Consider the following 144179-nt stretch of genomic DNA (forward strand, 5'->3'; position numbering starts at 1 on the left):
TGTATGCAGCCTTGAGAGGAGAAAAGGTGGGACAAAGAAGTGGGGCAGTGAAAAAGGGTGGTTGGTGGGGGGCATGGAAAACCCCACCTATTAATAAATGGGTTCTGTAGTTAACTAAACTGAAACCTTTTGAGTGAAATCTGCCATCCTATGTGGTTAGGGAAGTAAGTAGCCTTGTCTGAGCAACGGCTATAGGGCAGGATTCTATCTCCTATTTCTGTAGCTTTAGGCAGCTTGATATACAAGTACACCCCCTGGACAGGACGCTAGTCATAAAGAGAATCTCCAAAATAGCTTGCTTTATCAAGGTCATTAGGCCACAGCATCAGTTACCAATACACTTGTGGCTGTTATTTTCCACTGCCTCTGCCAGTTGTTTTGTCACAATTTGTTATATGCAATATCTTATTTCACTACCCCCTGACACTGGAGACCCTTGCTAATATAAGGTTTTCTGCCAATGTCTCTAAATTGATTTTGACTAAATGGGATGAAGCTAATTTCAGAAGTGACTTTTCAGGGGCCTCCCGAGTAGCGCAGTGGTCTAAGGCACTCCATCGCAGTGCTAGCTGTGCCACTAGAGATTCTGGGTAAGAGTCCAGGCTCTGTCGCAGCCGGCCGCGACCAGGAAACCCATGGGATGGCGCACAATTGGCCCAATGTCGTCCGGGTTAAGGGTAGGGTTTGTCCGGCAGGGATGTCCTTGTCCCATCGCGCACTAGCGACTCCTGTGGTGGGCCGGGTGCAGTGCACGCTAACACGGTTGCAAGGTGTACAGTGTTTCCTCCGACACATTGGTGCGGCTGGCTTCCAGGTTAAGTGGGCATTGTGTCAAGAAGCTGTGTGGCTTGGTTGGGTTGTGTTTAGGAGGATGCACGGCTCTCGACCTTCGCCTCTCCCGAGTCCGTACGGCAGTTGCAGCGATGAGACGAGATTGTAACTACCAATTGGATACCACGAAATTGGGGAGAAAAAGGGGTAAAAAAAAGTGACGTTTCGTAGCAGGTTAGGAGAACTTACGCAGCAGGTTTGGATAATTAGGTTAAGATTAAGAAAATAGTTAGTTAGGGTTAACTAAAATGTGAAAATTCTCCCAGATGCGACTCGAACAAGCAACTTTTGACGTCACTTTGACATTAACTGCATCCCTTCTAGCCGCGATCCTCTAACTCATGTCAAACTCATTCCACGGAGGGCCAAGTCTCTGTGCGTTTTCACTTCATCTTTGTACTTGATTGAACAATTAAAGTCCCTAATTAGTAAGGAACTCCCCTCACCTGGTTGTCTAGGTCTTAATTAACACCCCTGCTCAAACTCTTCAGAGTTTGACAAGTGAATGGTAGGTAAAGGGAAAACGCGAAGATCAGGAGGAAGGCGTATCCACTCGCATTTCCAAGAGTGATCATGAGGTATATGTCTTGTGCTATAGTATAAGATTATCTTGGCTTCCATCTTGTAGGCTATTACTCAACAAGTAGTGACCAACACTCCACTCCACTAATGTGTGAGATGTGAGAGTAAGGCTCTGTGAGAGTCATGCTTTCTGTAGGCCTACAGTGCATTCGGAAAATATTAAGACATTCTTCCACATTTTGTTACGTTTCAGCCTTATTCTTAAATTGATTAAATCGTTTTTTCCCTCATCAATCTACATACAATACCCCATGATGACAAAGCAAAAACATTTTTTTTATAAATTTTTACACATTTTAGCAAATTTCACATTTACGTAAGTATTCAGACCCTTTACTCAGTACTTTGTTGAAGCACCATTGGCAGTGATTACAGCCTCGAATCTTCTTGGGTGTGACGCTACAAGCTTGGCACACCTGTATTGTGGGAGTTTCTCCCATTCTTCTCTGCAGATCCTCTCAAGCTCTGGCCGGTTGGATGGGGAGCGTTGCTGTACAGCTATTTTCAGGTCTCTCCAGAGATGTTCGATCGGGTTCAAGTTCAGGCTCTGGCTGGGCCACTCAAGGACATTCAGGGACTTGTCCCAAAGCCACTCCTGTGTTGTCCTGTTGGAAGATGAACCTTCGCCCCAATTTGAGGTCCTGAGCACGCTGGAGCAGGTTTTCATCAAGGATTTCTCTGTACTTTGCTCCGTTCATCTTTCCCTCAATCCTGACTAGTCTCCCAGTCCCTGCCACTGAAAAACATCCCCACGGAATGATGCTGCCACAACCATGCTTCACCGTAGGGATGGTGCCAGGTTTCCTCCAGACGTGACGCTTGGCCTTCAGGCCAAAGAGTTCAATCTTAGTTTCATCAGACCAGAGAATCTTGTTTCTCATGGTCTGAGAGTAAATTTTGGCAAACCAAGCGGGCTGTCATATGCCTTTTACTTAGGAGTGACTTCCGTCTGGCCACTCTACTGTAAAGTTCTGATTGTTGGGAGTGATGCAGAGATGGTTGTCCTTCTGGAATGTTCTCCCATCTCCACAGAGGAACTCTGTCAGAGTGACCAACGGGTTCTTGGTCACCTCCCTGACCAAGGCCCTTCTTCTAAACTTCTTCCATTTAAGAATTATGAAGGCCACTGTGTTCTTGGGGACCTTCAATTCTGCAGACATTTTTTGGTAGCCTCCCCAGATCTGTGACTTGATACAATCTGTCTCGGAGCTCTACGGACAATTTCGACCTCATGGCTTGGTTTTTGCTCTGACATGCACTGTCAACTGTGGGACCTTATATAGACAGGTGTGTGCCTTTCTAAATAATGTCCAATCAATTGAATCTACTACAGGTGGACTCCAATCAGGTTGTAGAAACATCTCAAGGATGATCAATGGAAACAGGGTGCACCTGAGGGTCTGAATACTTATCTAAATAAGGTATTCTGTTTTTTATTGTTGACACATTTGCAAAAAGTTCTAAAATACAGTTTTAACTTTGTCATTATGGGGCATTGTGTGTAGATTGATGAGGAAAAATAAGTCTGTAACTTATCAAAATGTTGATTAAGGGAAGGGGTCTGAACACTTTCCGAATGCACTTGTGTTGTGTTCTAAAAAAGAGTAACATAAGATCATGCTGATCAAATGTATATTTACATTTATCTTTACAATAGGATCATGAGTGTCTTCATTGCAGTGCCATTGGTTAACAGTCATGTTATGTCTTTGCTTTCAGTATGGAGGATTCTGACTACTTTGCACAGTTCCCAGAGAAGGGTGAAGGTAAAGCAGGACTGCTGCATATGAGTATCACACAGAGTTATTACAAAGTTGTAAAAGGATGAAACAAAAGAGAGAGAGTAAGGAGACATTTTTCTATCCTTATTTTGACTCTCGCTATATTCACTGTTTCAATCATACTGTTACCTCTCAGGCCAGTCCAATACATACAATGTACGTACAGAGTTTTACATGAAAGTGTACATTTAGAATAATGGGTAGTGTGATTAACTGTTGACCTTTGTTTTTGAAGATGAACCGGTGACTAAGCCAGTGCCAGACATGTTGATGCCCAGTCCTCAGTGTCCAGTCATTCTTCAACCAGAGCTTGACTTAGAGGTAACGGTGGAATAACTCATCAGTATTTCTTACCAGTTATCTTTGAACTTGTATTCATATATTTATACTACATTCTCTATGTTGTACATTTCATCTTGGTACATTTAGGGATGACCCACTCTTGGGTTGTAAAAGTGTAGAGAAGCACTTTGTGTACAGTTAAAGGAATTCAGTTTTCTTGAACTGTTCAGTCAATTCAGCACCTGGAAAAGTTCCATTGGATATGCACATCTTAGGCCTCATACGTGTTTGGAACAGTTTGTCATCGTCAGGATGAGGATTTAGTGGGGCACACACCATCAGAGGCATTGTTGTGATAACATGCTAGTACAATGTTGATACTAGTATAATGTCAGGGTTACCGTACAGTTATAGCAACTTAATATGAAGTGTAAACCGGTAGATACAGTATAACAGAACTGCAGAAATTATTTGTAAGAATGGTCATAAATATGTGCATGCCTATTTCATCAGCTAATTGAATAGAATGGCAATATGGATATGAATGAATGTGGCACATAGCTAGCACAGCCATAGATGTATGAATCTGTAGTTAATGCCTTCCCCTCAGGAGATCGGCTGAAATCATAAACTTCACTGTAATTTCTATGCATTCTATCTCATGCATGTTTAGCTATCTCATTATTGAATCCCAGGTTCGTGTTACAGTTGAAAGTTTCAGCTTAAATAACTAGACCTATGTTATTTTATTCAATTATGGCTGAATCCTAACTTGAGAGCTGTACTTCCAGCTAAAACTTTCACATAAATCTCCCATTGACATCAATGCATGATTTTCATCGAAACTGCACATTTTTCGTTCATTAGGGCATAAAATAATTATATTAGAATTGTTCTTAATTTTGCATGCAACAACAAGTAGTGGCAAATATGTTCTGTTCCTAAATATGGGTGAATTGACTAATAAAGTGCAATAAATTTCAAACTAATATTTTTTTCTCCAATGACAATTCATTTCACAGCTCATTGAAGCTTCAGCCACAATTTAGGTAACGTGCACGCTGATGGCCACAAACTGCATGAGCTGTTTTTACTACTTGTATCATTTGTCTTTCAGTTCTTATTAGGGTTGAATAGTGGTAACCCGGTTACCAAGATTTACCGGAATTTACCACTCAAAACCACTCCCTTTTCCCAGGATAAATAACTGTGAGAAACCGATAAATTATAATCAAATCAAATTGTATTTGTCACATGAGCCGAATACAACAGGTGTAGATCTTACAGTGAAATGCTTACTTACAAGCCCTTAACCAACAATGCAGTCTGGGTAGCCATTAGATTAGCTGTTCAGGAGTCTTATGGCTTGTGGGTAGAAGCTATTTAGGAGCCTCTTGGACCTAGACGTGGCGCTCCGGTAGTGCTTGCCGTGCTGTAGCAGAGAGAACAGTTTATGACTAGGGTGGCTGGAGTCTCTGGCCATTTTTAGGGCCTTCCTCTGACACAGCCTGGTATAGAGGTCCTGGATGGCAGGAAGCTTGGCCCCGGTGATGTACTGGGCCGTACGCACTACCCTCTGTAGTGCCTTGCGGTCGGAGGCCGAGCAGTTGCCATACCAGGCAGTGATGCAACCCGTCCGGATGCTCTCGATGGTGCAGCTGTAAAACCTTTTGAGGATCTGAGGACCCATGCCAAATCTTTTCAGTCTCCTGTGTGAGAATAGGTTTTGTCATGCCCTCTTCACGACTGTCTTGGTGTGCTTGGACCATGTTAGTTTGTTGGTGATGTAGACGCCAAGGAACTTGAAGCTCTCAACCTGTTCCACTACAGCCCCATCGATGTGAATGGGGGCGTGCTCAGTCCTCCTTTTCCAGTAGTCCACAATCATCTCTTTTGTCTTGATCACATTGAGGGAGAGGTTGTTGTCCTTGCAACACACGGTCAGGTCTCTCACCTCCTCCCTATTGTTGTCAGTGATCAGGCCTACCACTGTTGTGTCATCAGCAAACTTAATGATGGTGTTGGAGTCGTGCCTGGCCGTGCAGTCATGAGTGAACAGAGAGTACAGGAGGGGACTGAGCACGCACCCCTGAGGGGCCCCCGTGTTGAGGATCAGCGTGGCAGATGTGTTGTTACCTACCCTTAACACCTGGGGGCAGCCTGTCAGGAAGTCCAGGATCCAGTTGCAGAGGGAGGTGTTTAGTCCCAGGTTCCCTAGCTTAGTGATGAGCTTTGAGGGCACTATGGTGTTGAATGCTGAGCTGTAGTCAATGAATAGCATTCTCACATAGGTGTTCCTTTTGTCCAGGTGGGAAAGGGCAGTGTGGAGTGCAATAGAGGTTGCATCATCTGTGGATCTGTTGGTGCGGTATGCAAATTGGAGTGGGTCTAGGGTTTCTGGGACAATGGTGTTGATGTGAGCCATGACCAGCCTTTCAAAGCGTTTCATGGCTACAGATGTGCTACTGGTCGGTAGTCATTTAGGCAGGTTACCTTAGTGTTCTTGGGCACAGGGACTATGGTTGTCTGCTTGAAACATGTTGGTATTACAGAAAAATTATAAGAATGTATTTATAGCAACAGCATGGCGTGAAACTGTTAAACTGTTAAATGATATGCAATGCCTAAATCTGGCTACGGCCTCTGCATGATGAATCAACGCTTAGGGTCAGCTCATCATGGTAACTTTATTTATTGTGATTGGTAGGCCTAAATTTGCTGCAGTATAGCCTATTTTACAGTAATATAAAGACAGAATGCGTGTCTAATTTACCCATCTCCATCTGGCATTGTTTTTTAATTGTAAAGATGATTATGTTTTTAATTGCAGCTCCAGAATTTAAAACAGCCTTTCACTTGAATATTGTTGCTTTAAATCAGTGCACGAGGGAGCAGTCTCTCGCAGTCTTTCTCGCTCTCCATCAACTCCATTCATATTGCATCCAAATAGATAATTATGTTCTACATTGATATATACCCTATATATAGATGTCCTAGCCTACCTCTTTTAGGTAATACATTCAATGCAGTATTTGCATTATATTTAGCTAAATAATGATGGGTTATTCATGAGAAGCGTCTAACTTATAGCCTCTGTCTCTTGCGCAATATGCAAGCACCTGTGCCTCGCTGGCGTTTCCTTAAAAAAAAACGCTCCTTAGCTCTTGGAGTCCAATGCAGGAAAAGCTAGACTAGAATAGCTTGTTGGACATACAGTACGAAACACGAAACGGCACGAAACAGTATGTGAACCCTTTGGAATTATCTGAATTTCTGCATAAATTGGTCATAACATTAGATCGGATCTTCATCTAAGTCACAACAACAGACAAACACAGTCTGCTTAAACTAATAAGACACAAATTATTGTATTTTTCTTGTCTATATTGAATACATAGTTTAAACATTCACAGTGTAGGTTGGAAAAAGTATGTAAACCCCTAGGCTAATGACTTCTCCATAAGCTAATTGGAGTCAGGAGTCAGCCAACCTGGAGTACAATCATTGAGACTAGATTGGAGATGTTGGTTAGAGGTGCCCTGCCCTATAAAAAACACTCACAAAATGTGAGTTTGCTATTCACAAGAAGCATTGCCTGATGTGAACCATGCCTCAACAAAAGAGATCTCAGAAGATCCCAGATTAAAAATTGTTGACTTGCATAAAGCTGGAAAGGGTTACCAAAGTATCTCTAAAAGCCTTGATGTTCATCAGTCCGCTGTAAGACAAATTGTCTATAAATGGAGAAAGTTCAGCACTGTTGCTACTCTCCCTAGGAGTGGCCGTCCTGCAAAGATGACTGCAAGAGCACAGCGCAGAATGCTCAATGAGGTTAAGAAGAATCCTAGTGTCAGCTAAAGACTTTAAGAAATCTCTGGAACATCCTAACATCTCTGTTGACGAGTCTACGATTCGTAAAACACTAAACAAGAATGGTGTTCATGGGAGGACACCACGGAAGAAGCCACTGCTGTCCAAAAAAAACATTGCTGCACATCTGAAGTTCGCAAAAGAGCATCTGGATGTTCCACAGCGCTACTGGCAAAATATTCTGTGGACAGATGAAACTACAGCTGAGTTGTTTAGAAGGAACACACAACACTATGTGTGGAGAAAAAACGCACAGCACACCAACATCAAAACCTCATCCCAATTGTAAAGTATGGTGGAGGGAGCATCATGGTTTGGAGCTGCTTTGCTGCCGCAGGGCCTGGACAGCTTGCTATAATCGACGGAAAAATGAATTCCCAAGTTTATCAAGACATTTTGCAGGAGAATGCAAGGATTTCTGTCTGCTAATTGAAGCTCAACAGAAGTTGGGTGATGCAACAGGACAACAACCCAAAACACAGAAGTAAATCAACAACAGAATGGCTTGGTCAGAAGAAAATACGCCTTCTGGAGTGGCCCAGTCAGATTCCTGAACTCAACCCGATTGAGATGCTGTGGCATGACCTCAAGAGAGCGGTTGACACCAGACATCCCAAGAATATTGCTGAACTGAAATAGTTTGTAACGAGGAATGTTCCAAAATTCCTCCTGGCTGTTGTGCAGGTCTGATCTGCAACTACAGAAAACGTTTGGTTGAGGTTATTGTAGGGTCAACCAGTTATTAAAACCAAGGGTTCACATACTTTTCCCACCCTGCACTGTGAATGTTTACACGGTGTGTTCAATAAAGACATGGAAACGTATAATTGTTTGTGTGTTATTAGTTTAAGCAGACTGTGTTTGTCTCTTGTTGTGATTTAGATGAAGATGAAATTTATTGACCAATTTATGCAGAAGTCCAGGTAATTCCAATGGGTTCACATACTGTTTCTTGCCACTACATTTTTCTTTGCATTTCTTATACCAATAGACTATTCCAAGAGGGACGCAAGCTCTTTTTTGCTGAACGTTAAATACAGCAGCCAATAGAACGGGTAGTTTGAAAGAAGAGCGAACGTGTGATGGCGGAAGGCTATAGCAATTATTTATTCAGACCCATAACCATTCAATCTTCGTGAAGAGAAGTGAAAGCCTTCTGCATCTAATTCTAGTCCTATATTATTCAAGGATGTCATTAGAATGATGAAAATAAGGACAACGAAATGTATTAAATGTAACTGTTGAAAGCGAGGAAGGAATGAAGCAACAATAGAGAGAGAAAAAGGAGGTAGGCTAATAACATTAGGGGGAATGCTATGAAAGGTATATATAACTAATTATACAAATAAGCCCTATTATATTTCTAAATTAAAATTTAATTCTCTAGTCTATACTTCTAACTTTGTAGGCCAAATGTGCTCCCCCAGAATCACATGTTGTCTTCTGCTTTATCATGGTTTGAACGATGTTCGTAATTCCAGTCCATATAATACAGTATAATAGAGTACAGTAATGCAGTTCACACTCAAAAAGGACTAGCCTACTGGAGCTAGTTTAATTTATTTACCCAAGAGCGCATATAGCTAGCTACATCTATGGTCTTTTATGTTTTTCTGTCGCGCGTAATGTGCAGTAGCCAATATCATATATGTATTGGGTAATGGCACAATCATTTGGGATATTTTGGGCTCGGGCTCATTAAATGTCGTTAATGTCAGGCTCATTAAATGTATTTAATATATGGCTCATCAGGGTCAGGTAGCATCAGGTTTGAATTTTCAAAGCTGATGAAAGCTCTAATCAAATCCAGACATATTTACAGTTGAAGTCGGAAGTTGACATACACCTTAGCCAAATACATTTAAACTCAGTTTTTCGCAATTCCTGACATTTAATCCTAGTAAAAATGCCCTGTTTTAGGTCAGTTAGGATCACCACTTTATTTTAAGAATGTGAAATGTCAGAATAATAGTAGAGAAAATTATTTATTTCAGCTTTTATTTCTTTCATCACATTCCCAGTGGGTCAGAAGTTTACATACACTCAATTAGTATTTGGTAGCATTTCCTTTAAATTGTTTAACTTGGGTCAAACGTTTTGGGTAGCCTTCAACAAGCTTCCCACAAAAAGTTGGGTGAATTTTGGCCCATTCCTTCTGACAGAGCTGGTGTAACTGAGTCAGGTTTGTAGGCCTCCTTGCTCGCACATGCTTTTTCAGTTCTGCCCACAAATGTTCTATAGGTTTGAGGTCAGGGCTTTGTGATGGCCACTCCAATACCTTGACTTTGTTGTCCTTAAGCCATTTTGCCACAACTTTGGAAGTATGATTGGGGTCATTGTCCATTTGGAAGACCCATTTGCGACCAAGCTTTAACTTCCTGACTGATGTCTTGAGATGTTGCTTCAATATATCCACATCATTTTCCATCCCCATGAAGCCATATATTTGCACTTTTCGCACCAAAGTATGTTCATCTCTAGGTCACAGAACGCGTCTCCTTCCTGAGCGGTATGACGGCTGCATGGTCCCATGGTGTTTATACTTGTGTACTATTGTTTGTACAGATGAACGTTTTTCTGAGGTCTTAGCTGATTTCTTTTGATTTTCCCATGATGTCAAACAAAGAGACACTGAGTTTGAAGGTAGGCCTTGAAATACATCCACAGGTACACCTCCAATTGACTCAAATGATGTCAATTAGCCTATCAGAAGCTTCAAAAGCCATGACATCATTTTCTGGAATTTTCCAAGCTGTTTAAAGGCACAGTCAACTTAGTGTATGTAAACTTCTGAACCACTGGAATTGTGATACATTGAATTATAAGTGAAATAATCTGTCTGTAAACAATTGTTGGAAAAATGACTTGTGTCATGCACAAAGTAGATGTCCTAACCGACTTGCCAAAACTATAGTTTGTTAACAAGAAATGTGTGGAGTGGTTGAAAAACGAGTCTTAATGACTCCAACGTAAGTGTATTTAAACTTCCGACTGCAACTATATATGCTTTATAATGCTTTTAATGACACTTCTGGATTTGGTGGGAAATACCAGGTTACCTGGGAGAAAAGTGATTTATTCTCGGGATGGAACATTTGTAAAATACCGGGAAATTTTTCAACCCTAGTTCTTATTCACCATGTGTGCATGATTTTGCATCAGAGGTTTGAGTGTTTCATCATTAGCCACCTATTTCTCAATAACACAAATGGCTCAGTCATGACAGACAATCTTTCTGTAGCAGTAGCCATTCTATTGTAGTATAACAATAGCCTACCAGTGGAGGCTGCTGAGTGGATGACAGCTGATAATAATGGCTGGAATGGTATTGATGGAATGGTATCAAACACATTGTTTTAATGTGTTTGATATCATTCCATTCACTCCATTCCAGCCAAAAGACTCTGTTCCAATGTCCGTCCTCCCCTCAGCAGCCTCCAACGTAGCCTACATACTACATTTTTTACAATACATTTACTGATATTCTTCTAAAGAATATAAATCTAAGGGTATCATGCCTTAGTAATTTGAATTAACAAATGATCCATCGTCTTGGTATGGATGTTTCAACAAGTGTCATGTAAGTGTTTACTCAATATAAAACATATGACGTCCATATGGTTTTATCTATACAGTCTGTATATGTGTGTGCGTGTTTCTTTAGAAGCCATATATGTAATGTTTCATCCTTATCATCCACTGTCCTCCTAATGAACAATTGCCATATTTTAATGTCTTTAAGATCATTAGTAGTTTTGGGGGGGGGAGAGTTGCACAGTCTTCCATTGAGGGTAAGTGTAATTGTTAATTTGGTGGCATTTATTTTGGATGAACAGATAAACACAATTATTTTGGATTTTAGATTGATAGATAATTATTTTGGTTGTTGATTGCTGTCAGTGTATTTTGTCTCCTACATAAATGCATGGGTCATGTAAACATACATTTGACCTTTTATGATATGTCCTCCACAATGTTTTATAACATCAGCATGGATTCCAAACTTTCAGTATGCATTGAGTTGCTTTTCCTCTGTGGTGATATTAGTGTGCAACACAATTTGTAACTAGTCCCTGTGCCTCAAAGCTAGCCTGGTACCAGATCTACAGTATTTGTGCTGTATAGCTAACTCATAGATTCTTTGTCATGTCAAACAACAACCTTAGGAGTTGGCTGTACAGAACAAACAGATCTGGAACCATTCTACCCAAAAGCTCCCATGGTGGTCACTGTTATTTCTTTATTTTTGTGTTATTCCTACAGACTGCCGATGACATACCCAGTTCTCCTCTCCCAGCCAACCTAGACCTTCCATTAGCAGATGGAACACTGTCCAGTGCCACTGTATCCCTGGGTAAACAATCACCTCATGTGTTTTCCACATCCACAACACAAGCCAATGAAGTACTATCCAAACCTGTAGCATCTGAAGCCAACCAACTGACAACTGAATCAGAGCCTTCACAGGAACTGGACTGTGAATTACTAAAACTGGATTGTGAAATACCCAAACTGGACTCTGAATTAGAAGAACATGTTCCACCACCACTCCACATCAGCATTGCGGAGGAGGATAGTAGTCCCTCTACACACCTGCACATTCGAACACCACCTAATGTCAGCATTGCTGAAGCATCAGTTGACAAGAATGAGGAAAAGGGAGGAGGAACATCCCAGGAAAAGCCCAAAGATAGTAGTTCTTCCACACCTCTGAGCTCATCTCCAACACCTCTCCACAGCAGCATGGCTGAAGCCTCAGATGTTGATGAGGAGGAAAAAGAGGAGGATGAGGGAGGAGCCTTCACTCTGAAACACACAGAACCACACTCCGAACTTGACCCACCTCACACGGAGATCCAAGCCAACATGCCTTCTTCACTGGAAGATGTTTTATATCAGAGTGTGCTTTCTGCAACACCAAATGTAGTGGTGGGGAAGTTGGTGGAGGAGGAGGAGGATGTTGAGGAGGTGGAGAACGAGGTGCCGGAGCAGGGGTCAAAGGTGGAGGAGGATCCAAGGCAGGAAGCAGAGAAAGATGCAGAGGAGGAAAACGAGAAGTCCTTCAGAATTCAGGAGCCAAGCACCAGCTCCTCAAGTCACCTAGAACATCCCTCAGATTCCACCCACTGTAAGCTCAGCAGAGCTGAGGAGGGTAGCAAATCCCAGATAAAGGTTTCCTCTGAGGCCTCCCCATCTCTCCCTGAAGAGTCTGATGATAAGCAGCTGACATCAATGGATGACGGCATGGCCAGAGAAGATGGAGTCCTGATGCTAGAGGCTGTTGGGCCCAAGCTAGAGAGCTTCCAGGCAGGTGGCGAAGTAGGTGTAGTTGTAGATGTAGTAGCCACCTGTCCGTGGCACCCTCCCATGGTGACCGTGACACACCTTGGGCCCACAGGAGAGGACAGAATGACCCTGAGTCTGGCCAGCCACACTGCTGAGCCGCCCAATGACGCCTCACAGACGTCCCCTCCTGTGTCTCACCAGCGCTTCAAGCGAGGGGTGGCAGCCGGCCTGAGCGAGCTGGCAGCTGTGCTCTCTGAGGACTCAGGCAGCTCTAAGCAGCAGGATGACATCACTGCTAGGGAACACACCTCTCCTGGGTTGGAGAGCCAGACACCTCTGGGAGTTCAGCGCAAAACCGTATCTTTTGCAGTCACAGAGAACATCTCAGAGTCATCCATGACCATGACCCAAGGTGGTACTAGCAGTTCAAATGAGGAAGACGCTACTACGGCTGACGAAGAGGAGGAGACTTTCCAGGTTTCCTCAGAAACAGGTCTACCAAGCAGATCATCAGAGGCTCATATCACCAAGCCCCTAAGCCCCCAGGCTGAACCGACCCTGGACAGGACACTGATCCCATCCATCGTGTTCCTGAGTGTGGCCATTGGTCTCGTCGTCGGGCTTCATGAACCCAGCACCTTCCTCTTCATGGGACTATTCCTTGTCTCCCTCTGTTTCTGAGGTGTTTTGAGGGGTTCCTCCTTTTAAAACGTGTGAAGTGACTTAACCCCATTTTAAGTGCCTTTTCATGTTACCAAACAATCTTGTATTATGAGCACAATTGGTTCTTGGTGTTTTATTTTAAATGTGTGCCTGTGGAAGTGTGTATATTTTTGTTTGTTTTCATAAGAGAAGGGATCTTGTTCGTTAAAAGTAGCGAGAAGTTAATTGGATTTCCAGTGTTCCATGCCAAGAGTTAGATAGTCAAAAAACTGTTTGAGTTTGTTAAAACATAACCATGCAATACTAAGGCCTAATTATGTTCTTAAAGGGTTTGCGTATGATTTTGTGTATAAAACATGGAAATCCAAAGAATTGTTGAGAAGTGTGACTGTCGGCTGTTTGGAATCAGAATGTATGTATGTTCTAGATTGGGCTGGGAGACTGAAACTGGTGAAGATTGTAGATAGTAAGGTAAACACAGGTTCCTTGGGTAAGGACAGTAGCTACAAGATAAAGTATGTTCATATGACTGCCTAATGCAAAATGTTGTCATTTGTGCTCTGAGAATTGCCAGTCCTCACATTTTAGAATAGTGGTGTGCTGTGGTAATCCTTTTACAGTGGTCTACTGTTGCTGCTATCAGATGGTAGTTCATGCAAGTTAAAGCCTACACAGTTTCACAATTTATCTAGCTACAAATCTAGATAGACAGAAATTAGACTGACTGAGTTGTAACAACTGTTCACTGTGATGATACCTGAAAGGATGTTTGAAGTGATTTATGTGTTTGCAGTGTGTATGTCTGGGTATGGTGTGTTATGGTTCCCATAAAATCAGATGAATAAACTATGTGCTGGTCTTTATTTCTATCTTGTCTCTTTCTTTTCTTCTTTCTTTCGCTCTGTTCTAATGAATATGATTCTAAATACTGACACACAAAATCACACCTGTACTCATTTTGAGGTAAGCCATTTTCATCCACAAGACAAATTACTAACTGATAAAAATCTACCACGCATAAAGTTATGTGACAAACGTTAAAGACACTTTTTGATATAGTATAAGACTATAGTTTAACAAACGTATGTTTTATCAGCCTCTAGCTCAGGGATCATGATCTAGATTCAGCCGTGGGCTGATTTTTCTTGAACGGATGGTCAAGGGGCCGAAACATAATTACAAATCATTTGTAGACTGCAAATTGACCGCAATTGAAGCCCAAATAGATATAAAATTGGACTAATTCATAATCATTTCAAACCTTGCTTACATTTGTATATGATCACATGCGTGGAAATACTTGGGAATAGATTTCCTAAATTAAAATCACTTGGATTTCCTGGTGTTTTTACAGTGTTTTGTGTCCAACAGTGAAAATTCACAAGAAAAATATATTAATATAATGTTTTGCTCAGAATAATTGGGGAACAAAATAAAATCACCAGCGGGCAAAATTCAGTTGGGGTACCCTGCTCTAGCTGATTGGCCAGCTAAAACAGAGGGTGATCACAAAGTGTCTCAGGCCTGGATCAAATGGAAATATCCCTAGGCAACATGAGCTGCTGATATTACTGAAAAGGTCATGCATTGCAGTGAAGTCACGGTGTCATGCTACAGAGGCCAGAGCCGCCATTATAAACTGAGATCAGTCTTTAAAGGTCGATAATTTGCCAGGGTAGCCCCCCAGCGAATGTTGTTGTTGACTACACAGACAAAAGTGATGGCAGTCTTGTCCCTTTTTGGCTTGTTAACATACAGTATTTTTGTATAGCTATAAAATATCTAACCTTTAAGATATTTTAATTGTAATAAAGAAACTCTTATAGAGGTGTTTTATAATCACTGTTGGGCCTTGTAACAGTTTCTATGACACATAGGTTGTTCAGTATTGATTATGGTCACAATGTATTTCCACTCCGAAGTCCTGATGTTTGATCTTTCACACATACAGTGCCTTCGAAAAGTATTCAGACCCCTTGACTATTTCCACATTTATGTTACATTAAAGCCTTATTCTAAAATGTATTAAATATTTTTTCCCCCCCTCATCAATCTACACACAATACCCCATAATGACAAAGAAAAAACTTTTTTAGACATGTTTGCACATTTATAAAATATAAAAAACTGAAATATTATATTTACATAAGTATTCAGACCCTTTACTCAGTACTTTGTTGAAGCACCTTTGGCAGCGAATACAGCCAGGGAGTCTTCTTAGGTATGATGCCACAAGCTTGGCACACCTGTATTTGGGGAGTTTCTCCCATTCTTCTCTGCAGATCCTCTCAAGCTCTGTTAGGTTGGATGGGGAGTGTTGCTGCACAGCTATTTTCAGATCTCTCCAGAGATGTTCGATCAGGTTCAAGTCCGGGCTCTGGCTGGGCTACTCAAGGACATTCAGAGACTTATACTGAAGCCACTCCTACACTGTCTTGGCTGTGTGCTTGGGGTCGTTGTCCTGTTGGAAGATGAACCTTCGGCCCAGTCTGAGGTCCTGAGCGCTCTGGAGCAGGTTTTCATCAAGAATCTCTCTGTACTTTGCTCCATTCATCTTTTTCTCGATCCTGACCAGTCTCCCAGTCCCTGCTGCTGAAAAACATCCCCACAGCATGATGCTGCCACCCATGCTTCACCGTAGGGATGGTGCCAGGTTTCCTCCAGACGTGACGCTTGGCATTCAGGCCAAAGAGTTCAATCTTGGTTTCATCAGACCAGATAATCTTGTTTCTCATAGTCTGAGAGTCTTTAGATGCCTTTTGGCAAACTCCAAAAAGTATCTTCCATCTGGCCACTCTACCATAAACGCCTAATTGGTGGAGTGCTGCAGAGATGGTTGTCCTTCTGGAAGGTTCTCCCATCTCCACAGAGGAACTCTAGAGCTCTGTCAGAGTGACCATCGGGTTCTTGGTCCCCTCCCTGACCAAGGCCTTTCTCCCCCGATTTCTCAGTTTGCCGGGCTGCAGAAATGTTTTGGTAGCCTTCCCCAGATCTGTGCCTCAACACAATCCTGTCTCTGAGCTCTACAGACAATTCCTTTGACCTCATGACTTGGTTTTTGCTCTAACATGCACTGTCACTGTGGGACCTTATATAGACAGGTGTAAGCCTTTCCAAATCATGTACAATCAATTGAATTTACCACAGGTGGACTCCAATCAAGTTGTAGAAACATCTCAAGGATGATCAATAGAAACAAGATGCACATGAGCTCAATTTCGAGCCTCATAGCAAAAGGTCTGAATTCCTATGAAAATAAGGTATTTCTGTTTTTTGTTTGTAATACATTTGCAAAAATTTCCAAAAAACAGTTTTCGCAATGTCATTATGCTGAATTGTGTGTAGATTACGAAGGATATTGTTTTATTTAATCAATTTTAGAATAAGGCTGTAACATAACAAAATGTGGAAAAAGTCAATGGGTCTGCATACTTTCCGAAGGCACCGTACAAGGGAAAATCATGATTTGATAGGGATTAGCCCCCCATCCAAGAAATACCAAACATGCATTAATCATATTTTTCAGGTGTTTATATGATGTTGAATTTATCGCTTTGTATTTCATATATTTAGTTATGACTCTGACGCTCTCTGTCTCTCTCTCTCTCTCTCTGACTCTATCGCTCTCTCTCTCTCTCCCCTACGAATAGAACCGACGAACTCCGCGAGTAGGCGAGCAGCATCTACACAAGCAGCCATTTAATTAATTGGGATTACTTTAAATACATTAATTTAAATACTCTACATTTTTTAGTTTGACCGTAATGCGATAGGAATTCCAATAATTATCATTTTCTATATGCCAAATCAAATGCGGTCCGCTAGAATTAGGCAGACAAATGCAATGTGGACCTTCACCTGACAACAAAAACAGACTGGCTACAAATGACGGGGTTAATAAATGCACAGCGTTCACTTCTAAATAATGAAAAAAGAGATTGATCGAGGTTATTTTGAAGACGGATGGATGGAAATGCATAAACAAGGAGCGTCAAGACGTTCGTCAAGGGAAACTCGATATTTCACCGCTATGAAAATCTTAGATCTGACGATATAGAGGAAGATAGATTGTATTGCAGGCTACATAGAAGCTAGCCGCCTACGTGCTGTAACCTCTCCTAAATTGTCTTTAGACTCTATATTTACCTCCGACGTGACAATACATCCGAGGATCGTGCAAAGTACATGAAATGATGGACACGAAAATTGGACACACCTTTGTCTGTGTGAAACTTATGTTTAAGCGGCTCAGTGAATATTAGGCTACCTGTGGCCGAATTGTATCATCGCTCAGAGGACAGACATAGCCTATCTTGAGTGTGGTGGTTTCAATATTGACTGAAGAATGTGTTAATATCAGTGTCAGTGCCGCCTCTCTGACTGAGGTTTCCCGCATCTTTACAAATCCCAGAAATCGAAGGTAAGTTATTTCTGTATATGAATCAAATTACCAAATGGAACATGATGATCCACCTGTATATATCTCTTTCCCATGCTGGATGCTCACAGGGCATTACTTAAAACATATAAAAAGTAAACGCATTGATGAAGTGATTTGAGTTCATGCAGAAATATGTTTCTTATCAAAGCTAGTCATTAGTAGTAAGGCCTATGATAAAGATTGCATAAATCCACATTCTTATTTGGGATGAAAGCAGTATTGCAATAATTTTCCTTTTATTTAGGCCTCCCTGCAGACCCAGCTCCAACAACAGGTGCGTCCTTATCGTTATATGAGTTGCCTGGGCGCGGCGCTGTTCAGTGGCAGTGGTGCTGATAAATCTGCGATCAGTCCTTTGTTTTAGTTCGCGCTGGTGTGGCGCTGTCCATGGTGCTAAATGTTTGAGTGCTGGGCACAACAATGAATTCCCGAAGGTCAGTTAGTTAGATTTCTTTATTGTACCTGCGGCTTCTACAATTAAGTTACAACATGTTTGGGTTATGGTATTCTAATGTGCAGAAAATAATCTCGTTTCCTCTTCAATGCCCTGCATGCAATGTAAACATTTTCTTGCTATATTGTTATTACGTTTAGGAATACATTGTTCATGGCCTATGTATTCAAATATTAGGGAATCGTTTATATTCTATGAAGTCAACAGGTTAATCAATCACTCTCAGATCTACTCATAGACCCACATCTGCTTCCCAACTCCTTTGTTCAGCTGTAGGCCCAAATGGTAACTTTATTTCCATTTTACAGTGTCTTTTTAATCACAGACTACCAATTTTGAGTACCCTTTTTTGGCACAAACACTATTTTCACATTTAGAATGTGAATTAGTTGCTCTATTGCTGTCTGTCTTATTGTACCTGATTGATTGTTCTCTGCTCCATCCCCTATACACCCCCATGCATGCACTCAAACACCTACACTCCTGAACAAAGTATGTGAGCTGTTGTATCTTAGCAACGGGCAAGGTAATTATTGAGAGAGCCAAGGAGCTGGCATGCTGGAGAACTGTTGATTGATCCCAGCAATAGAAAGACAGGAAGGTGGAGATATCCTCACTGTTGCCCAACACACGTTTCTGGAAGCCATGTTTTAGTTATCTTTGTTGTTTTTATGGATCCGAATCGGTCTGACAAAGGTATGAGCCAAGGCTGCCTGTTTTACAGATGATTGCTCTCTGGTAAATGTATAAATATGTTAGCTATGTCCTCCTGGAGTTAGTGTCAATGCACTGTCTTCTGTTTCTTTGCTCACAGGTGCTAAATGTAATGGAGACAAATGAGCCTGTTATGTAGAATGGATCCTCACATATCCCTGTAAGAGGCGGGACAAAGGGAGAAAACCCCAGGACGGACGATAGGAGGGCTGCCGTGCCAAAGGCGGAAGAGTGGCGTCGGTCCGAGAGAGAGAGGGGGTAGAATCACCCTAGTACCCCTACCCCTAGAATCATAGAGTTGAAGGCATGTCTAACCAGACCCAGATCTTTGGCATTGATGGCCCAGGGAGCCTGCTGGCAGTGTTGGCCTCACAGAGGGCCAGTAGCATTAGCAGCACCAGCAGCAGCAGTGAAGGAATCTCAGCTGCGGCCGTGTCCACCTATGTCAAGTTGGTGTTCCTGGGCCTGATCCTCTGTGTCAGCCTAGCAGGCAACCTGCTGGTGTCTCTGCTGGTCCTCCGAGAACGGGCCCTTCACAAGGCCCCCTATTTCTTCCTGCTGGACCTTTGCCTAGCTGATGTCATCCGTTCTGCTGCCTGCTTCCCCTTCGTCCTGGTGTCTGTCCACAACAGCTCGGCATGGACCTACAGCACCTTCAGCTGCAAGCTGGTGGCCTTCCTAGCTGTGCTCTTCTGTTTTCACGCTGCCTTCATGCTGTTCTGTGTGGCTGTGACCCGCTACCTGGCCATCGCCCACCACCGCTTCTACACCAAACGCATGACTGTCTGGACTTGCGCTGCCATCATCTGCATGGTCTGGACTTTGGCCATTGCCATGGCGTCTCCGCCTGTCTTTGACGTGGGGACGTACAAGTTCATTCAAGACGAGGACCAGTGCATTTTCGAGCATCGCTACCTTAAGACCAATGACACTCTGGGCTTCATGCTCATGCTGGCCGTCGTGGTCCTGGCCACTCACGGTTTCTACACCAAACTCCTGCTGTTTGAATACAAGCACCGCAAGATGAAGCCTGTCCAGCTAATGCCGGCCATCAGCCAGAACTGGACCTTCCACGGCCCGGGTGCCACGGGTCAGGCAGCAGCCAACTGGATCGCAGGCTTTGGCCGAGGCCCAATGCCCCCCACCCTGCTGGGCATCAGGCAGACTTTGCACAACCAGCAGCACCGGCGCCTGCTTGGCATGGAGGAGGTCAGATCTGAGAGGAGGCTAGGCAGGATGTTCTACATCATCACCCTGCTCTTCCTGGTACTCTGGGCTCCTTACATAATGGCTTGTTTCTGGAGGGTGTTTGTCAAGTCCTGCTCCATCCCTCACAGGTACCTCTCCATCACAGTGTGGATGAGCTTCGCCCAAGCAGGAGTCAACCCTATCTTCTGCCTCCTGCTCAATGAGGACTTGAGGAAAGTGCTGAGGGCCCACCTGCCCACCTACAGCAGGACTAGACAACACCAACAGCTGCACCGCCATGAGCTGTTTGTGTTCACCATCACATGATGCACTACTATATCATGTGATGGGGTGGGATTGGGGTGTTTTGTTTATATCATACAGAAATGCCATCTGCCCTTTTTTTGTAAAGAGAATGTTTATCAGACGCTACTATTTTTGCAAATGTATTATGACTTTGTTTCATATGTAATGTGCAGATGATGTGTGTGTGGACACGTGCAGTATGAGAAGCAGGTTTGTAGTAATACTTAGTAATGAACATTCTCAGTAGATTATCTCATTAACATGTTAAAACTGATTTTCTTTAGTTCAATAGAGGGGATTGCAACAGCACCATAAATAGCAGGATATACTGTGTACAAAACATTAGGAACTCTTTCCTAAAATTGAGTTGCACTCCCCCATATTACCCTCAGAACAGCTTCAATTTGTCAGGGCATGGACTGCAAGGTGTCGAAAGTGTTCCACCGGTATGCTGGCCAATGCTTTCCACAGTTGTGTCAAGTTGGCTGGATGTCCTTTGGGTGGTGGACCATTCTTGATACACACGGGAATCTGTTGACCATAAAAAAAACAGCAGCGTTGCAGTTCTTGACACACACAAACTGGTGCGCCTGGCACTTACTACCATACCCCGTTCAAAGGCACTTCATTATTTCCCCCCCCCCCTCTGAATGGCACACATACACAATTGAGGTCTCAATTGTCTCAAGGCTTGAAAATCCTTCTTTAACCTGTCTCCTCCACTTCATCTACATTGATTGAAGAGGATTTAACAAGTGATATGAATAAGGGATCATAGCTTTCACCTGGATTCACCTGGTCAGTCTAGGAAAACCTGCTCTTTCCATGATATAATGTTTTGTACACTCAGTGTAGGTTATGATCAACTGCAGTCTAGACTGGAAAGAATCTCATGTGCATTGTAACAAGATCCATATGATTTTGTAGTTTATTTTACCATCTGGGAATGTTTGAAATTCAGTGTTAATTATTTCTTTAAACCTCTACAGGATCGGCGGGTCCCCCGTGGGACGGTTGAGCTAATGTAGGCTAATGCAATTAGCATAAGGTTGTAAGTAACAAGATTATTTCCCAGGACATAGACATATCTGATATTGGCAGAAAGTTTAAATTCTTGTTAATCTAACTGCACTGTCCAATTTACAGTAGCTATTACAGTGAAAGAATACCATGCTATTGTTTGAGGAGAGTGCACAGTTATGAACTTGAAAATGTATTAATAAACCAATTAGGCACATTTGGGCAGTCTCGATACAAAATTTCAAAAATAAATGCAATGGTTCATTGGATCAGTCTAAAACTTTGCACATACACTGCTGCCGTCTAGTGGCCAAAATCTAAATTGCAGATGGGCTGGAATAATACATTAAGGCCTGTCTCTCGCATTTAAAAAAAATGGTACAAACAAAATACAAAAAAAGCATGTTTTTTTCTTTGTATTATCTTTTACCCGATCTAATGTGTTATAGTCTCCTACATTAATTTCACATTTCCACAAACTTCAAAGTGTTTCCTTTCAAAAAGTATCAAGAATATGCATATCCTTGCTTCAGGTCCTGAGCTACAGGCAGTTAGATTTGGGTATGTCATTTTAGGAAAAAATGTGGGGGGGGGGGGGGGGGGGGGGATCCTTATTAAATGTCTGAACATTCCCTTGTTCAAGGAGACCGCATTTCTAAATGCAGAGAACAAAATAACATTCCAACATCAACAGTGTCATTTTTCATGGTTCTCAGATTGAAGTTAAGAAATCATGTTTGGACATGAAAAAACAAACTGAGAAGTGAACTGGGGTTGAAGATTGGGGGCCTGGCATTCTTTTGTAATATATTCTCTTGTACAGCATTTGAAGTGGCAGTTGTTTTTCCACTCACCAATAAAGTCTACTTTTGATGCATTTTGATCTGGCTTCTGAGTGCTGACTTCAAGTTTCAATAGGACCCATATCCTTAGCAATCAAAGAAAGAAAAACAACTTGAGATCAACATTCAGTGGGTATAATAAAATATTAATTTAGCTAGTTTTACTCTTAAAAATAAAAAGGAATTTTATTTACAGAAAGATCTGGACCAAGATGAGTAGCATGCTCAATATACAGTGTAGCTTTGGCAACTGAATGACATCGTTTATGGAATGTCTGGTCAAATTACATGACTGGAACTCACACTGGGAAGAGTTCTGACAATTCCATCAGTCTATGGCTGTATTCTGATTCTCTACACTTATCCAGAAGTGTGCACTCATTCACTCCCCCTCTTGCATTTAAAAACATTGGATTGATCTAAGCATGGCTGGAGGGAGTTTTCTCCATATTACTGACACCATGAGGGGGAGCGTACTAGTGTACACTTCCGGAGAAGGGTAGAGAATTGGAATAAGGCCGTTGTAACATATTGCAACCTCAATGAGGGGCAGTAGCTCCATCCACCAATGACTGAGGCCTCATACAGTGAGTGACGGGCCTACAGCGTGTAATTGATGCCTTGCCAGCCTATTGCAACCCAGGCACAACAAAGCACTTTCCAAACTCTATCAATGGCTCCTGTTCCTAAGAAGACATAGAACACACCTTTTTAACTTTCACATATGCCAGTGTTGTACAACACATGATTACATGAAAAGGAAGAGTAGTTATTCAGCATGTATGCATTGCTATATACACACTACCGTTCAAAAGTTGAGTCACTTAGAAATGTCCTTGTTTTTGAAAGAATTGCACATTTTGTCCAATAAAACTAGTCTAAAGAAGGCCAGTTTTATGGCTTCTTTATTCAGCCCAACCGTTTTCAGCTGTGCTAACATAATTGCAAAAGGGTTTTCTAATGATCAATTAGCCATTTAAAATGATAAACTTGGATTAGCGAACACAACGTGTCATTGGAACACAGGAGTGATGGTTGCTGATAATGGGCCTCTGTAGATTTTCATTATTATTTTTTATCTGCCGTTTCCAGCTACAATAGTCATTTACAGCATTAACAATGTCTACACTGTATTTCTGATCAATTTGATGTTATTTAATGGACAAAAAAGTGATTTTATTTAAAAAACAAGAACATTTCTAAGTGACCCCAAACTTTTGAACGGTAGTGTACATTCAATGAGATCGGATAGCAAAAAAATTGGATTTGAGTGTCGTATACTAAAACCAAATAACTAACTTAAAAAAAAAAACAACATGTAAGAAACAAATAAAAAAACATGATGCCCCAAACACTAATGAATAGTTTATGATCATATAGGGCAAAATATTCACAGACACCATAGTATACATTTAAAATGACAGAAATAAAGTTGAATTGTCATGATGACAATCCTGGAAAAGTAAAATGTATGAATTTGTCCTTGCTGCAACCCTAAAACAAGTACCCCTAAAACAAGTACCCCCTGCAATTGTCTGTCCCACACTTGCACTCCATGCGCGCTCGCTTTTTGGGTGATCCAGCCATGAGAGGATCCTTTTTGGGTGATCCAATCATGAGAGGATCCTTTTTGGGTGATCCAATCATGAGAGGATCCTTTTTGGGTGACCCAATCATGAGAGGATCCTTTTTGAGTGATCCAATCATGAGAGGATCCTTTTTGGGTGATCCAGTCATGTGAACCTTCTTGGGTGATCCAGTCACGAGAGAAGCCTTTTTTGGTGATCTAGTCATGCTGAAATTGGAGTCCATCTTTGTACTCTCCACATCTATTGGATCAACTAGAAAGAGAACGGAAAACAGACCAAACGATAGATTGTGTTATCTTGAAACAGGTTGCTCTATGACCTAAATGGGTGGTCCTTAGTCTTACCCTGTCCTTTCCATCTGCTCTATATCAGGCATATGAATTCCTACTCCATTTTGTAACCTCTCGAAAATGCAGTTCTTTACTGTATTTCCATATCATTAATTTCAGTGATCTTAGGATCTGTGGAGATATATCAGATGAAACCTACTCTGCATATTGTAGTCGAAGGTGAGCTCCTCCCCAGCGCTGATACCACGGTTTGAGAAGAAAGCCAGGCGTGGCAGTCGCTCATCCAGGTTGTCTATGAATACGTTATACACCTGCAGGTTAGGGTTGCACTGTGGGATAGAGGTAGGAAAGGTGAAGCCCATTTTTTATTTATTTTAGGACACTCAAACATTGCCTGATCAGAGAAATTCCAATGTAGCCTATGTACTTGTGCCTACAAACGGCAATAAATGGAACTTGAACTACTCACACTGTGGTTGACAAAGTGGGATACATTTCCATAGTGAGCAGCATCAATGGTGTACTCATCCTCCACATAGTCCAGGTCAAACAGGTACGTTGCTCCCTGTCTGTCATAGACCTGACCCCGCCTCTCTGCCTCCTCTGTAGTGATGATCTGAATGGAACACAGCACAGCCAATCACAAGAGAGAACCACCATACACTATAAAACAGCCAGGAAACACCAAGTCCTGCATGAGAGGAAATCCACGAGTTAGTATGTTGATGTTCGCTTGTCAAATGTTACAGCTGCTGGTGATAATAGAAACCGAGCACCAAATATGTGGTCTCTATAATCAAAGTTATTTTTTACCTCTCCAACATACTCCATGACGAAGGAATGCCTTCTGACACGCTCAGAGGTCCGTACTCCCCACCCCCGCCCGTTGTCTGTTTTGAAGATGCAGAGGGTATGCTGGATCCCTCTCTGTACCACTCTGTTGGGGCAGTCTGGTCCACAGCGACACATATTGTTGCACTCATAGATGGGCTCCCCAGGCTTAACCTTCACCTGCCCACACTCGTTGTAGGCAAAGCCATGTCCCAATACTCCTGGGCAGCAACCACCCACAGGGTTCTCCAAACAGTTGGTGCACTCGCACCCCACTGCCATTGTCGTCATCGAAATGCCCTCACCCACCTAGGAGAAAAGCTTTGATTTCTATATACACTATCGGGCAAAAGTTTTACAACACCTACTCATTCAAGGGTTTTTATTTAAAACTATTTTCTACATTATAGAATAATAGTGAAGACATTTAAACTATGAAATAACACATATGGAATCATGTAGTAACCAAAAAGTGTAAAAATCTAAATATATTTTAGATTCTTCGCCTTGATGACAGCTTTGCACACTCTTGGCATTCTCTCAAAAAGCTTCACCTGGAATGCATTTCCAACAGTCTTGAAGGAGTTCCCACATATGCTGAGCACTTGTTGGCTGATTTTCCTTCACTCCGCGGTCCAACTAATCTCAAACCATCTCAATTAGGTTCAGGATGGGGGATTGTGGAGGTCGGGTCATCTGATACAGCACGACATCACTCTCCTTCTTGGTCAAATAGCCCTTACACAGCCTGGAGGTGTGTTGGGTCATTGTCCTGTTGAAAAACAAATGATAGTGGGACTAAGTGCAAACCAGATGGGATTGCATATCGCTGCAGAATGCTGTGGTAGCCATGCTGGTTAAGAGTGCCTTGAATTCTAAATAAATCACAGACAGTGTCACCAGCAAAGCACCCCCACACAATCACACCTCCATGCTTCACGGTTGGAACTACACATGCGGAGATCATCCGTTCACCCACACCGCGTCTCACAAAGACACGTCAGTTGGAACCAAAAATCTCACATTTGGACTCCAGACCAAAGAACAACATTTCCACCAGTCTAATGTCCATTGCTCATGTTTGTTGGCCCAAGCAAGTCTCTTCTTCTTATTGGTGTCCTTTAGTAGTGGTTTCTTTGCAGCAATTTGACCATGAAGGCCTGATTCACACTGTCTCCTCTGAACAGTTGATGTTGGATGTGTCTGTTACTTGAAATCTGTGAAGCACTTATTTGGGCTGCAATTTCTGAGGCTGGTAACTAATGAACTTATCCTCTGCAGCAGAGGTAACTCTGGGTCTTCTTTTCCTGTGGCGATCCTCATGAGAGCCAGTTTCATCACAGTGCTTGATGTTTTCTGCGACTGCACATGAAGAAACTTTCAAAGTTCTTGACATTTTCCGGATTGACTGACCTTCATGTCTTAAAGTAATGATGGACTGTCGTTTCTCTTTGCTTATTTGAGCTGTTCTTGCCATAATATGGACTTGGTCTTTTACCAAATAGGGCTATCTTCTGTGCTACCTTGTCACAACACAACTGATTGGCTCAAAAGCATTAAGAAGGAAAGAAAATCCACAAATTAACTTTTAAGAAAGCACACCTGTTAATTGAAATCCATTCCACGTGACTACCTCATGAAGCTGGTTGAGAGAATGCCAAGAGTGTGCAAAGCTGTCATCAAGGCAAATGGGGGCTATTTAAAGAATCTCAAATATAAACACTTTTTTGGTTACTACATGATTCCATATGTGTTATTGCATAGTTTTTCTATGTTATTCTACATAGTATTCTACAATGTAGAAAATAGTAAAAATATATTAAAACCCTTGAATGAGTAGGTGTTCTAAAACTTTTGACCGGTAGCGTACATTTTTATATTTGTACTGTATTGCTGATGCATAATACCGCAGGGATAAAGAGGGCGACATCACTACAGTTGAAACATGTCATTGATACAAAGTACTGGTGATATACAAGCCTTTGCACACCTTGTAGTTGTTGATGTAGGTGAAGTTATTCGGAGGGCCCTCCAGGTCCACACGGTTGCGGACCAGGATGCGTTTGGTGAGGCCTCCGACACTGTTGATCTGGGCCTCCCACCTCTGCAGGCTCTGCCTATGCCTGGCCCTCTGCTCCAGGTAAGAGGACAGCTCTGTTTCAAACCGGTTGGGGACTACAGTCTTTTTTTGTCTCTGCAGCTCCAGGAAGACATCGTCCCAGAACTGACGTAGGAGCTCCACACACCGCAGGTTTTTCCTCGGCTCCCAGGTGTTCATGTGATCTGGGTAACCCTTCCATTTAACCAAGTAGAACTCTCGCTCCTAGGAAGAAAAACAGCAGTTGAAAGGAGTCATACTGAACTCTGGCGCCCATGTGACAAGGTAGATCTCCCCAAAGATCACTTTAGACATCCAATTGTACACAAGGCCAACAGAAATGTGACTTCCGGCTTTATCCCAACCCCTCCGAAAGACACACATACACATACAGGTTGGAGGTTGGAGCAGGGGAGCAGTTCTCTCTCTCTCAAGTACAGATGGATGCTTTCAGTGACAGCACCACATCAGTTAAGAACTGAAAAGAACAAGTTCATGTTGCCTGTGATGTCCGTCAGAGTATAGCACTGCAAGCTGGATCAATTGAATATCTAGCTCCCAAAATCAATCCAAAGTTTAGCTAGAACTTGTTCTAACCTTTGGTACTCCTGTGGCATTGGCTGTCTTCCTACCAGGAACAAGTGTCCTCTTGTAGTCAAACAGGTACTCCACTTCGAAGTTGTGCATTTGTTTCCTGTTGACCCCCAGATCCAAGCACACAATCCCTTCATGACGACAGAGTGTCTGCAACTGGTACGTTGTCACTTTACATACAACTTGGCACCCTGCAGTGAGTGACAAGCCAGTTAACGTTAGCTAATGTTACACAAAGAACACAACTGTGGTCGCTTCGATCAACAACTATCATAACTCCATTTAGTTATCAACATGTTCAACATTCTGTATGTGCATAACGTTAAGTAGCTAGGTTGCTAACTATTTAAAATGTGATAGTAGATATAGTCACTATTGTTTATCAATGAAAATCAAACAATCAGCATGGCATAGCTACGACCATTGATTGCGAAATAGCTACAGTAGCTGGTTAAATTCGACAAATATCTCATAAACTGTGGTGCATCATCACTTCGCTAATCAACTCCGCGATATATGGTATTTTTAAAACACGTGATTGTCATAGAACCGCTATAGTTACCGAAGGAAAGTATGCAAAATCCAACGATTCTCTAGAATGTGACCTTACCTTTTAAATCTTCCGCCATGTTTACTCCACCGCCAAAATCCCAGGAAGTCTAGCTAGCCAATGGTTGGATCCGATTATAGAATGACAGGCAGCCCAAATGACCAATAGACTTCTAGCGCACGTGTGGAAAAACAAACCATTTACACTTTGCGACAGAGCAATAGTAATGGCGTCTTTTTTGTAGGCACTAACTCTGCCATGGTTCTTTGGACAAAGCCTATAGGAAAATTTAGTTTTTGTAGGGTTTTAGGATAAACGCGGAAAATAAGGTCTGTGGTAAAAACAGGCTTCTTTTTTTGTGAATTTTGAAGCATTTATGTAATCAGAAAAAGCACAAAGGCTTCATAATGGTCACGTTAACTGATATCTAATAGAACAAAACGTGTAAGAGCTCCTCAACCTGTGTTAACCTCACACCTTATTTTCGCCATTCATTTTTTAACTACATGCTGGATAGCTCTATTGTAACACTAACACTAAACTCTGTGAGATGTACAGTGGCTACTTTATTCAGTATGTGCATATTATAAATATATTATAGTTCTTTGCAACCATGACTTTAAAATGACACCACAGGCACATAAACACACAAATTCTCACAAACGCACAACAATGTGTTCTTTGAGTTCCCATCAAGTATTTTTTTTTTTTTTTTTTTTTAATATATATACACACAGTAGTTATTCGAATATGTCAGTACTGATTTCTATGATGGGTTCTTGATACAATGCCATGCACATCACAGTAGAACAATAAACATGGGAATGATTGAATGAAAATGGGCAACTTTAGAGGAACAAGGCTGTCATTTAATACTACTGTATATTCCATTTTGCTATATTAATGCTTTACAATAAGTAGTTAGCGCTATTACAGGTCCTACTCTTTACACATGCAAACCTCTCAGGACCCTCAGTGAGGAGCAGTGCTCCCTTTTACGTTGAAAACCTAGGCAGGGATTCAATTGGATCGCACTTTGTTGGCTATATTTAAAAATGCTATATTTCTGCATTCGCGGGGACCGCACTCACAGTAACCATTAAATCCCAGCCTTAAAAACACAGATACCCCTTCCCTGCCCCTTGTATTTAGCATTCTAGTGATTGGATGGTTCAAAGTGAGTGGTAGTTGCTTTTTTTTTTGTAGTGCATGGAAAGAAGTGGTTGGTCACTTCTGCTCCCGCCTCCAGATGATGACCATGCCAGTGGAGTCTGCAGAAGCCAGTAAGCTCTCGTCACAGTTGAAGCTGACATCCAGCACTGGGCCACCGTGACCCTGCAGCTTGTTGACTATGGCCTTAGTGTTGCGCTCCACATCGAAAAAGTAGACACAGGCATCCTCACTGCCAGTCACTGGGATAGAGTGGAGAAAAGGGGTGGAAAAGGAAGAGAAAAATAGGGAAGAAGGACAAGAGAGAATACTTGTGAAAACCAATCTGTTATAACCAAAGTTCCCTCTAAACTGCACATAGGGTAGGCAAACTTGCAATTTTGAACCATGTCATGTGTCTGAAGGTACAAACTCTGCCTTCCAGGCGGGCCCAGAGAGCAAATCAAGTGCACTATAGGCCTACCGCTGGCCAATCGGATGTTTCAGATTATCATGTCTGCAGTAATGTAGCAGGCATAAAATAAAGCTACAGCAAAGTTGATACTGTGAGATTTCAAAACGTTAAAAAGCCATGATTAGTGAGATACGGTCAACAAATACAGCAAAGAGCTGCTGTTTTTGTGTGTGAGTTCATGTTGAAGTTTGTATTCAACACTTTTATAAGCCCTAAAATTATACATTCTTCCTATTTCCACTCAGCGCTACAAAAAGCAGTCCAGCAGTAACACTGGGCCAATTGTGCGTCTCCCTATCGGACTCCCAATCACTGAAATTTACTCATGCCAAAAAACATTAGAGGGAACATTGGTTATAACTGATTGTTATGACCTGCTATAACTGAGTGAAGATGGGTACATACAGTAACTACACTACGCTTCAGTGAGTTGATGTACTGGCAACCAGTACACAATCAATGTTCTTAAGTGTGGTGCACTTTTATTTATCCCATTTATAGCAGATAGAATGAAAGTCAGAGTAAGGCTGTAGGGCTCATACCAACACAGGCACCCTGTCTGAAGGACATGAGAGGGCAGAAGATGCTGTGAAGGGGCTGGGAGCCATGCTTGATGGGGAAGCTCCTCTTAAGCTGCAGAGTGCCTTCATTATCCACCACTCTATAAAGACGAGAAGAACAGAGAACCAGTCAAACTCAACTCAGCATGCAATGTGCAGAGTGGATCATGCTTTCCTTGCTCAATCAACAGCACACAGTACATGAATGATATAACATACACACATTCCAGGGCACGACACAGTAGTTAATCAAGCTATACTGAACAAAAATATAAACGCAACATGTAAATTGTTGGTCACATGTTTTATGAACTGAAATCAAATATCCCAGACATGTTCCATACGCACAGAAAGCTTATTACTCTCAAATGTTGTGCAGAAATGTGTTTACATCCCTGTTAGTGAGCATTTCTGCCAAGATAATCCATCCACCTGACAGGTGTGGCATATCAAGAAGCTGATTAAACAGCATGATCATTACACAAGTGCACCTTGTGCTGGGGGACAATAAAAGGCCACTCTAAAATGTGCAGTTTTGTCACAACACAAAGCCACAGGTGTCTCAAGTTGAGGGAGCATGCAATTGGCATGCTGACCGCAGTAATGTCCAACAGAGCTGTTGCCAGAGAATTTAATGTTAATTTCAATACCATAAGCGTCTCCAAATTCGTTTTAGAGAATTTTGCAGTACATCCAACCAGCCTCACAACACGTGTAACCACGCCTGCCCAGGACCTCCACATCCGTCTTTTTCACCTGCGGGATCGTCTGATCAGCTACCCGGACTGCTGATGAAACTGAGGATTATTTATGTCTGTAATAAAGCCCTTTTGTGGAGAAAACTCATTGTGATTGTCTGGGCCTTGCTCCCCAGTGGGTGGGCCTGGCTCCCAAGTGGGTGGGCCTATGCCCTCTCAGGCCCATCCATGGCTGTGCCCCTGCCCATTCATGTGAAATCCATAGATTGGGACCTAATGAAATAATTTCAATTGACTGATTTCCTTATATGAACTGTTACTCAGTAAAATCGTTGAAATTGTTGCATGTGGCATTTACATATTTTTGTTCAGTATATGTATAAGCATTTTGAGCATTATGGAGCTAATGGAGCAGGAGTAGCTCTCTGGCTCTCTCTGACAGACCTGTAGAGTAGCAGTTTGTTGACACAGGCGTTGATCAGCAGGGAGGGGTCTCGAGCCTCTCTGCTGATCCAGGAGCGGGCAGATATGCTGCAGATTGGGCTGCCCTCACTCACCACAAGCCGCTTGGCTTTGGTCAGCTTCCCTGTGAGTTGAAATTCAGAGTTGTCACACACACAACACTTGTCTGTCCCATACTTCTGGCCTAGCACTTTGGGTTTCTTTAATACAATTCATTATTATGAAATATTCATAAGAAGTAGGCATGTTTTTCCTCAGTATACCTGTGGCCATGTCAAACAGGAAGGAGAAGACGCTGCCCCTGTCGTCCCCGGCCCACAGGATCCTCCCAGGGGCATCAAAGGACATAGACAGTACCCGTCCCGTCAGCTTACTGGAACCCCCCTTCACCTTCTTCCCAGTGGAGATGTTCACCACCTGCAGGAGGTGCTTACTGTTCCCTACCTGCAGGGCAGGACAGAACAGAAGTCAGGGTGAGCATTGGTAAAGGTCAGGAAAGCCGTAAGGAAGAGAGTTTGGTCACTGTAGGGACAGCTAGCATACCACTTAGAATAAAGCAATGTATTGGCCTTGGCCATGTATTCTAAGTGATATGCTAGTGTGGATATTGTGTGGGTATGAGTTAGTAACTTTGTCTGAGCTTCTACTATGACTCACCACTGTGAGGTTGTTATTCATAGGCTGGAAGGTGCAGCAAAGCAGTTCGCTAGCTTCTGGGTCTCTGACCTCACGGATACACCTCCCATCCTCCGTGTTCCAAATACGCAGTGTTCCATCCTTTGATGTCGACACGATGACATCATTGCTAAGGGACCAAGCAAAGTCGGTGACGGGACCTGCATGACCCTTCAGAACGACCTTCACACTGGGCGGGGACGGGGACAGGATCATGATGGACAGGGTGCCGTCCAATGAGCAGCAGGCTAGGAGGTGCTTGTCATCGTTAGCAAACTGCAGCCGTGGAACTAGAAAGGAGGGAACCCAACAAAACATGAGAATAAGACACAGAAATACTCACTCCTTGCACTGATCTTGCCATCACATACTGTACTTTCCACTCACCTGCAGAGTCCACATGTTGGTCGAATATGTGGTGCATGCCGGCAAAAGCATAGTTCTCGCTCAGAGTGGTGTCCCCAGCCATGGCACGGCTAGCTTCTGCCACAGAGGTTGGAACCAAGGCACCTGGGGTCCTCCACACCCACATTTCCAATCAGGGAGAATAATTTATTACAAATCGGACCATCACTCAAGGAAATTCTGTGCTAATAAAGATAAAAAACAATGTAGTGTTTCAAAAGCAGAAACAAAAATATGAATGGGGTCAGTAGGGTTGAGTGAGGGGTTGCTGGGGTTACCTCTCATCATAGACTGCCCTGTTCATCTGGGCCTGTAGCTGGTAGGAGCCTCTGCTCACAGATCGACGGTGACCACGAGCCCCCTGAGCACGGGGGTCCTCCTCAAAATCCTGTCAAGAAAGAGGGAAGGAGAGGAGAAATAGGGAGATAGAAAACCATAAGTAGTGAGTGTAAGTGAGGGACTTGCAGTCCATATAAAAAACAAATAATCTTAGCCAGAGACAAAAGTAGGCCTATATGAACTCACCACCTCTCTTTGAAATCCATATATTCCTCCCAACTAAAGTGGTCAGTTTAGTGTGCCTACTACGCATCCTTATTAGTGTCAGTTACACCATCTGTCTGCCTCCAACCATCTCAACTGACCTAATGTGTATTTACAGTAGCCTATTGTCTTTGTCTGTCTGTCTGTCACTCTCTTTCCCTCTGCTCCTTGCTCTCAGTCTGAGTCTAACCTCCATGCGGTCCAGTGTGGTGCGGGAGCTGCGCACACTGCTGGCCCTGAAGCTGCTCTGCTCAGACAGGGGCCCGTAGCGCAGGGCCAGCAGCTGGCTGCGCAGCCTCAGGTAATGCCTGCGCAGCCCCGGCTCAAAGCCACACTTGGCGTTTTCCCTGAGTAGCTGGCTGCGCCGCCGGATGTATTGCGTGCGGAACTGTGGGAACGTAGGCGTGCGGTATGCATTGTACCTGTGGAAGGGATCGGGGGAAGTGAGAGAGACAAACAGTTCCTTAGATTTTTTTGCCTGCACCGCAGACTGCTGTATAGGCTCAACATAACATGGAGTCATTCATTATCCAAGTATCACTTTTCACTAATACAAACAGCAGTTAAAATACAATCAAGGTGCTTGGCTAGCCTAGTTTAACCAGACTGACTTCTGCACTCACCATTGTTTCAGCAGTGGTCAGTCTGGTTTATCCAGGCTAGCCCTAGACAGCAATCAATGCAAGATGTGTATCAGTAAACGTATTTGTATCAATACTGTGAGGCCATCAGGCAATGCCATGCCACCAGTTTATTGAATGAGACTTACCTTGCGTCCACTGCCAACACCTGCTGCCAAACTGCAGCCATTCCACAAACAGTCAAGGTAGAGGGGAAGCCACGGCCAGGGCAGATGTCAGCTATCTATAAACACATAAACAACATAACTATTAATGGTAGGGGAGTAGGCTACGCGATGGCTAATAATTTTAGCCTCCAGAGTCCAGACAGTCGAGTTATTGGCTGATACAGAACACTGCCAGCTAGATCGACATTAATCAAGAGATTAATGTCTCAAAGACAGTGGCAAAGAAAGCCTGCATTGGGCAGTGTAATGTGTTCAGAGGGTAGCTAGTTACTAAGTCATAGTCAGCTAGCTAGCAACAGACGCCATCATCAGAGATGGAGCCTGCTAGTTTGACAGTGAGAAAGCAAACGGCGTTAGCTCGCTACCTTGCTAGCCATGTCTGATAATTGGACGCCCAGCCCTCAAATATTACTTAAACTGATTTTGTTTAATTCTCTAAATGCAATTCAAACCACGTCATTTTCCATTACGTGTGTAAATAAAGACGTCGAAGAAAACGTCAGCAACAGCTCACCTTCCTTCCTTCCTTAGCTTTTTGCCATCGATGTCAATGGTCGAACTGTCAAATCATGTGACACTATTGATCCCGCCCACGTGCGCAGCTACGCTGACTTGTCCAACATATGTTTGATGCAGCTTTATGTGCAAACCTAATCAATATGATTTACAAATCAAATAATATGTACGTACACCAAAGATGTACGCAGAGTTTCTACAGTCTTTGATGAGCCAGGAAACTATGGCAACTATGGCGTATTCCTAAAGAAATACACTGTCCCTGATAATGATAAACAACGACAATGAAATGTTGCAATGTAATGACGCTCTGTTGGTCCAGTTGGAAACAGCCTAGCCAATGTTCACTCATATTAATAATTTAACGAAACATGGTTGAGGACATCAACTGCCTGGTTTGAATGTAGTTGCAACATTTAGAAACTTTTAGAAATCACATTTGGAAATAAAACAATATATCAAGGCAATCATCAGCTTTGAAAACGTCTTGCAAGATAGGCAAGAGAGATTATGCAAACTCATACCTTACACAATTCACGCACGCGCACATGCACGCCCGTATACACACACAAATATATAGTCTATGATGAAAACTCTTTCTTGTTGTTGAACTTGAGAACAATGAGACCTACAGCGCATTGTCCATACAATGATGGGATTATGAGTTTGGGTCGCACGTTCAGACGTTTCGCCTGTGCTCAGCAAAGGCCAGAAGGACTGTGTCCCTCTCGCGCAGCTGACGGGGCTCTTTGCTTGTTCGCCGCGCTTTTTCCCGAAAGGGTCCTGGTGACGGGACCATTCAGGAGCCGGAGCCATAAATGAGCGAGTTGGACGCCACATAAGCACTGAGTTTTGTAAAAGACACAGACTTTGGAGCGCAGCCAAAATGCCAGGAACAAAAGGTATTATTTGTAAAGTAACATTTTACGATTTGGTTAGCCTATATTTATTTTATTATAGCCTATTTTTTATATATAAAAAATATTCTCATATATAAATGCTTTTCTCAAGGTAGTGTGTAATGTAGTGAATTTATGCCTATGCTATACAGTGTTTTTTTAAATTCTATTTAGCTAAAAGCTGAATTTGGGACTATCCATCTAGTTGGGCTCCCCAGTGGCACAGTGGTCTAAGACACTGTATCTTAGTGCTGGTTCAAATCCAGGCTGCATCACATCTGGCTGTGATTGGGAAGCCCATAGGGTTGTGCACCCTAAGAATTTGTTCTTAACTGACTTGCCTAGTTAAATAAAGGTAAAATAGTTTGTTATTTGTGCCCAGTCTCCTCTAGTTGACTATATATTTACTATATGAACATTAGTGGAGGCTGAGGGGAAACTGTTTGTTGTATTTAATGCCATTACCACGAGCCCATCCAATTAAGGTGGAAAATAAAATGCACCATCCCTTTTCCTGGATCATGGGGAGTTATTTTTAAAGACTAATAAAACATTCCATTGTTTGTAGGCAACAAATCTGACAAGAAATCAGCTACCAAGGTAAGAACAAGAACTTCTCATTCATTGTAGATTAAAACATTCAAGTTTGTCTAAGTTATTTCCCCCCAATGAATCTCCTCAGCAACCTCAGAGTCCCAAGGAGCTACCGAAGAAAGCTGATCAGAAAGGAGATGATAACAAAAAGCAAGGAGGTAAGCATTAGAGTAATCTAGGATTGAGGGTAGGAGGATGATGGTCTTAAACAGCCTCATGTATATGAGTTGTCATTTTCTAAGTTTAAGTCAACTCAATCCAGTCCTTGCTCTCCAAATGATTGAGAGAAGTCAATTATAGTTGTCTATTTCTTCCCACCCAATGCTACAGTATGTGAGAAGCAAGGTCTGTCTACTTTGCATGTTGTGTGTCTGCATTGAAGGTATCTTTCTGTGTTCCGTCCCCTCTTAGGACAGCCGAAGGGAGAGAAGCAATAATTTCCAGGTATTAAAGATGGCTCTGGAGACTCTGCTGGGATCCTGCCATCACAAGCATGGGGGTCCTCGGGGTAGACAAGGCTGAAGAACCGCCCTTGGACCTGCAGACAGGCCATCGCTACACAACTACGCTCACCTCTTCTCACAAGGGCAGAAAGTGACGCACATTTCCATGATGATCCACTGTGTATGCCCTTTCTTCCCACCCTGTTTCCCCTCCCTCAGTCTGCTCTGGATTGTAGGAAGCTTGGAAAAGGATGGTCACAAGGTCAAACCCAGCCAATGCTCTGAGCTTCCCCAGAAACTGAAACCATCTACCCAATCGTTCCCTCTCTTCCCACCCAAAGTTCCTTATTTTGATCAACTGTAACAGTCCAAACCATTCTTGTAAATAAGCAAATAAACTATTATTTCCTAAAACAGTCCAGCAGTTTATTGTTGTTACATGTTCACACAAGATATGTTTTTGAATGCTACGTAAGAACATGTCTGCTTGGCAGAAATTCTTTACTCAAGGTAACTTCCTTTAACAGTGAATAGTACTTTACATAAACTTGAACCAAAGATAAATAGCGATTCAGGTTTGATACAAAATGTATTAAAAAGTATCACATATCTCCCTCAGTAGCTTCACACATATACTGTAGGTAAAAGTTTGACAAAACAAACCCTTGGGATTAATATTTCACTAGGACAGTGGTGAAAGGTGGTGTGCTAAGGCTGTGCACTTGTGCCACAGATAGAACAATGAGACAGATATTTCACCAGATGTATAAAGGTAAAGCATCCGTTTGGCGTTTCCACTCACTACCAAATATGGTAGTGAGAGGAAGCCCAGTGGCCAGCAGTGGGAGGAGATGGCCATTCTGCAAATTAAACATTTGATCTCAATACAGTTCTGCTCCCAAAACTATAAATCAGTTATGAACAAAGTGGACTAAGTTTTGTAGACTTTACCGTTTATCAAAGTAAAATTTTAAAAAATTGCTTTGTTTAGGTGTGCAAAGGCGAATTGAGTTATTGCACACGCACACTTCAGAGTACGCATTCCCTAACCGAAAATGTGCAGATGCATGCTAGAACAGGCCAATAGGATTTCGCTAGCTCGCGCTTGGCTCTGCCTACCTCCTTGCTTGTTCTGCCCACTATGACTCATTTGTTCACATTGGAAACAGGTTGTGGTCTATCTTGGTTTAGCTATAAAAATATTTTCTTGTGCATTGCATGGCAAATGAGTTGAACCTTGTATTCTAAGGGAAAGCCTACTAAATGATGGTATATGTAATCTCTCGTGTACAGATCTACGTAAACATAACAGGTACTGTAGAATCTGTCGGTAAGGAATGGGATGTGTGGGATAACCAGCAGCAGTACGATTCAGTTTATGTGCAGTATGTTCAGGAGCAGTATGCATTGAACTAGAAATAATTAATTTCCTTAAAAACATGTTTAAAAAAAAAAGAGCAGGATATAGAAAATGACCAAAGCCTTTAGTTACTGATGCAACTTCAAACGTCATCTTAACTTCCTGTTTTCGATGCATGTATTATGTATTTTCATAATCCGCTTTACAGCAACATGAAGAACTCTGACTGACCAAGTAAAGACTTTCGTATTCTTTCTTGACAACTACAATAATTTGTAAAATATATCACAGTTACATAGTTATTAACAGGACAATGGAAAAACTGGCTAAAATTTGGCACCAATTGACATGATTATTTCCATAAATAAAAAACATGAAAAACTTCTATTATTTCTACTAAAATCCACAAAGGAAAGTTGCTGCCTTATAATTCTGTTTTGTGCTGTCATACAAACAGAAAGACACTTTCCTAATCTCAAACCTGGGTTTTACATACTCTACAGATGTAATAACTAATTAGGTTGTAATAGAAAAATATATAGCAGTCTAATAGAGGAACAGGAAAACAACACTTAAATGGTATATTCTGGAATCACTTCTGAAAACTAGTGAACGGGTTCTTAGCAGTCCATAAAAGAGTGAATGAATGACCACTGCCATGCTGACAGGATGGGTATTGATTGAGAATCACAGTGAGATGTCAGACAGCAGATACTGATCAGTCTTTCCACAAGGGACAAATGCAGCAGCTCAAACAAAATGTGATTAAAAACAAAATTATGCGATTAAGGAAGAGTGGGGCATTATTTGAAGAGTATCAAAAATAGTTTGTCACCAGCAGGTTACAGTAAGTAGATAGCCCAATCTCTTAGGCGGTGTCCTGAGCATTGCATGTTGGTCTTGAGTAAAATAGTTCATATACTGTACATAGGGGTGATTCATTTCTCTCACCGTCTCTATCCCCAGCTCGCTCTCTCACTCTCACACAGACACACATTTAGAGGATGATGCGGTAGAGCACCCAGCAGCCAAATGTCACCCAGTGGCTGGCCCAGCTCAGCTCCGACCACTTCTGAATGGTGTGGTTGGCCACTTCACTCTGTAAAGGGAGAGAACGTAGACATGGGTTTGAAATGCCTAACTCAACCATAATGCTTCGTTCTAAAAGATCTGACGATGACTCAGAGTCATGTATGTATTTGAACATCTTAGAGACTGACACCATTCAGTAAATAGTTACCTCCTCATCATCATCCATGTAGTCAACACTGGAGTTGAACAGAGAGCCCAGGTATGCCAGGTGGAAGACAGCCAGGGTGCTGAAGGCTACGTTAATGATGTACACCCACAGGACCTGTGTGGATGGGAGGAGCAGAAGAGATTGCAAACATTGTTATTGGTGATTTTTTGGCATCGATTAAAGGAAAGGTTCACCCATTTTGAATGTTATGTTTTTGTGCATCTGAGTTCCCTGGGTCATTTTTATTGGCGTTCAAGCAGGCAGAAATCCAGCTGCACCGTGATAGAGTCGCTCTCACTATACTGGAAGTTAACTTCTTATGGCTGGGGGAAGTATTGAGTAGCTTGGCTGAATAAGGTGCCCAGAGTAAACTGCCTGCTCCTCAGGCCCAGAAGCTAAGATATGCAAATTATTAGAAGATTTGGATAGAAAACACTCTGAAGTTTCTAAAACTGTTTGAATGATGTCTGAGTATAACAGAACTAATATGGCAGGCAAAAACCTGAGAAAAAATCCAACCAGGAAGTGGGAAATCTGAGGTTTGTAGGTTTTCAAGTCTTTGCCTATCCAATATAGTGTCTATGTGGTCATATTGCACTTCCTAAGGCTTCCACTAGATGTCAACAGTCTTTAGAAGCCTGAAACAAGGTTCTACTGTGGAGGAGAGAATAAGAGCTGATTGAGGAAGAGGTCTGGCAGAATGCCATGAGCTCAGTCAGGCGCACGCCCGTGGTAGCTGCGTTCCTTTCTAAAGACAAAGGAATTCTCCGGTTTAAACATTATTGAAGATTTATGATAAAAACATCTTAAAGATTGATTCTATACATCGTTTGACATGTTTCTACGAACTGTAATGGAATTTTTTAACTTTTTGTCTGGCCTGCGCCTCGTGAATTTGGATTTGTGAACTAAACGCGCAAACAAAAAGGAGGTATTTGGACATAAATTATGGACTTTATCGAACAAAACAAACATTTATTGTGGAACTGGGATTCCTGGGAGTGCATTCTGATGAAGATCATCAAAGGTCATTGAATATTTATAATGCTATTTCTGACTTCTGTTGACTCCACAACATGGCGGGTATCTGTATGGCTTGTTTTGGACTCTGAGCGCTGTACTCAGATTATTGCATGGTGTGCTTTTTCCGTAAAGCTTTTTTGAAATCTGACACAGCGGTTGCATTAAGGAGAAGTTTATCTAAAGTTCCATGCATAACACTTGTATCTTTTATCAATGTTTATTATGAGTATTTCTGTAAATTGATGTGGCTCTCTGCAAAATCACCGGATGTTTTGGAAGCAAAACATTACTGAACATAACGCGCCAATGTAAACTGCGATTTTTGGATATAAATATGAACTTTATAGAACAAAACATACATGTATTGTGTAACATGAAGTCCTATGAGTGTCATCTGATGAAGAACAAAGGTTAGTGATTCATTTTCTCTATTTCTGCTTTTTGTGACTCCTCTCTTTGGCTGGAAAAATGGCTGTGTTTTTCTGTGACTAGGTGCTGACCTAACATAATCGCATGGTATGCTTTCGTCGTAAAGCCTTTTTGAAAATCGGACACTGTGGTGGGATTAACAACAAGTTCATCTTTAAAATGGTGTATAATACTTGTGTGTTTGAGGAATTGTAATTATGAGATTTCTGTTGTTTGAATTTGGGGCCCTGCACTTCCACTGGTTGTTGTCATATCGATCCCGTTAACGGGATTTCAGCCGTAAGAAGTTAATAGGAATACAACTTTTAGATTGCGAAAACATCTATCATATATGTCATATTTCAATACTGGCCGATGTCAGGAGGATGTCTTCTTTTGAATGAGCCATTGATCATATTTTTGCGATATTCCTACCTCGAGAAATATGTAATTTAATGGAGGGTCTAGCACATTTTTCCTATTTAGTTCAGGGTGTATTACATGGTGCCATTGCCAGAGATATTATAGAAAGGAGATAGGAATCCGATGAATGAAGGAATGTATAACACCCCACCCAGCGCGATTGGTTGACAGTCTTCACGTTTTCATGCTGCATCAGGCGGTTGCTAAGCTAATCGTCATGCAATCCCTTCTCAAAGTCAGTGTATATGTTGAGAAAGGTGCAGATTTTCCTCGAAAGTATGTAATGTCACGATCCCAAAGTTACGCGATATCACGGATAGCAAGTGAATCATCTCACATCTCGGGAAATATTTGTTATGTGTTACTTCTTGTTGACGGAATTCGTGCTAATGTTGGGTTTTGAACTGGCGCCCAATACTCCTATTTACTCCTTGCAGGAGAGAACTCCTTGTCCCAGAATGCACCGCACGGCCCATTGACGTAGCATGGGCAACGTCTCCTCAAAAGTATATCTGCCGTTGCGAATGTTAGACTCCACTCTGTGAGACACATCGATCTGCAGGTTGAATATGGTGACATTGTAGACGCCTAAATTGATAGTGCAGTTTGTTTAGCCAATTTAACAGCTAACTAGCTACGTTACATGCTAATATTGTCTTTGGTATTATTGTGTGTTGCTACGTTTGCTAGCCAGCCAGCCATTAGAGCATTGCATTGTGGATTTTGTAGTCGACTTGAGCTACAACAGATTTCCACAACGATTTTCCATGTTTCTACCAACCTTATAACGTCAAAATGAAACATTTGTTCACAAAAAAATATTGTTCTCACATATTAGTGTTATTTAACACTGTAAATTATAGTACTGAATGGATTTGGGTAGATTTTTCCTTTAAGTATAAGAGATATTGTGAAACGTTGTATGGACCATTTGCATGGGGACAATATTGACAATTCTTTTAGACTTTACATATGAAAATTCCATTATGCATAAATATCACACAAATAAAATATTTAAACCATACCTTATTGTTCGTGTGAGAACAGTTTGGCTGGCATTTCTTTGACAGAATACACGCATTAAAAATGGCTGCCAATCTCTTCCGCAAAACTGGAACAGAGGAAAATCCAATAAAATTAGTCTCAGGCAGATCAAATATAATTCACAATGATTCATACCTACTCAGCATTTGCCGTGCTTTGTGCCACAAAGCCAAGTTAATTGATTGTTCATTAGTAATAAACAAACTCTATATGTCACCTAAAGTTATTCTCCAGATGTAAATAGTGTTATCACTGAAAGGTAACGTGGAGCTTAAATAAAATTAGCAAAGGGTTACTTTTGAATAGCAGGCTATTTCTTTTATGGACTTACCATGCTCAATATACGTGATGAACCCGAGAGACAGTAGCACTGCACCCAGGTGGAAGCTGAGACCCTAAAGGCCAAAGGAGACAATGGTAAGAAAATCTCTTACACACCTGCACTCACACCCACACCTGCTTGTGCATACTCACATGTAGAAGTGCACTGGCTGTGTATGTCACTAGGATGGCTGAAAAGGTTCCAAGGTTGCGAGCACTGGTAAAAACATCTGGGTGATCAGACAGAAACAGTTTAATGGGAATCAAGTTTGTATTCTGGTTCAAATGGAGTAATTGAGTTGGGATTTTCACTGCTTTACATTTAAATTGTAGAGGCAACTGAAAAGTAAAAAAAAAATAAGTTGTATTAATTTTGTGTATTTGGTTCAAAGTAAGGTCTTTATAGGCAGAGTAACAATGATGTAAATTTGTCCCATTTCACAGAAAGCTTACAGGTGTTGAGCCATCTGGACATGGGCAGATTCCATGAGGTGGCCACCTCCACCATAGACCTGGGAAACTCCACATGCAGGGGCCTAGCAACCATCATATCCCTGGAGAATAAAACACATGCATTTCAGTTGGGCTGTTTGAAGGGGGAAAGAGAACTAGGAGGGGGCCAAATAAGATATTTACAGTGCATTCGGGAAAAACAGATCCTAATTTACACAAGTATTCAGTCCTTTTGCTCTGAGACTCAAAACTGAGCTCAGGTGCATCTTGTTTCCATTGATCATCCTTCAGATGTTTCTACAACTTGAAATTGATTGTATATGATTTGGAAAGGCACACACACACACCTGTCTATATAAGGTCCCATAGTTGACAGTGCATGTCAGAGCAAAAACCAAGCCACGAGGTTGATGGAATTGTCCGTAGAGCTCTAAGATAGGATTGTGTCGAGGCACAGATGTGGGGAAGGGTACCAAAACATTTCTGCAGCATTGAAGGTCCCCAAGAACACAGTGGCCTCCATCATTCTTAAATGGAAGAAGTTTGGAACCACCAAGATTCTTCCTAGAGCTGGCCACCCGGCCAAACTGAGCAATCGGGGGAGAAGGGCCATGGTCAGGGAGGTGACCAAGAACCCGATGGTCACTTTGACAGAGCTCCAGAGTTGCTCTGGGGAGATGGGAGAACCTTCCAGAAGGACAACCATCTCTGCAGCACTCCACCAATCAGGCCTTTACGGTAGAGTGGCCAGACAGAAGCTACTCCTCAGTAAAAAGGTACATGACAGCCCGCTTGGAGTTTGCCAACAGGCACCTAAAGGACTCTCAGACAGTGAGAAACAAGACTCACGTCTGATGAAACCAAGATTGAAGTCTTTGGCCTGAAAGCCATGCGTCACATCTAGAGGAAACCTGGCACCGTCGCTACGGTGAAGCATGGGTGGCAGCATCATGCTGTGGGGATGTTTTCAGCCCGCAGGGACCGGGAGACTAGTCAGGATTGAGCGAAAGATGAACGGAGTAACGTACAGAGAGATCTTTGATGAAAACCTGCTCCTGAGCGCTCAGGACCTCACACTGGGGCGAGGTTCACCTTCATACAGGACAACGACCCTAAGCACACAGCCAAGACAATGGAGTGGCTACGGGACAAGTCTCTGAATGTCCTTGAGTAGCCCAGCCAGAGCCCGGACTTGAACATGATCGAACATCTCTGGAGAGACCTGAAAATATCTGTGCAGCGACGCTCCCCATCCAACCTGAGAGCTTGAGAGGATCTGCAGAGAAGAATGGGAGAAACTCCCCAAATACAGGTGTGCCAAGCTTGTAGCGTCGTACCCAAGACTTAAGGCTGTAATTGCAGCCAACAGTGCTTCAAAAAAGTACTGAGTAAAGGGTCTGAATACTTTTTTTTCTCTTTGATATATACATTTGCAAAAAAAATCGAAACCTGTTTTTGCTTAGTCACGTTGGGTTCTGAGAATATGAAATATACTTATTCATGTCACTGAGGGAGAGGGTAATGTATAACGTTTACATTATATCAGGTATCCTATTGAAATATTGAGTGCCGGGAAGCGATCACGTGGCAGGCATTGATAAGGGGAGAGAGCCATGGATTAGTGATTGGGGGGGGTGAGATCAGGCCACGTTAAGGGAGAAATAAAAGTTTATGGCCCGTATCACTTAGTGTCCTGGCTAGCAGAAAATATACAATGTTTGTATAGATGTGTAGGAGGAGACTCAGCCTAGGCGGAAGTGTTAAATATCAGTGCTTGTGTGAAAATGTGTTTGTCTAATGTAGCTGTATTAATCCTCTGGGAAGAATAAACTTGGTTAATCTTTCAGTGTCCGTTGAGTTTTTTCTCTGAGAATTAGAACCTAACAGTCATTATGGGGCATTGTGTGTAGATTAATGAGGGGGAAAAACTTTATGATCCTTTTGAGAATAAGACTAACGTAAGAAAATGTGGAAAAAGTCAAGGGGTCTGAATACTTTCCGAATGCACTGTAACTTATGGCAAGTCTATGCCAAGCTTAGTCACCATGACGCTTTAATGCCCTGACCATTTGAGGTTGTCTTTCTCCTCAGTAAAGCCTGCTCCAGCCAGAGTGGTGGTGGTCTCACTCAGGTAACCCACAAAGTAGTTGCTGAAGTGGAATGAGAGTGCATTCTCATAGGCCAGGAGCCACCTAGAGGTCAATGGAAGAAGGTTAGATTAGAAGACACCTGTCAAAATAAAAGCCTCAAATCACACTTACGTTATTTTCCTGTGCTGTATATACACTGCTCAAAAAAATAAAGGGAACACTTAAACAACACAATGTAACTCCAAGTCAATCACACTTCTGTGAAATCAAACTGTCCACTTAGGAAGCAACACTGATTGACAATACATTTCACATGCTGTTGTGCAAATGGAATAGACAACAGGTGGAAATTATAGGCAATTAGCAAGACACCCCCAATAAAGGAGTGGTTCTGCAGGTGGTGACCACAGACCACTTCTCAGTTCCTATGCTTCCTGGCTGATGTTTTGGTCACTTTTGAATGCTGGCAGTGCTTTCACTCTAGTGGTAGCATGAGACGGAATCTACAACCCACACAAGTGGCTCAGGTAGTGCAGCTCATCCAGGATTGCACATCAATGCGAGCTGTGGCAAGAAGGTTTGCTGTGTCTGTCAGCGTAGTGTCCAGAGCATGGAGGCGCTACCAGGAGACAGGCCAGTACATCAGGAGTTGTGGAGGAGGCCGTAGGAGGGCAACAACCCAGCAGCAGGACCGCTACCTCCGCCTTTGTGCAAGGAGGAGCAGGAGGAGCACTGCCAGAGCCCTGCAAAATGACCTCCAGCAGGCCACAAATGTGCATGTGTCTGCTCAAACGGTCAGAAACAGACTCCATGAGGGTGGTATGAGGGCCCGACGTCCACAGGTGGGGGTTGTGCTTACAGCCCAACACCGTGCAGGACGTTTGGCATTTGCCAGAGAACACCAAGATTGGCAAATTCGCCACTGGCGCCCTGTGCTCTTCACAGATGAAAGCAGGTTCACACTGAGCACATGTGACAGACGTTACAGAGTCTGGAGACACCGTGGAAAACGTTCTGCTGCCTGCAACATCCTCCAGCATGACCGGTTTGGCGGTGGGTCAGTCATGGTGTGGGGTGGCATTTCTTTGGGGGGCCGCACAGCCCTCCATGTGCTCGCCAGTGGTAGCCTGACTGCCATTAGGTACCGAGATGAGATCCTCAGACCCCTTGTGAGACCATATGCTGGTGCGGTTGGCCCTGGGTTCCTCCTAATGCAAGACAATGCTAGACCTCATGTGGCTGGAGTGTGTCAGCAGTTCCTGCAAGAGGAAGGCATTGATGCTATGGACTGGCCCGCCCGTTCCCAATGAATCCAATTGAGCACATCATGTCTCGCTCCATCCACCAACGCCACGTTGCACCACAGACTGTCCAGGAGTTGGCGGATGCTTTAGTCCAGGTCTGGGAGGAGATCCCTCAGGAGACCATCCGCCACCTCATCAGGAGCATGCCCAGGCGTTGTAGGGAGGTCATACAGGCACGCGGAGGCCACACACACTACTGAGCCTCATTTTGACTTGTTTTAAGGACATTACATCAAAGTTGGATCAGCCTGTAGTGTGGTTTTCCACTTTAATTTTGAGTGTGACTCCAAATCCAGACCTCCATGGGTTGATACATTTGATTTCCATTGATAATTTGTGTGATTTTATTGTCAGCACATTCAACTATGTAAAGAAAAAAATATTTAATAAGAATATTTCATTCATTCAGATCTAGGATGTGTTATTTTAGTGTTCCCTTTATTTTTTTGAGCAGTGTATATTTCCACACTATGAGGTTGGAATAATACTGTGAAATTGTTTTAAATATTTAAATCATGCCCTATTAGTGTAAGAGCTGTTTGAAAAGACTGCCTGAAATTTCAGCCTGTTTTGGTGGGATGTAGTTTTGGCCTGCCTGGTGATGTGGTAAATAGACTAATAAGAAAGAGTGTTCCCAACCTTTCTGCCAATAACAGCTAGTTTTCAGTTTTCCCCTCCCCACTCAAATGTTTACTTGTTCTCCCACCAGATTCCCCAACCAAACGCAATTGATGTGAGCAGAGGTGCATACGAGCACTTCTTTCCCACTGTCGCACCTTCACACTGCACTTTTCCAACTTAAGTTTATTTTATTTTTTCTTGCTTGAGAAAATGCTCTTTGCTAAGTTTCTTTTTGAACATTTAATTGAAAACAATCATAGTAAGGTACTTAATTGTTAAGCAGAAATTATTTAATATTGAGATTAAAACTACTGCATTGGACCTAACAATACAATTTTCCATTATAATATAAATGGCATTAAACATACCTTGCCACAGAACCTCTGCGCAGCAAACAATTGAAGGAAAATGTTAATCAGTTATCACCATTTATTTTATTTAATACATTTAACTGATACACACTCACTCTTAAGTCTCATGGCATGAGTGGACAGGACAGAGAGACGCGGTTGTAGGAATGATGGGGATACAGACGTGCAGGTGTCAGGAAGGTGGAAGAGCTGGTGAGTTAGAAATGGACATGCAACATAAAATAAATTACAGAGACAGATGGAGGATATTGTATTGTCATAAAATCTGATAAATAATTACCTGATCTTCCGTTTTGTTTTGCTGGGGACAGAGCCAAGGCAAAGTAAGAACATTTATTTAAAGGGTGAAAAAGAAACAAATAAGAGTGTGCATTACACTACAGAAAAACATTACTCAAACATCTTTCCTACAAAAAACATTTACGTTCCACTTGTTTTTGAACAATCAAACATCAATGTCTGTGGATGCTTTCTATGACCTACAGTAAATCATTACAACAGCAATAAGAGGTTAGGTCATCCACTTACTTGCGTAGCAGCTTGTCTTCGTAGATGGGGATGAAGTAAGGGAAGAGGTAGGGAGCAACACAGTTAGAGGTGATCAGACACAGCTGGCTCTTCACCCAGCTGACACACACTTTCCATATCCAGGAGAAACTCTGAGGAAGACGAGGAGAACATCTAAATACCATCCCTCTCTCTCTCAATATCCTTCATCTATCTCCTTCCGTATCCCTCTGCTCTAGACAGGACTTAACACTGAACTTACCAGTTTGCGGCCCTCTATAGCCTCTCTGTAGCTGTTAAAGCTGATCCAGGGCCCAAATATGATAGTCCCAACAAAGTAGATATAGCCCATGAACTCCACAGGAGAAGGCACATTAGCCACCACACCTCGATCCAGGTCAAAGGCTAGAGAGATGACCTTCATGGCAACCACCATCTGGGAACCTGCAGACACAGAACTCAGTGAGACTTGAAATATTCATCACATTGATAATGTTTGCATGTACAACACATAGTTGTAACCTGTTAATGAATCTTTCACAGGGTTTTGGGGGATACACAGTACCAGTCAAGTTTAGACACACCTACTAATTCAAGGGTTTTTCTTTATTTTTACTATTTTATACATTGTAGAACAATAGTGAAGACATAAAAACTATGAAAAAACACATACAGTTGAAGTCGGAAGTTTACATACACTAGTTTTAAATAGTGTTTCAACCACTCCACAAATTTCTTATTAACAAACAATAGTTTTGGCAAGTCGGTTAGGACATCTACTTTGTGCATGACACAAGTCATTTTTCCAACAATTGTTTACAGACAGATTATTTCACTGTATCACAAATCCAGTGGGTCAGAAGTTTACATACACTAAATTGACAGTGCCTTTAAACAGCTTGGAAAATTCCAGAAAATGATGTCATGGCTTTAGAATCTTCTGATAAATGATGTCAATTAGCCTGAGTCAATTGGAGATGTACCTGTGGATGTATTTCAAATCCTACCTTCAAACGCAGTGCCTCTGATTGACATCATGAGAAAATCAAAAGAAATCAGCCAAGACCTCAGAAAAAAAATTGTAGACTTCTACAAGTCTGGTTGTAGCAATTTCCAAACGCCTGAAGGTACCACGTTCATCTGTACAAACAATAGTACGCAAGTATAAACACCATGGAACCACACAGCCGTCATACCGCTCAGGAAGGAGACACGTTCTGTCTCCTAGAGATGAACGTACTTTGGTGCGAAAGTGCAAATCAATCCCAGAACAACAGCAAAGGACCTTGTGAAGATGCTGCAGGAAACAGGTACAAAAGTATCTATATCCACAGTAAAACAAGTCCTATATCGACATAACCTGAAAGGCTGCTCAGCAAGGAAGAAGCCACTGCTACAAAACCGCCATAAAAAAAGCCAGACCACGATTTGCAACTGCACATGGGGACAAAGATCATACTTTTTGGAGAAATGTCCTCTGGTCTGATATAATAGAATTGTTTGTCCATAATGACCCTCGTTATGTTTGGAGGAAAAAGGGGGATGCTTGCAAGCCGAAGAACACCATCCCTCCTGTGAAGCACAGGGGTGGCAGCATCATGTTGTGGGGGTGCTTTCCTGCAGGAGGGACTGGGGCACTTCACAAAATAGATGGCATCAGGAGGATGGAAAATTATGTGGATATATTGAAGCAACATCTCAAAACATCAGTCAGGAAGTTAAAGCTTGGTCGCAAATGGGTCTTCCAAATGGACACTGACCCCAAGCATACTTCCAAAGTTGTGGCAAAATGGCTTAAGGACAACAAAGTCAAGGTATTGGAGTGGCCATCTCAATGCCCTGACCTCAAACCTATAGAAAATTTGTGGGCAGAACTGAAAAAGCATGTGCCAGCAGAGGCCTACAAACCTGACTCAGTTACAACAGCTCTGTCAGGAGGAATGGGCAAAAATGTATTTATTGTGGGAAGCTTGTGGAAAGCTTCCCAAAACGTTTGACCCAAGTTAAACAATTTAAAAGGCAATGCTACCAAATACTAATTGAGTGTATGTAAACTTCTGACCCACTGGGAATGTGATGAATGAAATAAAAGCTGAAATAAATCATTCTCTACTATTATTCTGACATTTCACATTCTTAAAATAAAGTGGTGATCCTAACTGACCTAAGACAGGGAATTTTTACTAGGATTAAATGTCAGGAATTGTGTAAAACTGAGTTTAAATGTATTTGGCTAAGGTGTATATAAACTTCAGACTTCAACTGTATGGAATAATGCAGTAACCAAAAAAGTGTTAACTAATTTGAAATAAATGTTATATTTGAGATTCTTCAAATTAGCCACCCTCTGCCTTGATGACAGCTTTCCACACTCTTGGCATTCTCTCAACCAGCTTCACCTGAGGTAGTCATGCATTTCAATTAACAGGTGTGCCTTGTTAAAAGTTAATTTGTGGAATTTCTTTCCTTCTTAATGTGTTTGAGCCAATCAGTTGTGTTGTGACAAGGTAGGGGTGGTATACAGAAGATGGTCTTTTACCAAACAGGGCTAAGTCCATATTATGGTAAGAACAGCTCAAATAAGCAAAGAGAAACGACAGTCCATCATTACTTTAAGACATGAAGGTCAGTCAATCTGGAAAATTTCAAGAACTTTGAAAGTTTCTTCAAGTGCAGTCGCAAAAACCATCAAGCGCTATGATGAAACTGGCTCTCATGAGGACCGCCACAGGAAAAGAAGACCCAACTTACCTCTGCTGCAGAGGATAAGTTCATTAGAGTTACCAGCCTCAGAAATAGCAGCCTAAATAAATGCTTCACAGAGTTCAAGTAAAAGACATCTCAAAATCAACTGTTCAGAGGAGACTGTGTGGATCAGGCTTTCATGGTCAAATTGCTGCCAAGAAACCACTACTAAAGGACACCAATAAGAAGAAGAGACTTTCTTGGGCCAAGAAACACGAGCAATGGACATTAGACCAGTGGAAATCTGTCATTTGGTCCGATGAATCCAAATTTGAGATTTTTGGTTCCAACCGCCGTGTCTTTGTGAGACGCAGAGTAGGTGAACGGATTATCTCGGCATGTGTGGTTCCCACCGTGACGCATGGAAGAGGAGGTGTGATGGTGTGCGGATGCTTTGCTGGTGACACGGTCTGTGATTCATTTAGAATTCAAGACACACTTAACCAGCATGGCTACCACAGCATTCTGCAGCGATACACTATCCCATCTGGTTTGCGCTTAGTGGGACTATCATTTGTTTTTCAACAGGACAATAACCCAACACACCTCCAGGCTGTGTAAGGGCTATATGACCAAGAAAGAGAGTGATGGAGTGCTGCATCAGATGACCTGGCCTCCACAATCACCAAACCTCAACCTAATTGAGATGGTTTGGAATAAGTTGGACCGCAGAGGGAAGGAAAAGCAGCCAGCTCAGCATATGTGAGAACTCCAAGATTTTGGAAAAGCATTTCTCATGAAGCTGATTGAGAGAATGCCAAGAGTGTGCAACGTTGTCATCAAGGCAAAGGGTGGCTACTTTGAAGAATATAAAATATATTTTGATTTGTTCAACACATTTTTGGTTACTTCATAGTTTGTCTTCACTATTATTCTACAATGTAGAAAAAAGTAAAAATAAAGAAAATCCCTTGAATGAGTAGGTGTCCAAATGTTTGACTGATACCGTATATAAAAACGAATTACAAAGTATGAACCAACCTCTCATTTTGTGCCAGGTGGTGGTGTCCATCATATGCAGCTCTCTGGTTGGATAAGTCAACAGTAGACCAATTAGAGGCTGTTTACTCCACTAGGAGCTAAAAGGACTAAGTCAAGTTGTTTATCATCAATTATCTTTACTTAAAAAGTTGTATGTTGTTGCCTGGTAACAGAGAAGGCCTACCTACCCCATGAGCAGGTAGATGAGGATGGTGATGGAGAGGAAGGTGGCCCGGTTACTGGAGTGTCGACAGAGGAAGAGGATGAGGTAGCACAGTAGACTGAGCAGTACCACCCACACCATGTGGAGCTCAAAGAACAGGTACAGGGTGTAGAACCCTCCTGCCACAGTGCTCAGGTGTTTCACATAGGATGGGAGGCCTGACCAGGCCAACAAAACAACAACACAGAAGATAGTAAGAGCATGTAGTTGTAGACAGTCGTAAAACATGCATGTAGTTCTTCAGTTCTATATAATAATTTTTCAGAAATGTCAAATCTAAATTACTCTCCTAATACTCATCATGTCTGCGACAATGAAATTCCGAAAGTGACATTTCAAACAAAGGAATGTGAAATCTCACCCAGAATCCAGAGAAGTCGGCATAGAAGGCAGATGACCAGAAGCTGCCAGACCTGCTCCAGGCCCTGCTGAGTGGTGGGCAGAAGGCAGCCCTCCACAAGCTCATGGAAGAACTCCTGTCGGCTGAAGGACCCCATCATGCTATGCACAGAACCTTGGAAAGTGGGGTGGGGGGTATAATCACAAAGAAGGATATTCTAATAGGGAACATAACAATTTAAAATGTATAAGTTCCAACAGAAATAACATCTGTGACCATCACTCGTCGTGCATGCTGACAAAGTAAGCAGAGAAGGGTTACTGGCTAAACTATCTTAACATTTTAAATGCTAGTTCTTTAGCACATGCTGTTTTCCAGAGCGATTTACAATTAATACATTAATCTTAAAATAGCTAGGGACACAACCATTTATCACAGTCGTAGTAAGTACATTTCCCTCAGTAAAATAGTTATCAACAAAGTCTCTGATAGTTGGAAAAGACAAGCAGTTTATTTTTTGGGGGGGGAAGCATCTGTACATCAACAAAATGCATGATATGATATGCAGGCAGCTGTGTGCGTTCATGGACAACTACAGACAGTACCAGGCAAGCTATTCTGAAAAATCAATATATCGTATATTTAATCTATAAGTGGCCCAAATAGTCTTCCACAAACTGACAGGTTTATGTTGTTTCCCAAGCTACAACACACAACATTAATTTACATGCTGGTTTACAAGGCACAACTCACAAATAGCTAGCTAGCAGGCGCCATACAAATCCGTCCTAATCCGCAGTGCAGTTGTCTTCGCACTAACGTTTGCAAAGGTCGTAGCAGTACAGTCTTCCATTATTGTGCTCACTTGATAAGGATAGCTATCCGCTATTAATGAAATTCGCTGACCATGCTTTCTCATCATTCATGATCAGATAAGAAAATACCTACACACCGTGGTGTCTGGATAGTCAGCCGAGCCCCACACGCTACTCCGCCAGAGGGAGAAAGACGCTTTTTCCAAGAGACTCATCATCATTCCAGATTTGCTTATATTTTTGAGAGGAAAATTATGTGTTTTACCTCCAAACCCTTCAGTCAGTTGTTCCGTCAAATGGGTTTACTTGTCCGTTTCTTCTATCTGTAACCACTTGACACAATGTTATGAGTTTCATACACGGCCGGTCCAGATGCAGCGTGACGCTGACACCAAACTCCAGGTCATAGCATCAACAGCAGTCGCTTTAGCAACAAACAAAAAAAGCAGTTGCTTTAGCAATTCATGCAGTCAGTGCTACTATACGACCGGATTAACCAATCAACTGCGTCTCTTTAGAGGAATCAGCCAATTATTGAAGTTGGTTGCCCCGATACAGGTAGTTAGCAAATCAACTGCAACTGTTACCAGAGGTGGCTTTGACTGTATGCCCAATCACAAAGGGTACATAACGTACAGGTATTATGCGACCAATAGGACACATACAGCGAAAAATACGCTCCCCCTGCAGATATCCTTTTGGTCATGGATTCGCAAATGCGTACCAGGGAGCATAGCTTTGTCTCAGACAAACCTTACAAACCATATCGATAGATAATAGATCAATTGATTTGCAAAAAATCTAACAAAGTTGATCAAATGTACAAATGAATTGTGAGTAAAGTAATAACTCTACTGTGGCTTTGGGAGACCAGGGAATATCAAATTAGTGACAATATCTATGGTCTATGTGTATATACAGTGCATTCGGGAAGTATTCAGACCTCTTGACTTTTTCCAGAGTTATTCTAAAATTGATTCAATTAAATTGTTCCCTCAATCTCAATCTCCCTCAATACCCCATATTCAAAAGTTTTTTTTTTTTTAATTTTGCAAATGTATAAAAAAAAAAAAAACATACCTTATTTACATAAGCATTCAGACCCTTTGCTAAGAGACTCGAAATTGAGCTCAGGTGCATCCTGTTTCCATTGATCATCCTTGAGATGTTTCTACAACTTGATTGGAGTCCACCTGTGGTAAATTCAATTTATTGGACATGGCTCCGAGACAGGATTGTGTCGAGGCACAAATTTGGGGAAGGGTACCAAAAATTGAATACTTTCCGAATGCACTGTAACTAAGAGACTTGGGCTTTTTTAAAACTAATTGGTATTTTGACCAATCAGATCAGCTCTTTAAAAGATCTGATGTGAAAAGATCTGATGTGATTGGTCAAAAGACCAATTAGTGAAAAAAAATATCAGAATTTGGCTGCCTTTGTAAACACAGCCTAGTTTACATTTACCACATGAATAGTACTTCAAAGTAAAATCGAAATTCAGTTTAACCAATATTTATATGAGAGATAGGAGTCATTAGCTGCTGCCAAGGCAGTAGCTACTCTTCCTGGAGTCCAGCAACATTAAAGCAGTTATATATGATTTAAAATATTACATGACATTACATTTCATAACACTTTTCACCTCAGCCCACATATCTACGATAAAAAAATCCATGTGTATGTGTGTGTTGTGTGTCTTATCATGTGTATGCGTGGGTCTGTGTCTCTTCATTGTCACTGCTGTTCCATAAGGTGTATTTTTATATTTTTAAAGAAAAAAAGAAAATTATACTGCTTGCATCAGTTACCTGATGTAGAATAGTTCTATGCAGCCATGGACTATGTAGTACTGTGTGCTTCCCAAAGTCTGTTCTGGACTTTGGGATTGTGAAGAGATCTCTGGTGACATGTCTTGTGGGGTATGCATGGGTGTCTGAGCTGTGTGCTAGTAGTATAAACAGACAGCTTGGTGTCAGTAGTGCAGATGCAATAAAACTAGGGCCTGTAGAACCTGCATTGTTGATAGTGCTGTTAAGGCAGAGTAGCGCTTTATTATGGACAGACTTCTCCCCATCTTAGCTACTGTTGGATGAATATGTTTTGACCATGACAGTTTACAATCCAGGGTTACACCAAGCAGTTTAGTCTCCTCAACTTGCTCAATTTCCACATTATTCATTACAAGTACATGTCCCAAATACAATGCTTTTAGTTTTTGAAATATTTAGGACTAACTTACTTCTTGCCAGCTGTTCTGAAACTGACTGCAGCTCTTTGTTAAGTGTTGCGGTGATTTCACTCACTGTAGTAGCTAACGTACATAGTGTTGAGTCATACATAGACACTCAGAGCCAGTGATAGGTCATTAGTAAATATTGAAAAAGGTAAGGGGCCTAGACAGCTGCCATGGGGAATTCCTGATTCTACCTGGATTATGTTGGAGAGGCTTCCATTAAAGAACACCCTCTGTGTTCTGTTAGACAAGTAACTCTTTATCCACAATATTCCTGTGGGTTTAAAGCCATAACACAAACATTTTTCCATCAGCAAACTTTGATCAATAATGTCAAAAGCCGCACTGAAGTCTAACAAAACAGCTTTTTACTCGACAATTTCTCTCAGCCAATCATCAGTCATTTGTGTAAGTGCCGTGCATGTTGAATGTCTTTCCCTATAAACGTGCTGAAAGTCTGTTATCAATTTGTTTACTGTAAAATAGCATTGTATCTGGTCAAACACAATGTTTTCCAAAAGTTTACTTCGGGTTGGTAACAGGCCGATTGGTCAGCTATTTGAGCCAGTAAAGGGGGCCTAACTATTCTTGGGTAGCGGAAAGACTTGCTTCCCTCCAGGTCAGAGGGCACACACTTTCTTGTAGGCTTAGATTGAAGATATGGCAAATGGGAATGGCAATATTGTCTGCTATGATCCTCAGTAATTTTCCATCCAAGTTGTCAGACCCAGGTGGCTTGTCATTGTTGATAGACAACAATAATTGTTTCATTTCTTCCACACTCACTTTTTGGAAATCAAAATGACAATGCTTGTGTTTCATAATTTGGTTAGTAATACTTGGATGTGTAGTGTCGGCATTTGTTGCTGGCATGTCATGCCTAAATTTGCTAATCTTGCCAATGAAAGTCATTAACGTAGTTGGCAGTATCAATGTGTTTTGTGATGAATGAGCCATCTGATTTAATGAATGATGGAGCTGAGTTTGCCTTTAAGGTGCTCCAAAGCTTTTTACTATCATTCTTTATATAATTTATCTTTGTTTCATAGTATAGTTTCTTCTTTTTATTCAGTATAGTCACATGATTGTTCCATTTGCAGTACGTTTGCCAATCGGTCGTGCAGCCAGACTTATTTGCATTCCTTTGACCTCATCCCTCTCAACCATATATATTTTTTTATTCTTCATCAATCCACAGGAATTTGACAGTTTTCACAGTCATTTTCTTAATTGGTGCATGCTTATTAGTAACTAGAAAAAGCTATTTCACAAATGTGTCAAGTGCAGCGTCTGGTTGCTCCTCATCACACAGCACAGAACAGCAAATATTATTTACATCATCAACATAGGAATCACTACAAAACGTATTGTATGACCTCTTATACACTATATTAGGCCCAGCCTTTGGAACTTTGGTTTTCCTAGATATGGCTATTATATTGTGATCACTACAGCCGATGGATTTGGATACAGCTTTAAAGCAGATTTCTGCAGCATTAGTAAAGTTGTGATCAATACATGTTGATGATTTCATTCCTGTGCTGTTTGGTTGACTGACCACCTGAACCAGGTTGCTGGCACTGGTTACAGTTTGAAGCTTTTCATTGTGGGCAGCTTGATGAATGCCAGTCAATATTAAGGTCACATAGAAATTTTACATCTGTTGATATCACATACATTATCAAGCATTTCACACATATTATCCATATACGGACTGTTAGTACTTGGTCTATAGCAGCTTCCCAAAATAATGGGCTTTAGGTGAGGCCAGTAGCAATATTACTTCAATAGTATTTCATGAGATCCTCTCTAACCTTTACAGAAATGTGACTCTTTATATAGGCCGCAACACCTCCCCCATTGGCATTTCTGTATTTTCTGTTGATGTTATAGCCATGTACTGCTACCACTGTATCACAGGTATTATCTAAGTGAGTTTCAGAGATAGTCAGAATAAGAATGTCATCTGTTACTAGCAAGTTGATTTTATGAACCTCGTTTCTTAGGCTGTATATGTTAATGTAGGCTATTTTTCGCACTTTTCTGGGATGCTTAATTGTATTTATTGCTTTACTGGGAAGCTTATCATAAGTAGACATGACAATGTTATTTATGTTTGAGCTGATAGTGCAGGGTGAGCTGCACACAGTGGACTTCCTACTAGGGCACACCATAAGAACATAATTACTGTATATAATAGCTGTAGGATCGACAGAGGCATTCAGGGGAGTTAAGAGGGACGTAAATTAGGTTACTTACATTGTGACTGCTACCGCCCCTGGGATAATGTATATTTGCTGCAGCATTACTATAACTCAGCGACACAATGGTATCGGAGCTGGGCTTGGGTCATTGATGTCATTGTCTCAACGCAGCCTTGAAATGCGTGGACAGAGTCCAGGAGCCAAGATGATTTGGATGTACTCTGTCATTCCCGTAGAGCATCTTCTGTTTACAGGTGTCAAAGTTATCTATAAAAGTTATTCCAACAGAGCTATAGTAAACGTTACTCCGTCCATATCTCTGGACGATATCCAAACAGGGATCTAACTAGAGCTAGTCAAGCTCAGGACCCAGAACGAGATCCATAACAGTTGGTGATGGTAATAACCCACTTCTAGCACTACTGATGAATATCAAATGTTATGTTTCACATAAGCACAATTTAGTGTTTACATGTTGTTGCAAGACAAGCATGATTTATAGAGCAGAGATGGGTGCCTCTTTAACCTTTTTTAATACTGAAGATAAGTGATAGACATGTCTGCTGTAATACAGAGGCTGATACAAAGTACTTTACAGTATTCGTCACACCAGTATTTTATGTTAGCTGAGCCAATATTTCTATGCATACCTACATTCACTTTAAGAGGAGTCCCTTGTGACATGATGAAAAATAAATACACTACATGACCAAAAGTATGTGGACACCTGCTCGTCGAACATCTCATTCCAAAATCATGGGCATTAATATGGAGTTGATCCCCTTTGCTGCTATAACAGCCTCCACTCTTCTGGGAAGGCTTTCCACTAGAGGTTGGAACATTGCTGCAGGGACTTGCTTACATTCAGCCACAAGACATTAGTGAGGTCGGGCACTAATGTTGGGCGATTAGGCCTGGCTCGCAATCGGCGTTCCAATTAATCCCAAAGGTGTTCGATGGGGATGAGGTCAGGGCTCTGTGCAGGCCAGTCAAGTTCTTCCACACCAATCTCGACAAACCATTTCTGTGTGGACCTCTCTTTGTACACGGGGGCATTGACATGCTGAAACAGGAAAGGGCTTTCCCCAAGCTATTGCCACAAAGTTGGAAGCATAGAATCATCTAGAATGTAATTGTGTGCTGTAGCGTTAAGATTTCCCTTCACTAGAAGTAAAGTGCTTAGCCTGAACCATGAACAGTCCCAGACCATTATTCCTCCTCCACCAAACTTTACAGTTGGCACTATGCATTGGGACAGGTAGCGTTCTCCTGGTATCCGCCAAACCCAGATTTGTCCGTCGGACTGCCAGATGGTGAAGCGTGATTCATCACTCCAGAGAACGCGTTTCCACTGCTCCAGAGTCCAATGGCGGCGAGCTTAACACCACTCCAGCCGACGCTTTGAGTTGCGCATGGTGATCTTATGCTTATGTGCAGTTGCTCAGCCATGGAAACCAATTTCATGAAACAGTTCTCATGCTGACGTTGCTTCCAGAAGCAGTTTGGAAATTGGTAGTAAGTGTTGTAACAGAGGACCGACGATTTTACGCTCTTCAGCATGCGGCGGTCCCGTTTTGGGAGTTGTGTGGCCTACCACTTTGCTGCTGAGCAGTTGTCGCTCCTAGACATTTTCATTTCACAATAACAGCAGTTACAGTTGACTGGGAAACTCCAGCTGGGCAGAAATTTGACAAACTGACTTGTTGGAAAGTTTGCATCCTATGATGGTGCTATGTTGAAAGCTCTTCAGTAAGGCAATTCTACTGCCAATGTTTGTCTATAGAGATTGCATGGCTGTGTACTCAATTTTACACGCCTGTCAGCAAAAGGTGTGGCTGAAGTAGCACGATCCACTAATTTGAAGGGGTGTCCACATCATTTATATATACAGTGGGGCAAAAAAGTATTTAGTCAGCCACCAATTGTGCAAGCTCTCCCACTTAAAAAGATGAGAGAGGTCTGTAATTTTCATCATAGGTACACTTCAACTATGACAGACAAAATGAGAAAAGAAAATCCAGAAAATCACATTGTAGGATTTTTTATTAATTTATTTGCAAATTATGGTGGAAAATAAGTATTTGGTCAATAACAAAAGTTTCTCAATACTTTGTTATATACCCTTTGTTGGCAATGACAGAGGTCAAACGTTTTCTGTAAGTCTTCACAAGGTTTTCACACACTGTTGCTGGTATTTTGGCCCATTCCTCCATGCAGATCTCCTCTAGAGCAGTGATGTTTTGGGGCTGTTGCTGGGCAATACGGACTTTCAACTCCCTCCAAAGATTTTCTATGGGGTTGAGATCTGGAGACTGGCTAGGCCACTCCAGGACCTTGAAATTCTTCTTACGAAGCCACTCCGTTGCCCGGGCGGTGTGTTTGGGATCATTGTCATGCTGAAAGACCCAGCCACGTTTCATCTTCAATGCCCTTGCTGATGGAAGGAGGTTTTCACTCAAAATCTCACGATACATGGCCCCATTCATTCTTTCCTTTACACGGATCAGTCGTCCTGGTCCCTTTGCAGAAAAACAGCCCCAAAGCATGATGTTTCCATCCCCATGCTTCACAGTAGGTATGGTGTTCTTTGGATGCAACTCAGCATTCTTTGTCCTCCAAACACGACGAGTTGAGTTTTTACCAAAAAGTTATATTTTGGTTTCATCTGACCATATGACATTCTCCCAATCTTCTTCTGGATCATCCAAATGCTCTCTAGCAAACTTCAAACGGGCCTGGACATGTACTGGCTTAAGCAGGGGGACACGTCTGGCACTGCAGGATTTGAGTCCCTGGCGGCGTAGTGTGTTACTGATGGTAGGCTTTGTTACTTTGGTCCCAGCTCTCTGCAGGTCATTCACTAGGTCCCCGTGTGGTTCTGGGATTTTTGCTCACCGTTCTTGTGATCATTTTGACCCCACGGGGTGAGATCTTGCGTGGAGCCCCAGATCGAGGGAGATTATCAGTGGTCTTATATGTCTTCCATTTCCTAATAATTGCTCCCACAGTTGATTTCTTCAAACCAAGCTGCTTACCTATTGCAGATTCAGTCTTCCCAGCCTGGTACAGGTCTACAATTTTGTTTCTGGTGTCCTTTGACAGCTTTTTTATTTTGATTTTTTTGACAGGTCTTGGCCATAGTGGAGTTTGGAGTGTGACTGAGGTTGTGGACAGGTGTCTTTTATACTGATAACAAGTTCAAACAGGTGCCATTAATACAGGTAACGAGTGGAGGACAGAGGAGCCTCTTAAAGAAGTTACAGGTCTGTGAGAGCCAGAAAGTAGGTGTAGAAATACTATTTGTAGGTGACCAAATACTTATTTTCCACCATAATTTACAAATAAATTAATTAAAAATCCTACAATGTGATTTTCTGGAGTCTTTCTTCTCATTTTGTCTGTCATAGTTGAAGTGTACCTATGATGAAAATTACAGGCCTCATCTTTTTAAGTGGGAGAACTTGCACAATTGGTGGCTGACTAAATACTTTTTTTGCCCCACTGTACACAGTACCTGGAAAGTGTCAAGATAAAGGCAAGAAATTAGTAAACCCATTATCAATTAAAAAAAAATACATATTTACAATCTACAGCCTGAGGTAGTTATGCAGAACTCAAATCAGAGACAATATATCATTTCATAGCAGTTTGACATCAACTCTGGAACTTTAATTGTTACTCCAATTCAACAGAATTATTCACTTAACACAGACTATAGATATTCCTATGTCAAGTACATTTAGTAATTCATAATCAACAAAAAACTATCAGAATTATTTACACGTACATACATTGGTGAGGGCAATTTCTGGACGATTTAATGGTTGAGACCCAGCAAGAAACACTACAGGCCTCATTGTAATCTAAAAAGCGGATGAACATGATTTGTTATGTAAATTAGTTTTGAATGTGTAACATCAGAAGAGTAAGCTAGTTTAACAGCAAGTCATTTAATAATGTATAGACAGTCTAAGTAGCCCTTTCTTCACAATGGATCAAGTATAATTGAATGAATCAATCATAACCCAAAAAATATATATACACTAAAGTAACACCAAAAAAATGGTCACGATCTCAAAGGCAAAACCATAACATTTCAGAGGACTGTTAACCATTTTAAATGCTTGACAGAATATTTTCTAATCATTATCACTGGTGGAGAGAAAGTTCTTATTTTCGCAAACTCAATGAAGGAATAAATACCAAATCATGATGTGATGCAAAACAAGTGTTTTGAGGTATAAGTCCTTTTATGAAACAGTGCTTCCACATGGGTGGAGAAGAAACAGAACAATGTTGATCTTGTTTTAAAAATCATGATCTAACTGATTATCCCATTTGTTTCATCATCATGCAGGATCAAAGAATAACCTCGATGTCATAAGCAACTTTTTGCAATTTTTCTCCTCTAGTTAACAACACAGGCCAAAGTTCCTCTTGAGGCACAGAATGTACCTTCTCTGCTGTGCCTGGATGCTTGACTCTCCTCTTTTTCTTCTTCTTAGAATGATCATGTTTGGTTGAGAGATTATGGCTCTTCTTCTTTTTAAGCTTCTTAAGCTGCTTGGGTGTGAGTGTGACCTGAATGGGAGGTGTGGGTTGCATCACGGGCATGGATTCGAACCCAGGTCGAGGCTCGAGGTCAGGTCGAGGTATGCCATTGGGGTACTCGTGACGCTGGCAGAAGAGTACACCACACTTTCGGCAGCGGTACGCCTCCTCTTTGGCATGGATGGTGTGGTGACGCTTTAGGTTGTGGTGTGTGGTGAAGGAGCGCTCACACTGGTCACAGGGAAAGGGGCGCTCCCCAGTGTGAACCCGCTGGTGCTCAGTGTAGTGGCTGCGGCTCAGGAAACGTTTCCCACACACACCACAGGGAAAGGGCCTTTCTTCGTCGTGGAACTGTTTGTGTCTCACCATCTGAGGAAAAGAGAAGAAGTTCTGGCTGCACACCTCACAGGTAAATCCTCCAACTGGGTTGGCATGGTGCGAAGGTGGCAATAGCAGAGTGGGGGGCCGCTTGTATGGTTTTAGGGAAGGTTCTGGTACGATGAAAGGAGTCGATGGGACACTCCGTTTTTGTACTTTCAGGTTACCAGTAGATTCTGTTTGAAGAATAGCCATTGCAGCCTCGCGCACTTTGAAAACTGCAGCACCTGCTGCAGCCCTCTTGCCTAACCCAATGGGCCCAATTTCTTGGTCAGCCATGTCTACCTACTCCACCTAACACCCTGGCAAAAAGATGAGTCAGACAAAATAAATTAGAGGTAAAAGGACAGAAAACTCTAAAGTACAGTAAAAAAAAAATGAAAAAAGAAGCTTGATGTTAGCAATGAAACATGTGCCCATACCATAGGATATATATATTATATATATTTAGCAATGTGTAATACTGCAATGTAGCTAGCTAACGGTATTAAGCCATTATTCACCTAGGTAGCTACCCAGTGCATCTTCGTACCTTCAAACAAACTTGCTGTAAACTGAAATGCGTGTGAAGTACAGAAAGACAGTGCGACTGGTTGTAGCTATCAAGAAAGAGCGTGGATTGTAGCTAACGTTAGCTTCCTAGGATAGCTAATAACATTTGTGTTGGCTCGTTCTAGCTAATCGTTAGTTAGCAAGCAGCTCACGCGACGAGGCAGATTTTTCAAGAGGGTTGCTGGACCATCAATATTTGCACGGCTGCAATTCATTTACACAAATACTACACAAAGAGGTGGCAAATACTTACAGAAAATAACGTTTAACGCTATAAAGGTGTCAGATGAAATTACACAAACGACAGCAAACTATGCAACTTTCATGGCAGTGTCGAGCGCTTTTTGTATGTTAGGTGCATCACTTACACACTCCCCCAGAAACTTAAGCACCCAATTTTGGTCCCCGTGTATGGCTGTAATGGTTCCGTTCCTACAGTACGTATGGCTGTACTGGTTCCGTTCCTACAGTACATGCATACGCCGTTAAAAATATCGATGTGGATCTATATAACAAACTACAATATGATGATATCTATATAACAGGTTTTGCGTAGTTTTTTTTTTTTTACACGTTAACACACCTGCAACTAGCCTAAACAGCCGATAGAGGTCCCTATTGATCTGTTTCTAGACGGCTCACTATAAAGATAAATAACGACCACTAGCGCCTCTTCAGGCTAACTTGCAACCTGGCCGTGAACGTGTACTTTGTCTTTGCTGTGTTTGAGAGCATCAATTCTGCTTAGGCGCGAAAGTAAGATGTTTTGAAATTACATCTGTGTGTAGGCTAATATAATTGAAAATATAATTTAAGAAAAATTGTAACATTTTCAGTCTCGCTCACAAGTTGGTGCTTGATGCAGTTCTTCAAATATTTCACCAGGTGTCACTGTTGTCTGCAGAATACAAATGGTTGCGAAAAGACTTGATAATGCATTTATACTCCCTATCATTTAGGATTACACAAATTGCTTAATTTGTGACCCAAATAAAGCAGTGACGTAAATAGGCCTAGAGGAAGCACACTAATAAAGTGTGTATAAACATAGACATAACCTATCACTGGGTATTTCAGATGGTATAGTCATAACCAGCACTGCACAGCACAGCACAAAACATCAGAAGGCAGTATTTTTCACACATTTGTTTGTTTGTGTGTGTGTGTGTGCCCGAGTGTGTGCTCGAGTGAGTGTGTGCATGTGTGTGTGAATGAAAGAGAATGATAGGGGTAGTTTAACACAACCCCTCTGCACCTATGCCCCTGGGTGAGCTTCACAGTACTGTTCTGGGTGAATGCAACTGGGACTTCTGATAAACTGCACTCCAGACACAAGTGTGAAAATTGATCTATCATGCTGCTTCTGAAAGTTAAATCAATATATGTTTCATTTTTTTCTCATTGTCATGCTGAGAGAAACAGCAGACCCCCACTGACACTAGTCTAGAACAAAACTGTATTTTAAACTACTGTAACATTCTGTGCAATACATTATCTATTGAATGTGTTTGGAGACATAGCTGTGGAGATGCATAGATAATCTGCCTCTTGTAGAAAATTTTGTGTGTGTGTGTGTAAATATTTATTCAATTGTGTTTACATAACAATCCAAACCAGAATTTGGTTCAGTGGCTCATTCAAAAAAGGACTGTTGCGTCAGCTTGTATCTGAAAAGAAACAACTAGGCAGCATTGACCCCCCCCCTCCCTCTATCTCAAGGTGACACTCTTCCATCTGCCCCTTCCTCTTCTTGCCAATCTAAAAATTCCCTCAATAACCATGACTCTGTTAACCTTATTTTTGTTCTGTGATTCTTTCTCCATCTCTCTATCTATCTCTTCCTTTAAAAGCCCCCATCCCCATCTGTCCCTCAATACCTGTTTGGCTCAAGCATCCTGTGTTTTGAGCGTGGAATTTTTTTATTTATTGTCGTGGCAAGCAATCATAGTAGCCTAGGTGAGTGGGTGGGGGTGGTGGATGGGTGTGTGTGTGTGTTGGTAGATGGGTGGGGGTGGTGGCTGGGTGTGCGGCTGGGTGTGTGTGTGGGGGTGGGTGAGAGTGGTGGCTGGGTGTGTGTGTGTGTGTGTGTGTGTGTGTGTGTGTGTGTGTGTGTGTGTGTGTGTGTGTGTGTGTGTGTGTGTGTGTGTGTGTGTGTGTGTGTGTGTGTGTGTGTGTGTGTGTGTGTGTGTGTGTACGAGAGAGAGGTAGAGAGAGGTAAAGGTAGACTGTTTACATAAACAGTGGTCTGAAAGGTATTTCAAATAACCAATATTTTATCTTCATTTCCCATCTGGCCAGATGGCACCCAGACTCTGTTGTTTTATTGAGGCGTTATTCATGCCATAGTCAAGGTGATTTGCCATCTTTCTTTTCTCTTCCAAGTGTGATCATTCATACATGGTGTTTCCCTCCATTGCTCTCTCCATCTCTCAAAACAGTCTGGTCTCATATACTAAATGTAACATAGTAAATGTAAATTCGGGACACTCAAACTAGTATGATATGTTAGGTTTGGTGTGGTTACATAACAGAAGGTTACTGAAGGTAAAACAATAATGTAGGGTGGTTAGTCGGGGTGGATGGGTGAGCATATAATGTGAATGTCTAGCAACACAAAGGTTGCATGTTCGAATCTCATCATGGACAACTTTAGCATTTTATCTAATTAGCAACTTTGCAACTACTTACTACTTCTTAGCAACTTTACTACTACAGTGCCTTTGGAAAGTATTCAGACCCCTTGACTTTTCCCACATTTTTGTTACGTTACAGCCTTATTCTAAAATTCATTAAATTGTTTTTTTCCCCTCATCAATCTACACTCAAAACCCCATAATGACTAAGCAAAAACTGTTTCCCCCCCCCCAGATCTGTGCCTCGACACAATCCTGCCTCGGAGCTCTACAGACAGTTCCTTCGACCTCAGTACTTGATTTTTGCTCTGACATGCACTGTCAACTGTGGGACTTTATATAGATAGGTGTGTCCCTTTCCAAATCATGTTCAATCAATTTAATTTACCACAGGTGGACTCCAATCAAGTTGTAGAAACATCTCAAGGATGATCAATGGAAACAGGATGCACCTGAGCTCAATTTCAAGTCTCATAGCAGAGGGTCTGAATACTTATGTAAATAAGGTATTCATGTTTTGTATTTTTAATACATTTGCAAAAATGTCAAAAAATGTGTTTTCGCTTTGTCATCATGGGGTATTGTGTGTAGATGGCTGAGGAACTGTTTTTATTTAATCAATTTTAGAATAAGGCTGTAACGTAACAATATGTGGAAAAATTCCAGGGATCTGAATAGTTTCCGAAGGCACTGTACTTAGCATGTTAGCTAACCCTTCTCCTAACCCTAACATTAACCCTTTAACCTAACTCCTAATGTTAACCTAAACCCTAATTCCTAACCTAGTTAGCATTAGCCTCCTAGTTAACGTTAGCCTTAGCCACCTAGCCACCTAGCTAACATTAGCAACAATAAATAGGATTTCATAACATATTGTATGTTTGCAAATTCGTAACATATTATTGTCACACCCTGATCTGTTTCACCTGTCTTTGTGATCGTCTCCACCCCTTCCAGGTGTCACTTATTATCCCCGGTGTATATATCCTAGTGTTTCCTATCTCTCTGTGCCAGTTCGTCTTGTTTACCAAGTCATCCAGCGTTTTTCCTTGCTTCTATTGTTTCCCCAGTCTCTTTTGGTTCTAGTCCTCCTGGTTTCGACCCTTGCCGGTCCTGACTCCGAACCCGCCTTACTGACCACTCTGCCTGTTCTGTCTTCAAGCCTGCCTATTCCCTTGTATTGTTTGGACTCGGATCTGGTTACTGAACCCCTGCCTGGCCTGACCTCGAGACTGCCCTTTGTTTGGTACTGTTTTGGATTCTGACCCGGTTAATGAACTCTCGCCTGTCCCCGACCTACCTTTTGCTTACCCCTTGGATTAATAAATATCGGAGCTCAATTACTATTATAGCTGGAAACTGCTGATTTTGAATGGAATATCTACATCAGCGTACAGAGGCCCATTATCAGCAGCCATCACTCCTGTGTTCCAATGGCACGTTGTGTTAGCTAACCCAAGTTTATAATTTTAAAAGGCTAATTGATCATTAGAAAACCCTTTTGCAATTATGTTAGCACAGCTGAAACTGTTGTTCTGATTAAAGAAGCAATACAACTGGCCTTTAGACTAGTTGAGTATCTGGAGCATCAGCATTTGTGGGTTCGATTACAGGCTCAAAATGGCCAGAAAGAAAGGTCTTTCTTCTGAAACTCGTCAGTCTATTCTTGTGCTGAGAAATGAAGGCTATTCCATGCGAGAAATTGCCAAGAAACTGAATATCTCATACAACGCTGTGTACTACTCCCTTCACAGAACAGCGACTAACTGTCTCTAACCAGAATAGAAACAGGAGTGGGAGGCCCCGGTGCACAACTGAGCAAGAGGACAAGTACATTAGAGTGTCTAGTTTGAGAAACAGATGCCTCACAAGTCCTCAACTGGCGAATTCATTAAATAGTCCCCGCAAAACACCAGTCTCAACGTCAACAGTGAAGAGGTGACTCCGGGATGCTGGCCTTCGAGGCACGGTCTGGCGACAAATATGTAGCGAGGGCCAGCCGATTAGAGCATACAGGTCGTAGTGGTGGGTGGTGTATGGGGCTTTGGTGACAAAACGGATGGCACTGTGATAGACTGCATCCAGTTTGCTGAGTAGAGTGTTGGAGGCTATTTTGTAAATGACATGGCCAAAGTCGAGGATCGGTAGGATTGTCAGTTTTACTAGGGTATGTTTGTCGGCGTGAGTGAAAGAGGCTTTGTTGCGAAATAGGAAGCCGATTCTAGATTTAATTTTGGATTGGAGATGTTTAATATGAGTCTGGAAGGAGAGTTTACAGTCTAGCCAGACACCTAGGACTTTGTAGTTGTCCACATATTCTAAGTCAGAACCGTCCAGAGTAGTGATGCTAGTCGGGCGGGCGGGTGCGGGCAGTGAACGGTTGAAAAGCATGCATTTAGTTTTACTAGCGTTTAAGAGCAGTTGGAGGCCACGGAAGAAGTGTTGTATGGCATTGAAGCTTGTTTGGAGGTTTGTTAACACAGTGTCCAAAGAAGGGCCAGATGTATACAGAATGGTGTTGTCTGCGTAGAGGTGGATCAGGGAGTCACCCGCAGCAAGAGCGACATCATTGATATATACAGAGAAAAGAGTCGGCCCGAGAATTGAACCCTGTGGTACCCCCATAGAGACTGCCAGAGGTCCAGACAACAGGCCCTCCGATTTGACACACTGAACTCTGTCTGAGAAGTAGTTGGTGAACCAGGCGAGGCAGTCATTTGAGAAACCAAGGCTGTTGAGTCTGCCAATAAGAATACGGTGATTGACAGAGTCAAAAGCCTTGGCCAGGTCGATGAAGACGGCTGCACAATACAATCTTTTATCGATGGCGGTTATGATATCGTTTAGTACCTTGAGCGTGGCTGAGGTGCACCCGTGACCAGCTCGGAAACCGGATTGCACAGCGGAGAAGGTACGGTGGGATTCGAAATGGTCAGTGATCTGTTTATTAACTTGGCTTTCGAAGACTTTAGAAAGGCAGGGCAGGATGGATATAGGTCTATAACAGTTTGGGTCTAGAGTGTCACCCACTTTGAAGAGGGGGATGACCGCGGCAGCTTTCCAATCTTTAGGAATCTCGGACGATACGAAAGAGAGGTTGAACAGACTGGTAATAGGGGTTGCAACAATGGCGGTGGATCATTTTAGAAAGAGAGGGTCCAGATTGTCTAGCCCAGCTGATTTGTACGGGTCCAGGTTTTGCAGCTCTTTCAGAACATCTGCTATCTGGATTTGGGTGAAGGAGAAGCTGGGGAGGCTTGGGCAAGTAGCTGCGGGGGGTGCGGAGCTGTTGGCCGGGGTTGGGGTAGCCAGGAGGAAAGCATGGCCAGCCGTAGAGAAATGCTTATTGAAATTCTCGATTATCGGTGGTGACAGTATTACCTAGCCTCAGTGCAGTGGGCAGCTGGGAGGAGGTGCTCTTGTTCTCCATGGACTTTACAGTGTCCCAAAACTTTTTGGAGTTAGAGCTACAGGATGCAAATTTCAGTTAAAAAAAGCTAGCCTTTGCTTTCCTGTCTGACTGCGTGTATTGGTTCCTGACTTCCCTGAACAGTTGCATATCGCGGAAACTATTCGATGCTATTGCAGTCCGCCACAGGATGTTTTTGTGCTGGTCGAGGGCAGTCAGGTCTGGAGTGAACCAAGGGCTATATCTGTTCTTAGTTCTACATTTTTTGAAAGGAGCATGCTTATTTAAGATGGTGAAGAAATTACTTTTAAAGAATGACCAGGCATCCTCGACTGACGGGATGAGGTCAATATCCTTCCAGGATACCCGGGCCAGGTCGATTAGAAAGGCCTGCTCGCAGAAGTGTTTTAGGGAGCGTTTGACAGTGATGAGGGGTGGTCGTTTGACCGCAGACCCATAGCGGATGCAGGCAATGAGGCAGTGATCGCTGAGATCTTGATTGAAAACAGCAGAGGTGTATTTGGAGGGCAAGTTGGTCAGGATAATATCTATGAGGATGCCCATGATACGGATTTAGGGTTGTACCTGGTGGGTTCCTTGATAATTTCTGTGAGATTGAGGGCATCTAGCTCAGATTGTAGGACTGCCGGGGGGTAAGCATATCCCAGAATGAACTCTGAAGATAGATGGGGGGCAATCAATTCACATATGGTGTCCAGTGCACAGCTGGGAGCTGAGGGGGGTCTATAACAGGCGGCAACAGTAAGAGACTTATTTCGGGAGAGATTCATTTTAAAAATTAGAAGCTCGAACTGTTTGGGCATAGACCTGGAAAGTATGACAGAACTTTGCAAGCTATCTCTGCAGTAGATTGCAACTCCTCCCCCTTTGGCAGTTCTATCTTGACAGAAAGTGTTGTAGTTGGGGATGGAAATCTCAGAATTTTTGGTGGCCTTCCTAAGCCAGGATTCAGACACGGCAAGGACATCAGGGTTGGCAGAGTGTGCTAAAGCAGTGAGTAAAACAAACTTAGGGAGGAGGCTTCTGATGTTAACATGCATGAAACCAAGGCTTTTTTGGTTACAGAAGTCAACAAATGAGAGTGCCTGGGGACACGCAGGACCTGGGTTAACCTGGGTTAACCTCCACATCACCCGAGGAACAGAGTAGGAGTAGGATGAAGGTACGGCTAAAGGCCATCAAAACTGGTCGTCTAGTGCGCTGGGGACAGAGAATTAAAGGAGCGGATTTCTGGGCGTGGTAAAATAGATTCAGGGCATAATGTACAGACAGGGGTATGGTGGGGTGCGGTGTGTGTGAAGGGAGTCCATGCACTCAAGGCTCTGTATAATACTATACGTTTCTTTGAATTTGTTCTGGACCTGGGGACTGTGAAAAGACCCCTGGTGGCATGTCTGGTGGGGTAAGTGTGTGTCAGTGCTATATGTAAGTTGACTATGCAAACAATTTGGAATTTCCAAGACATTAATGTTTCTTATAAAAACAAGAATCGATGCAGTCAAGACAGACTCATATGCATAATATTAATATTAGCCCTCTTAAGATGAAGAACAAGGTGTGCTGCTCTGTTGTGGGCCAGCTGCAACTTAGCTAAGTCTTTCTTTGCAGCACTTGACCATATGACTGGACAGTAATCAAGATAAGTTAAAACTTGTATAAGGATACAAGGCGAGACCCAGATGCAGACATGGGAGGCAGATGGTTTGAGTCTTGATATTTATTAAACAATCCAAAAGGGGTATGCAAGAGAATGTTCGTGGACAGGCAAAAGGTCAAAACCAGTTCAGAGTCCAGGAGGTACAGAGTGGCAGGCAGGCTCGAGGTCAGGGCAGGCAGAATGGTCATGCAGGCGGGTACGGAGTCCAGAAAACAGGCAAGGGTCAAAAACCGGGAGGACTAGCAAAAGAGAATAGAAGCAGGAGTACGGGAAAACCACTGGTTGACTTGAAAGGCATACAAGACGAACTGCCACAGAGAGACAGGAAACACAGGGATACAGTACATACACCAGGGAAATAAGCGACACCAGGAGGGGGTGAAGACAATCACAAGACAGGTGAAACAGATCAGGGTGTGACAACTAGAGCCTGCAGGACTTGCTTTGTGGAGTGTGTGTGTGTGTGTGTGGTAATGTGTAAGGTAAACAGGAGGGAGGACAATCATCCTCTCCATGCTATTGTTCCCTCATTGCTGCCACACGCCCCACTTGCCTGGCTGATTAAGTCATTATTTCCCTTCTCTCTTGTGCTTTACGGTTCATTTCATCAACCTTACTCTTTCCAGTCAATGACCGAAAGGACCCCAATTTATATTACACCTCTACCTATTAGCCATCAATGACCTTTGTGCTTATTCTCCCATTACCTGTCTGACATCCAGTCTAGAGGTGTTGTTACCTCGTTGTTATGTTAAGGTATGTTGACAGGCAGTTGTGTTTACACAGGCAGTCCCACACAGCCCACAGGCTCAGCCTCAGCCATGTCTGCCCCGCCAGGAGAGACTGAGCTGTCTGCCACGCCATCAGTCAGCCGTGTGCTGAAGGGTTGAGCCACTACAATGCAATTACACATTAATTTCACCCAGGCAAGGCAGACAGTCTTCCCTCCCCCTCCATCACTCTCCTCCATGTCCCTCCCTACCTCCTTCTCAGGCACCCCCTGTCTTCCTCCACTGCACACAGAAATCCTCTCCATATCCTCTCTCTTTCTGCCTCCTCATCCCCTTCCCCTCTGCTCCCTCATCTCTCATTTTCCCTCTTTATTTCTTGTTACCCTCTCCCCTGTCAACTGTAGGTTCAGAGAAATCCACTTAATGCAGCATAAAGGCCAACAGTGGAAAGGAGAGGTAGAGCATGAAAGAGGAATAGAGAAGATATCAAAGGAGAGGGGGAGCAATAGAAAGAAAGTCACCTGAATAAACATGAACTGCAGGGGAGGAACGACTTGGAGAGGAACGCGTGAGGAAGAGGAGGGGTTTGATATTGCTGAGCTTTCTGGGGTCCCCTGAATGAGGAATGAAGGGTTGTATTCGGCGCATGTGACGAATAACATTTGATTTGATTTGCTTTGAAGCAGAGACTGGCGCTAATGATATATTGATCTGACACAGCCTGGGGTCACATAACTCTGACTGTAGGACTGGCTGAGAGAGAGAGAGAGAGAGAGAGAGAGAGAGTTTATTTATTTTCCCTTTTGTACTTTAACTATTTGCACATAATGGACATTTGAAATGTCTTTATTCTTTTGGAACTTTTGTGAGTGTAATGTTTACTGAATAATTTGTTTATTTTTATTGTTTATTTCACTTTTGTTTATTATCTATTTCACTTGCTTTGGCAATGTAAACATATGTTTCCCATGCTAATAAAGCCTTTAAATTGAATTGAATTGAATTGAGAGAGAGAGACAGAGAAGTAAAGCTACCCTTAAGAAAAACAGAATGTGTAATTTAGCCTATTTGTCACGTCCTGACCATAGTTCTTATGTGTGTTGCTTGTTTTAGTGTTGGTCAGGACGTGAGCTGGGTGGGCATTCTATGTCGTGTGTCTAGTTTGTCTGTTTCTGTGTTCAGCCTAATATGGTTCTCAATCAGAGGCAGCTGTCAATCGTTGTCCCTGATTGAGAATCATATATAGGTGGCTTGTTTTGTGTTGGGGATTGTGGGTGGTTGTCTTCTGTCTTTGTGTTCTGCACCAGATAGGACTGTCTCGGTTTTCACATTTGTTATTTTGTATTTTGTATAGTGTTCACGTTATTGTCTCTTCTTTATTAAATCATGTTGAACACTAGCCGCGCTGCATTTTGGTCCTCTCCTTCACCCCAGGAAGAAAGCCGTTACAGAACCACCCACCAAACTCGGACCAAGCAGCGTGGCTACGGGAAGCAGCGGCAGCAGCAGCAGGAGCTAGCAAGGCAGAGTGGCTGGAAGCCCGAGAGGCTCCCCCAAAAATTTCTTGGGGGGGGGGGGGGCACACGGGGAGTGTGGCTGGGTCAAGTGGGAGACTTGAGCCAGTTCCCCGTGCTTACCATAAGGAGCAGTTGGCTAAATTGAGGTACGAGTCGGAGAATGTGGAGGAGTTATTGGACAGATTGGAGGAAAGTGAAAGGATGGGAGATTATGAGACATTTGATGAGTTGTTGGTGATATTGGAGGAGAGCGAAGAGAGAGAGATGTTGGTTTGGCGTAGTATACACGGTACTCGCCCTGGAGTGTGTGATTACCGTGGAGAGAGGGAGTACGGGCAGACACCGTGTTATGCGGAAGAGCGCACGGTGTCTCCTGTACGTGTGCTTAGCCCGGTGCGGGTTATTCCACCTCCCCGCACTGGTAGGGCTAGATTGGGCATTGAGCCAGGTGCCATGAAGCTGGCTCAACGCGTCTGGTCTCCAGTGCGTCTCCTCGGGCCGGCATACATGGCACCAGCCTTACGCATGGTGTCCCCGGTTCGCCAACACAGCCCAGTGCGGGTTATTCCACCTCCCCACACTGGTCGGGCTACGGGGAGCATACAACCAGGTAAGGTTGGACAGGCTCGGTGCTCAAGGGAGCCAGTACGCCTGCACGGTCCGGTATATCCGGCGCCACCTTCCCGCCCCAGCCCAGTACCTCCAGTTCCGGCACCAAGCCTCCAGTGCGTCTCCAGAGCCCTGTTCCTCCTCCACGCACTCTCCCTGTGGTGCGTGTCTCCAGCCCAGTACCATCAGTGCCTACACCACGCACCAGGCTTCCAGTGTGTCTCCAGAGCCCTGTTCCTCCTCCACGCACTCTCCCTGTGGTGCGTGTCTCCAGCCCAGTACCTCCAGTTCCGGCACCACGCATCAAGCCTCCTGTGCGTCTCCAGAGTCCTGTACGCACTGTTCCTGCTCCCCGCACTAGCCTTGAGGTGCGTGTCTCCAGTCCGGTACCACCAGTTCCGGCACCACGCACCAGGCCTACTGTGCGCCTCAGCAGGGCAGAGCCGTTCGTCAGTCAGGAGCCGCTAGAGCCGTCCGTCAGTCAGGAGCCGCTAGAGCCGCCAGCCAGTCAGGAGCCGCCAGAGCCGCCAGCCAGTCAGGAGCCGCCAGCCAGTCAGGAGCCGCCAGCCAGTCAGGAGCCGCCAGCCAGTCAGGAGCCGCCAGCCAGTCAGGAGCTGCCAGAGCCGCCAGCCAGTCAGGAGCTGCCAGAGCCGCCAGCCAGTCAGGAGCTGCCAGAGCCGCCAGCCAGTCAGGAGCTGCCAGAGCCGCCAGCCAGTCAGGAGCTGCCAGAGCCGCCAGCCAGTCAGGAGCTGCCCTCCAGTCATGAGCTGCCCTCCAGTCATGAGCTGCCCTTCAGTCATGAGCTGCCCTTCAGTCATGAGCTGCCCTTCAGTCATGAGCTGCCCTTCAGTCATGAGCTGCCTTCCAGTCATGAGCTGCCTGCCAGTCATGAGCTGCCCTCCAGTCATGAGCTGCCCTTCAGTCATGAGCTGCCCTTCAGTCATGAGCTGCCCTTCAGTCATGAGCTGCCCTTCAGTCATGAGCTGCCCTTCATTCCGGAGTTGCCCCTCTGTCCGGAGTTGCCCCTCTGTCCTGAGCTACCTCTCTGTCCTGAGCTACCTCTCTGTCCTGAGCTACCTCTCTGTCCTGAGCTACCTCTCTGTCCTGAGCTGTCTCCTCTATCTAGGGGGGACTTTTGTGAAGGTTCCTAGACCAGGGTCGGGGGTGAGGGTCGCCACTCAAAGGACGCTAAGGAGGGGGACAAAGACAATGGTGGAGTGGTGTCCTCGTCCTGCGCCGGAGCCGCCACTGCGGACAGATGCCCACCCAGACCCTCCCCTTGAGATTTAGGGGTGCGTTCGGAGTCCGCACCTCAGGAGGGGGGTACTGTCACGTCCTGACCATAGTTTTTATGTGTGTTGCTTGTTTTAGTGTTGGTCAGGACGTGAGCTGGGTGGGCATTCTATGTTGTGTGTCTAGTTTGTCTGTTTCTGTGTTCAGCCTAATATGGTTCTCAATCAGAGGCAGCTGTCAATCGTTGTCCCTGATTGAGAATCATATATAGGTGGCTTGTTTTGTGTTGGGGATTGTGGGTGGTTGTCTTCTGTCTTTGTGTTCTGCACCAGATAGGACTGTCTCGGTTTTCACATTTGTTATTTTGTATAGTGTTCACGTTATTGTCTCTTCTTTATTAAATCATGTTGAACACTAGCCGCGCTGCATTTTGGTCCTCTCCTTCACCCCAGGAAGAAAGCCGTTACACTATTAAACAAAAGTAAACTATGTTTCAAGTGAAAATTAGGCAGGTCTGATGCCGAAAACTAAATAAAATTCTTGCCTACTTCACCCATATTATATTTTTGTACCGCTACATGGCAACAAAGTAATGAACTACTTGAAACACTACCTAGATTTAAATTGAGTTCAACTCCCACCAAGCTACTGCTAAATGTAGTTCAATTACTAGTTGAAATACATGTTCACTACTCCCCAATACTGCAATTGACATCCCATCATGCTTAGGGTCATGTATAAAAATGCCCAGGTGTCTGTTATTTTGGTTACCATGGCTAATAGAAGAGATCTGTAACTTTGAAAAAGGGGTCTCAAATGAGCATAGGAGGTTTAAAGAGTGTGTGTTTGTGTGTATCTTAGTCACCAGATTTCAACCCATTTGAACTCTTATGGGAGATTCTGGAGCAACGCCTGAGGCAGCGTTTTCCACCACCATCAACAAAACACCAAATTATGGAATTTCTCATGGAAGAATGTTGTAACATCCCTCCAATAGAGGTCCAGACACTTGTAGAATCTATGTCAAGGCGCATTGAAGCGGTTCTGACGGCTTGTGGTGGCCCAATGCCCTATTAAGACACTTTATGTTGGTGTTTCCTTAATTTAGGCAGTTACCTGTATGAAGATAAGCGAGTTAAACCTTTTACCCTGTCAAACATTCAAACATAAAGAGAGGGAGGTCATGACCAGATGAGCTCCCACATTTTCCAGCAGGTTTTTAAAAAATAGATTTAGTCAGACAAACTTCGATTTTTTGGCAGGGACATGTACAAGATGTTACCCTAAACAACAAAACCTTCACTCCAAATCAAAACTCCAAACCTACAACCTGATTTTGGATGGAATTACCTGGAATGCTTCCTACACCCAAGGATTATTATTCCCAAACTATACAGCAAAGGCTCTTGGAAACAAACAGAAACCTGAAAACACCATCCTACCTGGAACTGAGTGAGTAATGCTTAGTATGAAGCTATTTTTTTTAACTTTCAAACGCCAGAAAAATACATTACAATTATATTTTTTACTTTATAAGGCCTGAAAGCTACCAAGCTTGCTAGGACAAAGAGATATAACTTCAATTAGCATTGACGTGTGAAGCGAGAGGTGTCGAAGCCTTTGAGCCCAACAAATGGCAGGCTACCCCACCCTCCTGCTGTTCAGAGACTGGAATTTTCGACAAGAAATCTCCCTACAGAAATAAAAGCTTCTCCCAAGTGGATGTGACACCTACTCCCTTTGCCTGCTGCCCTGGTTTCCCCCCCTTTCTGGTACAGGTACCCCCCCCCCCCCTCCCTCTCTCTCTCTCTCTCTCTCTCTCTCTCTCTCTCTCTCTCTCTCTCTCTCGCTTTCGCTCGCCTCCAGCACACAGGCACTGTTGGGGCAAGTAAACTCTGAACTTACAATGGCTAGCCCCAAGTCGTTATATATTTAACTTTTTCTTATGCATTTTGCTATTTCGCTATTTGCCTCATGACTCCTGCATGCTTTGTTGACTATGAACTTTTTTTACCCAACTGGGACAGACTATGTTTGTTCCCACACTCAGGACTATGACTCTCTTGATTACACTCTATTGGTTTTGGCCTCCCATTCTAACCACCTCTCGCCGGCTTTGTATTCATGTTACCTGATGAAATTGCTGTATAATATGATCTTGTTGCCATCGGATGCACATTCAGATGTCATAAATCAGCACTGCCGAGCTCTCCCTGTCCTATGTGGTGCCTTGATTGTATTACCGTTGATGATATCTGGAAATGTGCATGTACACCCTGGCCCATCTATAGTTGCTAGCCCAAATTCTGATTTGTGCTCTGATATCTGCTTCACTGATTTCTGCTCTTGTAAAAGCCTGGGTTTTCTGCACATTAACACTAGAAGCTTATTACCTAAAATGGATCAATTGAAGGTGTGGGTTCACAGCTCCAATCCAGATGTGTTGGTCATTACTGACACATGGTTAAGGAAGAGTGTTTTGAATACTGATGTTAACCTTTCTGGTTATAACCTTTTTCAGCAAGACAGATCTTCCAAAGGTGGGGGAGTGGCAATCTTTACCAAGGATCACCTTCAGTGCTCGGTTGTCTCCACTAAGTCTGTCCCCAAACAATTTGATTTGCTGGTTTTAAGTATTAAACTTTCAAATAGCTCTTTCTTGACTGTTGCTGGGTGCTATCGTCCTCCATCAGCACTTGTACCCTACCTGCACTAAGCCCTCTCCTGGCCCCTTACACTAAGTCTGAATTTGTCTTGCTAGGTGACCTAAACTGGGACATGCTTAAACCACCTGACTAAGTCCTAAAGCAATGGGACTCCCTAAATCTTTCTCAGATTATTACCAATCCCACAAGGTATGACTCCAAACACCCAGAAAAGGCTACTCCACTCGATGTTATCCTCACAAATAATCCTGATAAGTATCAGTCTGGTGTTTTCTGTATTGACCTTAGTGATCACTGTTTTACAGCCTGTGTTCGTAATGGCTGCTCAGTGAAACGACCTGTCCTGATTTGTCATAGACGCTTGCTAAAAAACTTTAATCAGCAAGCCTTCCTTCATGAACTGGCCTCTGTAAAATGGTATAGAATCAGCTTGATCCCCTCTGTCGAAGACGCTTGGACATTATTTTAATTTTATTTTCAGTGGTATTGTTAACAAACACGCCCCCAAAAAGAAAATGACAATTAAAAACAGGTTTAGCCCCTGGTTCGACCTTGATCTTGCCGAGTTACTCCACCTCAAGAATTGCATTTGGCGAAAGGCTAGGCACACGCATACTCAGGCTGACTGGCTCTCGTTCAGGCAAATGAGAAATACATGCACTTAGGCTATCCCGGAAGGCCAAAGTTAGTTACTTTAAGGAGCAGTTCTCTCTGTGGGTCTAACCCCAAGAAGTTCTGGAAAACAGTTAAAGACCTGGAGAATAAACCCTCCTCCTCACAGCTGCCCGTGTCCCTTAAAGATGATGATGTGGTTGTTACTGACAAGAAGCACATGGCTGAGCTTTTTAAATCACCACTTCATTAAGTCAGGATTCCTATTTGACTCAGCCATTCTTCCTTGCCCGTCCAACATTTCCTCATCTCCCACCCCTTCTAATGCGACTATGCCCGATGCTTCTCTCTCTTTTTCCCCTGCCACACAACAAAGTTTCTCCCTGCAGGCAGTAACTGAGTCCGAGGTGCTAAAGGAGCTCCTGAAACTTGACCCCCAAAAAACTTCTGGGTCAGATGGTTTAGACCCTTTCTTCTTTAAGGTTGCTGCCCCTATCATCACCAAGCCTATCTCCAACCTTTTTAACCTGTCTCTCCTTTCTGGGGAGGTTCCCATTGCTTGGAAGGCAGCCATGGTTTGTCCTTTATTTAAAGGGGGATCCTAATTTAAAGCTGATCCTAATTGTTATAGGCCTATTTCTATTTTGCCTTGTTTATCAAAAGTGTTGGAAAAACTGGTCAATAATCAACTGACTGGCTTTCTTGATGTCTATAGTATTCTCTCGGGTATGCAATCTGGTTTCCGCTCAGGTTATGGATGTGTCACTGCAACCTTAAAGGTCCTCAATGATGTCACCATTGCCCTTGATTCTAAGCAATGTTGTGCTGCTATTTTTTATTGACTTGGCCAAAGCTTTTGATACGGTAGACCATTCCATTCTTGTGGGCCGGCTAAGGAGTATTGGTGTCTCTGAGGGGTTTTTGGTCTGGTTTGCTAACTCTTAAAGAGTGCAGTGTATAAAGTCAGAAAATCTGTTGTCTCAGACACTGCCTGTCACCAAGGGAGTACCCCAAGGCTCAATCCTAGGCCCCACACTCTTCTCAATTTACATCAACAACATAGCTTAGGCAGTAGGAAGCACTTTCATCCATTTCTATGCAGATGATACAGTCTTATACTCAGCTGGCCCCTCCCCGGATGTTGTGTTAATTGCTCTACAACAAAGCTTTCTTAGTGTCCAACAAGCTTTCTCTACCCTTATCCTTGTTCTGAACACCTCCAAAACAAAGGTCATGTTGTTTGGTAAGAAGAATGCCCCTCTCCCCACAGGTGTTAATTACTACCTCTGAGGGTTTAGAGCTTGAGGTAGTCACCTCATACAAGTACTTGGGAGTATGGCTAGACGGTACACTGCCCTTCTCTCAGCACATATCAAAGCTGCAGGCTAAAGTTAAATCTAGACTTAGTTTCCTCTATCGTAATCGTTCCTCTTTCACCCCAGCTGCCGAACTGTCCCTGATTCAGATGACCCTCCTACCCATGCTAGATTACTGAGACATCCTTTATAGATCGGCAGGTAAGTGTGCTCTCGAGCGGCTAGATGTTCTTTACCATTTGGCCATCAGATTTGCCACCAATGCTCCTCATAGAACATATTACTGCACTCTATACTCCTCTGTAAACTGGTCATCTCTGTATACCCGTCACAAGACCCACTGGTTGATGCTTATTTATAAAACCATCTTAGACCTCACTCCCCCCTATCTGAGATATCTACCACAGCCCTCATCCTCCACATACAACATCCGTTCTGCCAGTCACATTCTGTTAAAGGTCCCGAAAGCACACACATCCCTGGGTCGCTTCTCTTTTCAGTTCACTGCAGCTAGCGACTGGAACGAGCTGCAACAAACACTCAAACTGGACAGTTTTATCTCAATCTCTTCATTCAAAGACTCAACCATGGACACTCTTACTGACAGTTGTGGCTGCTTTGCATGATGCATTGTTGTCTCTACCTTCTTGCCCTTTGTGCTGTTGTCTGTGCCCAATAATGTTTGTACCATGTTTTGTGCTGCTACCATGTTGTGTTATTACCATGTTGTTCTTATGTTGTGTTGCTACCATGCTGTGTTGTCATGTGTTGCTGCCTTGCTATGTTGTTGTCTTAGGTCTCTCTTTATGTAGTGTTGTGTTGTCTCTCTTGTTGTGATGTGTGTTTAGTCCTATATTTATTTTTTGTTTTCTTATTTTTCATCCCATAATATTAGTAATATTAGTACAGATTGCTAGTGTAGCATAGCAATCCCTGCAGGAGGCCTTTTGCCTTTTGGTAGGCCGTCATTGTAAATAAGAATTTGTTCTTAACTGACTTGCCTATTTACATAAAGGTTAAATAAAAAATTAAAAAACACCCATTGGGTTGTTAACAGCCTGCTGTTTGACTGAGAGCTGAATTACTCTGGTGTTCTGTTGTCATGCTGTCAAGCGCTCCAGCTCTTATGCTACACTAGCAATCTGTACTAATATTATGGACCCTCAGTTTGACAGCTACTCAGTCACCACCCCCACCATGTATTTGGCTCAAGCTAATAGTAGAGCTTTTCAAATAACAATTACATTTTGTCTGAGGCATAGTGTAGGCCTATGTTGCAGTGAATTAAAATTAGTTCAGGGTCCAGGTGTTCAGTATCATTAATATCAGAGCAACTCCCTGCAAGAGCTGGAGATCAGGCGTTTAGGAGGAGGAGAGTGTCTGGGGAGCACATTAAGGTGAGATCACTGTAGAGGGAGAGAGGGTGGGGGAGAGGGGATTAATGGTATTTTCTCAAGGTTCCCTCTTCATGTGTCGAGGTGTGTGTGTGTGTGTGTGTGTGTGTGTGTGTGTGTGTGTGTGTGTGTGTGTGTGTGTGTGTGTGTGTGTGTGTGTATGTGTGTGTGTGTGTGTGTGTGTGTGTGTGTGTGTGTGTGTGTGTGTGTGTGTGTGTGTGTGTGTGTGTGTGTGTGTGTGTGTGTGTGTGTGTGTGTGTGTGTGTGTGTGTGTGTGAAAGAGAGAACAGCAAATGTATTCACCAGCAGAGGAGTTGCCATCAGAGTATTGATTCTGGAACCCTTTGCTGAAATATAAATGAAACAAACAGATTGGAAAATACATCAATCTACAGAGGCGATGAAGAGAGAGACTCTTTAAGAGAAGATGTCATCGGAGTTCCTGAAGTCTTAGACGTGTTTATACACTTAGACGAGTCTGGGATCACAAGGTTTTAGTATTCGTCTAGGTCTCCCTTGGAAATCTAATGAGCTATTCATTTAAATAGTAGCTGTAGTTCATTTCATAAAATGATCCCCTCCTATCCTCCAATTGTGTCCATAGAACCTGACGTGGTCGTACCTGTGGCTGTTTCTTAGGGTCTATGGGGTTCCGGACACTGTGGACAGGGGTCAGAGTAGGGATTAATCCAAGCATAGGAGTTAAAGACTCTTGCATGTTGTGGTCCCTCTAAGCACTTCCATTCATTAGTCAATTCTCTCTAAGCCCTCATCCTTTTGCCTGCTACTAGTAATCTCTATCCCCACCGGAAGGAGAACTCTAAAGCTGCCACCTCCTTACTTTCCACTTTTCACTTTTCTCTCTCTGTCTCTTTGTTTTTTCATGCTGTGCAGTCTTTGCCCTCCACAATCATTCTCTCACCCCGCTACTTCAGTCTCTCCCAGCTCCTGTCCACCCACCTCTCTTCCCCTCTCTCATGGTCTCATTCTCCGCCCTCTCAATTCCCCTCTCTCATGTCTTCTCACAGTTCTTCTTCCTCTCTTTCTTTTCCACTTTCCTTCCCCCTCTGTGCTAAGATGCCACCAGCAGTGTTCACAGCTGGGTTCTAATTTAAGGAAATGTGGTCATATGTACTACATATTGGATATTACCCATTTAAAAACTCTGAAAACCATCTTTATCTCACCTCTCTCTATCTCTCTCTCTCTCTTTATCTCCCTCTTTCTATCTCTCTGGCAGAATCTTGATACAATCAAAAAAGGCCCATCTATCCCTTTTCCCTCATTTCCCCTGTCGCCCCCCCCCCCCCACCTCCTCCCTCCTGAGTCCTGTAACCACGTTACATCTGTTGTGACACAATTATTAAAATGAGATGGGAATAGGGGACAGGGAAGAGTAGTGATAAACAAGGAATGGAGAATAGTGATGGATTGGCAGTAGGTAATAGTCTCCCCCTCTGTTTTGTCTCTCAGACTAATTCAGTTGGCTTGATGGGCATGCAAAGCTATTAAGTGGAGCAAAAACATTTACATGACCCAAACAACAGTCTCTTCATTTTGCAGTGATACACATGAATAATCCAATTTCTCTCTGTCTGATGCCACTCTACTGTGCTCTCTCTCACACACTATCTCTATAGTATCATCTGCCCTCTCTCCTCCTCTATATCAAGAGTGTGACTCTGAAAAAAGATCACTATCTCTGTCTCAGGGAAGTAACTGTTCTTAGACCTTTGCTAGGCCCTCTTAGAAATGAATGACATCGTAAAAACTATAACCATTGAACTGAATCGGATTGAATAACTTAGCATTTTTGCACTGCTCTCATACTGAAACTTGTTTTGAAAATGTGTCCCTTGCATGGCATGAATATATAACATTGTCCTCTTTCCCCACTTCCCATATTTACTGACTGACTGGGGCTTTGCCCTGATCTTCTCTCTTAAACTATTAATCAATAATAGATCCTATTTCCCTAGACAATTAATTACTGTGAATCCTCCCATCTTCTGACCAAAGCTTCCTCTATTCAAGGTGGATTAAACCAACATACTCTGGCCCCATCTAAGAGGTAGATTTCCTCTCCTTGCACTTCATCATTCCTCTTGAGTCTCTCACTTCATCATTCCTATTTTTCTCTCTCTCTGTCTTTCTCTCTATCTAGGCGGCAGGTAGCCTAGTGGTTAGGCCAGTAACCGAAAGAGTGTTGGGCCAGTAACCGAAAGGTTGCTGGATTGAATCCCTGAGCTGAAAAATCTGTCGTTCTGGCCCTGAGCAAGGCAGTTAACCCACTGTTCCCCGGGTGCCGAAGACGTGAATGTTGATTATGGCAGCCCCCTGCACCTCTCTGATTCAGAGGGGTTGGATTAAATGCGGAAGACACATTTCTGCGGAAGACACATTCAGTTGTCAGTTTAGGTATTGTCCTGATTTGTTTCACCTGTCCTTGTGATTGTCTCCATCCCCTCCAGGTGACGCTTATTCTCCCCAGTGTATTTATCCCTGTGTTTCCTGTCTCTCTGTGCCAGTTGGTATTGTATGTTAGTCAAGTCAACCATCGTGTTTTTCCCCGTACCCCTTTTTCTATTCTCTTTTTGATAGTCCTCCCGGTTTTGACCCCTGCCTGACTCTGGACTACTTTCCCGCCTGCCTGATCATCCTGCCTGCCCTGACCTTGATTCTGCCTGCCCTTTGGTACCTTTTGGACTCTGAACTGGTTTTGGCCCTTTTGCCTGTACACGACCATTCTTTTGCCTTCCCCTATTGGATTAATAAATATTGTAAGACTCCAACCATCTGCCTCCTGTGTCTGCATCTGGGTCTCGCCTTGTGTCATGATAGTACGAACTGGCCTTGACAGACCCAGCAGACTTGGACCAGCTCCGCCACGCTGTCTCCCTGTCAGACAGGTCCTTCAGCACCTCCTGGAGAACCAATTGTTTGTGAAAGCTGAGAAGTGTGAGTTTCACTGCTCTTCTATCACCTTTCTGGGATATGTCATTGCTGAGGGCAATGTTCAGATGAATCCTGGAAAGTTGAAAGCAGTGGTGGATTGGCCTCAACCAACGTCCAGGGTGCAGTTGCAACGGTTTCTTGGTTTTGCAAACTTCTACCGCCGTTTCATTCGGGATTACAGCACCCTGGCTGGCCCCCTCTCGGCACTCACCTCCCCCAAGGTACCGTTCAAATGGTCTCCAGCTGTCAACAAAGCCTTTGTGGACCTGAAGCATCAGTTCACTACAGCACCCATCCTCATCCATCCGGACCCCTCAAGTCAATTTGTGGTGGAAGTGGATGCTTCGGATGTTGGAGTGGGGGCCATCCTGTCCCAGCGATCTGTCCAGGACCAGAAGCTTCATCCCTGTGCCTCCATGTCCCATCGTCTCAATCCTGCTGAAAGGAACTACGAGGTTGGCAACCGAGAACTCCTGGCGGTGAAGATGGCGTTGGAGGAGTTGGCTGGAAGGAGCAGAACAGCCATTCCTGGTCTGGACCGACCATAAAAACTTGGAAATATCTCCGTTCAGCCAAGCGCCTCATCTCAAGGCAGGCCCAGTGAGCCCTCCTGTTTACCAGATTCAACTTTACCATTTCCTACTGTCCAGGGTCTAAAAATGTTAAGCCTGATGCTCTCTCCCGCCAATACAGTTCTTCTGCCACATCCTCGACTTCCGACACCATTCTCCCTACCTCATGCCTTGCTGCCACTGTGGATCGGGGTATTGAGAACCTGGTTCGCAAGGCGCAACGCTCCCAGCCTGGACCTGAAGGGGGCCCGGAAAACTGTCTGTTTGTCCCTAACCCAATCCGGTCCCGGGTCCTGGAATGGGCTCATTCCTCCAGGCTGACCTGTCATCCAGGGTCCCGTCGTACACTAGCCTTCCTTCGTCAACGTTTCTGGTGGCCCACAATGGTCCCTGACGTCTCTGCCTTCGTCACCGCATGCACTGTGTGTGCTCAAAACAAGACTCTGCTTCAAGCTCCTTCTGGCCTCCTGCAGCCACTACCGGTTCCTCATCGTCCCTGGTCTCATATATCTCTGGACTTTGTCACTGGGCTCCCTCCGTCTGATGGCAACACTTTCATTCTGATGGTAGTCGACCGGTTCTCCAAGGCCGCCCATTTCATCCCTCTCCCCAAACTACCTTCTGCCAAGGAGATGGCCCAGTTTATGGTGCAGCATGTCTTCCGGTCCATGGACTCCCGGTAGACATGGTCTCCAATCGGGGTCCTCAGTTCTTGTCTCAGTTCTGGAAGGCATTCTTCACCCTTATTGGGTCGTCGACCAGCCTGTCATCTGTATTCCATCCCCAAACCAATGGTCAGTCGGAGCGAGCCAACCAAGACCTGGAAACCACCCTGAGGTGCCTGGTCTCAACTAATCCCACTACCTGGAGCCGACAACTAGTCTGGGTGGAGTATGCACGGAACACCCTTGCCTGTTCGGCCACGGGACTCTCTCCATTTGAGTGTTCTTTGGGGTATCAACCTCCACTCTTCCCGGAACAAGAGGTCAGCGAACCCTCGGCCCAGATGTTTGTCCGCCGCTGTCGACGTACCTGGAGAAGAGCTCAGGCAGCACTGATCTGTCCTGATCTGTTTCACCTGTCCTTGTGATTGTCTCCACCCCCTCCAGGTGTCGCGTATTCTCCCCAGTGTTTTTATCACTGTTTCCGGTCTCTCTGTGCCAGTTCGTCTTGTATGTTAGTCAAGTCAACCAGCGTGTTTTTCCCATACTCCTTTTGCTGTTCTCTTTTTGATAGTCCTCCCGGTTTTGATCCCTGCCTGACTCTGGACTACTTTCCCGCCTGCCCTGACCTTGATTCTGCCTGCCCTTGTCACGCCCTGACCTTAGAGAGCCTTTTTATGTCTCTATTTGGTTTGGTCAGGGTGTGATTTGGGGTGGGCATTCTATGCTTTGTTTTCTATGTTTCTTTATTTCTATGTTTTTGCTGGGTATGGTTCTCAATCAGGGACAGCTGTCTATCGTTGTCTCATACTTAGGTTGCCCTTTTTCCCTCCTTTCAGTGTGGGTAGTTGACTTGTGTTAGTGGCATATAGCCCTGTAAGCTTCACGGTTGTTTCTTCGTTTGTTGTTTTGTTGGCGACATTTTAAAATAAAGGAAAATGTACGCTCACCACGCTGCACTTTGGTCCACTTCCTTTAACGACGGCCATGACAGCCCTTCGATACCTTTTGGACTCGTTTTGACCCTTTTGCCTGTCCACGACCATTCTCTTTTCTTCCCCTATTGGACTAATAAATATTGTAAGACTCCAACCATCTGCCTCCTGTGTCTGCATCTGGGTCTCGCCTTGTGTCATGATAGGTATCCCCCTTTCCCTTTCTCTCTGTCACAGAGCTCTCTGCCCATCATCTCCTTCTTTTCTCTGGAAAATCTCTGTCATTAAATGACTCCCCCAGAATTTAACTGATTCAGTTTCATGGGGACAGAAGCTCTGGCAGCACTTCCTAGTCTCATCCCCCTCAACTAGCCACGATGACTGGGATCTTAGATGACAGGTCACTTCTTACACACACCACACACACACACACACACACCGGCATGCGCAAACACAGGTACACGCACACACACGCACATACCCACCCCAGACACACATACTCAGACACAAATTGCACATAGACACAATAACATCTGACCTTTACTGTATCTTTTTGTATTCCCTTTAGTCCATATAATTAGTTTTTATTATTGGACTCACACTCACCTCATGGTTCCCAATAAAGTGTATTATTTACTGGCAGCTCTATCCTCCAAGTAGTAAATAAGTAATGAGAACTTTGTTAAAATTCTATCGGGATTCCATCACACTCTACATCCCAACCCTCTCCTTGGCTCCTCTCAAAAAGCAAGAGCAGGCTTTACTAGAAAGGTACAAATCTCTCCTTAACATATTCCTCTCCCTTCCCTTCTCTTATCTATCCTCCTTTACCACATCCACCCATAAATGCTTCTCAGACCTTTTATCTCTCACCCACCCAACAACACAGAAAGTCTCTCTGTTTGAATCTCTCTCGTACTGATCTCTCTCAGCTTTTCATTTACCACTGACACATACATAATGATTTCAATTAGCATTTTCATACGTTACAGAAATGGGCATGAGCTTTCAGTCAGGACAAACCTCATATTGTCAGTGTAAATTTAAAGGGGTAATCCACAGTTGAAACAATAATAAAGCATACTCCCTGACACTGTTTCGGTAAAAATATGAGGGATGGGGCTGGAGAAATGTAGCCACTCTCAAATTCATAGACAGCGCTATGGATGCAAGGACTGACCATGACATCAACATTATAGTTTTAACCATGTTTTGAGGCTATGCAGTGTATGTTTATATTTACTTTGTTTACAAACATTTCAGTAAAACAAGCGTATAATTTGGGTTATGATGGGGTACGTCAGTTGAACTAACCTTTTAGGCATTTATACATTATATTGTTCAAGGTACAATGAGTACATGTAATTCATTTATACATCCAAAAATGGATGTGGCAACTGCAGATTTCCCTTTTAAAGAGTGTTAGAAGAAGGTTGAGATACAGTTGAGGTCGTAAGTTTACATAAACTTAGGTTGGAGTCATTAAAACTCGGTTTTCAACCACTCCACATTTCTTATTAACAAACTATAGTTTTGGCAAGTCGGTTAGGACATCTACTTTGTGCATGACAGAAGTCGTTTTTCCAACAATTGTTTACAGACAGATTATTTCACTTATAATTCACTGTAACACAATTCCAGTGGGTCAGAAGTTTACATACACTAAGTTGACTGTGCCTTTAAACACCTTGGAAAATTCCAGAAAATTATGTCATGACTTTAGAAGCTTCTGATAGGCTAATTGACATCATTTGAGTCAATTGGAGGTGTACCTGTGGATGTATTTCAAGGCCTACCTTCACACTCAGTGCCTCTTTGCTTGACATGATAGGGAATCAAAAGAAATCAGCCAAGACCTCAGAAAAACAATTGTAGACCTCCACAAGTCTGGTTCATCCTTGGGAGCAATTTCCAAACGCCTGAAGGTACCACGTTCATCTGTACAAACAATAGTACGCAAGTATGAACACAATAGGCCCACATAGCCGTCATACCGCTCAGAAAGGAGACGCGTTTTGTCTCCTAGAGATAAACGTACTTTGGTGCGAAAAGTGCAACTCAATCCCAGAACAACAGCAAAGGACCTTGTGAAGATGCTGGAGGAAACAGGTACAAAAGTATCTATATCCACAGTAAAACGAGTCCTATATCGACATAACCTGAAAGGCCGCTCAGCAAGGAAGAAGTCACTTCTCCAAAACCGCCATAAAAAAGCCAGACTACGGTTTGCAACTGCACATGGGGACAAAGATTGTACTTTTTGGATTAATGTCCTCTGGTCTGATGAAACAAAAATAGAACTGTTTGGCTATAATGACCATCGTTATGTTTGGAGGAAAAAGGGGGAGGCTTGCAAGCCGAAGAACACCATCCCAACCGTGAAGCACGGGTGTGGCAGCATCATGTTGTAGAGGGGCTTTGCTGCAGGAGGGACTGGTGCACTTCACAAAATAGATGGCATCATGAGGGAAGAAAATTATGTGGATATATTGAAGCAACATCTCAAGACATCAGTCAGGAAGTTAAAGCTAGGTTGCAAATGAGTCTTCCAAATGCACAATGACCCCAAGCATACTTCCAAAGTTGTGGCAAAATGGCTTAAGGACAACAAAGTCAAGATATTGGAGTGGCCATCTCAAAGCCCTGACCTCAATCCTATAGAAAATTTGTGGGCAGAACTGAAAAAGTGTGTGCGAGCAAGGAGGCCTACAAACCTGCCTCAGTTACACCAGCTCTGTCAGGAGGAACGGACCAAAATTCACCCAATTTATTGAGGGAAGCTTGTGGAAGGCTACCTGAAACGTTTGACCCAAGTTAAACAATTTAAAGGCAACGCTACCAAATACCAATTGAGTGTATGTAAACCTCTGACCCACTAGGAATGTGATGAATGAAATAAAAGCTAAAATAAATAATTCTCTCTACTATTATTCTGACATTTCACATTATTAAAATAAAGTGGTGATCCTAAGACAGGGCATTTTTACTAGGATTAAATGTCAGGAATTGTGAAAAACTGAGTTTAAATGTATTTGGCTAAGGTGTATGTAAACTTCCGACTTCAACTGTTTATGCATTTCCCAATATTAGCATTTGTGTTACATTACCTATTCAACGTTGAGACATCTGGTCTGTATATGTACACATGTACTGCATGTGCAAATTCAGAAATGGTTCCATTATAGTTGGTTCCATTATGTGCATATTTGCAGAGTGTAAGGCAAAATGCACAGCAATTTCAATGCACCACACTGAAATTGCACTGCACTGGAGAGCAATAGAAAGCAGACACACATACAGGACTGGTAAAGTGCTGACAGACATACAGAACACAGAGGTAATGGTGACAAAATGCAGACATGGTACCAACAGACAAACTGTAGACATGCAGACTGAACAGAAAGTGTGAGCATCGCAAGAGCAGAGTAAGAACTGAAGTCATGAGATGAACCACAGACAGAAGTCTGAGCTGCAGAACAGACACGGCCCCATTGCCCTTTAGATAGATGAAGAGGGGAAGGATAGGGAAATGGCAAACATTCATATTTTGGTGAGACAAGAATGCACTGTGATGAAATAGATCCCTCTATTTGTTCTGAATTGCAGAATAGGCAGTTGATATTTTAGACGGTTTTTCTATGCTGGTATTTTGACATCTTTTGTCAAGATAGAGATCTTCAGCAGCCTCACATTTTGGAGAGGGTGACGCATGAGGATAACCGAGTCTGACTGAGGTCTGAGTGTAAGTGTGTGTGTGTTCAGTAAAATGTAGGGAGCTCTGCAGCTTACTCAGACACGGTGAACGGAACTGTCTGTAAGCCTGTTGGGTCAGTCAGACAGACACAGACAGCGTGAAATCCTGTTTCAAACTGGCTCAGACAGACAGAGAGGGTCTATGGCTCCATTTACCAAATACATAGCCAGTCAATGAGTACATGTAATATGTGTGGTCTGTATGGGACAAAGGTTTGTGATGGTATTGCAGTGTTATGGACAAATACGTGCTTTGATTTATGCATTTTTATAAGAGTAAGCGCATTGAGGTAGGTGTGTGTGTGTGTGTGTGTGTGTGTGTGTGTGTGTGTGTGTGTGTGTGTGTGTGTGTGTGTGTGTGTGTGTGTGTGTGTGTGTGTGTGTGTGTGTGTGTGTGTGTGTGTGTGTGTGTGTGTGTGTGTGTGTGTGTGTGTGTGTGTGTGTGTGTGTGTGTTTGATTAACTCAGTGTCCTGAATATTGACAGGGTGTTGGTCAAATGACTCCCTCTGGTGAGAGAGAGGCAAAAAGAGAGAGAGGAAGACAGGAGAGAGGAAGACAGGGGAGAGGGAGAGAGAAATACCGAAATAATGTCAAAAATATCATTTTTTAAATAATTGTTTGTAGGCTATAATTTTATTTTTTAATATTTGTTCTTTCTTACAGTGTTCAGATGGCTGAGATTCACTGATTTAATCCACCCCATCCCCTGGTCTGTGTCTCATAGCTCTACTTGGCTCTAAAACAATTGGCAGTGTGACTGTTGCAAATGTGCCGAAAGAGCTGTGTTTAAAATTGAAATTAGACAATGAACAGTACTAAAATGCAGCTTGATATTCAGAGAGGGAGAGAGGGTCAAGGGAAGTCAATGAAAATATATAAATTGAGGGAATACACAAGTATTGTGCAAACAAAACAGGTGCATATACACAGCATTTAAACCTTTTTGTAATCCACATTATTGCAGCATTTACAGGTTTGTATTGTTTGCATTTTGAATGCCGTACTGCTGAAAGCCCTCTCTGTCTCCACCCCCACCCCCTCTTTTTCTCCATCGCCCACTCTCTCCCACACAGTCATGTACTTCACATTCCTTGGCTGTGTTCCATCTTTAAATCCATCCCATCATACACCTGTTATCCAATTGTTCTGTCTCCCTCTCTTTTCCTTCTCATTTTCTTCCTTCTGTGTGTCAGCGCTACAACTCATTTAAATTCACAGGCGGTTAGAGCCTCCTTTGGCTATTTCTGTTTGTCTAGTACAGTACATTATCCCATATAATTCTTGGTACCTTATCATTAAAGCAATTGATACTTGTAAGGATACATACAGTATGTCACATTATATATGAATATTGACAAATGTTTATTGATAGTGCGCCTTGACTGTTCATTATTTCATGTAGATTGTAGTAGCTTTCTCTCTCTCTCTCTCTCTCTCTCTCTCTCTCTCTCTCTCTCTCTCTCTCTCTCTCTCTCTCTCTCTCTCTCTCTCTCTCTCTCTCTCTCTCTCTCTCTCTCTCTCTCTCTCTCTCTCTCTCTCTCTCTCTCTCTCTCTCTCTCTCTCTCTCTCTCTCTCTCTCTCTCTCTCTCTCTCTCTCCTTCTGCTCTGTTCTACCTGCATAGTGAAAACAGATCATCAGGCTTTCTGGAGCATGCCCTGTGTTTCCCACAGAGAGAGAGACAGAGAAAGAGGGAGAGAGAAGGGAGCAAGAGAGAGCGCAAGAGGGGGAGGAGGGGTAGCAAATGAGGTGTGGGCAAAAATATGGGGGACTAGGAGAGGGGGCCAGAGCCTACCCCTGGAAAGCCAGAGAGAGAGAGAGAACAGTGTTGCATCCAGTAGAATCCTGTTCAGCAGTAGCAGACATGCTTGATAGTGCTGTGTGCTGATCAGCAGGCTCCTTACCACTGGGCAGGAACGCCTTTGTGTTCCCCGCTGCAGTGGGGGAGCGCATTTACTGTCGTGCCTGAGGGGAGAAGCCAAGACAATCCCCCAATCAGCCGTCAGTGGTTTCTGTCATCTTCTGAGTGTGCTGATTGGGATTTATGTCCAACCTGAGGGAGGCAGTGTGCTTTACACTCTGGCTCTATAAACCACCTGGATGGACGCTTTTGTCCCTCCCAATGCTTTTGTTTCTAATTGCGGATTTTTAAAAGAATGACCAACAGACAAAAGGTGGATTATTACTGCAGATCTGGTACCTCACATTCTTGATTTGATGTTATTTTCTTCCTGCAGTAGAAGATGGATGAACTTTCTTTTTCTGGGCTCTAGTTTAAGCTTTGTTTTTGTTTGTGAAGACATAGAGCGGCAGAAGTCCTGCAAGAGGAAATACTCAAATTTTCTGTCATTTCTCATCACTACATTTTACATCTCCTCTCCTTCTTTCCTCCGTGGATCTGTAGAATCCTGAATGAGTCCATACCTGTTAGACTCAGATCATTCACATGACAGACTGTGGGTCTCAAAGTAGAGGTTTTACAATAGTGGCCAGGTAAGAATTAGAATGTGCATACATCCACATGCGATGAAAGGCTCTATGTGGAACTGAACATGGAGCGAGCGTAGGAACCGTTGGGACATTTGACACGTCTGTTTGGCTTTCAGCACCTGCTGTGACTGTCTGACACAGTTCTACAGCTAGACTGGCATTGGCTCTGGTGCTTACTGCTTAGCCTGACAGACTGGGAGGGGTTTTTACAAGTGTGTGTGTATGTCTCTGTGTGTGTGTTGATCTTTTATATTGGAGTTGGTTATATATTGTGTGTATGTGCCAGTGTCAAGGATAACACTGAGTGTCTGGAGATAGTACAGGTGGGTGCAGTCAGTGAGGCTTTGAGGAAGGATTACAGAAGCTAACACCTTGTTTTTGACAGTAGCTTGGCTGGGCAGAGGTGAACTTTTCAAAGCATAAAATGTTGAGTGATGTCCAGACTGCAGGGCCTTCTGGAGGAAGTACTGATAAGACTTAAAAGTTTAACCTAGGTAATGAGACCGAGACAGTCAGGAGAGATACAGACTGTAAATGGTTACAAGGTTACAGTATAATGCAGTACGTTTCCACTTCAGCATGCGTTATCTTAGGGGATAATGAGAGAAGGAGTGCAGGATTTAAGTCAATACACTGAGTTAGTTCACTTAAACAGGTGAAGGACGGATTGAATGATAGATAGGAATGAGAGAGGAGGAAGAGGCAGACTTTCAATCAACACATTTTAATGAGGAAAACAAAGACCCTTAAACCTTATATTTCCAATGAAAAGCCCATTATTTTACACATGGCTTATCATTGGTGGTCTTAATGTTGACTAGTCCTGATTTCACCAATAATCCTGCAAACACAACATGTAATTGATCCCTTAGAGGTTTTGATATAGATTTTTGCACATGACTGAGTAGGAAGGTTCCTGTTCTCTAACAGGCCTATAATTTAATTATAATTTTCCATTCAGTGACAGATCAATAGCCTCCAGTGTTTCAGTTGATTGGAAATGCCCTGGTTTAGCTTATCAATGAGCCATAACTGTCAAAAGAGCTGTCTAGAAACCTGAAAGAACACCTGAAGCTGAATCTACCAGTCTGTCTCACACACCTTCTGCAGACAACTGTCTTCTTTCCTCAAACACTCCACAGTGATAATTTACATGATATACATTTTGTATGTAGACCAGTGTCAGTGAAACAGTTGTATCCTAAAAGTGGTTCTTAGCGTCTGTTATTCTGACAGATACACAACATCAAGCAGAGAGGTGCAGTTGAGACAGCAGTTTCCTCGTCTGTTGTTGCCTCACTGTGATTTGTGTGCAGGTGTGCGTGTTATTGGGTTTCGTGTAGCCAATACATACTGCTAATCTTAGCTCGACAGCCAGGGCTTGAGATTCAGTAGGTAGGATAGATTGTTCAGTGGGCAGATTATCTCTCTCTCCTCTTGGTCTGTTTCAATGGAGGTAAACCAGAAGATGTCAATGACCCCAAGCACAAATGAAAAAGTACTGAGGAGTCCATTGATCCTGAAAAGGTGAAAGTACCAGAGCAAAAGAAAAGTGAAACCTGAGAAAAAGGCCGTCAGAGGGATAACTTATCACACAAGCCAGACTCGAGCAATCCTTCTAAACCTGGAAAGCGAAGAAGGTGGGAAACTCGAGAGGGAGTGTTAGGGGAAAAAGAGGGCAAGAAGTTATTTGATATCGGTGCCTGTTTGCATCTGAAACTTTGAAAGAGTTTCTTTAAAAGAGTGCTGAGGATTAGCTGAGCTGAGCGTGAGACCAGGGAAAGGTGTGGGCGAGTTCACTTTGAGTAACATTGGGAAAAACGTCTCAGCTAGTTGAGAGAGACAGCTCAAATGGTGACTGTTCAACAGAAATCATGCAGAATTAGGCTGAATACACTTTAGGTCTAGGTCACATGCATGATTATTATTGACAGGTGATTGAATCATTATTGAATAGTTATGATGGACTGTCTTAAATACATTACAACACAATAACACCGATCAACTGTCAGTCCTTTCAACCCATCCTCAGCTCCCTTGTCAACTTACTCATCTCTCAGTCCCCCCCCCCCCCCCTCCCTCTGACTCACCAGTCCAAAAATCATGATGGAGTCACGCAAAACCTAACCTGAACATAACCACTCCACGCTTATGAAGACAACAAAGATATGTGTACTCTGCAATGGGGACAGAAACAGATGGGAGGACATCCAAAACCCTTTTTTAAATGTAGGGATTAGGTTTGGACTGTAAAACTTGACATCTGGAACGAGGATAGGAACAGGACACAGGGACACAGCCTGTTTTTGGGGACAGAGAAACTCTGGTATCCATAATCCACAGTGCCCTGACATAAGAGGGGTTGACACTCAGGACCTGTAGGTCTGTGGGGAGCTCTCTGACTGCCACACTGAAGGGAGAGAGAGGTGTTTTTAGGTACTGTTCTCCTGGACTGGTTTGGCCCCGCCTGGCCTGAGTCCAGGACACCATGGGGTGTAACATGTGTATGGTTCAGAAGCCTGAGGAACAGTACAGGGTCATGTTCCAGGTGAGTTTTTCTCTCTCTCTCTCTCTCTCTCTCTCTCTCTCTCTCTCTCTCTCTCTCTCTCTCTCTCTCTCTCTCTCTCTCTCTCTCTCTCTCTCTCTCTCTCTCTCTCTCTCTCTCTCTCTCTCTCTCTCTCTCTCTCTCTCTCTCTCTCTCTCTCTCTCTCTCTCTCTCTCTCTCTCTCTCTCTCTCTCTCTCTCTCTCTCTCTCTCTCTCTCTCTCTCTCTCTCTCCTAGCCTACTGTAGTACCAAGCCTCTTAACATTCTCCTCTCTCCTCCTCTCTTGCTCTCTTGATACTGTCACAGCCTCTTCATATTGACACCTTTCTGATACAGTGTCTGTCTGCAATCTAATGACAGTATGTGTTGTTGTATTCAGACCCATAGACTTTTTCCACATTTTGTTACTTTACAGCCATATTCTAAAATGGATTAAAAAAATAATAAATCCTCATAAATCTACACACAATACCCCATAATGACAAAGCGTAAACAGGTGTTTAGAATCTTTAGCAAATGTATTAAAAATAAAACAGAAATACTTTATTTACATAAGTATTCAGACCCTTTACTGTGAGACTCGAAATTGAGCTCAGGTCCATCCTATTTCCATTGATCATCCTTGAGATGTTTTTACAACTTGATTAGAGTCCACCTGTGGTAAATTCAATTAATTGGACATGATTTGGAAAGGCACACACCTGTCTATATAAGGTCCCACAGTTGACAGTGCATGTCAGACCAAAAACCAAGCCATGAGGTCGATGAAATTGTCTATAGAACTCAGAGACAGGATTGCGTCGAGGCACAGAACTGGGGAAGGGAACCAAAAAATGTCTACAGCATTGAAGGTCCCCAAGAACACAGTGGCCTCAATCATTCTTAAATGGAAGAAGTTTGGAACCGCCAAGATTCTTCCTAGAGCTGGCTGCCCGGCCAAACTGAGCAATCAGGGGAGAAGGGCCTTGGTCAGCGAGGTGACCAAGGACCCGATGGTCACTCTGACAGAGCTCACGTTCCTCTGTGGAGAGGGGAGAACCTTCCAAAAGGACAATCATCTCTGCAGCACTCCACCAATCAGGCCTTTATGGTAGAGTGGCCAGACGGAAGCCACTCCTCAGTAAAAGGCACATGACAGCCCGCTTAGAGTTTGCCAAAAGGCACCTAAAGAGGCACATATGAGAAACAAGCTTCTCTGGTCTGATGAAACCAAGATTGAACTCTTTGGCCTTATTGCCAAGTGTCACGTCTGGAGAAAACCTGGCACCATCGCTACGTTGAAGCATTTTGGTGGCGGCATCATGCTGTAGGGATGTTTTTCAGCGGCAAGGGCTGGGAGACTAGTCAGGATTGAGGGAAAGATGAATGGAGCAAAGTACAGAGAGATCCTTGATGAAAACTTGCTCCAGAGTGCTCAGGACCTCACACTGGGGTGACGGTTCACTTTCCAACATGACAACAACCCTAAGCACACAGCCAAGACAACACAGGAGTGGCTTCGGGACAAGTCTCTGAATGTCCTTGAGTGGCCCAGCCAGAGCCCGGACTTGAACCCGATCGAACATCTCTGGAGAGACCTGAAAATAGCTGTGCAGCAACGCTCCCCATCTAACCTGACAGAGCTTGAGAGGATCTGCAGCGAAGAATGGGAGTAACTCCCCAAATACAGGTGTGCTAAGCTTGTGGCGTCATACCCAAGAAGATTCGAGGCTGTAATCGCTGCCAAAGGTGCTTCAACAAAGTACTGAGTAAAGGGTCTGAATACTTACGCAAATGTGAAATCAGTTTTTTTATTAGCAAACATTTCTAAAAACCTGTTTTTGCTTCGTCATTATCGGGTATTGTGTGTATATTAATGAGGAAAAAATGAATAAGGCTGTAACCTAACAACATGTGGAAAAGTCAAGGGGTCTGAATACTTTCCGAAGGCACTGTATCTCGAGTCATGCTCAGCCACAACTCCGTCACAATGCTCTGGTGGCACCACCTGTAGCAACAGAGACGGGCGTCAATATGCTGACGTCATATAGGTCTAATGTCAGTCATTCAGCAAACCAGCTGACAGATCATTTGCATGCTCAATGGTTTCAACACCCCATCCATATGAACAAGCCATGCATGTATTAATTAAAATGATCAAACTATTGATGAACGATTCAAAGTAATAACACCCACAAGCAATTACAGAGGTGCACACAGTAAAATGACCATGAACAATGTAACTACAACCACCATAATGATGAACTATTAGAAAACAAAAACACAAAGAGAAAGATAACAATAACATCAATCTAAAGAATCTGATTATTATTGTAAAAAAACTAATAATGCAGGAATATTCATGATTATCTTTTTATCTGACAAAGATGCACAATTCATTAAATGTAGGCATTTTAGCTCAGCGCCAAAATAGTTTTTGTCCAGGGGGTGCACTGAAGGGTTGCCACGGTTACAGCCTCAGCAAACAGCAACAGCAACGGCAACTGCAAGATCTAGGTGTGCTCCCATGTACCATGTGAATGTAGTTTTTGCTTTATGAGTTTGTGGTAATGTCTGTGAGACTGAATAAACCCCCCACATAAAAAGGTAATGCCCAGGAATCAGCTTCAATATCCATGTTCTCATGTATCAGACGCGTCACAACAAGCATAGTATACTGTATGGATTGTTATTCTATTGTTATAGTCGTATGTCAAAGAGTCAGGACATGTGAGTCTGTGGCAGTTATCAGAGTTGCATCTGGTGCCTGAGGCAAAGCCAAGAAAGAGAACAACGGGCGACGACATGACTGGAAGTGGTAGACTAATGAGTCAGGCAAAGGAAAGGAAAAAACAGAATGGGAAAAAGAAAAAGGAGAGGGAAGGAAAGAAGGAAGGAAGGAAGGAAAGAGAGGGCTATTTTTATGCTGTTTGCCCTCAGATGACAGGAGTAATTGATTTGAGCGCTTCACAGAGCAGGGATGAATAGGTAGGCTTGAGTGACTTCGCTGATCCCCCGGGTGTGTGTGTGTCTGCGTGCTTGTGTGTATGCTTGGGTGCCTATGTGTGTGTGTGTCTGTGTGTGTGTGTGTGTACAGTCTGAAGCATGCAAGGGAGACTGGCGGTAAACTCATTGACCCTTTTTCAGAGGTCAGCCTTGATGACAAAGACCACATGCCGGGTCAGTGTGTATTGATATAGTGTAAAATCAAATCACTTCACTGATCAAGTGTTCAAACAATTGTGTAATAAGCAGTACATAAAGGTATGCCCAAGGGAGTGAGCTCTAACGACACAAAAGGTGTTCAGCTTTTATAGACAGCAAAATTCTCTGGCAGACTGTGTGAGCCACTGTCTGAGACCCAAACAGGCAGGGGTGGGGAGTAAAACAGTGGTGGTTTATCACTGAGTCCTCTGACTGGGCAGAAGACTTCTGTTCTCTGTCCCGTCTGGGTGATGTAGCATGGAACCTGTTTGTATGCACGGTGGTCCAATCAGTCTGTACCCAATGCCGCCAAAGAGCACACAAGAGAGCCTCTGCCTGGATAAAGGGAGCATACACTGACAGAACTGGGACACATACACCACTGTTCTATTGGCAGAAATCATGGTTACCACCAGTGCTCTCATGCAACCTGTGAAGGCCAGATGGCAAAGGGTGTGTCAAGATGATCACATAGGCATGTAGCTAGACCATCAGCATTCTAAACAGAATACACTGACAGTTTGATAGTAAAGCATGTTTTCCTTTCATCCAAAGGCTGAAATGTCCATTTAAATAAAATTCTTAAATTAAAAGAACTCACCACATGACAATATTGTAAATACAGAATTTCTAACAGAGCAGATGGTTGATTGGTTTAAAAACTCCATGATGCCAAATAAAAGAGAACAATTTTCACGGTTTTCTAAAACACTGCATGTCTCTTGAGGTTTTGTGCTTTGTTCTGGGACTGGTTTCCCAAAAGCATCTTAAGGATGAACTTAACCTTAAGGATGAACTTAACCTTAAGATGCTTTTTGGAAACCGGGCCCAGGGCTTTTCACAAAAATGCATAAATACACATCCAAATTAGACTCAGTTAAAGTGATGATCTGCTATTCATGTACATTGCAACATTACACTGACATTACAATGCAACATTACACTGACATTACAATGCCACATTACACTGACATTACAATGCAACATTACACTGACATTACAATGCAACATTACACTGACACTACAATGCAACATTACACTGACATTATAATGCAACATTACACTGACAGTGTTTACAGCAATGCAAGAGAAGAAACAGACAGTTTTGTCTGTCTGAACCCATGATTTATATATACACTAGATGACTGAAAGGAATGCTGTGTTGAAGCCACTGTGCCTCCATCTTGGCACTCCTCCACTAAAATACATTTTGGAAGCTATAGAAATACATTTAATGTCTCCATTTGTTTTTGTCACATTTATTCTGTTAGACACGTTAATGCATCCTTTCTAAAGTATGCTACATTTACATTTTAGTCATTTAGCTCCAGAGAGATTTACAGTTAGTGCATTCATCTTAAGGTGAGACAACCGCATATCACAGTCATAGTAAGCACATTTTCCTCAATAAAGAAGCATATCCTGAAGGTAGGGAAGGGAGGGGCAGTTCCCCTTGCTGATTTGAGCATAGCCTTAAAGTAGGGAAGGGAGGTGTCACGTTCTGACCATAGTTCTTGTGTGTTTTGCTTGTTTTAGTGTTGGTCAGGACGTGAGCTGGGTGGGCATTCTATGTTGTGTGTCTAGTTTGTCTGTTTCTATGTTTGGCCTAATATGGTTCTCAATCAGAGGCAGGTGTTTTATGTTGTCTCTGATTGGGAATCATATATAGGTGGCTTGTTTTGTGTTGGGGTTTGTGGGTGGTTGTTTCCTGTCTTTGTGTTTTCTCTGCACCAGATAGGGCTGTATCGGTTTGCCACATTTGTTATTTTGTATCGTGTTCACTGTTTATCGTTTTATTAAACATGTTGAGCACTGGCTACGCTGCGTGTTGGTCCGATCCCTGTTACACCCTCTCTTCTCATGAAGAGAGGGAAGGCTGCCGTTACAGGAGGGGCAGTTCCCCTTGCTGATTTGAGCATAGCCATAAAGTAGGGAAGGGAGGGGCAGTTCCCCGTCCTGATTTGAGCATAGCCTTAAAGTAGGGAAGGGAGGGCCAGTTCCCCTTGGGCTGATTTGAGCATAGCCTTAAAGTAGGGAAGGGAGGGGCAGTTCCCCTTGCTGATTTGAGCATAGCCTTAAAATAAGGAAGGGAGGGCCAGTTCCCCTTGCTGATTTGAGCATAGCCTTAAAGTAGGGAAGGGAGGGCCAGTTCCCCCTGCTGCTCCATAGGCAAGCACCATGTTAATGTGGGTCGCGACATATCAGAGGCAACAAATTCAAAATAATTACTGTTGAGAGTTAGAATAGTAAAATACACAAGGTGCATTTAAAAAATGTGGTTGTGCCTCAGCAGTTTTTCTCTTGTTATGTCAGTCACTGACAGTCACTCAATTAGCCATATTAGCCTTAATGCATACTTTGAAATTAAATTATGTGAGCGTAACATAAAAAAGCACATATATATATATATATATGTAACGGAATTCGTCCTCCTCATCTGACGAGGAGTAAGAAAGGTCGGACCAATGCGCAGCGTGGTAAGTGTCCATTATATTTAATAATACTGAACACGACAACAATACAAAAATAACAAAGTGAATAGAATAAGAAAACCGAAACAGTTCCGTGTGGAACACACAAACACGGAAGACAACCACCCACAAAACACAACAGAAAACAGGCTACCTAAATATGGTTCCCAATCAGAGACAATGACTAACACCTGCCTCTGATTGAGAACCATATCAGGCCAAACAAAAAACCCAACATAGAAACACAAAACATAGATAACCCACCCAACTCACGCCCTGACCATATTAAAACAAAGAAAATACAAAAGAACTAAAGAACTAAGGTGCCATGTACCCCGGCCTGAGGAGACGCACTGGAGACCAGATGCGTAGAGCCGGCTTCATGGCACCTGGCTCGATGCCGACTCTAGCCCGGCCGATACGAGGCGCTGCTATGTACCGCACTATGCACACGTACTGGAGACACAATGCGCATCTCCGCATAACACGGTGCCTGCCCGGACCCTCTCTCTCCTCGGTAAGCACGGGGAGTTGGCTCAGGTCTCCTACCTGACTTAACCACACCCCTCGTGTGACCCCCCCAAGACATTTTTGGGGCTGCCTCTCGGGCTTCCAGCCGCGCTTTCGTGCTGCTTCCTCATACCACCGCCTCTCGGCTTTAGCTGCCTCCAGCTCTTCCCGAGGACGGCGATATTCTCCAGCCTGTGCCCAGGGTCCCTTGTCGTCCAGAATCTCCTCCCAGGTCCAGGAGTCCTGCGATTTCGGCCGCTGCTGCTGCCCGTTACCACGCTGCTTGGTCCTTTGGTGGTGGGTGATTCTGTAACGTAGAAACCCACCCAACTCACGCCCTGACCATACTAAAACAAAGAAAATACAAAAGAACTAAGGTCAGAACGTGACAATATATATATAAAATATGTGTGTTTTGTTATGTTTAGCCCACATAATTTAATATATGTTTTTTTACAGTATATATACAGTTGAAGTATATATATTCAGTTGAAATCGAAGTTTACATACACTTAGGTTATTAAAACTCGTTTTTCAACCACTCCACAAATTTCTTGTTAACAAACTATAGTTTTGGCAAGTCAGTTAGGACATCTACTTTGTGCATGACACAAGTCATTTTTCCAACAATTCTTTACAGACAGATTATTTCAAAGAAGTTTACATACACTAAGTTCACTGTGCCTTTAAACAGCTTGGAAAATTCCAGAAAATGATGTCATGGCTTCAGAAGCTTCTGATAGGCTTATTGACATCATTTGAGTCAATTGGAGGTGTACCTGTAAATGCATTTCAAGGCCTACCTTCAAACTCAGTGCCTCTTTGCTTGACATCATGGGAAAAACACCATCCCAACCGTGAAGCACGGCGGTGGCAGAATCATGTTGTGGAGGGGCTTTGCTGCAGGAGGGACTGGTGCACTTCACAAAATAGATGGCATCATGAGGATGAAAAATGATGTGGATATATTGAAGCGACATCTCAAGACACCAGTCAGGAAGTTAAAGCTTGGTCTTCCAAATGGTCTTCCAAATGGACAATGACCCCAAGCATACTTCCAAAGTTGTGGCAAAATGGCTTAAGGACAACAAATTCAAGGTATTGGAGTGGCCATCACAAAGCCCTGACCTCAATCCTATAGAAAATGTGTGGGCAAAACTGAAAAAGTGTGTGCGAGCAAGGAGGCCTACAAACCTGACTCAGTTACACCAGCTCTGTCAGGAGGAATGGGCCAAAATTCACCCAACTTATTGTGGGAAGCTTGTGGAAGGCTACCCGAAACGTTTGACACAAGTTAAACAAATTAAAGACAATGCTACCAAATACTAATTGAGTGTATGTAAACTTCTGACCCACTGGGAATGTGATGAAAGAAATAAAAGCTGAAATAAATCATTGTCTTCTATTATTCTGACATTTCACATTCTTAAAATAAAGTGGTGATCCTAACTGACCTAAGACATTTTTACTAGGATTAAATGTCAGGAATTGTGAAAAACTGAGTTTAAATGTATTTGGCTAAGGTGTATGTAAACTTCTGACTTCAACTGTATATATATATATATATATAAACATTTTCCTCAAAGTACACTGAACAAAAATATAAACGCAACATGTAAAGTGTGGGTCCCATGTTTCATGAGCTGAGTATTTCTGTCTGTAATAAAGCCCTTTTGTAGGGAAAAACTCAGTCCAGTCGTGTGAGATCCATAGATTAGGGCCTAGTTATTTTATTTACATTGACTGATTTCCTTAAATGAACTGTAACTTAGTCAAATCTTTGAAATTGTTGCATGTTGCGTTTATATTTTCGTTCAATACTTTTTAGAGATTACTAATGCTACTGTCCCCACTACAACAAAAAATAGTTCAATACATGTAATTTTGTCCTTTTTAATTGAAATACATTCCTATGGAGGACTCGTCCTACTGGGGAATGTCGTTATGGCTGACCGGTGGCTTCAAAGCCTCTCAATGGCCAATACGTGGCTCAGCAATCCATGGTTTACATACAGCATTGGTCTGAACACACGCTTCTGTTGCTGGAGGAACTTATTAATGTGTTGCTGGCTGGTGCCATGTCTTGTACAGTACACACCCATATTTTTATGTCTGCCTATGTGTTTGTAGTAAGCATTAGTTTAGCTATTAGTTGTACTATATGTGTAATGCATAGCAAACTAACCAGAACATGTATATACCTACACAACACGGTATGAGCACAGTATCCATTTTGTGCTGCACCCAACACACACCCACCCCCCTTCAGTCTACCCCTCCATCTACCCATCCTCCCCTCAGTCTTTCCCCTTCTTCTCTCTGTAGAATGGGTTTCAATGGGAGGCTGTTGCCATGGCAACTGAAGTCATTAAACAAGCCTAAAATGTTATTTTTCACACTGACACAGGCATGTTCTGACGTACACACTGTGCAAACACACATAGATAGCCTACTGACATATTTACTGAGAGCGAGTACGCATGGGTATGTGCATGCACATACACACACACACACACACACACACACACAAGCACACACATAAAGATCACATATTCTTTATATTGAAACATATGGAAACCACGTTTGACTCCGTTCCATTGATTCCATTCTAGCCAATGAGCCCGTCCTCCTATAGCTCCTCCCACCAGCCTCCACTGGAGTACAGTGATATGACAACTTGACAATGAAATTGACTTTGCCCTCTGACAGACTATCTAAGCCAATATCTGTCTCTCACATTCTCTCCCTTTGCTATCTTAGATTGAATCTGATCTGCCCCTTTTCTTCTCTTCCTCTCAGTATCTGTGTATTGATTGACTTCTTCTCTTGCTACAAATATCCAAACGGCTCCACATAGTCACACACACGCCCATTCCACTTTCTGTCTCTCTCTCTTCCATCACTCTCTCGCTCTGAAATACTAAGCCTCAACACAGCAATATTCGTAGGGAATTCTCCCATAGACAGATATAAACCGGAGCAACCTGATTACTACTCAGTGAGGGTTCGGGGTCTATAGGCATCTAAAGTGAATTATCTGTAAACAGAAATACCTGTTGACTCTCACTAATTGGCTTGTGCCTCTCTCTTTATCATGGTGGCTGCACATTTTCCCTTGGAAAATGCACCACCTCTCTCTGGTAAAGCTTATTTGTATGATTGTGTGTGTGTGTGTGTGTCAACAGCTTTGTTCTAGATCTATCACCTTCCCGCTCGACAGGCTTGTGATTAGGTTGGAGGTCATAAAGTGAGGAGAGGGGGTTTATGGATGGTATGGCTGGTCTAGTCAGACATGTCTGTTTCAGCAGAGAGAGAGAGAGAGAGAGAGAGAGAGAGAGAGAGAGAGAGAGAGAGAGAGAGAGAGAGAGAGAGAGAGAGAGAGAGAGAGAGAGAGAGAGAGAGAGAGAGAGAGAGAGAGAGAGAGAGAGAGAGAGAGAGAGAGAGAGAGAGAGAGAGAGAGAGAGAGAGAGAGAGAGAGAGAGAGAGAGAGAGAGAGAGAGAGAGAGAGAGAGAGAGAGAGAGAGAGAGAGAGAGAGAGAGAGAGGAAATACATTTGTTTTCTTCGACAATAACAAATACATACAGCTCCTAAAGAGGTTTGCAGAGACCAACAAAAATTAATCTGCTTACTGGTATGCCTCCAGTATTGCTATTTACCCAAAATACTCGTTAGTTTAATTTGTCCAATTGTTTTAGCAGTACTTTAATCAATAGCAGCTCATCGTTGTCCATGTGTCGGAGCTCCACCACTGCCCACTGTCCAATTGAAATGTTCTCTTGTCATATCAAATATCTGGGTTGGGACCAGAGGGCACTGAACATGTCTCCAGATTAATTGATTTTGTGAAGAGGTGACTTTTACAACCTTCAAAACATGGGAGATGAGAAAAATCACTTGCCCAACAAGTAGAATTCAATATGTGGAGGGCACATGCAGGGCCCAGTCAGCATAAAGTCTGAACACAAATATGGAAGAAATATTGTGAACTTTTTATAATGTATTTTTATGCATCATTTTATAGTATTTTATAAGTATTCATTGGGAAGAATATGCTTCAGCATAGAGTTTATGATGCGATACATTTTACAAATACTCCTTTACTGCTGGGTGGGTGTTCACCACCCATTCCCAGTCTTCGTCTTAATTTTTTTTACATTTTAGTCATTAGGCAGACGCTCTTATTCAGAGCCACTTAAGGCGTCAACATTCTTCAGTTTGGCTGGCGGCTAGCCGAAGTCGGCTAGGCAAACCGAACGAGTTTGCTCCCATAAGACATAAGAATACTCAGAATTAATCTAATCTGTGTCTGTCTTTGATTATGACATTTTTGGCAAGGAGATCTTAGTTGTGCAATTTTGCTCCGGTAAAGGTGCCTGCATGCCTCCCAGCCTAAACATTTCGGAAGAGTTTGTGCATATATTATGACGACATTTTGTGACGTTTTTGTCACAATTTTACTTTGATGCAGTATTTCTAAATGTAAAATGTGGATGAAAACGAGTCGTCTCTCATTGAATAACAACAAAGACTTTACTGATGAATCCCTACTGTTGACCAATCACTGACGAAGGGGCGTAGACTTTGGCTATCGACTTCGGCTTGCCTCAAGAAAAAAATTGTGTGCCTGAACACCCGAAAAAACTCTTACCGAAGTCCAAAACAAATAAAAACGTCATAATATATGCACTAACTCTTCCAAACTGTTTTTGCTGGGAAGCATGTTGACACCTTTACAGGAGCATTTCTTCCCCTCTCACAGAGTCTGGTGTACTGTAGATATTATATCAATCTGCAGCTAAAATGGCTGAGATAAAACCTCATTAAGCCTCAACCACTAAGACACCTCCCTGGGGGTTCCTCTGTGTGTTTCAAATATTTACCAACAAGCATGGAGTTGTGAGACATTCACACCCTCATTATCTACTAGTCCTCGAAAGCTCCTTCCTTCCCTCTCTCTTTGTCCTTGTATTTCACTCGTCTTTCCTCACCTCCCCTTCCCCCTGTGCTGCTCTCCATCAGCATCGCTCCCTCGCTTTTCACTCACCCCTTTGAACTCCCTGTTTCTCTTTCATCTCCCTCTCTCTTTCTCCCCCCCCCCTCGTTCCACCGCCTCCCCCATCCTCCCCCCTACTGTGCTACTCCGAATATTGTACCTTATGATAGGAATATATAATGGAATGGAACTCAGTATCTATTTGCCTGTTATTACATACACCTTTAGTGAAGGAATTAACAATAAATATCCTTCTCTGTCACCCGCAATTTGACTTCTGCTACACTCTAAGAAAAAAGGGTTCTTTGTCTGTCCCCATAGGAGAACCCTTTGAAGAACCCTTTTTGGTTTCTGATAGAACCCTTTAAGGTTCCATGTAGAACACTCTGTGGAAAAGATTCTACTTGGAACCCAGAAGTGTTCTACCTGGAACCAAAAAGGGTTCTTCAAAGGGTTCTCCTATGGGGACAGCCGAAGAAGCATTTTAGGTTCTAGATAGAAAAAAAGATGCTAAGTGTAAAGTCAGAGGTTATAGGTAATGAACTTAGCTGACATAATGGACCAGTGGATGTATAATGCATCACAACATGTCAAGAGGAATTATCCTTCCAATCTAATGCACAACAACCATTAACCTGTACGAAGCCAACCCCAACCTCAAAGCCATCTCACTGCCATCTCACTGCCTCTCATTGATAATTAATGCAGATGCACCCCCTACACATGTTTGTCTGAGTGTTCTCAGACTTGTCAGTCATGACCATACGGCTATTCTTCTGTATACCCAATCCCTCATTGGTCCTGATGATGGTGTATCCTGTGTAGACAAACTAAGGGAATAGGAACCAGCCAAAGAGAGAGGGGAAGAAAGAGGAGAAAATACAAGAACAATGCTTGATTCAGTGGCATGACAAGCTTTTGTCGTGGACAACTTCATTAGACTTGACAAATGAAAAATACAGGTACGCTTCACACTGTTAACTCCATTTGGCATTGCCTAAGAAGCCATGCAAAAAATGTAGTTTCTTATTTGTCTTCAATTGAAATAACAAATTTAAAGAGAGAGAGAGAGACAGACAGAGATGTATGGCAGGCCATTAGTATGGGAAGGACAAACAGGCAGGGGAAAGAAGCGGCTCAAAGAGAGGAGCATGTTTTGTCTCGTCTAGGGAGGGGATTGAGAACGAGAAGTGTTGTGACAGCATTCAGAAGAGAGATAGTGAAAGAGAGCCTGGAGATGGAGAGAATAGAGCAAGGTAGAGTGCAGGGGAGGCAGAGAGAGAGAGAGAGAGAGAGAGAGAGAGAGAGAGAGAGAGAGAACTCCCCAGACAGCCAAGGTCAGTGCATGACCATGAGCGCACTAACACAATGTCTGTCTGGGTGTCTGTCTGTCTGTCACTTAGACCACCTCAATACTGTCTATAGCGCTCCATTAAAACACACACAAACACACGTGCATAAGCACATAGTCTATGCACACTCGCACAGCTGTGTGCTCATGTCATCAACCAATGGATTCTATGATCGCCCAAAAGTGCATTACCATTTTATAAAAGAGGGGGGCATAGACTGTTGTAAGATGTTTCACCTCTGAACAGATTCAATGTTGTGGGGTCAGTTGCATCAGTTGACCACGATCACTGCTTCTCCTCGGAGCCAGTTTAGTCACCCCCGGAGCAACATCCCTGCTGTTTCAATCAGATTCCTCAAGCAGATCTACACCCACTAATCCCTAATATTAAACCCCCCTCTATCTGCAGCAGACACTCCTTCAAATTAGGAAATACCATGGTTGAACATGCCCAATGGTATAACTACCTGGGACAAAAAGTATGTACCTCTGGTGGATTTGGTTTGGCAGTGAATGTACTAAAAGAAAAAGGCCTGCAAATCACTTCATAAAAAGAAAATTCTCAAAAATAAACATTAATATTCAGATCTGGGGCAAAATATTCAAGTGTAATTTTACCAATTGCACTGTATGGAAGTGAGGTTATGGGTCCAACCTGTTTTTACGATTATAACAATTGGGAGAAAAAAGAAATATAAAACCTACATACAGAATTCTGCAGAATTATCTTAAATAGCCAAAAGAAAGAACCAAATAATGCATGCAGAGTGGAACGCTGAAGATTCCATTTAAATGTAAATATAGCCCCAAAACATCCATACAATTCAAAGCACTGGAAACCCAAGAGCTGAACCCTGAAAAGAGTCCCCTATGTCAGCTGTTAAAAACACTAAACAACTGTATTATTCAACCACACAGGGAAATCAATCAGATTGTTACAGAAATTAACTTTTTCCTCCTCTGCGAGAAACACTCCCAAATAAGAGGATATTTTTTCAAGAAAACATCTCTATCAATTTCCTACTTCTGTGCATTTACCAATGACATAAAACTGGGAATTATTCAGGGTGAGGGAGAAACCGCAAATATTACTGCCAGATATGTACAGTATATGATTGCCATAGCCTGAGGAACATCCCATGAACATGAATTATCTGTAGTTTTTCAATTGTATATAACTTAGAATGCATAGTGTAACCATCATCCGTGTTAATTTGGTTGTTTATTTATTTGACATTTTCTGTTTAGAATGACACAATATAACAGCAGTAGTGTTGTACCTGTATACCTATTATTATTACTACTGAAATGAACTGTATTTCATTATCCTCATTGCATTGTACTGTATTTACTGAAATTCTGTACCACTATACTGCTTTGGCAATATCTACAAATTGTATTTCATGCCAATAAAGCAGTCACAGAGAGACAGAGAGACAGGGAGACACAAAGACACAGAGACACACAGAGAGAGAGAGAGAGAGAGAGAGAGAGAGAGAACTGACTTCACAGACATGCAGATATAGGGAACTAGAGAGGGTTTATATATTAGGCTGGGTTGGTACACATGTTGATTATTGCAGTTTTGAATCTGCAGTAACTGCAGTCGACTGTGGTATTTTGAACTGCAGTTTATAATGCACTCTGACTGCAATCTTTTTTTGTAAAGAATGTAACTGCGTTGTGTTGTTTCAAAGAGAGAGGATCATTTACAGCATGGTTAGACACATGCAGAGGGAGTTAGGACTAATACAGGGATTAGCCTGCCAACAGGCAATCTATGATCTCAACCAATATTAACCCATTTCCTTACAACATAACACTTTCATTTTTCCCACTGAACCAACCCTATTAACTTTCATTTTCTCTAATGATTCCATTCCTCTCCCTCTCTCCACAGAAGGGTCAAATAAGTAACATGCTGTGTTCTTTAGATGGAGAAGGCCGATTGAAGGTCTCAGTATAAAGTTTTTCTTCTCCCCCGCTGTATGTGATTTCAAAACCTTTTTAGTTGAGCTAAATGTACCAAAAACTGTGATGTGCTTTTGTAACCCTACGTGTGGGTGTGTGGGGGAGGGTGTATTACTAATATAGAGTACATTTGGAAAGTATTCAGATCCCTTACATTTTTACACATTTTGTTACGTTACAGCCTTATTTCCTAATCAATCTACACATAATGACAAAGCAAAAACAGGTGTTTAGAATTTGTTTCAGATGTATTACAAAAAATAAGATACCTTATTTACATAAGTATTCAGACCCTTTGCTGTGAGACATGAAATTGAGCTCAGGTGCATCCTGTTTCCATTGATCATCCTTGAGATGTTTATTCAACTTGATTGGAGTCCACCTGTGGTAAATTTAATTGATTGGACATGATTTGGAAAGGCACACACCTGTCTATATAAGGTCCCACAGTTGACAGTGCATGTCAGAGCAAAAACCAAGCCATTAGGTCGATGGAATTGTCTGTAGAGCTCAGAGACAGGATTGTGTCGAGGAACATATCTGGGGAAGGGAACCAACAAATGTCTGCAGCATTGAAGGGCCCCAAGAACCATGGCCTCCATCATTCTTAAATGGAAGAAGTTTGGAACCACCAAGACTCTTCCTAGAGCTGGCCGTCCGGCCAAACTGAGCAATCGGAGTAGAAGGGCCTTGGTCAGGGAGGTGACCAAGAACCTGATGGTCACTCTGACAGAGCTCCCGAGCTCCTCTGTGGAGATGGGAGAACATTCCAGAAGGACAAGCATCTCTGCACCTTTATGGTAGAGTGGCCAGATGGAAGCCACTCCTCAGTAAAAGGCACATAACAGCCCGCTTAGAGTTTGCCAAAAAGTCACCTAAAGACTCTCAGACCATGAGAAACAAGATTCTCTGGTCTGATGAAACCAAGATTGAACTCTTTGGCCTGAATGCCAAGCCTCACGTCTGGAGGAAACCTGGCACCATCCCTACGGTGAAGCATGGTGGTGGCAGCATCATGATGTGGGGATGTTTTTCAGCGGCAGGGACTGAGAGACAAGTCAGGATTGAGGGAAAGATGAACAGAGCAAAGTACAGACAGATCTTTGATGAAAACCTGCTCCAGAGCGCTCAGGACCTCAGACTGGGGCGAAGGTTCACTTTCCAACAGGACAACGACCCTAAGTACACAGCCATGACAACGCAGGCGTGGCTTCTGGACAAGTCTCTGAATGTCCTTGAATGGCCCAGCCAGAGCCCGGACTTGAACCCAATCTAACATCTCTGGAGAGACCTGAAAATAGCTGTGCAGCGATGCTCCCCATCCAGCATGACAAAGTTTGAGAGGATCTGCAGAGAAGAATGGGAGAAACTCCCCAAATACAGGTGTGCCAAGCTTGTAGCATCATACCCAAGAAGACTCGAGGCTGTAATCACTGTCAAAGGTGCTTCAACAAAGTACTGAGTAAAGGATCTGAATACTTATGTAAATGCAATGGCAGTTTAATTTTATACATTTGCAAAAATGTCTAAAAACCTGTTTTTGCTTTGTCATTATGGGGTACTGTGTGTAGATTGATGATGGAGAAAAAAAAACTATTTAATCCATTTTAGAATAAGGCTGTGATTTAACAAAATGTGCAAAAAGTCAAGGGGTCTGAATACTTTCCAAATGGACCTACACATTTCTCTATTTGTTCAGGTGTATTGTGCTATTGTCTGTTCACTTAATTGGCTGTGTTGACTGACTAACCCCTAGCTTTGTGTTTTAGGTCTGTCTGTATGTGTTGTGTTCATCTATTCTCCTCCTCAGTCTGTGTGTTGTGGTTAATTCTAACACAGTGAACTAACCTGTTCTGTCTAGTGAGAGCTCTGCTAATGTGGCTCAATAAATCTACTATCTATTATCCTGTTTAATCTTTATATACACCTGTATTGTAATCACACACCAGTCCAATCTCTACCACCCACCCATTGCCCTTTCTCGCTCTATAAATGGCTTGTTTTCCTTTCTGTTGCTCTCTCTCACATCTTCCTCTGTATGTTCCATGTCCTTGTACTCCTTTGTGTTTAATCATTCTCCACCACTCCCCTACTCTTCCTTTCTTCTCCTCCTCTCTAACCTCTGATCTCACTCGTCTCCTTCTTCCCCCACCTCTTGCTGGCTAACCTCTGAACCCTCCCTCCTCTAGGTGAATGGTAAAGAGCTGTCTCGTCTCTCTGGGGACCCCACCCTGGATGTGAAAGACCCGCTGCTGTCTCACGTGTTGAGGAGGGGGACCCGACGGCAGGTGGGACATGCAGGGCGACTAGCGGGGCTAGACGGGACAGTAGCAGTGACAGGGGGGCTGACTGACTGTGTGGACAGCGGCACTCAGACTGATATCAGTTTCCAGCACATCTTGACCCTGGGAAGGACCGCCCACAACCCATGTGGAGCCCCGCCCCCTCACCCTTCCCCCTCTCCACCGCTGCCACCCATCCTGGAACCCTACCTGCTCAATGAGCTGTGAGTGGAAAGAGAAAGAGAATGTGTGTGTGAGAGAGAAAGAGAAGGATAGAGAACGATAGCGAGAGAGAGTGTGTGAGAGAAAGGGACAGACATAGATTTACTGTATATTTCACATTTGTTTATTATCTACTTCACTTGCTTTGGCAATGTTATCATGTTTCCCATGCCAATGAAGCCCTTAAATTGAATTGAGAGCCAGAGAGAGGGGGGGTGGAAGAGTTTGAGATTCAATTTATCCAAGATGTTTGAAAGCGCTGCATTCTGTATGTCTGACAAACAAACAAAATTGGGACAAATTACATATTTTCTCATATGTTTTATTTTCAGTCTCCTAGAGCCTGAATATTATGACCCCAACAACTACTTTGACATCACTCAGCAGGAGGGGGATCTCCGACAGGATGAGTTAGAATACGAGGTAAGTCTCAATTGTCTTGTCAAATCAAATTGTCTACCATCTAATCCAAAAGAAATCCCATTCTTCATGCCCTCTCTATCTCCATTACCAGTGTTCAGGTGTTTAACTTGTCACTCAAAACGTGTGTTTTTCCTTCCACACATTTCAATAGGAGGTGGAGCTGTATAAGTCTCGTCAGCAGGACAAGCTGGGGTTAACGGTGTGCTACCGGACAGACGATGAGGAGGATCTGGGGATCTATGTGGGCGAGGTGAGGAGGATGGGAGTGAGGATGAGGGTTATCCTCGCTCTGATCGCCTGTTTGCCAGCTAACTTAATCCTCTCTCACTCCAGGTCAACCCCAATAGTATAGCTGCTATGGATGGCCGCATCCGAGAGGGGGATAGAATATTACAGGTAAGAGAACATTAGGATTGTTAAGATAACATTTCAGACAAAGTTCTATATTATAGCAAGTCTATGTAGAAAAAAGGGTCAGAGTACATTTATGATGTGATTCTGAATCAGATAAACGGGGTGGACATCCAGAACAGAGAGGAGGCGGTGGCCATTCTTACCAGGGAGGACAGTACCAACATCTCCCTGCTCCTGGCCCGGCCCGAAATAGAGGTGAGAACCTCTCCCAGAACAAAACACCCAGCATCTGACATACAGATGTAGGATCTTAATTTGATCACCCTGTTACATGATAATATTCCCGCAAAGCAGGACATTTAAAAAGGTATAAAAAGATTTCTGAAGTTGGTAATTTTCACTTGGATATTTGACTTGAATTTAAGTTCTTTATTTTCACAAGATCCCCATTTACAATTTTCCGTCAAGTACAATTCAACATAGATCACCAATCAAAGGCAGATCAGATTGGTACCTCTATAACAAGGGGACATTCATGTAAAGGAAATAAGACTGGCGTTCTGCATCTCCCCCTACCCTGTTTACCCAGGAGACAGGAAAGGTGAGAGGAGTGAAGAGGGAGACAGATGAGTACAGATAGAGGGAAATGGAGCGGGGGTGGGAGGGATGGACAGCGAGCGTTGGTGGGAGAACGAGGAGAGCCTGCTTGTTTTCAGTACGTGCCAATGTGGCATTGCTTTGTTTCCCTCAAGGTCACAGCTCAACAGATCTGAGGACACAGTCCCAGGACATCCCATAATATACACACATACACACAGCAAATGGGTAATCACTGAACACACACCTCCAGATGGGGCAGAATAGTTTACCCTTTTTATACTGAGAGTGGTGCATAAGCCATAGACACAAACACACACGTCTGTACATGTGTTCTGTGACACAGTCAGTGTTGAAATCGGAATGCAGTCCACATTCAGCTAGAGGGCAGATTTAAGCGAGGGCCATTAAAATGTAGGTTGCTACCCAGTCAGTCACGCACTGCACGTACCCTCATCTTCCTTTACTCATGTGGCGCCCTCCAATCTGCAGAGAGAAATGAGATGCAGGGGAGGCTAAAACGGAGATAGACAATGCTTTATCAATATGAATCCTCACAGAGGGAGTTGAGGAGAGGGTGAATCATCAGAGAGAAATATATGAGCAGAGATTAAAGGGGCAGTGCAGTCAAAATCATGATTTTTTTGGGGGTGTTTTATATATATTTCCACACAGAGGTTGGAATAATACTGTGAAATTGTGAAAATTATTATCATTTTAGTGTAAGAGCAGTTTGAAGAGGCCGGCTGAAATTTCAGCTCGTTTGCATGGGTGGGTTTTTTGGACCGCCTGGAGACATCATCAGGCGGTATAAGTTAATAGATCAATAACAAAGAGACTTTCCCCTCCTCTCTGCCAATAACAGCTAGTTTTCAGGTTACATATCCCTCACATTAGGCTCCTCCAATTAGGACCCTCACTCAGGCCACTCCCATACAGTCCTAGCAAAATTCTTGCTTGAGAAATAGCTTTTTGCCAAGAAGCTATTATTTATTTTTTATTTTTTTATTTTTTTATTTTAATTGAAAACAATCAACAAACAAACACAGTATGGTATTTAATTGTTACCCAGAAATGACTTGACATTCAGATAAAAATGTCTGTATTGGACCTTTAAGGGTTATTTCACCGGTCTTGGGGATAGGGGGAGATACATAAAGGGGTTGTTAGATAAGAATAATCCAAAAGTCTGAAACTTATTAAAATTAAAACAATAAAAATGTTTATCAATGAAATGTGGTCAACTCCACTCTGAGGCGTGAATTGTTTGCGGAATTCAACCAGAATATTTACATACACATTATCAATATCTCAGAGGGTCTGAATAAAGGGATGAATTTGTAATTTTCCTACCTGCTCTATTCACTAGTAGTAACAACACACTACAAAATCATAACAGAACAGACTGGCAATGTGTGTGTGCACGTGTATAGCTGGATGAGTGGGTGTGCATATATTTACCTTTAGGCCCAATTGACCTATTCATCCAGACAGGTCAGTGGAAAATAGCCTCAAGTACAAAAATGTCTTTAAAATGGTAATGAACTCACACATTAAGTTGGCTCCTGCGCCATCTAGTGACTGAGATGAACAATAAGACATACGTCTAACATGTTGTATGAGGTTCAAAAGAGTATAATAAAATAAACCTGCTTTATTCTCATATGTTTCTTTTCCCACTTCAATGACACCTTCAACTCAACAACGGCCATCAAAACAACAAACACAATATGTGAAACACCTTCTACAACTCAGAATGACAACCAGCTGGACCCAGATGAGCTGGAGCTGGAGGTTCTGGACAATGCCGTCCATCTGCCTAGCCCCCATCAGCTGAGGAACGGGGCCTCCGTGCTCGATGCAGAACCAGAGGTCATGGGTGGTGGTAGGGTGGGAAGCCGTGGGTGGGGTCACCGTGACTCTCCTAGCCTGCTCCACACGGTGCTGAGTAACAGCCAAGAGTTGGACAGCGGGGTGGGCCGTACGGACGAGAGCACCCGCAACGAGGAGTCCTCAGAACATGACCTGCTGGGAGACGACCAGACCAGCGCCCCCACCACCAACGCCACCAACACCCCTGGCAGCATGCGCAGGTTCCACTCTGGCCAGGGGGACAGGGACACCCCACCCCTGCTCCATGGTCACTCCACAGAGTTCCACTTCAGCACAGACTCTCTGCTGGGGCTGGACTGTCTGGGTGGTGGAGGAGGAGGGGGGGGGGCTGTTGACCTGGCAGGGGAGAGGGTCTACACAGCTGACCCAGTGAGGATGATGCCTGGACTGACGGAGGAAGAGTGTGATAGGTACAGGGAGCTCCTGGAGATCAAGTGCTACTATGAGAAGAACGGCAACGCTCTTCTGCTGCTGGGGGAGCATGGGGGTCACGGGCAGGGGGGCGATGGGGGGATTCCTCTGGATGTGAACAGGAATGAGAACCTGATGCAGCATGAGGTGGCCCTCCTGGAAGAGGAGCTACGCCACCTGGAGTTCAAGTGTCGTAACATCCTGAGGGCCCAGAAGATGCAGCAGCTCCGGGAGCGCTGTCTGAAGGCATGGCCCCTGGAGGAGGAGGAGGAGAGCGGGGCCGGAGGTGGGGCCGGGGCTGGGCGGGTGGCTCTTCTGGTTAGCGAGGAGTCCTGTCACCATGAGCTGTCAGACATTAATGAGCTCCCTGAGAGGGAGCGCTCTGACAAGGACAGCACCAGCGCCTACAACACAGGAGGGGAGAGCTGCAGGACCACCCCTCTGGTCACCGAACAGTACCCCTCCCTCTCTGCACATGGCCGCAGCAGCCTGGAGGGGGGAGACTCAGCCTCTTTGCAGTGTCGGACTCCCAGCCGGCACAGGGAGAGGGGGGGCAGGAGGGAGGAGAGGGGGCAGGCTAACCTGAACCAGCCCTACTCCCCTAACTCACACAGAAGGGGAGCGGAAGCCAAGACCTCCAGCCCGGGAGGGGCCAAGTTCAGATCCCTATCCCGCAACGGGGCGGCCAGGAGGGGGTCGGAAGGAGGTGCGGGACACCCCAAAACCAACGGGACAGTAGAGGGGAGGGGAAGAGGACATAGCGCTGAGAACAGCCCTTATCTGTCCCGCCGTCACTCTGGCCCCAGAATCCCCCAGCGCTACCAGAGCTGCATGCAGCTGAGGTCCCCCTGTACCTCCGAGGGCCTGGAGCGACCTAGGGAGGGCAGCGACAGTCCCATGAGCCTGGGTAGCACATGCAAGGACATCCACCAGGGCCCTGTTTCCATGCCCTCCTTACCCATCCTCCCTCCCCTCCCGCCGCCAGCCTCACCACGTATGGAGTGGAAGGTCAAAGTACGAAGCGACGGCTCCCGCTATGTTGCCAAGCGTCCCGTTAGGGACCGCCTCCTGAAGGCCCGGGCCATGAAGATCCGGGAAGAGCGCAGTGGCATGACCACGGACGACGACGCCGTCAGCGAGATGAAGATGGGCCGCTATTGGTCGAAAGAGGAAAGGAAGCAGCAGTTGCTGAGGGCCAGGGAGCAGCGCAGACGCAGGGAGTTTATGATGCAGAGCCGGCTGGACTTCCTGAGGGAGTCGCATGGCAGTGGACAACACGGGGCTCCACAGGGACAGGAGCCCACTACCATCCTGGAGCTGAGCCACAGGAGGAGCCAGAAGAAACGGAGCCGTAGGATCCTGGATAACTGGATCACCATCCAGGAACTACTTGCTCACGGCACCAGGTCACCTGACGGGAAGAAGGTCTACAACCCTCTGCTGTCAGTCACCACTGTTTAATGTAGAGGGGAAAGGTGATGGGTATAGAGGACAGAGAAAGGAAGACCGAGAGAGGATGAGAAGAGTGGAGAAGTAGTATGTGGAGGGGTTGATTTAGAGGAAAATAAATCCACCTCAATCTTGTATGTCACTGCCATAGAGGAATCATCTTTATATCTGTGCCATTATAGGGTCTGTGACAGCCTGGGCAGCTCCATTGAGGCTATAACCCATAGGAATTACCACCCAGTTGACTCCTTTATGGCAGAAGCCTTCAATGGCAATATCCACACTTAAACAGGTATATCCATTGAGTTTGTTATCTCTATGGTCACTGCACATAGGAGAGGGAGAACGGGTGAGATCGCACCACAGCTTGTGAGTAGAGGAGGAAAATAATGGTGCAATGTAGAAGAATAGAACATAATTAAGCAATAAGGCCCGAGGAGGTGTGGTATATGGCCAATATACCACGGCTAAGGGCTGTTCCTATGCGAGACGCATCCTGGCGTGCCTGGACACAGCCCTTAGTGGTATATTGGGCATATACCACAAGCACTCTAGGTGCCTTATTGCTATTATTAACTGGTTACCAACGTAATTAGAGCAGTAAATAGTATTTTTCTCATACCCATGGTATATAGTCTGATATACCACAGCTTTCAGCCAATCAGCATTCAGGACTCGAACCACCCACTTTATAATTACCAATATTGCAAGCTGTCATTTCTGCCTGAGAGAAAAGCATAAAGATAAGCAGGGAGGTAAGACAAGTAAAAAGAAAGCTCTGGTGAAATAAACCAACCTGTAGTTATTGACCATGCTTATAAGGACAGTGCCCTGTATGCCAACTAATTTGCTTGGGTACGGCTTTTACAAAGCACATTGGCAAAGAACAGAGCCTGGGCCTTATTGACTAATGACTGAAATGGACATTGCGGCAAGAACTGACAGGCATGGGTTTTCATATGAATAAATTGAGAAGCAGTGACAAAAAAGGCACGCCAAATCCCACAGCACACGACAACTACATATCTGCTGGTGGAGACGTGAGGAAATGTTCTGGAATCTTCTGATGACTGGTACAATCGTATGGAGTTACTTACTCATACAGTATGACAGAACAATGAGGAGTGGTAAGTGGTTCTTTGACATTTAGTTACTTGCATGTTGACTATAAATGTAAAAAGGAACAACTTAAAATAGACTTCTTAGTGTGAAATTGTGGATGTGATAATGTGACATGTTCTTCACTTGTTCAATTCTTAGACTAGAAAACTGTGGCCCTGTTTGTTCAGTATACTGTGATGTCTAGTCTATAAGCGTTTTACAATAAAAGCTTTTCTATATAAATTGTTAAGTGATTTTATCCTTTGAATTGTTTGCGTTGTTTCTGTCACACTGCAATACAGTAACACACTCAAAATGATCTCAAGGGAGAAGTCAGGAGCCCAGGACCCCCACGACTACCCCTGTGGTTTAACTTCACGTTCATGCAACACAAAGGGTGTACTGATCCATTCAGCAGTAGAAATATTTTTCAATATGCTGTCAAATAATTGAACGGAAAGGACAAGAGTCAAAAGATTCCTAAAACAATTCTAAACCTTTATTTTCTAACAAGAGTGAAAAACAAAAAGGTAACATTGAAATGAAAAGTTTATACACAAACTCGACCACTCCGTGTCTGCAATATCAATACCAATAATAATAATAATAACTTGAACCCAGAGACAAAGTAAATTGTGATAGAGTTAAAGTGAAGTGTTACTTTTGTTTGGGAGGGAAGAAAGTTGATGAGCAGACTGAAAAACAGGACAGAGAATCAAATAATTAGTCTGAGGGGGGAATCATAGAATGAAAACAAATGAAAGAGTCAGTGGTGACAGAGAGAGATAGATTGTGAGAGAGGTACAGATACCTATTTTGGGAAAGTAGCACCAAAAACAGCCTGTTTTTCACACTTCCCAAAATATCCAAAATGGGCTTTATTGAAAATGCAAAGTCCCCTCCAACAGCCCAGCCTTAAACAAGAACCAATACAAAAAAATACAAGTGTTACCATGGTGACCATTGTCACCTAGGATACAATGTCATTCACAACCTTCCAATGAACTGAACTTCAGCTTTAAGTTAGCTTCATGTCCAAAACACCAAGAAAAATGGATCATGAAATAATTCATTCCTCTTCAGTCGGGTCAACAACTGGACCTCCTTGTCTGTCTGTGTGTTCGACAGGCTTGTGTCAAACTAGCATTTAATATAGCTGAGAACACATAGCATATTGACTGACTGAGTAACAGACTGACCTCAGAGAACTGGAGCCCTAATTAAGACCAAGATAACTGCTCTCCTATGACATTGCCAGCTCACACACTCCAAAACACTTTCACAGGGAGGAGGGAGGTAGATAGAGAGAAAGAGGGAGGGGGTGTAAAGTACAGGGCAGAAGAGAGGAATGTGCTGGTATGTTCAAGGGGGATGGAGAATGAGACAGAGGAGTGTAGAATCTAGATGTAGGATCTCAGAAAGAGAATCAGTGTTAGTGTTTGAATGTGATAGGCGGGGGAGCTGTATAGAGGGGGGGGGGGGGGGCAGTAGGCAGGGGAGCTGTATAGAGGGGGGGTAGGCAGGTTAGCTGTATAGAGGGAGGGGGGGGGGGGCAGTAGGCAGGGGAGCTGTATAGAGAGGGGGTAGGCCGGGGAGCGGCCTGCATTTCTTTCCACAGTTTGACAATGTCTTTCGGCCCAGAATCTGTCCATTCTATCTCTCTCCAAACGTTTGACCATTCTTTACTCCAGAGTTGCATCCATAACCATATCACAAGATCTGAGTGAGAGGGAATGAGAGAAAGTGAGAGAAGCATGAGTTAAACTGGTTAACCTTTTTTAAAACAGGTATTGTAACTAATGTCTACATTTCTTTAACAAAATTGAGGTGGGCCTAACAGAATATAAACAAAAAGAAGAAAACAAAAAGTGAGGAGGTCAGTTACCTCGGGGTGTGTCTGGATGGGTATGTGAGGGGGTGTGTGGTTGAGGGGACAGGTCTTCTTGCACTCCGAGGCGTCCTGGGACCGGGGTGTTCCCTCCACCCCTGTGACGCCCCTCTGGCTCTTCCTCTTCCTCTTGGAGTCTTTAGCCCGCCCCACACGGCCCACTCCCTTCTGCTCCTGGAGCTCAATCTAAGGACAGGGGTCAGGACAAAAACATGATACACTACATGACCAAAAGTATGTGGATACCTGTTCGTCGAACATCTCATTCCAAAATCATGAGCATTAATATAGAGTTGGTCCCCCATTTGCTGCTATAACAGCCTCCACTCTTCTGGGAAGGCTTTCCACTAATGTTGGAACTTGCTTCCATTTAGCCACAAGAGCCAATAGTGAGGTCGGGCACTGATGTTGGGCGATTAGGCCTGGCCCACAGTCGGCGTTCCAATTAATCCCAAAGGTGTTTGATGGAGTTGAGGTCAGGGCTCTGTGCAGGCCAGTCAAGTTCTTCCACACCAATTTCAACAAACCATTTCTGTATGGACATCGCTTTGTGCATGGGGGCATTGTCATGCTGAAACAGGAAAGGGCCTTCCCCAAACTGTTGCCACAAAGTCGGAAGCACAGAATCGTCTATAATGATACGCTGTATCATTAAGCTTTTCCTTCCCTTCGTCCGAACCATGAAAAACCGCCCCAGACCATTATTCCTCCTCTAAACTTTACAGTTGGCACTATGCATTGGGGCAGGTAGCATTCTCCTGGCATCCGCCAAACCCAGTCGGACTGCCAGATGGTGAAGCGTGATTCATCACTCCAGGGAACACGTTTCCACTGCTCCAGAGTCCAATGGTGGCGAGCTTTACACCACTCAAGCCGACGCTTGGCATTGAGCATGGTGATCTTAGGCTTGTGTGCGGCTGCTCGGCCACGGAAACCCATTTCATGAAGCGAACAGTTCTTGTGGTGACGTTGCTTCCAGAGGCAGTTTGGAACGGTGTTGCAATCGAGGACAGACGATTTGTGTGTGCTACGGGCTTGAGCGATCACGTTCTGTGAGCTTGTGTGACCTACCACTTCGCAGCTGAGCCGTTGTTGCTCCTAGACGTTTCCACTTCACAATAACAGCACTTACAGTTGACGGGCAGACATTTTACAAAATGACTTGTTGGAATGGTGGCATCCTATGACGGTGTCACGTTGAAAGCCACTGAGCTCTTCAGTAAGGCCATTCCACTAATGTGAAGGGGTGTCCACACACACGTATCTTCCAACACTTCAGTGTTTTAAAGTAATTGAGCTACTAACTATTACTAAATTGTAAATTTCAACACCACCATAGGAGTTAAGCTAATACAGCATACACTGCTAAAGCTAGAGGTTTCCTAGTCTCTCACCAGTATGAGTGTTCTGAGTGTGTGTCTGTGTGGCTCTAAAGCAGCCTGCAGGACTCTGTGGATGGTGCTGGTCTGGTCCAGAGACACCTCCAGCAGGTCTCCCTCTAGCTGTAACTCCTCTAGCTGGGTCCTGGTGGTCAGGGACAGCTCTATCACCGGGCCTTTTAGTGATGGGACCAGCGGTAGCAGAGAGCCCACACCTGGGTGGAGGTACAGAGGGATACATGGTAAGTGTCTACAGTAAAGGGGTACATTCAGACAGGGAAAAAGTTACATCATGGACTGGAGTTAAAATGTTGTCTACTAACCTGTAACATTGTGGTGAGACTTTACTTTCTTGCTTACGCCGTTTTCACATCCAGTCTGCATGCCGCCATTCATCTCTTTCTTTAGGGTCTTCTTGGGAGAGTTCTCCTCTGTGAGGTCTATCACTCCATCTCCTTCTCCTCCCTCTGAATCTGATAGCACTATCACCGACTCACAGTTCCCTTTCTTCCCATCCTCTTCCTCCTCTCCCTCCTTGTGAGGCTGGTTCTGTTTAAGCTCCTGCAGCCTCTCTAGTGCCCCCTGTATCTCAGGGGTGTCCAGTGCCTCCTTGGCACGCCCCTGCCAGGTGATGGCCCTCTCTGTGAGACACTGCAGAGCCTCTCCCTCTGGCAGACGGACGGGCAGCCTCTGGAGCGCCACCAGCAGGGCCAGTATGGTCTCCAGACGCGGGCGCCGCGAGCGCTGGCACCGCGGGCACAGGAAGCGTGAGTCCCAGTCCCACCAGCAGAGGGGGTTGGTGGGGAGCCCTGAGGAGGAGGGCAGGAGGGAGGGGAATGGGACACACCCACCGTGGAACCAGTCTTTACACAGGTGGCAGCGCAGCAGAGGGGGGCGTGGCGCCCGGCCACACACACACACTGACTGAGGAGGGGTGCTGCTGCCTGTCGTTGTGTGGTTACTGTCCCCGTTCTCCTTTCCACAGTTCTCAGAGTGGAGGGCTGTGTCTAGCTCCATGGGGTCCTCCCCCCACCTCCCACCTCCATTCTCCTTGTCCTCCCGCTCTGTCTTGATCTCTTTCTCAGCCTTCTTCTCCACACCTGGTTTAGACAGGTTGACCTTCTGGAGCCTCAGCAGAGCCTCTTTCTCCTGGTGCTCTCCCTCTTTAAACGCCATCACCTAGAGGGACAGACACGGATTATGCACTGCCCTGTACTTTTAAGTCATTGTCTCATTTCTTGTCGTCTCTGCCTGTTGTTTGTATAAGTCTGAGGCCCCGTTGTAACCCTAACAGAAACTGTTGACAAATCAAGTTGTTTGAATTTGGTTATGACATACTGACACCGGCAATGTTCCCTCAAAATTGTGAAAATTATGTGCAACTTCCACGCGTGTTTACAGTAAACACTGAGGTTGTATCCACTTTAAGTTACAGTTTCAGACAGTGGTTGAGTAGGCTACTGTGGCTATTTGATCATAATGTAGGCCTGCCAGTGACCTACCATCAAAAACAATGTATAGCATAACATTTTAACATGGAAATAGCTGTTCTATCATTCTGCCTACAGTAGCAGCCAATGTCTGGTATTCAATGTAGGCCTACATTCCATGAGACTTGAAAAAAAACATTTAGGGCTTGACATTAACTTGTTTATCCACTTGTCCTTCAGACAAGGAGGTGACTGAAAATGTGTTGCTTGATGCAAGAAACCATTTTACAAAATAAACTGCATTAATATTCCCATACCATTATTACAGAGAACAAGACAAATTATACTACCCTCTGCCTATTGGCTAAATACAACACTTCCCCCTTGGAAAAAAAAAGAAGCTCTTTACCGTACTGGCTTTTCAAAGATGTCTAGAAATGTACACGTGCTGTGCTCCTGTAGGAAGCAACCATTCCCCTATTGCTGACTACAAAACTATAACTGGGCTAATAACGCACTAACTAGCAAAGGATATGAACAAATGTGCACACATGCAGCTCTCGCTTTGATCTCAAAACAAGCACATCTACTCACGACCGCTCATCCTGTAAACACAGTCCAGTTGGCTCAGATCCATATATAACAAGGGTCTAGTTGCATATAGTCCTACTGCAGCTCTGATTAGTTATGCCAAACAGGTCTGTGTAGAGGGCTGAATCGTGCCTGTCAATGCAATAAAATCCTACTCTCATGGGTTCTGCCTTACTAAATTTGACATACTAAGCCTTGCATAGTTCGTTTTGTTTCGATATGTCGCATTGAAAGTGGCTAATGTTGATTCGATCACAATTCCCACAGTAAAAGGAAACGCTGATAGTGTTAACTAAGGGGAAGAACTCTAGAAAGTTGAAGTTCATCTCGTGCTTCTTTGCGCAGGCTAATATTACTTCTGCGCGGCAGTCCTGGGATGCTGCGCGCCTGTGTGCAGCTTAAAGGGAACATTGGACACTGGTAAATAACACACTAGAACTTGACAGCCATAATGTCTGACTAGGCCAGACTCTATACAGACTCACAATGGCACCAGGGTCTCTCAGGTCCTGAGCAGAGAGGCCCAGAGTGTTGGTATCTGGGTCATCTAATGGATCCGTCTCTTCTCCCCTCTCCTTACGTTTCTCCACACACGGACACAACACCTGCAGCAAGAAAAAGATGTGATGATGCTGTTAGTAAGACCCACACGTTCACAGACAAATTAAAATAAGGGCTAACACTAACAATATTCACATGCACCCAATTCACAGTCAGTCTCTCACTCTTTCTGGTGTTCCCTGAAGTGTTAGTGATTTACATGTGCGGCAAATACCAATCTTTTAACCACTGTAGATAAAGAACTAAAAAGGCTCACACACACTCCACCCCTGGCCTCTCTGACCTGTAGCAGGCTGTGCTGGCTGCTCTTCTTCAGGAAGGTCTTGGAGGCCTTGTCTCTCCAGGAGTGGGCGCTGGCTACCTGCAGCTCCAGCTGCAACAGCTCCTCCATCCTGACAGGGAGGTCTCTCCCTATCGCCACCAGGCCCTCCAGATCATCCAGACACGGGTAGTGCTCCCCATTCTACAGTACACACACGGGAGAGGAAGAGAAGGGGAGGTTAATGGAGAACAAGCCAGGGTTACATTTACATTTACATTTAAGTCATTTAGCAGACGCTCTTATCCAGAGCGACTTACATTTAACCTTTATTTAACTAGGCAAGTCAGTTAAGAACAAATTCTTATTTTCAATGACGGCCTAAGAACAGTGGGTTAACTGCCTTGTTCAGGGGCAGAACGACAGATTTGTACCTTGTCAGCTCGGGGATTTGAACTTGCAACCTTTCGGTTACTAGCCCAACGCTCTAACCACTAGGCTACCTTGCCGCCCCATTCAGCAGGGTTACATTCAGCAGGGCACAACATTGTAGAACATTCACATGTATTATGTTGATCAAACATGCCTCTGACATTTACATTCACATCCACTGTATTTATGCATTTTCTATCTGCGACATTGCACAACGTTTGCCTATTGAACGTGGTTATAAGGTTATAATAGACAGCAGGAGTTGGTTCTACTTGCCTGGATCTCCTCCAGGTCAGTGACCCAGGCCTTGGCTCGGCTCAGACAGCCCTGGAGAGACAGGATGTTGGGCAGCTTGACTGGGATGAGCTGGGCCTCGTTTACTATGGCCTCCAGGGTGGACAGAGGGTGCTTCTGCCTGCAATCACACCGGGAGAGAGAGGGGACATTAGGAAGAGCAGACAACCTGAGAACTTGAGTGTGTAAGTGAGAGATGAGAGAAAGAAAAAGTGACCGATTGAGTGAGACAGTGAGGAGATAGAGAGAAAGAGAGATTCAGTATGAGTCATGTGTTCCTCACCGTTGCTCCAGACAGATCTGGGCCTTCTCCTCCCATCGTTCTGCTATAGTCAGGAGCTCCTGAAGCTCTGCCATGGCTGTTTCCACCGAGACGCTCTGGGGCACATTGCAGCCCACCTCCATCAAGTTCCTGAGGACCGCCAGGGTCATCTCACCACCCTCGGGCCCCAGGGTCTTCCGCACCTCGCTCAGCCAGCGGCCCTGCTCCTGCAGCCCCTTGAGGAGCTCACACTCTGGGGTATCGACCGGCAGGCCAGCCCCCTGCTCCAACAGGGCCTGCAGTTGTTCTGGGGGAGCGGAGTCTCGCCGCCAGTCCCTGTCGCTCACTAGAGCCCGGGACTGAGTCTGGAACTCTTCTATTGTACGCAGGACCGCCTGAGAGAGAGGGAATCAAAAAAGGAATGAAAGGAAGTAGGGAAGGAAGAGCGGTGTGGACATTAACAACGTTCCAGCTACAGCATGTTTACTGGTTTCCTCTAGTGGCTCAGATCCAGCTGGTGGATACTGACCTGTACTTCCTCCAGCTGGCTCATCACACATGGCAGGTTCTCCATCTTCTCCACTAGAGCCTTCAGGTCTGCCAGCGTCATCCTCCTGCAAACACATACACAACAGTGTGTGTTACTGTAAGTGTGTCACTGAGCAGTTCAATGCAGTTGTGGGTATGGCAGTGTTAGATATGATTTAGGTCATGTGAGTGTGTTACCTGGTCTGTGTCTTGTTGAGAAGTTCAGTGCTTGTCTGCTGACAGTTCTGTGTGTCAGTGAGGACGGTGTTGAGTCTCTGGAGCAGCTCGTTGTCAGGGAACTTCTTCTCTGCTGCCTCTGCCTTCAGGACCTCCAGGTCTGTGATGCCTAGAGTTAAAACACAGTCAGTTTGGAACATTTGTTATTTTCACCCATCTAACTCACACAATTCTAGAACAGTGTGTTCTACCTTCCTATCTTATGGGTTGTGTCTATGGCATTTCCCACCTATCTTGTTGCCCTCTTCCTGCTCCAGAGCTTCTTTCACTCTGTTGGCCCAGGAATCAAACACCTCGGCTCGCACTTTGAGCCGATGTAACATGGCAAACAGCTCATCCAGAGTGTACCTGTACCTGGTAGGGAGGAGGAAGAGACAGGTGAGGCGCTACTGGTAAACAAACGAAACATGGAGAGAAAGAGAGACTCACACAGAGACAGTAGGTCAGTAGTACCTGAGGTAGAGCTTGTCTGTGGGGCAGCTACAGAGGTCCTGTGTGTGGTAGAGACAGACGAGGCGTTCAGGGCAGTTGGAACAGGCCAGGGCAGACAGGAAGCAGGTCGTCTTGCAATTATCACACTGCCTCTCGTCATCAGGCAGCAGCTCGAACGCCTCCCTCTCTGCCTCTGTGATGCCCTGAAAGACCACGGCACACAGGGCTTTAGGAAACCACGACACATGCAAGAGCAACACTGTATACAAGATGACAGTCAGTACTATGCAAAATACCACAACAAACACCAACATTTGAGAAACTCATCAACCAAACAGACAATATTACGCAAGAAACCACAACAATCAAATTGCCCCCACAAACCAGTCAATTACTGACTGCTGAAGTCAGTGACCAAACCACAGATAGTCCTGTCTTTCACACGCTCAACTTCTAGATTATTAGTCTCACCCTCTCCAGCAGGCCCTTGCGTAGCTTCCTCTCCTCCTGGACGATGATGAACATCTCTCTGTGCGTGGCAGCAGCCAGGTTGAGGTCCAGCTTCTCAGGGCAGGCGGCCATCTTACAGGTCAGCTCCTCGTGAGAGAAAACACAGTACCGCCGCAGACGACGGTAGTGCTCGATACAGGAGCGCCCTGCAGGCAGCTGGGGGAGGGAAGGGAGAGAAACAGACAGAGGGAAACAGAGGGAGAAAGAGAAAACCAGGGAAAGGGAAATTAAGAATTTTGAAAACACTACATAAAAACACCCATTGGAATAGAGGCATACCCAATCTGCAGTGCAGAAGTTCACGGCTTCAGCAAAATTATATCCCTGATTGAAGCCGCTGTGGTAAGCCCTGGGGAACGTGATGACAAACTCGCCAGCACACTGGTTGGTGCGTACAACCTGTCAATCAAATGGAAAGGAGGTTATCAGCATGGACAGTTCTCTCAGTATTATCGATCATCACTAGAATATGAAGATGTGTGTGATGTGTACATGTGTCATTACTCACCGGGACCCCGTGAGACATGAGGATGTTGGGGTTCATAATAGTAACCAGCTGGTGGAGGAGGTCAGGCTGGGACTCAAACAGCTCTGGGGTAAGCTTCTTCATCACCTCCTCTAACCGTTCTGCTGCTACAGAGGGAACCCCGTACCACGTCTTAGGCTCACCCCTGCAGGAGGAGAGGGGGCAGAGAAGGGAACAGCTTTAGTCACACTAACCATATCTATCAGTCAGTACATCTAGAATGTTGTATAAAGATAGTGGACATAAAAGGACAATCTCAACCATCTACAGATGAACTGCCTATTAATTTCTTGTTAATAACATGTCCTGTAGTGTGTGGTAGTTAGTGTCCTATTTACCAGTGCAGGTAGTTGATGGAGTAGCTCCAGTGGTCTTCGATGTGCCAGCAGAAGGCTGAGAAGACCATGCCCACGTACAGCCAGGGCACCTTCATACCAGAGATATCGGCGTTGATGTGGCACAGCACCGACTGCTCCAGCACCGGCATCACATTCAGGTTCCAGCCGCTGCGGGCATAATCCTGCAGACAGAGGACAAGAAGAGGTTAATGTACAGGTAATGGTTTAGAGCAGGGGTGTCAAACTCAAATACCCAGTGGGCCAAAATGTAAAACCTGAACAAAGTCGCGGGCCAACATTGAACAAATGAACCTTTTAATATGGACCCAAACAAGTTTTGCTTTAACATTGAATATGGAACAAGCATCGCTTATTACCATACAATATATAATTTAATAGTGGAGACATGCAAAATCGAATTTCAAATGAAAAAACACATCAATGGCATTCATTTATTAAATAAATAAAAATCGTATGCCTCTTTTCTATTTGCAGCCTTCTGATTTAAATACCAAAATAAACTTTTTCCACTGGCTAATAATTTTACAAATAAAATGATAATAAATCAATCAACCATTCAAGCCCATGCCTTGTAGCAAGAAAAAGTGCACAAAGAAAACTTTAATTATTGCACACTGATCTAATCTGATGTGCCCAAGCCAGATACCTGGCATCTCTTCTTGGATGCTAGTTCATCAATGTCTGGGCTCAGGCTCTGAGCTGAAGAAATCCTCAGTATCGAGCGAAGGTGTTCATCAGTCAGACGTCTCCTGTGAGTTGTTTTGGTCATCTTCATCGAGGAGAAAAGTTGCTCGCATAGATAAGTGCTGCCGAACATGGAGAGCATCTGAGCAGCTTGGGTGCGGAGCTGAGGCATTGTGTCAGGGATGAACCGTGGAAACTGTGCGGCGCCCACAGCATCATACTTTGACTTCAGCGTGTCGTTGCACTGGAGTTCAATCAGCTCCATTTGGATGTTGGTTGGTGCATTTTCCACATCAACTGCGAAGGGATTACTAAGCAGTTCAAACCTACATTTCTGGACATCGAAGTCGGCAAATCGCCGGCTAAACTCAGCGGCGAGAACACTGAGTTTTTCAGCAAACTGTGCGCATGGGAACACGGCGGTAGAGATTCATCATGCACTTTTTCACGAACTCTCCCTCATTAAAGGGCCGGGCTGATTTTGCGATCTCTGCTGCCACTATATAACTAGCCTTTACAGCAGCCTCACTTTGTGATGTGGCTTTTTTGAACATATTCTGTTGTGAAACCAAACTTCTTTTCATCTCCTCTACTTTCTGGCTCCTTTGAGTCATGTCCAGGTCCTTGTATTTGTCATGGTGTTTCGTTTCATAGTGTCGTCTAATGTTGTACTCCTTACTTACAGCCACGTTGACTCCACAAACAAGACAAACAGGTATGTCTTTTACATATGTAAACAGATATTCTGCCTCCCACTTGTCCAGAAAGCTCCTGTTTTCTGCCTTTCTTTTCGCCATTTTTGGGAAGGGATAGCGCGCTGACAGTGGTAGCGTCTATGTTGCTATGACTACTGTCACAGAGGAGAGGGCGTTTCTGGGTCCTGTCCTGATTGGCGCGCGAAAACAACAGCAGAGCATTATGGGATTCGTAGTATTAGCGGTGAATGCGCTGTATAATACCGGCGGGCCAGCTCTAGTAGTAATTTGGTATTGTCTCGCGGGCCAAATATAATTACCCCGCGGGCCAAATTTGGCCCGCGGGCCAGAGTTTGACACCCATGGTTTAGAGGAACTGTATATAGTGTTTCATGAAGTAATAGTAAATAACTTTGTAAATCCCTCAATTAGGGGAAACAGAACCATGTAGGGAAACTGGCATATGAAGACCTACAGGAGTGAGATGAGCAGTTGAATTAAGAGACAGAAAGGAAGATTGTTTAGTAGCTAGTTACCGCTTCCTCTTGTGAGAGGTTCTTCTTGCCATTGTTCATGGGGAATCCACTGCCAAACTCTTTAGAGTGGATGTCGGCTCCATACTCCACTGTCACATCCTCCTCTATGCTACTGACCAAGCGCCAGAACTCTTTCTCCACCAGCTCTGTAGGAACCATCTTCACACACCAAGGTTGTTACTAACAAGATAAAAACTCAACCGATTGATCAAAATGAATAACAGTTTCTGTCCACATCAGAGTAAAGCATTTGTCTTTTAGGTTTGTACAGGGCTACGTACATGGACAGGCATATTGAAGTAGTCTGCTTTGTATGTGTCTGCCATCTCCCCAAAACTCTGCAGGGTGTATTCTCTGGTAGCCTGCTCAAAACCGAAGGCCTCCGCTGGTCTTTTACACTCCTACAGGGAAGTAGAGGAGAGGCAGACATGAGGGCATTGAAGAGATGGATTGGACAGAGGCAAAGAAAATAATTACCATAAATACAGATGAATATAATGCTAAGTTTATTCCCAGTGATTTTCCTAACTGGTTTACTTAAGTGATAATGCCCTCGAAGCCAGTGTTTGAAGGATATATTGGCACGTGTCAGTATATCCTCCAAAACACCAGCAAAAAGGGCATTATGACTTTTTTACAACGGGTTACCAACATATTAAATAATGATAAACATATTTTTAATTAAAAACATTATTTTGATTCATTTAATTAATACTATTTCATCATTCCACAAGATATAGTCCCGACACAAATCTAGGGTTGCTACCCAAGCCGGCTGGTCATTCGGTTGCCAGAGACACGGCCCAGTCGTTCAATCTTTTTGTTCTGCATCTATGGATGCGACCCAGTCGTTCGTTCTAAATTTTGTATTGTCATACTGGCTGGCAACATTCTATCCCTTGCCTGCTAGCTGGCCAACTACAGCTAACTTCGTCACGTCAAACAGTGCAGCCAGAATAACAACAAAGTAGCTGCATTTGCATAAGCTGTTTTCTAGTGACATTTACTTGGATAAATCCTAAAAAAAAAAAATGGGAGAATGTCTAGATGCTTTTATACTGAAGATTAAGTTTATAAATGTTCTGGCTGATGAGACAGTGGACTGAGCAGTGAGATGGAACAGAGTAAAAAGGCATTTCAACTTAAGATTTAGCCGGTGGTAACTTGTGGAATAGACACCGGATGGAATGCGGTTTTAACCAATCAGTGTCCAGGATTAGACCCACCCGTTATATAAACTTCAAGCCTGTGTTTGATTTTGTGTTACAATTTTATAAATTACTGTTTGTTCGTTCGACATAGTGGGATTGTGTCTTAAATTAATTATGTGACGAATTGTGGTGAAAATGATTTCTTGCGCAATTGCCAATAGAATAACCATGGTAAATGTAGGTACATTTACAGTCAAGAAATGTCATGTCGTGTGGTCCTAAAATCAATAGTCTTCATTTGTGCGCTAGTGACTGGTGCTTAGCAGCCAATTAACAAATAAAAATGATCTTATTCATATCTTCATATAACCTAACCTGCCCAGTCTCCACTTTATCAGCAAACTTGTCTAAACAGCATGCACACAAAAAACAGATTGTGCAAGTTCGCCATTTATCGCAACAGTTTGAGACAAAACTATCGGTAGAGTGGAAAACGCAAGTACATAAAATATACGCACAAAAGTGTTTATGTGCACTACGTCATCACACACAGCCTTTTATTTACAACGAAGTCAGCCTGAAGGAAACACCTCTGGTGGGGATATTTTTGTATGCAGATTTTAAAATATTCACATAAAAATCTGTCGCAAATTGGATGGAAACCTAGCAACTGACTCCCCAGGTTAAAATAGACTGTGGCTGGCTGCACCCACATAGAATTATGTTTGTTTGACACAACAGGATGCTGTGGGTCTCCATGACTCTCTCTCACCTCAGCCACACATTTGGGGCAGCGCCAGTTGCCCTTCGGGGCTTCAGTGAGGGGGGGCAGCAGACAGAAGGTGTGGTAGTTGTCGTCACAACCGTCACACAGCAGGAGCTTCTCATCCTCGTCGCCACGGCCACACATCCGACACACAAACGAATCCACCTTATCAGAAAACAGAACAGATTAGTGAGATGGAATTTAAGTTCTCCATTTAAATTGACAGTAAAAAGCATGAATTGACGTACACCCAGTTGTTGGAAAGTTGCTAACTAACGGAATAGTAAATTTAAATGTTTTATCCATTAAATTATTGGGCGCATATACAGTGAGTATACCAAACATTAAGAACACCTTCCTAATATTGAGTGGTAAACCCCCCCCCCTCGCCACACTCACCCCGTGTAGTGTTCAACGATCTTTGTTTTTCCATTTAAATTTCCATCCTTATGATTAGATTATCTATAACATCTGATTTAGGATCAGATAATAGAGGGCTGGATTCCCAGACACAGAATCTCCAGTGATCACGCTCCTTAGTACAGTATTAGTCTTAATCCGTTTCTGGGCAACCGGCCCATAAGGGTGAATTGAAGCTAGGCCACTTACAAACTGGGGGTTGCTGAGGTTACGTCTCAACCTCATGGTCATCTTGGTGCAGGGCCCATCACCGTTAGGGTCGTCTTGGTCCTTTTCGTCATGTCTGTCTCCACCATCATCATCTTCCTCTTTTTTCACTTTATTCTTGACATCAGAAGGAGGCGGTGGCGTGGGGGTGGCTGTGCTGGAGTCTCCCTCTTTGACCTCTCCTGGTTCCTCCTTGTCCTGGACAGCAGCAACTGCATCACGGACAGTCACAGTCTGAGGCAGCTCTTCTGGAAGGAGACCAGCAGTAACCTTACCCAGCATTCAACACAGACTGACTTGATAAGAGACTGCATCTGAAATTGCACCGTATTCTACTTTTTTCAGACACACCCAGTGGTGAGGGAGGGGGGTGAGTTGTTTTACCTTTCTTGGGGATGCTCTTATTCCTGGGAACCAGTCCTAGCCCCATCATCTTAGGCCCTGCCCCATAGATCTGTAGTTTCTTCAGCTCAGGGTTCTTCTCTATGTCCTCCTCCGTGGGGTCAGGCTAGGGGACAGAGGTTAAAGGTCAGTAAAGAGATGTGGAGGTAGCAACTCCAATACACTCAACTATACTGAGACGGAATGGAGAAGCAGAAGGGTCAAGGAATGAGGAGAGAGTGAGGATGAGGGAGAATATCAGCAAATTAAGTACTAGAGGAGAGGACTGGCTAAGAGAGTAGAAACACTCCCAGTACATCTGTGACAAATGAGAGTTATTAAACAAAGGTAAAGACCCACCACTCTGTTATAGCAAAAGCAACAAACACACCTACACACACTTAGCAACAAAGGAAACTAATTTGGGGAACCAACATACAAGTTTTAACTGAGCTAAACAGTGGTTGAATGAACATTTTAAAATAATAAACACCAACAAAACGGTTGTGAGGTGTCCTCGGCCTCAGATCCTAAATCTGTAAAATTGTGTTTCTAACTTCTGAAGGGGCAATGCTTGAGGGCATGAATGTAAAAAGCTTCTTTTGCATATTCCAAATATTTGACTTACTACCAAATTAAACTGTCTAACAGGGTTCTTGCCAAACACAACCTACCGGTTTTTAACTGAGTTGTGCACTCTAATAGAACACATGCAGTCACAATAGCACTGCAGCAGACCGGAGAATGAAAGCGTAAACAGTCAACAGCAACGCAATGATGCACAGAGACCTAGCAGTAAAGCCACCCAAGAAAAGTACAAATGAGAGCGAGAGAGAGCAAGAGATCGAGAGAAAGATCAACACTGATTTCACAAACAAGGACAGGTGAGACCGCTTAATGCTGATGCATTTACACAGGCTGTTGCCAGGAACAAACAGTCTGAGTGGGTGTGTGAGTGGAATAAGGGCTAAACACAGATAAAGCTTGATGCCAGGCTAATGAATGGTGACGTTTGTTAATAGTTATAAAGGGAGAGCAAAGGGCGCCTGGCACAAAATTAAGGTCGAGAGACAGAGGGGTTTGTTTCTAAAGAAACAGAGCCAGCTAGAGAGATGGGGCGAGAAGAGAGCCAGGAAGGAGCGAGAGCGGGCAGGCACATTGCACTCAAGAGAGACAGTACCGATGGAGAGATGTGTTGAGAGCCAGTAGTGAGAGGGTGGGAGGCAGAATCCTCTGGACCCTGCATGGGGAGACAACAGCAACAATGGACTGAGACAGGAGGAGGAAAAAGAGGAGCTGAGGAGAAAAAAAATGTAATTGAAGGGAACAGGGTAGAGTGGAAAAAAGGCATATGGAGAGAGATGGATACATCAAATATATAGGCCTAGGTGTGGGACAACAATGTGCTAGCCAAATATAGTTGTGCTTGTATTGATAACGTCACAAGCACTTTTTGATCTGTATATAACTGAGCACTCAGAACGCACAGCACACGGAGTTCAATAATTAGAGCAGCAAATGAAAACAAGTACAGGATAAATACAGGTAGCTACAATGTTCAATGGTAGGTGTGACAAAATTAACAACCAGTGGGGGGGGGGGGGGGGGGGCAACAAACAGAGACAGGAGAAAGAGAGACAGGTATAGAGCAGACCTACCCCACTATTAAATTAGTCAAAACAGGAACATTTTACATCTGGCTAAAAATTAATGAGGAAATTATCTCAGAGACAAATGTCCTCGTGTGCTACCCTTATAGAATCCCCATACTTTAACAATGACAGCTTCTCCAACCTAGAGGGGGAGATCAACAATTTCCAGGCTTAAGGACATGTACTAGTCTGTGGCAACCTAAATGCCTAGAACTGGACAAGAACCTGACACCCTCAGCACACAGGGAGACAAACACCCACCTGGAGTTGACAGCATTCCCTCCCCCATATGCCCCCCTAGGCACAACTACAACAACATAACCAACAAAAACGGGTCATAACTACTGCAGCTTTGCCGGACACCATAGTAGTCCCCTAGTCGATTGTCAATGGTAGGCTTCGAGGTGACTAGTATGGTAGGTACACCTATAGCTCATCTCTTGGCAGTAGTACTGTAGACTACTTTATCACTGACCTCAACCCAGACTCTCGATCATTTAGTCAGTCCAGAGACACCCCTATCAGATCACAGCAAAATCACACTCTAGTTGAACAGAGCTATGCTGAAATCATGAGGCATCAAAGCCAAAGGAACTGAATAATATTCAGAAATGTTATAGAAGGAAGGAAAATAGTGGAAATTTACCAAAAAACTATTAGGCAACAAATTCTAGACAATTTCCTGGACAAAAGGTTTCACTGTAATAGTGAAGGAGTGGAAGAGCTGGAACACAGATTAAATTCATTTGTATTAATGACTAATTTGGCCTATTGACATTTAAAATAGATTATGTTATGAATACGACAATAACATACACTACATGACCAAAGGTATGTGGACACCTGCTTGTAATATGGAGTTGGTCCCCCCTTTGCTGCTATAACAGCCTCCACTCTTCTGGGAAGGCTTTCCACTAGATGGAACATTGCAGCGAGGGCTTCCATTCAGCCAGAAGAGCATTAGAGAGGTCTGGCACTGATGTTGGGCGATTAGGCCTGGTTTGGAGTCGGTGTCCCAATTCATCCCAAAGTGTTCGATGGGATTGAGGTCAGGGCTCTGCCAGTCAAGTTCTTCCACACCAATCTCAACAAATCGGTTTTGTATGGACCTTACTTTGTGCACGCAAGCATTGTCATGCTGAAACAGGAAAGAGACTTCCCCAAACTGTTGCCACAAAGTTGGAAGCACAGATTCGTCTAGAATGTCACTGTACGCTGTATCGTTAAGATTTCCCTTCGCCTAGCCCGAACCATGAAAAAACAGCCCCGGACCATTATTTCTCCCCCACCAAACTTTTCGGTTGGCCCTATGCATTGGGGCAGGTAGTGTTCTTCTGGCATCCGCCAAACCCAGATTCGCCCGTCAAACTACCAGATGGTGAAGCGTGATTCATCCCTCCAGAGAACGCGTTTCCGCTGCTCCAGAGTCCAAGGCGGCGTGCTTTACACCACTCAAGCCGACGCTTGGCATTGAGCATGGTGATCTTAGGCTTGTGTGCGGCTGCTCGGCCATGGAAACCCATTTCATGAAGCTCCCGACAAACAGTTATTGTGATGATGTTGCTTCCAGAGGCAGTTTGGAACGCTGTAGTGAGTGGACTGACAATTTTTTACACGCTATGTGCTTCAGCACTCGATGGTTCTGTTCTGTGAGCTTGTGCGGCTTCCACTTCGAGGTTGAGCTGTTGTTGCTCCTAGACGTTTCCACTTCACAATAACAGCACTTACAGTTGACCGGGGCAGCTCTAGCAGGGCAGATATTTGACAAACTGACTTTTTGGAAAGATGCCCCCCTATGACAATGCCACGTTGAAAGTCACTGAGCTTTTGAGTAAGGTCATTCAAATGGCAATGTTTGTTTATGGAGATTGCATGGCTGTGTGCTTGATTTTATACACCGGTCAGCAACGGTTTTGTGGCTGAAATAGTAGAATCCACTGATTTGAAGGTGTGTCTCCACACACACACAAAAAAAGTATCTGCAAAATGAAAAGTGAGGTGTTTATTGCCAAAAGAAGAGACAGGTATAATTATACTGAACAAAAATACAAATGCAACAATACATTTATCGGGCCTTATTTTATGGATTTCACATGATTGGGAATACAGATATGCATCCGTTGGTCAGATACCTTAAAAAAAATGGGCAACAGGATCTCGCGATAAAACGCAATTGTGTTCGCTGTCCATAGTTTATGCCTGCCCATTCCATAACCCCACCAAGGGGCACTCTGTTCAAAACACGCACCCACACAACGCTATACACAGGGTCTGCGGTTGTGAGGCCAGTTGGATGTACTGCAAAATTCTCTAAAAATGAATTTGGAGACGGCTTATGGTAGAGAACTGAACATTCAATTATCTGGAAAAAGCTCTGGTGGACATTCGTGCAGTTAGCATGCCATTGCATAATCCCTCCAAACTTGACACCTGTGGCATTGTGTTGTGACAAAACCGCACATTTTAGAGTGGCCTTTTATTGCCCCCAGCAGAAGGTGCACCTGTGTAATGACCATGCTGTTTAATCAGCTTCTTGATATGCCACACCTGTCCGGTGGATTATCTTGGCAAAGGAGAAATGCTCACTAACAGATGTAAATAAATGTGCACACAATTTGAGAGAAATAAGCTTTTTGTGCATATGGAAAATGTCTGGGATCTTTTATTTCAGCTCAATAAACATGGGACCAACACTTACATGTTGCGTTTATATTTTTGTTTAGTGTACATGATTATATGGGCGTATGAAACAAGTTTATCTCCATGACTACAATTCAAGTACTAACAAATTCCATCACTGATAGTCTACATAGATAATAACATCTACGAATGTAACATGATTTGTGTTAATGGCAGGTGTTGTTCTCCCCAAGGTATTACACTGACAGCTCTGTAATAACCAGAGTAGAGCACTATTTTTTTTTCACTTCCAGTTCTCAGAAGGCAGCACATCAACCAATGAATAGATTTGGCTATTTATAGATTATGGTTGTTGATTATTCAGTGGTGGAATGTGTGCTTACATGAATGATCAACACGATCATGGCAATGGGTAAAAAATAACCAACTTCTGTTAAGATCTGTGAAAAAAGATTTTAAATAGCACACACAAAGGTTGACAGTGTTAAAAGGGAATATATTAAGTCATTGTGGACTGTGTGCCCGTAACTCACGTCTGGCTGGAGGCGATTGGCTCGGCGTCCGTAGCTGCTCATCTTGGAAGGCTGGACAGACTGGCGTAGGGGGATGGAGTGGGGCTTGTATTCTCTATCCACCTCTTCTCCATCATATAGCTTTGGCTTAGTCTGCTACACAGACAAATCCTGGGGTTAAACCCTGTTCCACATTCATGACTATGGATGGACACCATTTATTAACAGCGCAACTGGCTTAACAAATAATGAATGGAAGTCATGTAGGTCAATGCATGTCAAATTCTATTTGATAGATCATAAGTTGATAGATCGCTTGTGTAAGCGCAAAAGAGCAGGAGCAAAGTGGGTGAGTGTAGCATTACCGGCAGGCTGGCCCCAGCATGAAACACCTCAAAGGGGTAGACAATCCTCTCGTAGTGTGAGCGCAGGAGGGAGCCAATGTTCCTGCCAGTTGGGTAGCCAAGCTTCTGGGCCACACGAGCCCAACGCCGCTCCTTACTGACTATATCAAACCCTCCCTCCTCTGTCACAACCTACAGCACAAAATAATAAAGTAAGTGTACAGTCAGCTCAGTTTTACTGGCTTAAGTACAGTTGGAGTGTGTTCGCAATAGTAAGATCACAATTTTGAAAAGAATCTGTCTTTTTTTTGGTTATACTGAAGTAAGACATGCAACAGGGGGTTTATTGAGAAATGACATGAGTCAGTCAGCTCCAGCACCTTGGACAGGCTGAAAAGGTCCAAGATACGCCTCTCGATGTTTGGGATCTTGAGGGAGGATCCCTGGATCTCCCAGAACTTGGCAATCCGGTCCAAGTAGTTCAGCTTGACTCGGGTCTCCGCCTGAGAAGAGGGGGGTCAGGAGTTAATATGATTAGATGGAGTGAAAACAAAAATTTAATCTTTGAGTCAACCAGAACAAGTGACTTCTAGAACAGTTATTCAATATCAAGACTCAACCATTCAGTGATACAACAAAGGATGGAGAGAGACAAACCTCTAGCTCATTGAGTCTCTGTATACGGGGTGTGAAGCGGAAGCTATCCACCTCCACAGCAAAGGGTGGCTGCCAGTCCTGTAGGGGAAAGGGAACCCTTTGATCAATGTCTGACAAGTGTTAACATCAAACATTCTGTCTCCTGCAATCTCAAGCGTTTGCTCAGCTTGTAAGAGAGAAAGAAGACATTACTTTTGTTGTGTGGTGGACACAAATAACAGTGAGACTACATCATATTGGTTACGGTTGGAGGAAAACAACCGCATTCAACTCTACAGGTTTCAATGGGTTAAATGATAGATGCGTATCAGTAAACACTTACAGCAGGAGGACGAATCTTGCAGATTCCAGACTTCTCTGCAATTGGACGGATCTTGGCAATATAGCCCAGGGGATCCTGAAACTCCTCCCATGACGGCTCGAACACTGGGCACTCAGGAGGCGGCACAAAGTCTTCCCCCTCCATCGCCCTGGCAACAGGTAAGGCCAAGAATCAGCATGTCAAGTCAACACACAGTGAAGCAACTTACTTAGCAACTGTCTTAAGTGCTAATCAGAGTCCAAAGCGCGTACGCGACAGCACAGCAGTGTTCTAGAAAATTGGATGGTTGGTTTTCCTACTTTTGGAATTCTCTGCGTGGTTCAAGGAATTTCTCCATCTGTCACCACATTCAAATGATTAGAGGACGCGTACGCAGAGACAAGTTTGTTGGGGATTTTGGGAAGGTGTGCAGTTGGGCTATGCATTTCCCACAGACGGTGGTCTCAGAGCCGTGTAGCTGTGTCACAATGTGCCGCCAGACTCCCTGCGTCTGTGGGCTCTGAATTACGCTTTACCCCATCACCCAAATCTAAGATTGCTTATGTAATATTTGTAAACATTAAAATCTATCATAAAAATATATTTTTGTAACTTCCAATCCAGTCAATAGGGGACAAGAAACATGTTGAGACAAGTTCAAAATTAGGCTAAGGGTCAAACAATCACATGGTCTTTTCCCCTTGGGATTACCCGTTATTAAAAAGTTCATAAGTACAGTTCCATAAACAGAACATCATATAATCTAGTAAAACTGCATTTAGACATGCAGTCCAATTATTTTTCCCACTAATTGGTATTTTGACCAATCACAACAGATATTTTCATGTAACTTTTTCAGAGCTGATCTGATTGGTCAAAAGACCAATTAGTGACAAAAAGACCAGAATTGGGCTGCCTGTCTAAAACTATGACATCAAAAACCCAAACCTGTTGTTAACCCAATATGGGGGAGGAGTTCTATGTAACTGGTCACCCCTCCCCCTACGTTACAGCCACAACAAATAAAGCACTTCTTACATGGTGCCATTCGTGTCATGGATACGTCTCATAAGATGCATCAAGAGGTCAAATTGGTGTTCGGTCATCAATAGAAAATAACACACTTACTAACAAATAATGGTGATATGAAAAAGTTAAAGTCCTACAGTCTGGGATGTGTTTTGTTTACTACAATTGATTTCACAAGAACTGAGGTATGTTATCTGGGAAGGCCTCCTACATTTCCTGTCAATAGAAAATAATGATAGACATTTGAGGAAGCTTAGTACTCAAATGTTGGGGTAGATTCTCAAATTGTAAAGTCCCTAACCTCAACATACAGACGTCACAGGAGTTAAGGCTAAATTACTAAAATGGAAGCAATCCATCCAAGTTAGGAAACAAATTAATGTTGTCATTGTCAAACAACAAAATATGGGCCATTTGGCACATACATAGGTCCTTGGTGACGAGATAGGAAAATCCCAAGGAGTTTAGGATTTTTAGCAGTTTAACTAGTTAGTAAGATGTATATCTAACGTTATTAGACTACCTATATAGACTTACATCATATTAGATAGCTGGTACTTGGACAGCAACTCTTCCTGACACGTTCAGCGTGGTCAAAGACGAAATAATGGATTCAGATGTCACCAATAATGGGCCGTTAAGGTGTCTTGAAAGTCTATTGTCCAGCACTGGGTCACGATTAGGGTGGCTGAAGCGAACGGTCGTTATGGCCTCCACTTTTCAGCCCACCCCAGGCAGCACCTCCGGTCTCGGATATCACTGCAAATTGGCGTGGAAGTTTAACTTGACATATTGGTTACTTCTGTTTTGGACGTGTCCCAAGCCAGAGGTGAATTGGTTAATTTTATATCAAAAGATTGCGGACAATCCCGTAGACACTTCCTTCTCCTGAGACTATCCTCCTTACTATGTTGTTGTTTAGCTAGCTGTCGTTGGTTAGCTAGCTAACGTTAGCTAGCAAGCTAGGTCCAGTTAGCTCACGTAAAGTTGGCCGTTTTCAGCCTCGCTTCCCCCATAGACCCAGTTCTATTGATGTAGAAGTGTAAAGATTATCCACTTCAAAGACTCGTTTGCTTGTACAACGAGTGACTGTGAGAATTACGTCCCCATCAAATCAATTTGTGACCAATTTCGCTATCCCCCGTTCATCCTATCCGTGTTAGACGCCATCTTAGTTTCATCATTGCCTAAGCACAACCTTAAATCTCTCAACTACTGACTACGACAGATTAGTTATTTGAGCGGAAGAGAGGGTAGGAATTAATCCCTCCACATTCGCTCGTTTATAGAAAGTAGTTCATAGACGCATTTTCTCTTATCTTGACCTATTTCACCAATTATGATGCCCATTCCCTTAATTGTATCACCAGTATACGTATGGCTACATACAATTAGTATATAGTTTAAAACGTGTGCCAATATTCAATGAACAAGAATGGCAGCAGACGGTACTGCACATTAATTCAGATGTGGAGGATGGCAGAGTTGCATGATGCATGCACGCAGGTACGTGACACGGAGTAATATACCTACTGGCACCTCTTGCTATCAAAACGCCGTTGACGGTGATGATGATCGATTACTTTTTTATATCTGATAGGATACTTTTTTATCATTGGTGATCTGCTTAATGTTGGGAATTGTTTGCCTGATAAATGAAGGACATTTTTCCTTTCCACCTCACAAATTTACACGACTGGATGAGTGAGCCATGCCTATTATAATCTAGTTTTAAACTGAAGTCATAAATCAGCACCTACTTAATTGTTTTTATTTAACTAGGCAAAGTCGGTTAAGAACAGATTCTTATTTGTGACAGCCTACCGGGAACAGTGGGTTAACTGCCTTGTTCATGGACAGAATGACAGATGTTTACCTTGTCAGCTCGGGGATTCGATCCTGCAACCTTTCGGTTACTGGCCAAACGCTGTAACCACAATGCTACCTGCCTCCCCATAATAGGATTTAGGCTGGTGTTGGAGACTTTAAAAAAATGAAGTACAAAGAAAAAGCTATGGTGTCCAGTCCTAGGGACCTCATTCAGTATCACACCTACAACCAGTCTCAGGAATAATACCTGTTCCAAGAACATCACGTCTCAGGGACATCATGATCATGGGTGGCAGAAATTGAGTTTAGCCAGTAGATGGTGCTGTTGATTACATTGTAAATCAGGGTTTAGAAAGCCCAATGATAGAGCTGTGTTCATCATCCATCACATTTGCAGTCAAGAAGACGTCAATAAAAGACAGAAGATCGCTTCACTGCAAGGACACTTTTTAATATGTCAGAAGCAATAAATATTCACATCTCAATTCTCTATTCTTTCAGTTTACACTTACTACATACACAAATTAAATTCTTAGGATCATACTTGTTGTATGTTTAAAATAATATCAATTAGTGCTCTGACAAACAAACATTTCAGTTCTTCAATTTATTATCTAACCTTCAGTCTAAAATAAAAAATAATTCAATATTCAATCAGACCAAAGTCCCCCTACTCCTCTTTCTTTCTCACACACGCAGGCATGCACGCTCACACGCGCACACGCACGCACACACCTTAACAACAAAATGGAAATATTTATTTCCAAAGTTATTAAGTATTTGTACTATAATATGTACATTCATGTTTATACAGTACAATCCATTCAATAAGTGCAGATATATTCATGCAAGAGGGGTCACAAAGGTACAATACAGAGGAAATTAGACAGGAAATAGCCAACACAAAGCTTCAACATTAACCACCCCTAAAACCTCTTATTTTTCCCTGACTACACATACTCTTATTCTGGATTTTAAAGTTAATCTGTCTCTTAGTTTTAACAAGTATATTCTAACATTTCTAACTACATCTTATCATCCTAAAATGTAATTATTTCCTTTTGTCCCTTCCTTTGTCCCTTCTTCAACCTAGCATTGTTCTAACACAGTGCAATAGAAGTACAGAGAGAGGAGGTTAAAAAGGGGGTCGACAGAGATGATAGAGGAGAAGATGAGCAAACTTGTTTGATCTAATGACAAGCACATTCAGTAAGGTTGCTGGGGTGAAGGCTATTTGGGTGGTGGTGAGTTCTCTGAGGACTGGGAAGGGGGTATGGGAGTAGTGTTTTTAAAATAATGCCATTTCTGACTTTAAGACACCACGTGTTCAAAATCACAAAACTGCATTACAAAGCGTGCTTGTTCAAAGACATAAACTGTCCAAACACATGCCATGTGAGAAACTCTCAACAAGACCTGATGCTTGTAAGAGAGTCTCCTGATAATAGAGAGAACATAAATGTCAGGGTCACCAATTAAATGAGGGTCATTGTACATGACCAGGTCAAAGGTCAAAGCCCTTAAGAGGATATTTCGAAGGGGTCTGGAAAGAGTTGATTCAAAACACATAAGACTACATAAACATAATTTAAAATGGTCCCCTATCTGTTAAGGTGAATTTAGACTCCAATGACCCCATTTTTAGACACTGTGCCACTGCAAGTTCAGAAAAAAGGGAGGGAGATAGAGAGGATACACAACTATATTATAACAAAAATAGTCATAAATATGAACTAATATTTTCAACAATCAATAATAATAACTGATAATAGAAGTTATCGATGGCAATCATCATAGAGAACAAAAAGAACACCCTCGTTACATATCAAAAGTATGAGGGAATTAATACATGTATATATATCCTCTGTATAATCATTTATAATCAAACATCTAATCAATCAATCAATTATTTATATATAATTCATCACTGGATCAAAACAGTTATGTTATTAGACAATATTCATCATACTCATAGCAAGTATATATGTAACATTTATTCAACAGCAAAAAAAAGCTTAAAAACATTCAAAAATATGATTTGTAGTATCATTAATCCACACACCCCATAGGGAATGCATGTAAATCTTATGAAATCAGATGACTTCTTTTAACATGTAGAAGACCATAGAGCCTAAGACTGCTATTGAACCGTGCAATAGTCATAAAAGTTTAAGACAAAGCAACATTTCTCTGAGGTCTACATTCAAAAAGGATACCTTTCAGTGATGAAGACCTGCCATGGAAATTAACAAAGACATTAAGCTGAATAAATTATTGCAAAGTCAAGTAACATTTTTTGCAACTATCCTCAATGGCTGTTTACAATGCACAACCCTGCTGGAATGTATTTAGTGTTGAAGACTTTTTCAGCTCCAGGTGGGTGGGGTTGGTCTTTCAATTGGTCAGCATTATCCTAATCTCGACGACAGAAAACCAAATCTTGGTTGCTTCCTTCATTACGAGAGACTAGATTTGTCCAATTAATAACGTTGCACAATTACATGTTGGTACCTGTGTTTAAAACAGTTTCAGGCTCATGTCTTGGCAGTGTCCAGAGTTTCCAATAATACTTCAGACAGTGAAACACTGGGTTACAGGCCCTCTACTGTACATTTACTACTAGCATCTGTTCTATGGCTATAGAAATGGTTAATTGTGTGTGTGTGTGTGTGTGATGCTTTTTCCTGCCTGCTGCCAACTTCAAAAATCTACCTCATTGCTCCTACCTGTGACTCTCCCTTATGAGTTTGTGTGCTGAGAGCTTATAGAATACACCTGAGAAACTGCAACGGAAACTCTATACAACTGCAGTATACACTCAGTGGCCCGTTTATTAGGTACACCACCCGTTCACAAAAATGGATCGTTTCTACAGAGAGCGACTCACGTGGCTTTGGTTTGCTCTATAAAGTAGGCAGACAGGCATTTGGTTACTGTTCGATTGAACAGAATGGGCAAAACGAGTGATCTAAGTGACTTTGAGCGTGGTATGATCGGCACGTCGGATCCAGTATCTCAGAAACGAGCGCCATCGTGGGCTTTTCATGCACTACAGTGTCTAGGTTTTACAGAGAATGGTGCGAAAACATCCAGTTAGCGGCAGTCCTCTGGGCGAAAACTTGTTGGGCGAAAGCTT

General features: G+C 43.4%; 8 protein-coding genes across 17 annotated transcripts; 3 read left to right on the top strand and 5 right to left on the bottom strand.

The window, feature by feature from the left end:
- Positions 1–3017: 3017 nt before the first annotated feature.
- LOC120059221 lies at positions 3018–14136 on the top strand. The gene is made up of 2 exons (XM_039008098.1): positions 3018–3515; positions 11610–14136. Exons 1-2 carry the CDS (start codon positions 3459–3461, stop codon positions 13311–13313), a joined length of 1761 nt encoding a protein of 586 aa, XP_038864026.1. The 5' UTR covers positions 3018–3458; the 3' UTR covers positions 13314–14136.
- A 5074-nt stretch (positions 14137–19210) lies between these two features.
- LOC120058633 (probable G-protein coupled receptor 173) lies at positions 19211–20419 on the top strand. The gene has a single exon (XM_039007390.1). It carries the CDS (start codon positions 19211–19213, stop codon positions 20417–20419), a length of 1209 nt encoding a protein of 402 aa, XP_038863318.1.
- A 3032-nt stretch (positions 20420–23451) lies between these two features.
- Positions 23452–28294, bottom strand: LOC120058874 (histone-lysine N-methyltransferase SUV39H1-like). Its single transcript, XM_039007615.1, has 7 exons — positions 28273–28294; positions 27666–27853; positions 26961–27293; positions 24953–25279; positions 24609–24755; positions 24339–24468; positions 23452–24101 (listed from the first exon to the last, which is right to left on the bottom strand). Exons 1-7 carry the CDS (start codon positions 28289–28291, stop codon positions 23770–23772), a joined length of 1476 nt encoding a protein of 491 aa, XP_038863543.1. The 5' UTR covers positions 28292–28294; the 3' UTR covers positions 23452–23769.
- Positions 28295–28889: 595 nt separating this feature from the next.
- LOC120059222 (WD repeat-containing protein 13-like) lies at positions 28890–34559 on the bottom strand. 2 transcript variants are annotated; one of them, XM_039008101.1, is made up of 10 exons: positions 34502–34559; positions 33949–34043; positions 33370–33601; positions 32915–33024; positions 32619–32749; positions 32214–32521; positions 31820–32000; positions 31539–31680; positions 30379–30497; positions 28890–29624 (listed from the first exon to the last, which is right to left on the bottom strand). In XM_039008101.1, the coding sequence occupies exons 2-10, from the start codon at positions 33987–33989 to the stop codon at positions 29440–29442; spliced, it is 1449 nt and encodes a 482-aa protein (XP_038864029.1). In that variant the 5' UTR covers positions 33990–34043; positions 34502–34559; the 3' UTR covers positions 28890–29439. The 2 variants fall into 2 exon arrangements, with proteins under 2 accessions (XP_038864029.1, XP_038864028.1); XM_039008100.1 differs by lacking the exon at positions 34502–34559 and adding an exon at positions 34353–34479.
- Positions 34560–38796: 4237 nt separating this feature from the next.
- Positions 38797–52050, bottom strand: LOC120058875 (protein-serine O-palmitoleoyltransferase porcupine-like). The gene is made up of 12 exons (XM_039007616.1): positions 51915–52050; positions 51519–51711; positions 51331–51374; positions 47867–48048; positions 47626–47756; positions 44778–44903; positions 42712–42812; positions 42412–42488; positions 42269–42332; positions 41919–42004; positions 39067–39153; positions 38797–38898 (listed from the first exon to the last, which is right to left on the bottom strand). The coding sequence occupies exons 1-12, from the start codon at positions 52048–52050 to the stop codon at positions 38797–38799; spliced, it is 1329 nt and encodes a 442-aa protein (XP_038863544.1).
- Positions 52051–60802: 8752 nt separating this feature from the next.
- Positions 60803–62993, bottom strand: LOC120058876 (myeloid zinc finger 1-like). The gene is made up of 2 exons (XM_039007617.1): positions 62883–62993; positions 60803–62379 (listed from the first exon to the last, which is right to left on the bottom strand). Exon 2 carries the CDS (start codon positions 62354–62356, stop codon positions 61508–61510), a length of 849 nt encoding a protein of 282 aa, XP_038863545.1. The 5' UTR covers positions 62357–62379; positions 62883–62993; the 3' UTR covers positions 60803–61507.
- A 31288-nt stretch (positions 62994–94281) lies between these two features.
- LOC120058634 (PDZ domain-containing protein 4-like) lies at positions 94282–116461 on the top strand. The gene is given in 7 exon segments (XM_039007391.1): positions 94282–94341; positions 111008–111328; positions 111665–111745; positions 111897–111995; positions 112079–112141; positions 112253–112354; positions 114452–116461. Coding segments are annotated over 7 exon segments (2736 nt in total).
- Positions 116462–118027: 1566 nt separating this feature from the next.
- LOC120059223 (lysine-specific demethylase 5C-like) lies at positions 118028–140399 on the bottom strand. Of its 9 annotated transcripts, none has more exons than XM_039008109.1 (28): positions 139751–140399; positions 138206–138353; positions 137884–137961; positions 137607–137729; positions 137248–137418; positions 136904–137038; positions 133259–133318; positions 132082–132205; positions 131680–131942; positions 131077–131235; positions 129435–129554; positions 129154–129312; positions 127218–127399; positions 126862–127024; positions 126633–126752; positions 126315–126509; positions 125865–126046; positions 125641–125765; positions 125373–125520; positions 125176–125260; positions 124668–125041; positions 124367–124505; positions 123683–123862; positions 123324–123443; positions 121141–121996; positions 120833–121032; positions 119436–119624; positions 118028–119269 (listed from the first exon to the last, which is right to left on the bottom strand). In XM_039008109.1, the coding sequence occupies exons 1-28, from the start codon at positions 139753–139755 to the stop codon at positions 119261–119263; spliced, it is 4812 nt and encodes a 1603-aa protein (XP_038864037.1). In that variant the 5' UTR covers positions 139756–140399; the 3' UTR covers positions 118028–119260. The 9 variants fall into 9 exon arrangements, with proteins under 9 accessions (XP_038864037.1, XP_038864036.1, XP_038864039.1 ...); XM_039008108.1 differs by having other exon boundaries at positions 131680–131945; XM_039008111.1 differs by lacking the exon at positions 133259–133318 and having other exon boundaries at positions 131680–131945; positions 136904–137035.
- Between the last annotated feature and the right edge of the window lie 3780 nt (positions 140400–144179).

This window comes from Salvelinus namaycush, chromosome 14 (assembly GCF_016432855.1).
Source record: "Salvelinus namaycush isolate Seneca chromosome 14, SaNama_1.0, whole genome shotgun sequence".
Lineage (NCBI taxonomy): Eukaryota > Metazoa > Chordata > Actinopteri > Salmoniformes > Salmonidae > Salvelinus > Salvelinus namaycush.

Coding starts and splice junctions, on each gene's coding strand:
- LOC120059222 (XM_039008100.1), bottom strand. Junction 32,750..32,914: donor AGGGCAGTCTATGATGAGAG/GTAACCCCAGCA, acceptor GTGGGTGTGGAG/GACCCCAGGTGCCTTGGTTC. Junction 30,498..31,538: donor AACAAACTGCTACTCTACAG/GTCTGTCAGAGA, acceptor TCGTCTTTATAG/AGTGGTGGATAATGAAGGCA.
- LOC120058875 (XM_039007616.1), bottom strand. CDS start 52,050: ATGGGGTCCTTCAGCCGACAGGAGTTCTTCCATGAGCTTGTGGAGGGC. Junction 51,375..51,518: donor CTCATCTACCTGCTCATGGG/GTAGGTAGGCCT, acceptor TTATCCAACCAG/AGAGCTGCATATGATGGACA. Junction 39,154..41,918: donor GTTCTCACACGAACAATAAG/GTATGGTTTAAA, acceptor CCATCCACACAG/GTCCTGTGGGTGTACATCAT.
- LOC120058633 (XM_039007390.1), top strand. CDS start 19,211: ATGTCTAACCAGACCCAGATCTTTGGCATTGATGGCCCAGGGAGCCTG.
- LOC120058874 (XM_039007615.1), bottom strand. Junction 24,756..24,952: donor TCATGGAGTATGTTGGAGAG/GTAAAAAATAAC, acceptor TGTTCCATTCAG/ATCATCACTACAGAGGAGGC. Junction 24,469..24,608: donor CCCACTTTGTCAACCACAGT/GTGAGTAGTTCA, acceptor TCTATCCCACAG/TGCAACCCTAACCTGCAGGT.
- LOC120059221 (XM_039008098.1), top strand. CDS start 3,459: ATGTTGATGCCCAGTCCTCAGTGTCCAGTCATTCTTCAACCAGAGCTT. Junction 3,516..11,609: donor AACCAGAGCTTGACTTAGAG/GTAACGGTGGAA, acceptor TTATTCCTACAG/ACTGCCGATGACATACCCAG.
- LOC120059223 (XM_039008102.1), bottom strand. Junction 137,730..137,883: donor AGAGACTCAATGAGCTAGAG/GTTTGTCTCTCT, acceptor CCCTCTTCTCAG/GCGGAGACCCGAGTCAAGCT. Junction 131,236..131,679: donor ACCTCAGCAACCCCCAGTTT/GTAAGTGGCCTA, acceptor TTTTCTGATAAG/GTGGATTCGTTTGTGTGTCG.
- LOC120058876 (XM_039007617.1), bottom strand. CDS start 62,356: ATGGCTGACCAAGAAATTGGGCCCATTGGGTTAGGCAAGAGGGCTGCA.